The 144,179-nt window shown below is 40.3% G+C and overlaps 1 protein-coding gene across 1 annotated transcript; it reads left to right on the top strand.

Moving 5' to 3' along the window:
* The first annotated feature begins 32,329 nt into the window (after positions 1-32,329).
* Positions 32,330-105,473, top strand: LOC148039145 (acetyl-coenzyme A synthetase, chloroplastic/glyoxysomal-like). Its single transcript, XM_087675033.1, has 16 exons — positions 32,330-32,748; positions 33,380-33,529; positions 33,657-33,812; positions 34,039-34,161; positions 81,440-81,611; positions 81,773-81,855; positions 81,946-82,047; positions 84,547-84,635; positions 84,818-84,908; positions 85,046-85,159; positions 100,823-101,047; positions 101,130-101,362; positions 101,953-102,043; positions 102,136-102,234; positions 102,389-102,508; positions 104,318-105,473. The coding sequence occupies exons 1-16, from the start codon at positions 32,536-32,538 to the stop codon at positions 104,381-104,383; spliced, it is 2,127 nt and encodes a 708-aa protein (XP_087531159.1). The 5' UTR covers positions 32,330-32,535; the 3' UTR covers positions 104,384-105,473.
* The last annotated feature ends 38,706 nt before the right edge of the window (positions 105,474-144,179 follow it).

Below are 144,179 nucleotides of genomic sequence, written 5' to 3'. Positions count from 1 at the left end.
ATGGCTTCTTTGCATGCCTCTTTGGTTGTAATATACTCAGCTTCGGTGTGGTAGATAATGCCATAGTATTGCCAATGAAACATCCATGAGATTGCACCACTATACAAGGTAAAACCATATCCTATGGTTGACTTTCTGTTGTTAATATTTGCTACATAGTGTGCATCTGTGTACCCAAGTATACCACTACTATTCCTTCTAAAGCATATGCACATCTCTTATACCACTAAAGTATCTTAAGATGCCTTTCATTACTTCCCAATTCTTCTTACCAAGATTTCACATGTATCTCACTACTCCCATTACAAAAGTAATTCCAAGCGAGTGGAAATCATAGCACACATGAGACTATCCACACATGATGAATATAGAACCTTGGACATTTTAGCTCAATTCTCATCAAAATTGGGATAATCATTAGTACTAAGTTTTACATATGGAGTCAATGGAGTAGTACTTGCCTTTCACCCTTCATATTAAAATGCTGCAACACTTTGTTGACATAATCCCATTGGGACAAATCTAGCAATCTCTTTATTTTGTCCCTAGTTATGTGCATGCCAAGAATGTGATTTGCATATCCCAAATCCTTTATTTCAAAGGTTTCAATTAATATTTTCTTTAGGGTATCGATTTGTTACTTTTTTTTTCCAACTATTAACATATAATTATGAGACTACAATAAGGTATCAAAATTATTGTACCATTCTTGTGGGGCCTACTTTAATCCATAAAGGCTCTTTTTTAGCTTGCAAACAAGCTTTTCTTTACCATGTTCTACAAAGCCTTCTAGTTTGTTGCATGTAGATCTCATCATGAAGGTTACCATGTAGAAATGTTGTCTTGACATCCAATTATACAAGATCCATGTAATTCTTAGTCAACCAAGGCAAGCATTGCATGAAGAATAGTCGATTTCACCACTAATGAAAAGATCTCATCAAATTCCACATCTTTTTCTTACCTAAAACCTTTGGACACTAACCTTGCCTAGAACTTTGGTTTAGCATAACCTATAACCTTAAATTTATAGATCCACTTGGATGGCAAAGAAATTTTTCCCTTTGGCGAAGGAACCAACTCAAAAGTTTGATTCTTTATAATAGTGTAATAATGCATAAATGCCTAGCATAAATGCCTTAGTCTAGGGTAAGTATAAAAGATGGAGGTGTAACATGTGTAGCATCTTTTTGCCATTTTACAAACATTACTTGCTTGAGGTCTCAACCTCCCACCATCTAAGAGGGTGAATACTCTTGGCCACCATAGCTTGGGATGCATACCTTGCTGCAACCTCTCATCATTTAATTCTCAACCAATATTGGTAATACCATTTCTTACCAAGCCACCTTGGCTATGGCTTCCTGGCATTTTATGTCTATTTCTTGTATTTTCAGTTTAAAAGCTTGTTGTGGAATTTAGCTTTATTACATTGGTATCAAAGCATGGATTTTGATCCATGGGAAGAGTCATTTTTTTGGTGAATTTGGTTGCAGTTTAGGCATAGAGCAATTGGAGGACAAGAATTAGTTACAAGATTTGATTCAATTAAAACCGTGACTAATTAAGGTCTCTGCAGTAAACCGTGACTAAATTTGATGGTCTTGAAGAATGTCTGAAAAGAAACAATGGCGGATTCATGGTCATTTCCTGTTAGATATGATCAATGCCCCACCCTCATTAGGTGCTACCAATGATCCATGGTGCTCAAAGTTGTAAGGCCCCCATTATGAGGAGAAGCCAAATGTGAGCCCGGACATTGGTTGAGTCCTGACTTGTATATCAGATGAGGTCTATGTGACCGGATGGCAAAAAGGTGACTGTTGTGGGTCTAATCTTTGGGTTAGACGGAGTGGTTAAGCTGGTAGCAACTCGAGGCACATTGCATTGAGTTGCGTGGTAAGGGAGTTAAAAGAGGCCCCTATTGTGGGGTCCGGGGGCCGCGGAAGCGGCCCCTGGCTGGGGGGTCCCAGGGGGGCCAGCGGCCCCCCTGGCGGGGGTCCGGGGGCAGCGCCCCCGGCCCGATGGTAAAGGGAATATTCCCTGGAATATTCCCTGGCCGACTAGTGGAGGCTCATATGGTAGGTCGGTCAGCAGGCCGACCTAACGACCTTCGCGGGCTATAAAAGCTAAACCCCTTCGCAGCCATCTTACACTCATCTTTCACCCAGTCAGAGTTGTTGTTCCAGCTAGCCTTAAGCTCTTCACCTATCTTCTGTCTAGATCGCCATCTAAGCTTCACACAGTGGAAGCGCACGGGTGGACAGAGCCATCTTTGTATCAGTTGTTTGGAGTTAAAGAATTTTACTGATTCTCCTCTTATCTGTTGTGTACTCTCTATCTCTTTCTCAGATTCTGTTCGCTGCGCCGTGTAATATTTTACATGGTATCAGAGCCCAGGGGGCTCTAGAGATCGGAGAGAGTGCAAGAGGCAAAGGCTTCAACAGCAAAGAGAAACGATGTCGACTCCGGGAAGCAGTTCTGGCGCATCAGGAAGCGGTGCAGGAGGTGGTGCTGCTGTACCGGCTATTCAAACACTGAGGATTCGTCCACCAACCTTCAGCGAAGGCAAGTTAGATGGTACAAACTACACCTTGTGGAAGTTCAAAATTACTACTATCCTTGATTCTTATGAGCTTCTGGAGACTGTGCTGGGGACTGACGCAGAACCACAGCCTACCCCCGACCCATCAAATCCTAGTGTGATGATTCCTCCGAATGCAGATCTTCTACGAGCTTGGAAACGAAGGAATGCAGATGCATTGTGTGCCTTAGTTACAAGCTGTTCTGACAGTGTTTTGACTCTGATTCAGCATACAACCAAAGCGTCAGAGGCTTGGAATGTACTAAGGAGTCAGTATGAAACACGAAACCAAACAAGGATTCAAAACTTGGAGAATCAACTAGCAGCGGAGAAGTTTGCTGAAGGAGAGACGGTTGAAGCATTCATCACTCGGATTAAGAATCTGCGCGACCAGATGGCTGGCGCTGGGATACAAAAGACTAGCGAAGAGCTAGCTCGGAGGTGTCTTCGGATTTGTCCACAAAAGTTTGATGGACTAGTAACTGCCCTTAATACTCAGGTGAGACCTCAAGCTTTGACTTTTGAGGAGTTTTGTGCATTATTAATGGAGGAGGAGTTGAGGCTGAAAGCCCGAGAAGGAAGCAACAATGGAGATGCTGCATTCTCTGCCAATGCAAAAGGCAAAGGTGTTTCCTCCACCAAAAATGATGGTGACAAAAAGAAGAAGGGCGGCAAGAAGAAGTTTCAAGGAGAGTGCTTCTACTGTAAGAAGAAAGGACATGCAATTGCAGATTGTCGTGTCAAGAAGGCAGATGAAAAGAATGGTACCCTTAAAAGTAAAGGGAAAGAGACAGCCAATACGGCTGAAGCAGAGTTGGAATTATTCATGGCGACCATTGAGGAAGTGTGCTCCTCGGCGCAAGAAGAATCTACCACTGACTCTTGGGTGTTGGATAGTGGGGCCTCCCGTCACATGACCAACAAGAAAGGTCTATACAGTTCTATGCAGCCTCTACAAGAATCCATCACTGTGACGGTTGGAAATGATGCTAAATGCCCTGCTGCGGGCACAGGTACTATTTCTTTTGTTGCTGCAAATGGTGAAGTCAAAAAGCTTTCAAATGTGTTGTATGTTCCCGAAATCAGAAGAAATCTCTTATCAGTTGCTGCCATAACTGATCTTGGTCATGAAGTAAGGTTCAAGAAGACAGGTGCAGAAATTATTGATAGTGCTGGCACAATTGTTGGCAAAGGAGAAAGGAGGAACAACCTGTATGAGCTAAGTGCTCTTACAGCCACCGCTGGAGTGGGCACAAGTAAGCTTTGGCATGAAAGGTTTGGACACATCGGATTTGCAGTATTGAAGGAGATGCAAAAGCAAGGTATGGTTGCTCACCTACCTACAATAACTGAATTGAAGGAACCATGTGAAGCTTGTATGATGGGCAAGCAACAGAGAAAGGCATTTCCACAAGAAAGCAAGAATAGAGCACATGCTCCTCTAGAGTTGGTGCATGCTGACTTGTGTGGTAAGATGCCTACACAGGCCTTGGGGGGATCTTCTTATTTTATGTTGATTGTCGATGACTACAGTAGGAAGATGTGGGTGTACTTCCTTCGTGATAAGGCTCAAGCTTTTGGTAAGTTTAAAGAATGGCTAATACTTGTTGAGAATGAAACAGGGAAAAGTGTGAAGAAATTTAGAACAGATGGTGGTGGTGAGTTCAACTCAAAGGAGTTTGAAGGCTTTTGCAAGAGCAAAGGGATCAAGCGTCAATTGACGACGCCTCACACACCTCAGCAGAATGGTGTTGTGGAATGCAGGAATCGTACCATTGTGGAGATGGCAAGATGCATGCTAAAGGGCAAGGGATTGCCTAACCATTTTTGGGCTGAAGCTGTTAATACTGCAGTCTACATTCTAAATCGGAGCTACACAAAGGCTCTCAAGGGAAAAACACCTCATGAGGCTTACACTGGTAAGAAACCATCTGTTTCACATTTCAGAATTTTTGGATGTGAATGTTATGCACATGTTCCAGATGAGAAGAGAAACAAGTTACAACCAAAAAGCAGAAAATGTATCTTCTTGGGTTATAGTGATGAGCAGAAGGCTTACAAGTTATATGACCAAGAGGCAAAGAAGATCATCGCGAGCCGTGATGTGGTGTTCAAGGAGGAGCCGCATACAGTGGAGGAGGAGAAGGCAAGGTCTTCCACTTTATCATCAAGCGAAGAAGTAGTCCACTATGAACCTGTCCCGAGAGCTATCCCTATCCTTAAGGAGGAGGAAGCATCATCTTCAGATGATGAGGAAAAAGTTCACCAACCTGACATCACCCCACCGGAAAAGCCATTGCCGCGCTGGGTGAAGCAGCTCTATGACCACAATAATCCTATGCCTGCATCTGTTGAGGAGAAGGCAGACGGACCAAGGAGGTCTCAGAGAATAGAGGAGCAAAGGAGGGCTTCTGCTCACATAGTCAACATGGCCTTGATGGTTGAGATTATGAGAGAAGTAAAGGAGCCAACTGACTTAGAAGAAGCACTTGCAGATCCATCATGGAAGGCTGCTATGCAGGCGGAGTATGACAGCATAATGAAGAATGACACTTGGGAGCTAGTGGATCGGCCAGCAAAGCGGAAGATTATTGGCACCAAGTGGATCTGGAAGGTAAAGTACAAGGCTGATGGTACCTTAGAAAAGTACAAAGCTAGACTGGTTGCCCAAGGATTTTCACAAGTTGAAGGGTTTGATTTTCAAGAGTCATTTGCCCCAACTGCCAGAATGACCACTATTCGCACGGTACTTGCAGTGGCTGCCCACAAGAAGTGGCCAGTGTACCAAATGGATGTTAAGTCAGCGTTCTTAAATGGTGACCTCAAGGAGGAGGTGTACGTGGCTCAGCCACCAGGGTTTGAGGCCCCCCATTCTGAGAACAAAGTGTGTAAACTGAAGAAGGCATTGTATGGGCTGAAACAAGCCCCCAGAGCATGGTACCAACGGATAGATAGGTTCTTTTTAAACCTAAACTTCAAAAGATGTGCCTCAGATGCTAACTTGTATGTTTACAGGGATGGTAAAAAGTCTGCAGTGATTGTCCTATATGTGGACGACCTTCTTATTACAGGTGACTATGAAGATATGATCAACCAAACTCGAAAGGCTTTGAGTTTTGAGTTTGAAATGACAGACTTGGGCTTGCTGCACTATTGTTTGGGGATTGAAGTCTGGCAAGAGCCAGGAAAGATCTTCATCTCTCAGAAGAAGTATGCATGGGAGATCTTGAAGGCATTTGGCATGACCGAGTGCAAGGAGATAGCTACACCTATGGAGGTGAATGTAAAGTTATCCGTTGAGGATACATCAGCACTAGCAGACATTGGGAGGTATAGGAGGTTGGTCGGCAGTCTAATCTACTTGTGTAACACCAGACCAGATATCAGTTTTGCTGTTGGTGTTTTGAGCAGGTTCTCAAACAAACCTCATGAGAGTCATTGGAAGGCTGGGATGCGGGTGCTCAGATACTTGAAGAAAACTCTTGACTATGGTATCACATACAGTTTCGGAACTTCTCTTGTGGGGAACTGTGACTCAGATTGGGCAGGAGACATTGATTCCAGGAAGTCAGTTTCTGGTTATTGTTTCTCTTTGGGTTCAGGAATTTTCTCTTGGATTAGTAAGAAGCAACCAACAGTGGCATTGTCTTCTACCGAAGCAGAGTACAAGGCAGCTTGTTTTGCTGCATGTGAGGCCGTATGGTTGAGAAGGATTCTATGGCATATGGGAGTGCAGGATGAAGAACCAACTGTGCTGAGATGTGACAATCAGAGTTGCATCGCCATTGCCAAAAATCCAGTGTTTCATGCACGCACCAAACATATAGAGATCCAGCATCACTATGTGCGTGATTTGATGGAGGATGGGATAGTGGAATTGGTCTACTGTCCAACAGAGGAGAATGGAGCAGATATCTTCACCAAAGCACTTACGAAGGATCTGCTTCAAGTTCATCTTCAGAGACTCGGCATTGGGCCGAGGAGATAGTTCACCTATGGGTGGACATTGAGGGGGGGTGTTAGATATGATCAATGCCCCACCCTCATTAGGTGCTACCAATGATCCATGGTGCTCAAAGTTGTAAGGCCCCCATTATGAGGAGAAGCCAAATGTGAGCCCGGACATTGGTTGAGTCCTGACTTGTATATCAGATGAGGTCTATGTGACCGGATGGCAAAAAGGTGACTGTTGTGGGTCTAATCTTTGGGTTAGACGGAGTGGTTAAGCTGGTAGCAACTCGAGGCACATTGCATTGAGTTGCGTGGTAAGGGAGTTAAAAGAGGCCCCTATTGTGGGGTCCGGGGGCCGCGGAAGCGGCCCCTGGCTGGGGGGTCCCAGGGGGGCCAGCGGCCCCCCTGGCGGGGGTCCGGGGGCAGCGCCCCCGGCCCGATGGTAAAGGGAATATTCCCTGGAATATTCCCTGGCCGACTAGTGGAGGCTCATATGGTAGGTCGGTCAGCAGGCCGACCTAACGACCTTCGCGGGCTATAAAAGCTAAACCCCTTCGCAGCCATCTTACACTCATCTTTCACCCAGTCAGAGTTGTTGTTCCAGCTAGCCTTAAGCTCTTCACCTATCTTCTGTCTAGATCGCCATCTAAGCTTCACACAGTGGAAGCGCACGGGTGGACAGAGCCATCTTTGTATCAGTTGTTTGGAGTTAAAGAATTTTACTGATTCTCCTCTTATCTGTTGTGTACTCTCTATCTCTTTCTCAGATTCTGTTCGCTGCGCCGTGTAATATTTTACAATTTTGGTGGTACGTGGTCAATTTTGGGCCATTTTGAAGGATCATGGACGTAACTGAAGCCTACATAGGGTTTGGAGAGGTTAAATCATGGTTAATTTTTGGAACAAGCTTCTCTTTCCTCTTTCCAAGCTTCTTGCTGAAAATTGCCATGGAGATCTTTGCTCATTTCTCTTTGCCATGATCATCTCTCTTCAAGCCACCTACTGGTGTTGATTCTTGAGGCCCTAAGCAACAAATGGACTACCTATTTGAGGGATCTTCAGCAAGATAATGATCACGTGGAGAAGAAGAAGCTCCTGGATAGTTTGCACCATGTTTTTGGTGCTCCTTGCTAGCTAGTTATTCACCAATCTCCTTCATCACTGAGCTTATCCTTCATTTGATGGATCATTGGCATCACTGACATGAAGTACCTACACTCTATTGCTTGATCTTTCACTCTCCTTTAGCCCTGAAGCTTTCTTCATAACCCTAGCTATGGCAGATTTTAGGACAACAGTGATTTTCTTGGGATTTCTTCAAAGAATCAAAGGGCTTTTACTCTAACAAGTATCCTGAAGCTTCCTCAACACTCAAGGGACCGACATTGAAGCCTTCTTGGACGTGAAGCTTCAAAATATGGTGGTTATGGAGTCAAAACAGGGCAGCAAGCTTCAAGAATCCAATTCTTGGATTATTTTCTTCAATTTCATGGGGCTTTTGTTGTCTACAACCCCGGGAACGTTCAATTGAAGGTATTCTTCAATGATTTGGTTTACATTGAAGGAATTCTTAAAGTTTGAAAGAATTTTCATCCCTTGTATATGGCAATGTCTAAAAATTCATGGAATCCATGAATTTAAAGAGAAATTACACGTATCAAAGCTCAAAGGATCTTCTCCAACAAGCTATTGTGGATTTCTATCAAGTCATTGACTTCTTTTGATTGCATTGGAGCAATCTTATTGATCGGGAGCTGAAGATTACTTGGGAGCAATCATATTGGACAAATCCTTCTTGAAGATTAGTCTTATTGATTTAAATCTTGGTCTATTGATGGGATCTTATGTTGAAGGTTGATTGATTGGATTCATCCACTACTTTCCATCAGCATTAAAGAGGTAATTCTAGTACTTTCAGCTTAATCTCTCTTTTATCCAATTGTTGAACCAGTCCTATTGTTCATAAGAGAGATTAAGTGTAGTAGAACCTCTTAATTCTTATTGAAGGCATATAGAATTCAGCCCCGGACTGATTATGATAGTTTGATGAGTTCTTTTCTGTCCATTCAAATGTTGAAGCTCAATTGCTTGTATAAATGCTACTCAATGCCTACTTGACTTGGATTTTTTGTTAGATGGTTGAGCATTGATGCTATAGGACTCAAATAATGATGAAAATGGTAAGTGGAAACATTGTGTAAGCAGTGAGTCACTGCAAAAAGGGTAATGCCCTATCCATAGCCTTTTCAATTCGGTCATTTCCCAATACCCACTTGCATTTCATTAAAAGTTAAAAGGCTTTTTCAATCAATGCATAGCATCCTTGTTTGATTAGCCATTAGAATGTACTTACCATGTTGGTTCCCATGAGGAAAAGCGGATGCTAGGTGAGTCGGGAAGACAAAAGAGAGGTGACCCTCCCTTCCCGATTAAGACCTTAAAGGGGTGCACAACCCAGCTTGAGGTGGAAATTTGCACACCCCTCTGGTCTCGTAGCCCATGCTATTTTCAAATTTAGGTGTAGGTACATTTCTATTATCAGAGTTTGGTCCAAGTACAGCATTGATCAACAATAATCAGGGTTCCATAAGTGGTTGGTGAACCATTGGAAGAAGGGCATAGCATCTTCTATTTTTCAGGACACCTACAGGTGTTTGACATATAAAATAGTAGGTATATACCCATTTACAGGTTGTTCTTGAGCCTTACAGGTGTCCTATAACCCTCTCCTAGTTGCTACAGTGGTTTACAAGGGTTTCCTTCATTCAAGGTATTCCTACACTGTCAAACATGGTTTCCACAGGGTGTTAACAAGCTGCAGGAATTCTCTGGATAGGTACACAATTCCTATTACAAAAAAATCTGTCATGATCTAATTTGGGATCTTAATAGATTTATTTGAAGAGGTGATCCTAAGCTCTGATTTGAATCAAAAGTTTGTAAATCCGACATCGAGAGTAAAAGTTATGGCCAATTTACTTACAGGGGGTCTAGTGGACTGCACTTAAACAGGCTGTCTTGAATACACTCTTTGAGTTCGTTCTACCCATATACCTTATTGCAAGCTAAGATATTATTAAATTTGATATATCCCCATATAATAAGATTTCCATAGAGCTATTAATAATTGGGATTGGTGCCATATTTAGAAAGAAACAAGGGGTTTAGTGACAAAATATCTACTATTACAGCACTATTTCCTAATGGCCAGGAATAAGAAGAAAGACCCTATTACCGAGGCATTGAATGATGGTGTCATAGAGACTTCCAAGAGGATCAAAATTACACAATTGAAGCCCATAATGTTGATCAAGTGGATGAAGAATTAAGTATTGGGATTGCTCATAGCACACATCAAGGACAACAGGGTATACATAAGAGCATGCATGGAATGATTATCTCCTATTGTCAAAAGAGTTGGGACATGTCAATGAAGGCCTTTCTAAGGATTTGAAGGCTTTGAATAAAGGTTTAACCCATATGAATCAAGGTTTGCTGCAAGGGATGGCACAGGTAAACCAAGGAATCTCTAAATTGTAGCAAAGCAATAAATTCTTATTCCAAGAGCTCATCTCAGCCATAAAGAAAACCGGAAGCAAACCACAAAGTGAACCTCAAAATATTGAAGACTCCCATGCGATTTCCTTTATTGGTAATCCTTCCCATACAAATAAAGAAAAGTCTCAACCAGTATTGTACACCTTTGAAAGGAGAGAGCCATCTAGAGTTAGGGGCAACCATCATCCTTTACAAATTCATGGTATTCATACTTCAAGGCCTCAGTTTAGCAGTGCAAAGGATAATCATAGACATGAAGGGGAACATGACAACGCTTGATGGGACAGTGATTATCATGGATGTGACCCCTTCTACAAGAATTTTTATCATCAGCCCTCAAATGCACAAAAAGGAAATGCAGTCAACAATGAAGTTCATGAAGGTGGAAGGCATGATGAGCGATGATCAGCCCATGACATCCCAAACCAAGAGCGTGTTTCAAATGGACAACCCTCATCTCATGGTTTTGGGCCACTTACTTTTAGACAAAATTCATGGAATAAAGATTCATGGAGACAACAATCTCATAGGCAGCCATCTTACAATGAAAAAGAATATAAAGAGAAGATCAATATCACTAATTTCAAAGGAGATAATGCATCACCTTCAGAATGGGAGGAGTGGATCAATAAGCTTGAATTGTACTTCACCCTTTACCCTAGAAGTGAAGAGGCCAAAATTTAATTTGCAGGCCTTCATCTTGAAGGTTATGCCCATACTTGGTAGCATTACATGCAAAAAATTGGGCAAAGTTTTGACTCTTGGGAGGAGTTCAAGCAAGCGATGATTGATGTCTTTGTGTCTTCTTTGGAAAAAGAAAGGCTTCAAAGAAGATGGTATGCATGCGCTCAAAGAGAAATGTCCGTTAGAGACTATTCCAATGCCTACTTAAATCTTTCCATGTATGCTGAAGGTGTTTCAAATTTTGCTAAGTTGAACAAATATATTTTTGGTCTTGACCTTGCCTTATCATCGGAGGTAGGAGCTCAATAACCAAAAACATTACATGAGGCAATACAATTGGCTGAAAGATACTCGTTGAAGTACAAAAGAGATGCAGAAAATTTTCAGCAAAGAAGTATGGGCAATAATGTTTCCAATTAGCCTACAAAGTATGGGCAAGTTTTCAGCCAATCAAGAGACTCTTTTAGGCAAGAAAACAAAGGTTACAACAGTCAAAACAGTTATAGCAGCAAAGTGCCAACATTTCCCACTATTTATGCCTCTAAATAGGGTGGAAATTTTGTACAGAAACAGGGGAAACTTTCAGAATTGTGGCTGAGCCAAGAGGTACTCTTTCACAAGCTAAAAATGCTCCTAAATTGCCCCAAAACAATTCTAACAGTAACTTCCTTCCTCATGACAACCTTAAGGAAATGCATGCAAAAGGATTATGCTTCAAATGTGGGGATAAGTGGTCACAAGATCATAAGCTGAAGTGTAAAGCTAAGAACTCAAAAATCAACATGGTGATCACTCAAGAAGTGGAAGTTGAAGAAGAAGAAGATCAAGAGGGAAATTTACTGCATGTTGATGTATACCCAATGGTTGAAGAGATTCATGATGAAGAAAATGCCACCAACGAAGAATTCTATGATCCCATGGATGGATTTTCTTTTGATCTAGGTGGTAATCATGATTCTCATGCTTCCTTGTGTACCATCTCACAGGATGCATGGACCGGTTGCAAAGGGAAAAATACACTTAGACTCAAAGGTTTCATTGATGGCAAGGTTGCACATATTTTAGTGGATACAGGCACCACTCATAGCTTCGTCAACACCAAATCTTTGAATGGGCTGAAGTTGCTACCCATTGATATGGATTCTTCCTTGCGGATACAAGTTGCCAACGGTGCATATGAGTCTAGTAAAGAAGTGTGTCCATGTACCTCAATTGAGTTATCGCCCTCTTGCACAATAAAAGTGGATTTGATCACTTTGGATATGGGGCCTATTGACATTGTCATTGGTTGTAATTGACTGAAAACACTTTGGAAAGTTTACCTTGGACTTGGAGCAAATGCTAATGGAATTTAATTGGCAAGGACAGCACATAGAGTTGAAAGGCATAGACCACAAACAAATAGAACTCATCTCCATGAAGAAATTGCGAAAAGAAATCAATGCAAAGTCATGCATCTTCACTCTTTTACTTGTGAAAGTAGATGAAGGACAATCAACAAATCAGCCATCTTCTTCTTCAAAGGAAAGGGATCCAAGATTAGAAGAGCTATTGGAGGAGTACAAGGATTTATTTCAGCCACCATCATCTTTACCTCCAAAGCGAGAGGTTGACCATCCTATTGACTTGTTGCCCAATACAAAAACCATCAACAAACCTCCCTATCGCTTGTCCAAGTTTGAAAGGGAAGAAGTAGAGCTTCAAGTCAAGGAATTGCTGCAAATGGGTTTAATTCAGCAAAGTCAATCATTGTTTGCCTCTCTCGTGCTCTTAGTCAAAAAGAAGGATGGATCATTTTGCATGTGTATTGATTATTGGGATTTGAACAAGTCAACGGTCAAGAATAGGTATCCTATTTTCCAATTGATGATCTTTTGGATGAGCTTATAGATGAAAAGGTCTTCACCAAAATAGATCTTCGATCGAGTTATCATCAAATCCGAATGAAGGAAGGAGATGAGTTCAAAATAACCTTTAGAACTGAAAGAGGGTTATATCACTTTTTGGTTATGCCATTTGGACGTTCCAATACATTCGCTAGTTTTCAAGCCCTCACGAATAAAATATTGCAGCCCTTCTTGTTTAAAACAGTTCTTGTTTTCTTTGATGATATCCTAATCTATAGTAAATCCAAGGATGAGCATTTGAAGCATATGAGAGAGGTCTTTGACACTTTACGAAGACACACACTTTTTGCCAAGATAACGAAGTGTTCTTTCATGGAAGATGAAGTTGAATACTTAGGTCATGTTGTGGGAGAACAAGGGATTAGGGTGGACCCTAATAAGGTAAAATGTGACAAAGAATGGCCTACTTCTACGAATGCAACCTCTTTGACAGGATTCCTTGGGTTGTCATCCTTCTATAGAAGGTTCATCAAGAATTATGCTCATGTGGCAGCTCCATTAACGGATAGGCTAAAAAAGGAAGCTTTCTTTTGGGACTCTATCACCGATCAAAGTTTCAATGAGCTGAAATCTCTTCTAATTTCGGCACCCATCCTTGTATGTTTGGATTTCTCTAAGGAGTTTATCATATGTGAGGATGCTAGTGGAAGAGGAATTGGGACTGTTTTATGTCAAGATCATGGATTCATAGCTTATGAGAGCCGAAAGCTTGATGACAAGGAGCGTCAATTACATGTTTATGAGTAAGAGATATTAACAATATTGCATGCTATCAAAAAGTGGCATCATTACATTTATGGCGGCCATTTCAAGGTCAAAAGCGATCATCGTGTGCTGAAATATTTTCTTTCACAACCAAATTTATCTCCCAAGCAATGAAGATGGTTAGCTATTCTTCAAGGATATGACTTTGAAATATCTTATATGGTTGGAAAAGACAATGTGGTGGCGGATGCCTTATTAAGAATGTGGGCATGTTCCATTTCTACTATTTCAACCGTGCATAAGGATTGGATCCATGATATCCAAGAGGTTTGCTTGATAAGCAAGCATCAAAGATGATGAAGGAATTTCAGCAAGGCAAAGGAGAAGAGTATCCAAATTTCAAATGGCACAATGGTCTTTTATGGTATCGTGGTAGAGTATTCTTGACACCACAATCTTCTTTCAAAGACCGTATCTTGCATGAGATGCACTCTTCACCCTTAGCGTGACACCATGGGTTGTTCAAAACATTTGACAATATCCATAAGAGTTTCTATTGGAAGGGCATTTGGAGGGATGTTAAGGATTATGTTATGCAATGTCTTCCGTGTCAACAAAATAAAGAATCATGCCTTCTACCGAGTGGTTTACTTCAGCCACTTCCTATTCCTCAAGGCAAGTGGACTGATATTACAATGGATTTTATTGTGGGCTTACCTACAACAAAGCATGGGTGGAATAGCATTTATGTGGTGGTGGACCAGTTGACTAAATTAGCTCATTTTATCCCTACCAAGGCTCAATGTACAGCAAAGCAAGTGGCTGAATAGTTCATAGAATGTGTTTTTAAGCTTCATGGTATGCCATTCAAGATAGTATCTGATCGTGATACTAAGTTCATGGGAAGATTTTGGAGGAGTTTATTCACTTCTTTGGGAACAATTTTGACTCCTAGCATGGCATATGATCCCCAAACTGATGGCCAAACAGAGCGTGCCAACAAATGGTTCGAAGTCTATCTTCGTCATTTTTGCCATGACACTCAAGCTTTGTGGGATAATTGGCTACATCTTGCTGAATTCTGTTTTAATAATACTCATCATATGAGCATTGGCATGTCACCATTTGAAGTGCTTTATGGATACAAAGTGCAAATACCTTCAGCCCTTTTTCATGAAGACATGAATTCACAAGCCAAGGCTGAAGTTGAGAAAATGGAAGCTCTTTTGCATCAATGCAAGGAAAACATTCAGAAGGCACAAGATGTTATGAAGGCTTATGCTGATGAAAAGGGAGACCTTTGGAGTTTGAAGAGGGGATTGGGTATTCCTCAAAGTGCCTAAATCTAGGTATGCTTCTCTCAAAGGTAGTCATAATAAGTTGGCTCATCGCTACTATGGGCCTTATCAAATCCTCAAACGAGTTGGTGAGCTTGCATACAAGCTTGATTTGCCTTCTTCAACAAGTATTCATTCTACCTTCCATGTTTGCCAAATTAAGAGATATATGGGTCCATCCATAAAGGTTTTAGAAGAGTTACCTCCCATGGATGAAGATGGTCTTATCATTTATGAGCCTGAAAAGGTTATTGGCAAAAGAGAAAAGGTTATCGGCAAAAGAGAAAAGGTTTTAAGGAACTGTTCGGCGCTGCTGGAGTACCTTATTAAATGGAGAGGTTTGCCCATGGAGGAGTCTACTTGGAAACCATCATCGTACCTTGATTCTTTTCCATGGCTTTTGTAGGAACCAGAGTAATATCTGAATAGGACAGCTTGTTGTATTAAATTTCTATCATAAAAATAATTGCTCTATGGTCATCAAAATTGGATTTTTATGGCATGGCTGGATACTAGGGATTGTCCTCTACATTTCTATTGCTTATCCATGATGATTGGACATTCCTTCTTCAAGTTATGGCCATTCTTTTGCAGCAGCCTGTTTTGGACAGTTTCTAGCAGTATATTCAAATTTCATACCTATAGTTCATTGATATATGAGATCTTCTTCAGCTTGGAGTTTCATTCAGCATGGATTCATCGCTTACGAGCTATTCTTGTAATCTTTCTTCATCAATTGTCCCAATTCCAGCTTTGAGGACAAAGCTCTTTTAGGCCAGGATGGTTGTTATAAAGCATAAATGCCTTAGTCTAGGGTAAGTATAAAAGATGGAGGTGTAACATGTGTAGCATCTTTTTGCCATTTTACAAACATTACTTGTTTGAGGTCTCAACCTCCCACCATCTAAGAGGGTGAATACTCTTGGCCACCATAGCTGGGGGTGCATACCTTGCTGCAGCCTCTCATCATTTGATTCCCAACCAATATTGGTAATACCATTTCTTGCCAAGCCACCTTGGCTATGGCTTCTTGGCATTTTATGTCTACTTCTTGTATTTTCAGTTTAAAAGCTTGCTGTGGAATTTAGCTTTATTACAAATAGAATTATTTCAGATTGCATAGCTAGCTCCCACTTAAGCGTATCACCATAAATCATGGCCTCTTCCTAACAAGATGACCCCCCACCATCTATCAACATCACATAGTCAACCCCAAGTTAAAATCTCTTAGGAGGACAAGAGACAGGAGTAGATCTGCGTAGCACAATGGGTTGTTGACTTGGACTCGGCATTTCAGTCTCCACTCTTTCTTCATGATGATGAGGCACCATAAGGCTCTCAACCTATTGATCAATAAATCTCCCTACTTCTGGCTCATCACTAACTAAAGCATCACTTGTGCCCTCTTTCTAGTCATTTGGTACACTTGCTCTACATGGTAAAGTAATATGTGGCATTGCATCCTAGAAAGTAGCCTTCTTTATTTCCACTACTTTAAGAGGTTGCTTATGCATGTTCTTCTCATTGAAGATCACATCGCTATTATGGACAATATTTTCACCTTTTGGATCACAAAGGTGATGATCCATCTCACCACTCTGTCCATAGCCCAAAAAGATGCATCTACTAGATTTTGGTTCTAACTTGCAACACTTTTCCTTTGGCACATTCACATAAGTGTCACAAACAACTGAGTACTCTTAAGTAATCATAATAGGGCTTCTTATCTAACTATATCTCTTCAAGAATGACACCATCCAAAATTGTATTAGGTGAAATATTTATCAAATGTACAATAGTCACCATAGCCTTAGTCCAAAATCCTTGAGACTAGCATTAGATAGCATACTCTCCATCCTTTCATTAGTCATTCTATTCATATGCTCTAGAATACCATTTTGGGCAGGATTAGTAGGTTCAATGAATTTTCTTTTTATCCCATATGCTTTGAAAAAAAATTCAAAACTCATGAGAGATATATTCTCCGCCATTATTGGTTCCAAGAGACTTAAGTCTCTTACCAAATTGATTTTTTGTAAGTGCTAGAAATTATTGAAAACAAAACAAAACCTCATCTTTCCCACCCATAGTGAAAGCCCTCACTTTTCTATTTGCATCATCAATGAATGTGATAAAATAGAATACCCTCCCGATAGATATTCTAGGCCTGGGTCCACATATATTGCTATATGTACTAAGTCAAGCAGCTCACTTCTTTTCCTGTTCAAGTTTTTCTTATAGATTAAATGTGCACACTTTCCATATATATAATGTTCACAAATAAAAATATTAGAAAAATCACAAGAAGGCAAGTAACCTAAACAAGATAGCATTTTCATTCATTTTCTAGACATATATCCCAATTGTTGATGTCACAAAGATACATTTGACTTCTTTGTTATTGCAATTATGTGAGTTTTAATAAGAAATATATTAAGCGGATACAAAGTGCTACATTTAGCTCCTTTAGTAACAATAAATGATCCATTGTGGACTTTTCATGACTAACTTCCACAAGTAGTAGATTATCCCAAGTCGTCTAACTAACTAGCATATATTAAGCTCATAGTAAGCTTAGACACATAACATACATTCCAAAGAGTAAAGGTGATAAGATAACTACCTCAAGATGGATTGATCCATACCTACTACTATCATATGAATAAAGCCACCCCTTGTGAGGACTCACATAAAAAGATGTGCCAAAATTATGTATTGAAACTTGAGTTAATTATCTATCTCTTGTAAGACTAATACATGTGCAAGAAGAGTAGAAGAAAATAGCACTTCACTATCATCCATATGCCCAATTGTTACTACATTGATTTCATTGATCTTTACATTTTTTTACATTCTTTTCTACTAGCATCCTTATCCTCCTTCTTCTTATCTTTTTTCTCTCACTTCCATTTGTAATAGCCCTTCTTGATATGATCTACTTTACCATAATGGAAGCATTCAATGACTTTTTTAGACCCCTAGATTTGCTACATGAACACCCACAACCTTGATTCATGCCTTTATATTGTTTTTTCATCTCTTTTTTCTTGACATTTATGCCTTGAACCATGGATTTTCTTTATATCTCTTCAATCAATAAACTACCTGTAATATAATTACACTTCCACTCACCATCTAGAGTTGAATTGCTTATGTTGTTTTAAAGGTATCCCATGATGCAAGCAAGGAGCATAGCCAAAAGACTACCTTAACCTCATTTTCAAACTTCAACTTTTGAGCTTGTATTTGACCGAATATGATGTTGAATTCATTGAGGTGGGAGGGAATAATAGAGCCCTAATTTCATCTAGAACTCAAACAACTTTTTCATGAGATACACCTTGTAAGAGGTAGTTTCTTTCTCGTAAGTGTCACACAGTTTCTTCCACAAGTGATGTGTAGTGATCCTATTCATAATCATAAAATAAACCAATTTTACCAATGTAGTCTAATAGTGGATTTGACCAATGTATCAAACTCCAAAACTAGTCATCTTCAAACATATCTATTGGTTTTGCATATAAGGTTATCCAAAATAACAAGACATAAAGTTCATAAATTCGAATGTATCTCAAAGCTTGCAACTTATGGGCTGGCTCTTAACTGGTCCTTCTATTGCATGTGTACATTTAGAGGCTTAACCTTAAGCTTTGTCCTAATGAAGAGTGATATGATTTGCATGGGAGTGAGCTTGGCCTTAGTTTAGTAAAATATAATATTCTTTGAAAAAATTACAATTATCTCAATTTGATAAAGATCCTTCAATGTGTTCGCAAAATTTATCCTTACAATTATTGTGCTTCTTTTCTTCTTCATCTTTGCTCTAAATATGAGACTAACATTATCCCCCTCCTAGATAAGTGCCAATCCCTTAGCACACAACCTCATGGGGCTTCATGCGAGGGATGCTTGTGAAGAGATGGTCTTGTTGGAGGATTGGTAGTATTTCTTGATGGTGCAATATGGTTTTCATTGTAGTTGTCATGATGGTAACATGAGAAGGTGGATGATGATTTCATGGATGTAGGATCATTGTTGCAAAAAATGAATGGGCACTAATGTTGTTGGCTGCTTCTTCAATCTTCACTAAACCTGCAATCAACATGCTCTCCCTAGGGATATGTCTACCTTACCGTGAAGTGCAAGGTACTCATGCAAGTGTAATTGGGAGATGAGTCAAAGCTTTGAGTGTTATCCCACACTTGAGGACCCAATTACTGCATGGTTTTATTTTGTGATACAAATCTTAGGGTGACAGATCGTCTGAGCAAGCCCAAAATGTCATGTCCTTAATAAGTCTTTAATAAGCCTTGAAGTTGTGTTGTGGGGGAAAGGGCTAGGGGGTTAGGAGTGGAGCCATGACCAATCAAGGCAACAAGAAGTGCCTAACTTGAGGACTTCTAAATGCAATGAATGTGCAATATGCCTATCTAAATTAAAGACTTTATCTTGTTTTATGCGTTATTTTACTTTTTCTTTTTTTCTCCTTTTTTTTGGATCTCACTCCTTGAGGAGTGGTTATAGTGAGTAAGTGAGGTATCCCTTTCAAAGTAGATAATCTTTTATCACTTCTTGTAGCTAAGTTGAGAACTTTCGGTAAAAGAGATGGGCATCATAGGTAAAGCACTTCTCCATGTCTTCTAGTAATGCTACACATTATGAAGGAAAGAGTGCAACATGTAAGTATACCTGAATCATGGCAATTCTACATGTTCTTTCATGATGTCAAAATACAATAATGATGCTCCATTGTCATATAATGTTGGCTCTTGCTATAGTAACTTGACCAAGTGTTGAATATAGCTATATGTCATTCAATGTACCACCACTCTAGTTGACCCAAGGTTAGATTACTTAATATTGTAGTAGCCAAGCCTAATTGTATCTTTAACAAATCTACATCCTCGGTATTGGAGGTGAAAAATGTTTGAAGGGCATTCCTATAGAGCTCATGTTATGTTGCAATCATGTATTTGTAGAGGCATCAACATGTTCCTTGAGCTAACTCTCTCTATACAGTGCAAGATTGCTAATTCTTTGGTCAGCTTTGTCAGTCTCTCTCTCTATGGGTTATTTTCAACATTCCTTTTTCTATCAATATGATCCAATCAATCTTGTCTTAATAGTCTGTTACAATCTTATGCAAGCTACTTTCATTTGTCTCCTTGGGCTTGTCAATTCTCTAGGAGTTCTCTAATATAGAGAGCTCCCTTGGCTTTCTCCTACTCTAACTGAACATTGAGATGCATTGCTTTGACCTAAAATTCTTCATGATACTTTCATAGCTTCTATGGAGAATCCCAATGCTATGTTGATCACCCTAGTGAGTGCACTCGCAAAACAAATTATTGCTCCTAGCTCAATGGAGCTCACATTAGCATCCTCAATGAGAGTTTAATTTGGCATTGACTATGGACTCGTGAACTCGTTCTATCCATAGATCATTTAAATTGCTAGTCACAATTTCCCGTGTTAGTTGTATTCAATGAGGGCCTTAGGAATCCTTGTTATGGAAGAGGTTAGCTTGTTGTAAGTGGACATATGGTTGAAAATTTGGGCTATAACATGCAATTATTCCTCCACAATGGCACTAAATAGTAGTCCATTTTGACTAGTATCAAGCTTTTTCCAACTATAGGGATTTGTGTGAGTTTTTCATATTTTTCTTCTTTTTGTTTGATTTTAGGGCAATGTCTACTAGTCATAGTGTAAGGTTCACTATTGAGACATTTTGTTTTCCCCTTATCCAATAGCCTAATAGACTCATTTTTTAGTTGCATTCATAGTCTCAAATGAAGTTCAAACATGCAAACAAATGAGCAGGTCTACTATATATTTTAACATAAAGTTGTAGACCACATTATTCTAGTAGTTTTTTGGCCATGCCATTTTTGTTAACTAGCTCGTCAAAAATTTTCAAGAGCCAAAGCTTATGATCAAATAAGCCCCAAATGGTGGGTTATAAGCCATACTCCTTAGATTGTTTCACATTGAAAACAATTTTGGGGTCATTAGTTAGGGAAGGTTACTTAGGATCAATGATCTTTATCAGGGTGGAGCTGGAAATCCTACCATCTACATATTATAGCAATATTAAAACACCATGAGAAATATATAAAAATAAAATAATAATGCACACGAGATAATAACTTTAATATGGTTCCTTTTCTATCACTTTTACTTGACATCGATATGAATTGTTTTGATTTTGATTTTTTAGTATCAAACTTGGTTTTTTTTTGTTTTTTTTGGTGATCCCCCCACCCCAAAATGTTGGTACAGTTGGAGATTAGTGATGATGAGTTTTCAAGTGTGTGTGTGTGTGTACATGTGTGTATTTTAAGTAAAAAGTTTTATTGTGTATGTACAATGTGGGTATTTTCTTTAGGAGTGGGTGGTGTTGTGGCATTTTTGGGGAGTCACCATTTGAAAAAATTGGGGTTGTACTAGAGCTCAATAAATATGTCTAAGTTGAAAGGCCAACAAGGGATGTCATGGTGCTAGCTACTAATGTGGATGGGCCTTCACGTTGGCTTGCAAATGGTTTGGGTCATGCTTCAAGGTCTTGGTAGCATGTCTCTACTCCACTTTGGTCACTAATCGACTACCATTACAGGCAATGTTGAGGTGATGATTGCACCAAACTTTGAGTAATGGATATTTTGAATGCCATTTTTGCTCGATTTTTCCCACTTTAATAGGATAATTATCTTTTGTAGTCCTAGCCCAGTTGAGTTGCATGGCTTTATCACTCTTCTCCAAAGGATGTTTTCAAGTCATCTCATTGATTCAATATCCTCCCACATAGTCTTCAACAAGAGACAAGCTTACTCATTTGTTCATTGGCAATTTCTAGATTGATCATCTCATAAGCTCGAGCAAGTGTTTCAAATTTCATATCTAGTTAAGAAAAATAATTAGCCATTGGAATGTTACTTTTCTCTCATAATGCCATGGCCATTTGATAGATTGGTCATAAGTGCTATTTAGGTTCATTCCAACTAGGTTGTGTCTGGTATACACATTAAGGGAGTGCTTACATCTAGTGAAAGTTCTCTTTTGGACATTGTCTCTATAATGAAGGAGACCTAGGAGAGAGAAGGAGAGAAGGGAGAGACTATAGAGAGGAGAGAGAAAGAGAAAGAAGATGAGAAAGAGAAGGGAAGCCATGAAAGCTGGGAGGAAGGGTAAAGAGAGACTTGACTATTGATAACTCATCCCTAATTGGGTCTCTCAACACCTTAAATACCCCATCAATGTAATCGGGTATTCTCATGCTAACCCCATGTCCTACCTGTCTATCCCCACTCTTTTACATTCCATCCCGACCCTAAAGGGTTTTGCCTTCAAAAACAAAAAAGAGGAATTATTGTTGTGGCTCACAAGGGAAGGGGGGTTAAATAGTACTACTATGTTTAGCATTTCAAAGGATAATATAGGTTTGGGAAGTACAATGGCATGTAGAATTGGTGCATACAAATGTGTATAAGATACATACAACATGTGCAAGTTGATAGCTACGAGTTTGGCCACCAATTCTTGACAAGTTAGAGCTGACAAATAGTGGACAACATGTTGTCCAAAAAATAGGCTTGCTAGAGAAAACTGGTCATAACTTCCTATAGGTAGCTCCGATTGAGGCATGTGACATGTCAAAGAGTAGCTTGTGAATTGTACCTTTAGCTGATTGTGAAGTGTACTTTTAGGATACAACTTCAGGTCATACAGCTGCTTGATCAAAGGTTGATAAGGCCCTGGTTTGCTAAGAGGTGTGTGAAGATATGTTGACACTCAAAAAGGCACTAATCATTGGCTGGTGTACAGGCAGCCTTCTCTTTAGTAGTCAATGGATGGAATGTCACAATTCGAGATTGGTAATATGGAAGTACAACAACAATGGTCCTCTCTAGAAAAGATGACTACTTCTAATGGCACTCAAATTGATGATTCTTTATAAAAACCTTCAATGGAGCAAATATACTATAGAAATTCTCTATTCAAATTCCTTTGCATGGCAATAGCCTTTGTAAGAGAAAGACAAATCTGTGAATTGAATGGTGTGTTAAAGCACATCTCATATCATCCTTCAACATATGGTGATGCCAATTGTTGGAACACTTATTAGCCGAGTGGCTTCTAGTATGCTATTGGTTTAGTTCTTATATCTTGTTTTCTTTGGAGAAACAACAGGTAAAATAGTAGCCTACCTTGTTTGAGGAAATGTGGCACTGATAATTATGAAGAACACTACTTTTTGGCTATGGCTAGGGCACCATTTTTTACAACAGCAGACCTAGCAAGGAAATATATTTTTGTTGATGCAAATGCACTTTTCACATCTACTCTTCAAGTTGGACTTTTTCCAATGTTAGAAGGAGCACCCATGGCTCACTATTTCCATAAGTTGGTCAGTAGTATGATCTCTCCTTTTGCTCCTCTAGTAGCAATCATGACTATTGCTACACTATGTGCTAGTACAATTGCTCAGGATGCTATAGCAATATTCTCTTCAAGAGGTCAAGTGATTTTGCTTGTTTTACATGCTTTAATAATCTATCTCAATTGGCCCACTTCTAAAGGCAAGGGAAAACACTTTCAAAACTGACAATTAGAAAAGAAGCTCTATCTAAAATCTTATGTGCATCATGTGCCTATTGTCACAAACTTTCCCTTTCTAACTTCAAGATTATCTTTGTGACTTGCAAGATTCCAAATTCCAATTTTTATTAGATGGCAAAATTTGCACTGATAGTCACTGATTCAGAGCCTTACCACTAGTGAATTCCACATCCAACTACAATAGGAAATTTCCCAACCAAGAGGGAAGCAAGAGGGAATCAGAAAAATGCAAGTTGTAGAAGTCAAGATGTTCCTACACTTTGCATTCACAAGGATGCAGCAATGTTGTTGAAGAAAACCCTCTCTAAAATGGCCATTTAATCTTGCATCTAAATGTGGTTTGGGACTGAATTAGTCTTGGACTCCAAAACAAAGGAGCAACTTGCTGTTTTTGCAAGACTCACTAGTGCTTCAACTACCAAGACATGGTGTTCCATCATAACTCATGTTGTGGTTGGTATAGATGAGCATGGGGTAGCTCGAAGGATAGTCAAGTATCTAATGGAGCATTCCCTAGTCGATGCTCGTGTCATAGAAGCTAAAGAACATGATACTGGAGTACATAAGAGAATAATTTGGGTGAAGATGAAGAAGAGATTGCAGAAGGTCTGCAGGATTTGTGATGCATCAAGTCTACAAGCTCCCCCAATGCTACAGTGATGGATTTCCCCAACAATTCCCTCAAGGTGTGATGTCCTTTGGCACTTGATAGCCATAAAGAAATTCAATTGTATCATCATCATGTGTGGACACAACACATCTCTCACAAATGCATGACTATAGTGCAAGTATGATTGCTATTATTGTTGACTCGCATGCTAGCCCAAAGAGCAGTGAAACAAGAACTCAAAGGATATAATGCTTTTGTAACCCGAGGCATTAACATGATGAACATGCTGACTGATCAACAACCTTGACCTCATGCAAAATTTGATAATGAGCAATTGATGTTGCTTCATCAATGCCTCCCAAATTTTTTTTTGAACATGATGGATAGAAGCATAGTTAAAGAGATAATTTGAGTGTTGTATGTCCCAATTTGGTCATAATCATCTTTCCCTTCACTGTCCAAAAGCATATATCCCTTGTTGCACCATCTCTGACATGCTCATGTCTTCACTTAGGATGTGGTCCACTTGCTCAACCTTCCTCACATCACTGTCTATCTTGAGTCTACAGCTAGCTTCAATGTCAACCTTCACATACCGCAACTTGTCCAAGAAAGCCTCCTTCCTCTCAAAGTGGAAGGGTGTAGTGACAATCGCATGATAAGAAGAATACCAAGACATCCCCCACTTGCACCACAAGATGACTTGCCAACAATTTTCTTAGTTAGTAAAGTCTTCTGCTAGTGTCAGATGATGGAGTGGCCATGAAAATAGAGATCTGGAATAATTCTCAACAAAATGGGCTTAATGTTTTTGATGCCAATATGGCGCATGACAATTCCACGTAAGATGTTGTGCAACCTTGCTATGAGATGACTTTTTATCTGGAATTAGCAAGGAAACCTAGGTCTTGAGACTATTGCAAACTCTTTTCCACTTATTGCAGACTTGCATCAATCCAGGTTTCACATAGTCTAACTTGGTCTCAAAGTAATTCTTGCTCACTTGCAGCTTGCTTAGAAAGGCACTCACACCAAAGATGTTAGCTATGCTTGCGATTACTTGTGTCATCATAGTAGGAGAAATGTATGCGTCAATCACTTTAGCACGAGTACAATTTGGGGTAGCAAGCAATCAAACAATATGTGATGTAGAAGGGAGTGAAGCAACTGGAGAGGAGGTCAAGAGTGTGCCAATCATGAGCAAAAAATATCAAATCTTGCCCATAATGCCCATTGAAATAGTCACTCAATAGATCCAAAAATGGATTGGCCTCAAGCACAGCTTGAGCAAGCAAACTACATCACAACTAGTTGTCCTAGTAGTCTGCCCATGTGATTCTACCATAGATCTTGCTACTTCTCTTACCTTAGCAGACCTTGTTGTTGTTACCAGACCCTAAAGGGATAATTGGAAGGTAAGGCAAGAGACATTTCTTCTGGAAAATTGGTGTCAGGATTCAAGGTATAACAAGTCCGATTTGGTAAGGGTCTACCCTTTGCAACACTACACAACATTAGGGGAGATTAGGGAGTCTAATGCTTCATTGTGGTGTGCAAATGTCTCGAAATTTGGCTCCTGCAACTATTAACAGTGCTCTAGCTATGGTAAGCCAAACTACAATCAACACCTTAGTTGAAATGGGTGATGTCATAGTGTCTTTTGTAGCAGACGAAGGCACCACATAGTTTGCTCTGATATCTTCTTTACAGACTTATTCTTCTTCTTGGAACCTTCGCACCCTTGACCCATATTCTTAAATACTTTATGGAGGTTCTTGTGACAAATGAGGTCATTGTCCAAATTTTCAATAGCCACTTGATAATGATTCTGAATGAAATGGAAGTGAAATGGATATACCTTCCATCAACCTCCTAGGACCTTGACTATGAGAAGTGGAGAGAGTTCATCAACCCTTACTTTTCCCAGAACAAAGCTATAATAGCGACCTACAAGACCCACCAAAGGGCTACAAATAGTGATAATCACTATAATTCAAGCAATGGTGGTAGATATCATGCCTTGACTACGGTTAGACATGTCACCCTTGATCACTTGCACATTGTATTCTTTGGATCACATTAATGCCCTAGACAAAGCAAGGTAGAAAAGTATTGGAAGAAGATACTATTCTGTTCAATCTTACTGGAAGCAACTAAAACTATTGAAGTCTCTTATTCTTAAGCCATTAAATTACGATATACCTTATCTAATATCTTTAAAATCTTTTTAAAGTACTTTTTTTGTCAACAACAGTACCTTTTCCCTTCTTTCCATTAATAGCACCACTATGAGAAACCAAAAGGGCTATCTTCTAATAACTAAGTAATACCTAAGTATTCACATGCACTCACATAATATTTGCACCATAGCCTATACACCATTTGGATCCTCAAGTGCAAGACAACACTTTAGGTTTGATTGGAGTTTGAGTCATCTCCCAAACCAAGAAAATATATCTTGTCCAAGTACTAAAGATTTAAAGCATTAATGCATCATCAACTCCTCTTCAAGTTCTTCCATCCTCAACCCAGAACTTCTGACCTCAGACTTGGTATATGTCAGTACACATGCTCAAATAGTTGACATTTTTACAAAGGCATTGGATGTAGATAAGCTTACTTGGAGTTGCAGAGATATAGTTTAGCTTGAGGGGGAATGTTGAGATGGCAAGCTCAGCACATGCAAACATTGATGACGGACCCCTTGGTTAGATGGGTTAGCACATCTACACTTAGCACATCAATGATCATTATGATTATTATGCCATACACAAGACCAACCCTTATGTCACCCCAAACATAAGATCAATCCTTCTATCACCAATCATACCACTTTGCAAATCAAGATGGCCTTCTCTTTGGAAAAACTTTGGATTTGATCTTCTTCACAAGGCCCAAACAATGCATGCTATCCTCACTTGCATCTGTTCATCCATCACATGACCCATATTCTTAAATACTTTATGGAGGTTCTTGTGACAAATGAGGCGATTGTCCAAAATTTCAATAGCTATTGGATAATGATTCTCAATAAAATGGTAGTGAAATCTCAAAAGGATATAACTAATGTCATTAGCTTCAATGTTATACTCACTCTCATAGTGAAGGTCACCATCAATCCTAGAATGCTACTATTTAAAACTAGGGTTGCCAAAGTTCACTTATTCTCAAGAGAAAAATCTAAAGCTACTAAGACCACCTAGGATACCAACATAAAACCAGAGAGAAAAGGAAAAGGAAGAAGCAAGAGGTGAGAAAAGAAGAGTGCAAATGTAAGAGAGATAGAGAAACATTTTAGGGACATGGATAACCTATCCCTAATCATAATAATAGGAAAATAAGAACCAAGAATAGTAGTTAATTGTCTAGGGACGAGCTAGAGGAGGTTAAGATATTTGAGAGCACTTTGTGTAGTAAGAAATTGTTAACATTAAAGTCATTAAGAGCATCCACAAAAGATCAACGTAAAAGTGAACATGATCTGTGCCTTGGATCCCTCTAAAGGCAATAAGATGAGCATATTATGGAGTCCAACACATCCATCTCCAAGGGTAAATCCGTAGTCAAAAAATATAGCATCCCACTTATGTTGAAGAAGTCCTTGAATTGTTGAAGATTCCTAAGTTAAAGCTACTCAAAGGCCTTGATAAGCTTAACCAAGCTACCACAAACACCAAAGTTTCTCCAACTCTGTGTCCATGATAAAAGTATACTCTTGAGGTAAGCATCTCTCCACCACCAAGATCCACCAAGGTGGCATCCATCCATTAATATCTGCAAGATCAGCCCAAGGAGGTTCTTCCCACTAGGGATATAGCCAATGCAAAAGATAATGGACTTAAAAGAGCCAAAAAGAGCTAGAAAGGCAAAGTAGGAATCCAATGGCTCAAAGCATACATGGAAGAACTAATAGTTTTTCTAGAGGGAATAAAGAAGACCACTATTACCTTCAAGTCATGATTCATAGAGTTGGAGTAGCTTCAACTTGCCTTCATAGGCTTGGAAACAACACTGTCTACTAAAATCACGTGTTTATTCCAAATCCTAGAAAGTCACATGTAGGAGCTAGAGTCTAAGCACAAGAACTTGTGGAACAAGTTGGGTTGCTACCATCACATATGAGCACAATGTGCTCAAATAAAAAGCAATGTTCATTAATACTTTATGACAATGTAGAAGCCAACTTTCTTCCTTGTTGTCCATGCCATTACTATCTTCCCTACTAAAGATGACATCTTTGCTCTCATTTCTCTAACTATAGATTTGAAGCAAGCAAATATTGGACTTGAACTTTCCTTTAAAGCCTCAGAGATGATCCTCAATAGTCAAGGAAACGTTTCATCTTACAAAGCCAAATGCAAGAGCTAGAATGTAAGCACATGGATTGTTAAACAAGTTCGTCATTGGCCCTACTACTATAACATACAAATGAAATGTGCTCAAAGAACACAAGTGATGGTTATCAATGAGTTAATGGCAATGTAGTAGCAAAGTTCCTTTCCTATTTTCCATGCTATTATTATATCCCCACCAAATTTGACTCTCAAATTATAGCTCCAAATGGTTCAATGTGTGTTTTGTCGTAACATTGCTTCCACACTCCCCAAAGGTGAATATGAGGTATCTAAATATGATCTATTATGTTGGTTTTTATTTGTCCCTCTTGTGCTAATTTTGATGTTGATAACATAAATTATCTTTTTAAAAATGAAAAGAAAAGAATAAATGTGCAAATTGCTAGTTAACTAGTGGAAACTTTTCACTCAAGAACATGTAGGTCCCCCTACCCATTATGATACGGTATCCTTTTAGACAATGCTAATAAAAGGATAAGAAAAATGTGAAAGTTTCAATAGTGTTGATGTATAAGTACACTTTTAAGTGAATATGAAATTCTTACATATCCTATTAATAAAATTTGTATGATTAGGACTTTTAGAAAAATTGCATATAAGAGCTAAAAGGAGATAAGATGAAGAGAAGGAATATGCACACCTTTTGGAAGTGTAACAACATGCAATGATATATTCATGTGATTTAATCTTTTTAAGATAAGGTACACACAATGAAAGCCCGCAATGGAGACAAGAACATTAGTCAAGAGCATGCAAAAGTCATGTGAAGAGTTTTCCTATGTGTAGATAGGATAGCTTGCAAGCCAAATGAACAACATAGCTTGATTGCACTAGGACCCTCCTCCTCAGTACCACTACTAACTAGAGGAACAAATGGTGGGAAAAAGCCCAAACATATGCAAACACACCATGCAAACACAGGATATCCAACCAAGTGATGCACCTTGCAAGACTTGAATCCACAACCTCATGAGTACTAGCCTTAGTGCTAGGCCATCACTTTTGGGACTATATTCGATTGATTTCCAATGATAGTTAGCTTTACAATGAGATAGTGTGAGGAGAAGTAATGTGCATGCTTTTTGGAGGTATAACATCATGCAAGGAACCTAAGGTTTGACTATCTTCAAGTGATTCCCAACAATCATATACTAGTCATAAGAATTGAAGTTCCTTACATGCACATCTAACCATTCAATGTGTGTGTATTAATATCTCAACTTAACAATTCACATGATATTTTATTCCAAATTGCATTTATGGACTTGTAGGTTATATCATTGAGTAGAGGTCATGTGATATTGTTTCTTATTACATAGGTGTGGTGGCCCCTTCAAACATGATCAAGTTAAACCAAGTTTTAGCACATCATGTTGCACAATGCAAACAAGTGTTTGAAGAAAAATTCAAGAGAAAATGTCCAACTAATATATTTTTCTATTTTGTAGACAAGTTTTCAAAAGGAAATTGACTAAGGTGTTTTCAAATTTGATATTTTTGAGAAGAAGATGGACTAAATGGAGAAGTAAAAAGAAGACAGGGTAATATATTTTTAGATTTGATAATGGAAATTTGCAAGAAGACATTTGATTGTATGAATTGTAGACTTCATTTATTCATGTTACTCTATTCATCATATTAGGAACTAAATGCAAATGTCATGCTCAAATCAGACTAGTCCTATTAGTAGCCAAATGTGTTACAACTTCTTTGAAATATATTATCTATGAGAACAACTTGAGATTAACATACTCTATACTTGATATTCTTTTGTATGTTGAAAGCAGAGCTTTACAAATGTTTATCTCTAAAGGGTAGTGCCTTGCTAAGTGATAAAAGAGAGACTATACTTGCAATTTTATAGACTAAGGAATACAAATGATAGTTTTGTAGTTTAATGTCTAAACAAGAACTTGGATCTTTGTATGGCAACAATAATAAGTTATTCAATAGTAGTTACACATGTTTCAACTTATATCAACTTCACTCTTCTAAACAATATATAGAACATTTCATGCAAATTAAATTCATATAAAATAATTTAGTTTCTTTCTCAAAAGTTCCAAATCTTTGATTTAGTTTAAAAAATAAAATAAAAGTGGAAGTTTTCATCTACAACATTGCCTCAATATTCTTGCACCAGTTGCTATTGAGGAGCATATTGTTTTCTATGTTTAGTTCTAATGATTTTAAACATATGAGATAGATGGCTTTAGCTATGATTGCATGAATACTTCTAATTGAGGTGATTATAGGACTTGTACACTGACATGATTGCATTATGACTTGTACATTCACGTGATTGCACTATGACTTGCAAATTGATTATTTGTAAATTGATGTGATTGCAAAGAGAATGCGAATAATCTAAAGCATCAACTAGTAAGTCTTCACTTCTAAAATGTGAATGTGATAGATTTGACGATATTTTAAAGATTTAATAACAGTCTAGAGAAATTTGTGGGATGAGTGGACACTCAAGGAATAATCACTTCATAGTACATGTAAACTTCAAAATATGGAAATTTATTAATGCCATTGGTGTCATACCTGAGTGATTTGAGTGTGGATTTAGTTCATCAAATGCATGACTTCAAACCCTCTGCTATGCATCTCTTGTGACACATATTAACACATTTTATATCCAAGGAATTGCATTAACATGAGCACATCTAACAATATTTTTCCTTAATGTGGATGCTTGATGGGAAAAGGGATAGATTTGGTTAAGGAGGGATTGATGTAGACATATTGAGCTTCAAGACAAGAGAGTGTAGAGGGGGAATGAAGAAGAAGAAGAAGGAAATGGTGAGTAGGACACACATTTTTGCAACCACAAATGGTATTGTCAAAGACATGCATGCATCTTATGTTCTACCTCCTTCAACACAAGAAATGTGTTGTCACATGGTAATGTTTTGGGGTAACTTGAAGGAGATATATTAAGGTAAGATTTAAGAAGTCTCCTTCTTAGTTTGGCAAAGTTAGAAAAGCTCGACAAGAACAATATGGTCACGAAATTGAGCCACATCATCATTGGGGAAGCTTGCAAGTTAAGGAAAGTGAAAAATATGTTGCCATTTTGGCATGAGTTACTTATTGTGACTGGGCTCATCTCAACTTTGTTGTGTGTGAGCGTTGGCTACCATTGAGCCCCTCAATCTAAGACTTGAACTTGTGAGCACAATGTTTAGAGTGCCAAGTGTCCTAGTAGTTGAGTTGCTAACCTTATTACTTGTTGGAGCTTGTAAAGTGATTGATCCCATTTTACCACATGTCATGAGCTTGTTGCCATTTTTCGATGTGGGAAAAAGGGTTCTTTTCCCTTGTTTTTCTAAGTGTTCAATATCATGTGTGTTCGCTTGAGAGGCATCACATATCTAGCTAGGTGCAGTTGAGACTGAGTTGAGAGCAAGGCATTAATGGTCCCTTGGTTGGGGATAGGGGGTTTGTCAACTCAAGCTAGGTTGGGGGGGGGGGGGGGGCGGGGGTGGGGGTTTAGCACCTTGCTCCCAGTTGCACCTAGCTAGCTTTGTGGTGCCTCTCAAGCAAATGCTCATGATGTTGTTGTAATTTACATTGTGGGGATTATAGGGGGATAGTTGGGAGCCAACAGTCGCCTATCCCCACCCAAACCTAGCTAGATATGCGATGCCTCTCAAGCATCGGCTCAAGATGTTGTCGCAACTCACGTTGTTGGGCTTTGTCTAAAAGAAAAAAACAAAAAGCATTATGAATAACATCTGACCATTCTTTATCATATATTTTGATAGAATTATACATTTCTAAAACATTAATTAATTTCTGATAGCAAAAAAGAGAATTCATATTATTCATTAAATTCTTTGGTTTATATGCATGCAGTCCCGTGAGGAGGCAAAGCTTGCCCCTTCAATAGAAGCTTTAACAACAGTGCCTTATATTTACTTGTTTCATCTTATTTTGTGGATGGTTTGTCAGACTTGCGGTGCTACTTGTGACCCATTAGCTACTTGTGACCCATTAGATATGTGGTGTTGGCTTTGTGGAGAAGGGTAAAGGGGCGTAAGGCTATAGAAGCTATAAGAATATACCTATGGCTAGAAAAGAGAGAGAAAATGGAAGAGGTGACAACACGTAGGAAGCACGTGCCTGCCTTAGTCCATCAACCCGGTGTGGCGATGATCATCGTCTATCACACACAACTCAGAGCTTGAATTGGCATCCTCTATCCTTCCAAACAACCATGAATATCATCGACCTCAGGAAGAAGCGTGAAGAAACCTCGAATAGGAGGCTGCAGATCACGCTCTCCCATCTCACCCAAGGCAATTATCCTGCCTCCGAATCGTTGCTCAGAGCCCCTTGCGGCCAACAAGAAGACCCAAATGAGAAACAGCTCGTGATTGTCCCAAGATGTCTTCCACAGCACAGTCCCCATATCTCTTCTAGAGAGCAGGTATCAATTCAATTCATCAGTGCAGAAGGCCAGAAGCTTCCGGTGAATCATTCAAGCGTAGAAGTTTGTTGCAAGCTAATGTCTTAGTCCATGTCAACAGTCTTTCTGTTAAATTACTCCAGCAACCAATCAAGACATTGAAATTCAATCATATGAGTTCGGTCTTAGTCCTTTTAACTGTCTTTCTGTTCAATTACACTATCAATCATCATCTTACGATCAGGACATTCCTTCAATCGTACGAATTCAGGCTCTTGGAAAAAACTGAATAGAGGAGTTGTTGAAGTAATTCAAAAAAATTATTTCGCAACAATCGAGGAATGGCATACTAGCGAGAAACAGGGTTTAATTACTCAGTAAACACAATATTCATATTGACATTCGGCAGTATATTCTAGACTTGAGCTTCTCATATTAGACACCAACAGTTTCACTAAGCAATAGATAAACTAAGGAGGAGTCTCTCTCCCTTGATTTCTCACTGTTATTGTATTCTATGATCAGGTGCCTTGTACTTTATAACTTACAGAAACAATTATTTTCAACGAGATGTTTTTCATAATAGAATTCTCTGTTCTTAGACGTAAAAAAGAAAAAGTTTGACTAAATAATACTTCAATTCTTGCTGCAGTATGAATACATGTATCGGAAGTCAATCCAGAATCCAGATGCTTTTTGGAGCAGATTTGCAGAAACTTTGTACTGGAAGAAATCATGGGATACCAATGGACCTCTGTGTCAATTCAATTTTGATAAGAGAAAGGGCCCTGTCTATGTGGAGGTGGGCTTCTCTTTTCCTGAATTTGATAGCTTGCCTAATGATGCAGCGTGAATGGGGTTTTAGTAATTATTTAGATGCTTGCTAATATTCTGCAACCTTCTTACGCACCCACTTTCTTTTGAGTCAGTGGTTTCGAGGAGGCTACACAAATGCATGCTATAATGCACTTGATCGCCATGTTCTAGCTGGAAAAGGCCATCGATCGGCTTTTCTATGGGAAGGAAATGATGTTGGCCAGGATTCATGCTTAACTTACAGTGATTTGCTGGAATATACCTGTCAGGTAATTCTATTAGGAAATGACAAGTGATGGTTTAAACATGTCCATATGACCTTTCCTTCTGTTCAAGGCAATCAAATTTCTGTCATTGATATAATGGCTTATGAGTGCGTTGAAAAGCTAACATCAGAGTTGTTTTATCCATTGCAATCCAAAAAAATAACTGGAGGATGCTTTGTTGTGCTCCTCCAACTTCATCAGATGTTAGTAATACTCATCCTTGTTACAGGTTGCCAACTTTCTTCGTGCCAAAGGTGTGGGCAAGGGTGATAGAGTGTGCATTTACATGCCAATGATTCCAGAGTTGCCTTGCACAATGCTGGCTTGTGCTAGAATTGGAGCCATACACTCGGTAAGCTTAATCTAAACCTGCCATGAATTGTTAAAGTTTCTACGAAAAACGGCATTTGTCAGCCAGGGATTTTGAGCAAAGCTGCTGTTGAAGTTGATTTATATGGGCTGACACAGTGGCATCATACACAGAAGCAAGCTCATAAGATGAAACCAGCACTCAATACGAGGGCCTCTCTCTTTGTTTAGAAGAAATTGGAAAAAAGACATTATTTCTCACCTCAATCTTTATCCAACACAGAAAATAAGGGAGTCTGCACAAACAATTTTAAGTCTCCAAGTAATGCAGACATCTGACACTTGACATGTGCAGGGTTGACTATAAGCTCCATATATGGTCGATACAAATACTTAGACGAGATGAGGAATGTGAATCTGAGTTAGGACTGTGAGGTCCAAAGACATCTATATTGTGGTATGTTACTTTGCTCCAGCCCAGATATGCTACCACAAGAAATGAGTTGCCATACCTCCATGCAGACTTCATGGAGTTCTTCAGTATAGGAGGCAAGCTGGTTGCCTGATGTTAGAGCTTGTAATATGAGGAGATGCACTTAGAATAGGTAAGCCTTAATAGGATCTCACAGGATGCAACAAATGGCACATGCCCGGCACATGATATTGGAGACATCTTCTGGGCATAGAAGTAAAAAACCTTGTCATTCTTAATGGCATGGCATGATGGCCATCATCTCTATGATTAACATGCTACACATTTGGGCACAGAGAAGTAAAACTAACTACTTTGACAGACTCTCTCTCCAAGCACCTCTGGTTTCAAGGTTTGCTATATCAGACAAGCCCACTAGAGTAGGGGTGGATGATGCCTACCTGGCTCTATCCTTGAGATAAACATACCACCACAGTAGCAGTACTGCAGCTCCACGTTGACATGTCACATGAACACGTCACATCATACATGATCATTACAAGATTGAAGAACATAACGCATTGAGTTATAAACAATGAGCATTGAGTGAGTAAGAGGGTTACAATGTGGATAGATATTGAAAACTTAAAAGGCATATTGCCACTAAGCATACATCTTGAAGTCGGAGGCTTGAAGCTTCAATGTGGGTGAAGATGAAAGAGAAAGAAAAGGAGAAAGAAGGTGTGAGAAGAAGAAAGAAGAAAGGAAGGTGAAAAAGAAAATTCGGGCAGGCTGAAACGATGTTTTGGGATACTATGGATACACAAAGTGGGTTAATCATTATAAGGAACATACGTTAAAAGTATGAAACTAATGTATGTCTGAAGCATATGATGTTTTTCTGAGGTAGAAAGCTTGATTTTGACAAGGATAAGGATTGTCACTATTGTGGCAAGTATGGCCACATTACTAAAGAATGTTGGAAAAAGCAAGCAAATCAAAGAGGCAGACAACAGGGTCACTATGCCTTGTCCAGTCATGTAGAGCATGAGAGTGGTGATAGGTTATTTGCCATGACTTATGTACAGAACAAGGCTACTCAGTAGGAGAAATCGGATGACATATGGTATATTGATTCAGGAGCATAAAATCACATGACACCATATGGAGAGTGGTTTGATGAAACGAAAGTAGGTACAAATGGCTATGTATGCACTAGAGATGACACGCAGCATGACATAGCTCATACAAGAGTCGTTCCATCGTTTTTCTTCCCACCTTTTGAAGCTTGTTCTAGGGCATCACTCAGCTCATTTGAGCACCTTAGAATGCTGCTTCTAAGCCTTGGTACCATCAGCAGGAGCAACAACAACTACGTGAATTGCACCTATTGCTGCTGCCCATGTTCTGACAGTCTCAGCCCCATCCTCAGCTCTTGGCACTGCTCCCGGCACTTGGTAACCTTTGAAATCTTCTCTAACATTGGTCTTGTCATCTTACACATCATTTGAAGCTCCTAGGATCAACCATTTATTCACAGTTTGTGATAGTTTGCTGTCATATAGTTCAGGACAGCACTTCATTCATTGTCTAGAGGTCACTTATGCATCCCGGGATGTCTATTTGATGCCAAATTATCTATGGATGTTATGCCAATGTATTGGAATGCTATGGGACTGATTTGAGCACTCACTTGCTCAGTTTTATAGAGGTTTTTTACCTCTGTAATAAGCAAGGCTGAATGCTATTTTGTCATAGAAACTTCATGCCTATTGCTTGTTGATGCTTCCCAAGCACTTTGGATGCTACATTGGGGTATACATTGAACTTACATGCTTGGTTATGCTCTCGGATTGCTTTTGAGCTGAGATTGGAGCTTTGAATCTTGACATTGGCTGTCATTCATTGTTATGTATAGTTATTTGATGCTCCAGTAAGAGCTTTGCAAGTTACTTGGGTCAGATGCTCTCAGATATATGCTACTTGGATCTTGGATGTATGGATGCCTTCCACATGATGTTTTTTGAGCTTTGTTTGCTTGTCTGGGATTCCGACTTTTGTTCCAGTGGGAGCCACTTCGTGACACTTGGATGTTACATTAAGCATTTTGGTTTTGGTGACATGTACATGCTCTCGTCATGCTTTATATATGCAATTGATGCTTTGTGGACTGATTTGACATTACTTTTGGGCCGGCACCTATCTCTGTCACAATATTGTGAGTGATGTATGCATCTTGGTTGGTTATGTATCTGGCTTCCATTACATTGCTTAGTCCATTGTGCTTGTGGTTGTGGTCTCTTCTATTATCCACAGGACTTGGTGATATGTACATGCTCTCGTTATGCTTTATGTATGTAGTTGATGCTTAGTGGGCTGATTTAATATTATTTTTGGGCCGGCACCTATCTCTGTCATGATATTGCCAGTGATGTATGCATCTTGGTTGGTTATGTATTGAGCTTCCATTACATTGCTAAGTCTGTTGTGCCTTTGGTTGGTCTCTTCTGTTATCCATGAGACGTACTTTATGCATGTTGCCTATGGGATGAATCTTGGTCTGATACACTGATCCTTTGACAGTTCTCGGTGCTAGTCACATATTCACTCAGTGCTAGTTGGAGCTATTCCCCAGAAATTTCAGATTGTCTTATCTCAGTGATTGCCCCTCTTTGGGATTGATTTTTTACTGTTGTACTTCATTTTCAGTATGCTGTAATTGCAATTTACTACACTATTTATGTGAGCAATCACCTCCATTTGACAGTTTGTCGTCTAGACTGATTTGGATAATGATTTTATAGTGCAACTTCTTCTCTTAATACTTCCTAGCTGATTGATGCTTTGTCAAGGTACACTCAGTGTTGGCCAATAGATTTAGGGGCTTCCTTTCATGTGACTCCTCATAGAGAGTTGTTCCACTCCTATCGAAGTTTGACTGGACCTATTTGTTTGGGTAATGACCTGGCACTAGAGATAGTTGGTATTGGTGATATCTAGCTGCAATTTGGTTTAGGTTGCATGTTTACACTTCATGATGTACGTCATGTATTGGCTCTCACAAAGAGCCTTATCTTTGTTGGCACTTTGCATGATGTAGGTTGTGTAGTTTCTTTTAGTGATTCTTCATGGAAGATTATATGTGGAAATCTTATCATTGTTGTGGTGCTAAGTCTAATACTCTCTACCTCTTGCTTATATCTGGGTCAGTTGACTATGTTTTGGTAGTGGATGCAATTCCACATGTATCTCTTTGTCATTGTCGCCTTGGGCATATGTCCTTGCAAGGAATGAAAATGCTCACTCATTTTTGTAGCAGTATCTTCCCTCCCTTGACTCTAAGTGCTTTGAGTCTTATGATCATTGTTTATATGACAGGTAGGCATGTAATATGCATAAAAAGTTTGGTATGACACGTATGGGTGAGCCATTGACTCTCGTTCATTCGGATGTATTTGGTTTCATGCCCTGCAAGTTGTTAGGCGGTGAGAAGTATTTTGTTACCTTCATTGATGACTATTAAGTAGAAGTTGGAAGTCTTTGCTACATTTCAGCATTGGCTTGTCTTAGTTGAGAACCAGTCTAGGTATAGGCTAAAATACTTAAGGTCAAATAATGGGGATAAATATGTCTCTAAAGCCTTTGAGTAGTTTTGTGACGAGAGGGGTATTAAGCGTCAGTTGAACGCCCCGCACATCCCACCTCAGAATGGTATGGCATGAATAGGACAATTTAGGAGCTACTTTACAGTATGCTTAGCGAGGCATGCTTAATGTTAGTCTTAGCACAAGAAGAAAGCGGAAAAATAGGAAAAGCGCAAGTCGGGAGCTAAAAGAGGCGGCCCAGAAGGAAATCGGACACAATGGAAGAAGTAAGAAGTGAAAGGACTGAAAGAGCAAGGGCGGCCTCAAAAGCTAATTCAAAGGCAAAAGCACATTTTTAAATGCAAGGCGCTCCTAAAACTTTTTGTAAAAGAGCGCCAGGCTCCTTCCTGTGCAAATTGTAAAGGTTGATGGGTGGTAAGAAGGAAGCTAGGAAGATAGGAGGACAATAGAAAAGAGGGCCTATGCCACAGCCGGCCATGTAAAAAAGGGGATAAAGGGATGACCGCACAAAAGAGATTTAGGGTTTTGTATATAAAGTTGAAAAGTGAATGAAGAGCTTATTCTTTGGTGTGTGGCAAAGTGGACTCATCTTCTTCTCTTCTTCTCTCCTTGCTTGCTTGTGTGTGCTTGAGAGAGGGAGTGTGAGAGTGTGAGGGAGTGAGTGTGTGAGGGTGAGGAATCAAGGAGAAGAAGCTCTCCATCATCTTCTCTCCTCTTCTCTTCTCTTCTCTTCTCTTGTCTCATGCGTGACTATGGAGGATGGAGCTTGAAGGTGGAGGCTTAAGATTGCTCAAGCTCGCATCACGAATCGTGGAGCTATTGGTGTACTTGAGGGAGGAGGCAACTCATTTGGGCATTAAGGTAAGCTCACTACACCCCGGTAGAATCGAAGGTGCGTTGGCTAGGTGAGAGATAGCCATAGGTGTTCGCTTGAATAATAAGCAGTTCGTGGATATTGGCGGTTGAGCGTGAGCTCGCCTCTACATTTTGGTTTCATTGCTGGGACCAACAAATTCAAGCTTGAGCACTTGCACGTCTCAAATCGAGTGACGAAGTAAGGGTTTCATCTCCGAACCGGAGCTTGAGATAGGTAGGAGATTTTGGGTTTATAATCTTTGCAACAAGTATTTTGGTTTTTTGATAATTAGGCAAGTAGGAGGAAGCATTTCAGTTATTTGTTTTTTATTTTTGTTGCATTTAGAGTAGGATAGGACCAAGAAATCGAAGGAAAAAGCTTTAGGGTTTCTGCTATTGAACAGGCCTAAATAGGGAGAAAAATGGGAAAAAGGAGTGCTTAGAGGTATTAGAATCACATGGTGAGTGATCGGGTAGATTAAGGTTGAGTCCAACAAGGGAAGACCCTAGGAGGCAAAGAGAGACCTTATTTTTAGGTTCAACAGTAGAGAAAGAAGAAAGAAAGAAAGATATATTAACGTCTACATAAGGCCAATGTGGCCTATGAGACAAAATCCAGAGTACATCCATGTCTAATGTCATCTCATCAGTAAAGGAAAAGATAACATTACAAATAAGTGGGTGGCCTATGAAACAATACTGAAAATAACTATACAATGGGACTATACTAGGGTTGAACCATGTGTAGTGTTGTTCCATCGATAGAAAAGAAAAGGAAAGGAAAGGAGAACCAGATCTGATAGAACCATGTACAAAAGTGTGGTGGGGACTATGGGCTGTAGCTGATCTTAAGTCCTGCACATGATCTCAACTATGATGGTGGTGAGTCTACGGTGTCTCGTGATAATGGCTCTAATCCGACTGTGGTGTGGCCTCCTCGGACGTGGTCCTGGTAGATGGGGTCGTCGTGCTCAACGAAGGGAAATGGCTCTATCCAATGTGACTCCACGGTGTGGCCTGTAAGGTGTCTGGCGGGGTGGCTCTATCTTTTCTAGGCTAGTAGTGTCAATAGGGTCGGCTTTGTAGAAGAAGTCAGTCACTGCTCTTTGTGTGTGTCCCTCTGGGTGAGCTGGCCTCCTGTCTCGTAGTAGTACAGTTCGGCACCTCTCGAGCTCCAGGAGGAAGAGACCTAGGCATCTCTCGTCCTTGTACTCCATGTCATGACGAAGGGGTCCAAATCCATCACAGAAGAGGCAGTGGTACCGTCCTCGTATGTCATAGTATATTGTGCATGTGCATATATAGTGCTCCTTTGTCTTAGGCTCTCGACCACAAAGCTGGCAAGTCCTATCCTCTGCTAGGGTATTTGTCCATCTGCCTATCTCCATCTGAAGCCTATGTGAAGAGGTGCGAATCTGTCCGATAGCAACCTGTACGCTATGGGAGAGATGGGTGCCCATATATGCTGGCCGAATAGTGAAACCATCATCAGAGAGACATAAGAAATGACTCTTGTAGAACTCCATCCTCGATCTTGGAGGGAGTGGTGGATGGATCCATGTCCTTGCTGTCTCAATCCTCAAGATATCAGCTCTGATCACCTAGTTCAACTTTGATCGGCTGAGAGAAAGTGTAGGGTAGTCAAGGCTATAATCCAAAGGTGGAAGACAGTCAATATCCAAACCATGTAGGCTCATCCAAATAGTCATCTATGAAAACCAACAATTCTTCTCGCCTCCTGCTGCTAGTTGTCTAGATGAGGTTAGTGCCAATCTTGAGTATCTATGGCGTGGAAGTTCCCATAGTCTGTGCCAAAAGCTCACTGCCCTGATGAGTGCCTCCGTAACTATAGGTGCTACCCCTAGCTCTGCTCTGACAATGGGATGTGGAGTGGAGGGCTTACTCCTAATCATACGTGCTATCATCATGATCAATGGCCTTTACATGCTATCCCAACCATCATAATAATCCCTCTCTACTCCAATCTGATCAATGAGTGGGCTAAGACGCCTGTGGTACAAGTTGCAACCCCATATCTCTGCTCCATATAGTAATGCCAGTGTGACTAGGGTGTCAAACAACTAGAGTTTGGTGTGGGGCTCTTGGAATTGTATGTGAGCACATTGACTCTCGAGTGTCCCTAGTGCTGCGTATCCACATGCCAGACGTGCCTCTGATACCCCTCTCAACGAAAAACGTGGGCCAGAGAAGGTGACTCCCAAATAGACATATTTCCTCACATGCTCCAGTATGTCTCCCCCAAATGTGAACTGGTACATAGATCTAGTCACCCATGCTGCTGAAGTATTGAAAATCATGGATTTGGTCTTCCCAAGGTCCACTGTGAGGTCTTTATCTCTACAGAAGATGTGCAAAGCATCTAGATGGCACTGCAATTCCTCCGGTGAATCTGAAATGAGAACAATATCATATGCATACAGTAATATCAGTATCAGCACCCCTACCAGGTTGGCTCTAGCTCCTCCTCCTTGGTCTATGTAATCAGACACTTCATCTATGTATAGACCAAACAATGTGGGTGAAAGTGGACATCCTTGTTTCACTCCTATGGTACTGTCAATCCTCTCTGATAGCCCCCCAGGTGCTCATACATGACTTGTCACTGCCTCATATAATGCATAGACACCCCATCGTATACCCTGTGGTACTCCAATGTCCTGTAATCTCTGCATGATGCGTGTACGAGGCACTGTATCAAAAGCTTTGCGAAAGTCTACAAAGCAACAATAGATCCTCTTGTCTCAGGTTCGACCCTCAATAATGGCTCTAAGTGTGAGAATATGGTCCAGTGTGGTATATCCTCGTCTAAAACCTGCCTGTCCTTGTGCTCTCTTGCCTTGCATTTCAACCCACTCACTGAGTTCATGTTCCAATATAGATCCATATATCCTGGCCAGAGTAATCATGATAGTCCTGTAGTTGCTAGGATTCAGGGGATTACCACTTTTAAATAGCAGAATTATAGTATTGTCTGACCAACTCATAGGGAAACCTTCACATATTGCTCTATTGAACATATGTGCTAATATGGGTGCTAATATGTCACAAGCATGTGAGAAATGTTCTGCTACTAGTCCATCTTCATCCTGTAGAGAGAGAGAGAGAGAGAGAGAGAGAGAGAGAGAGAGAGAGAGAGAGGTTTTACGAAAAAAAGAGAGAGAGAGAGGGAGAGAGAGCTTGAGAGCTTGAGAGCTTGTGCAGGACTTGGTGCTTCCAATGAATCTATCGAAGGCCACAGGAGTTTATTGCTTGGATCAGGTGTGTAGAAATCTTTCTATGCATCTAACCTTTGATCTTGGTGAATCTTGCTAGTGGACGTGGCCAAAAATCGTTGGCACGAAGCGATTTTCGTTCCCGTTGTTTACGTGCCGGTGGAATCAGATGTGATCTACAGGCATCCGATTTTCAGAATCGGACGGTCCGATCATCAGACTTAGACACCCTAAAAACCCGTCTGATTGGGCACATGGGACTCGTCTGATTCGGATGCTCAAAATTGGACTAGGGGATCGGACACACAAAAATTAGACCACTAGAATCGGACCAACTAACATGGGACACTCCAATACTTGGATTTGATCTTGTCCGATTTTGAAAATTGGACACTTGGACCACCCTGTTCGATTTTCGCAAATAGACACACTCAAATCGGACCAGCGTGACCTCTCCAATCGGACGCACCATGTCTGATTTCTAGAATCAGATTTCCCATAATCGAACCATACAGAATCAAACATCTCAGAATCGGGCCAGATTTTGACACATCAAAATTGACAAAATTAGTGTGCACAGGACGATAGAGAGTACAATCCACAACAGGAGAATTCACCGAAAGCCTTATAGGCAAATTTAACCCTAGAAATTGCAGCCAAATGGCCAGGCATAGTGTTGACACTCATATCAGCATATTTAACACACTTGGAGCCATAGGCTAACCAGCAGGCCCCATTTGACCTTGAGCAAGTTGAACGACGTAGCGTAGACCCTAGAGACCAGAGGAAATGGCTAGGAATCGAGTTTAGAGCCCCATTAGGTCGAGAATTGAGATGAGAGTGCGAGAGCTGCGATTGTCATCTTGTATTTGCACCCATATTGTTTTCCAACACTTGAAGTGCACTTAAGAAAAGTTGAAAGCCTGATTTGACACGGTGTACAAAAGAGAGCACACACACACACACACACACCCCCAGTGAGTTTAATTGAGGACTGTTTGTAAATAGTAAGAAACTCACTCTGACCTAACAATTAGAACGAACCCACTAGTAGGAGAAGACCCTAAAATGTAGTTGGGTGATCGAGAACCCTTAGTACAGGAACAAGTGTGGACGCGACCTAGGAGTCAGACGCTGCAAGGACCGACACCATTGGAGGAGTGGATCTACCTGACTTGATTAATCTCATCAACAACCTTGTGGAGCACGAGACTACGAATACCACAGAGTCAAGTACTAACCACAGACATGGCGAAGAGCTTGACTGAGGCGGTTTCTCGACAGAAATCTAGTGGCTAGTCACCAATTACGACTTGCAAATCCAAACAGACCACCATAGTAGGATGTCCGAGGATATCATAGTGGACCTTGAAGAGAGGAGACTAGCGCAGGAAGCCTTGTAGGGCATAGTGACCTACAATCAAGAACAACAAGCCAGAAGCTTGCGACAGAACATAGAAATGCGCAAGATTTAGCGAGTGCTAGCCCTAGCAAGCAGAAATAGAACAGGACCTGATGTAGAGAGGGAAAGAGCGCTGGAAGGTGAAGATCTCACATTGAGCGAGCTTGTTACGAAGCGACTGCTAGACAACTCGTAAGCAGAGTAGAGCGCTGCCGCAATGACAACCTCGTTGCTTGCAAGTTTAGGAGTCAACCAGGGCTCTAAGAGCCAATCAAGAATTCATGTAGTGGCTAAGCAGTTAGACAAATACTAGCCAAATGATGATCCATATAGCTTCGTAGATCAGTTCGAGCAAGTATGCGAGGCCAACGGCCTCACCAATCTTACTCTGCACTCACAAGCTTTCAGTCTATGTCTAGGAGATAAGGGTAGGACCTGGTATACGAGTCTAGACACTGCTGAGCGAACTAACTTCAACAACCTCAAGAGTCTCTTTATTAAGAGATTCTTCGAGCTTGGTTACTCCAACAACCTTCTAGTGCCGCTAATGAACATTAGACAGAAGCACAAGGAGGACATAAGAGACTATGCCACCCACGTATGGAGTCTCTTGAAGAGGATCCCAATTGGTGAGCGACCCATCAAAAGAGCGGTCTCCACAGTCTTCATCAATGGGATAATAAGTGAGGAACTCTACAAGGCCTTGGCAGGCAATTGAAGCTTGCAATGAGACGTGCTAGCTAGGGTCTTTGATGAGGCGATTAGAGTGGATGACTAGCTCAAAGAGAGAAGCTCCAAGAGCTCGACCTGAGAGGAGACAAACACTAGAAACTCTGAGAGAGTTGCAACGTCAAATGAAAGATCAAGCCCAAGTACTTAGGACACAGGGAAGGGCACAGATGCAGGTCAGGAGCTAGCGGAGATGAAGACAGAGCTAGCCAAATTACAAGAAATAATGACACTGTAAAGAAATACCCGAACACAAAAACATAAACAAAAACCGTACGACAGAGCACAGACTGATAAAAGAACACAGTTAGGGTTAGGGTAACTTAGAGACAATGAACACAATGAATAAATGAAGTGATATGACTACTGAATATACGATGCTCATACAACAAACACACTATGCAGTGAATGAATATACGATGCTCATACAACAAACACACTATGAAGTGATATGACTACTGAATATACGATGCTTATACAACAAACACACTATGCAGTGAATGAACACTGAACCTCGAACTCCTATATCTCGAGGATCAGGGCAAGGGTAATGAGCTGGAGAGTGTGTCATACTTGGAACGGATCTCGAACTGCAGCAAGGAAGCCTCTGGATGTCGAACACCAGCAAACGCAGCAGTGAGAAGTTGGATCCGATGTAGACAGCAGTGAGGAGAGAGAAAGACTGAAAACAGATTGCAGGAGAGAGAGAGACTAAAAACGTGGATAGGACAGCTTGCAGGAGAGAGAAAGACTAAAAACGCAGGTAGGACAGCGTGCAACAGAGGGAAAGACTAAAAACGCAGGCAGGACAGCCTACAGGAGAGAGAAAACTACCAAACGTATGCTGCAGATGATGTGGCAGGCTGTATGGCAGCAGGCTTGTGCAGGAATAGCAGTTGCCTGGCTGGGATTAGCTCCAAACTGTGAGAAGAGGGTTGGAAAACAAGCGCCAACTGATGTAGACAGCAATGGATGGCTTTGGCTAAGATGTCCTCCGCGAACGGGGTGTGGGCAGTAAGCTGAAACATCTGAAATCTGTAAAAACGAGATTAAAGACTGAATGGAGGGCAGCATACATATTTATAGAAAGTTTGGGCCCTCCCAAAAGGGTTTGTGCATATTGGACATAGAAACTCTCTAGGATCACGTTTCTTTTAAATAAACAAGGTTTCTTAATTAATTATGTTTTGGGGCTATTTAAGTAAAGATAATGCATTTTTAGCTCAACACCCCCTCTCAGGCCCAACAACGATGCCACGAGAATAGAGGCCACCCAAGCCCTTAAAAAAAAATGCTTTTACCCCAAGGCATCCCATCCTAAAGCAGCTAGAGCATCGGACAAAGGGTGCGCGTTGGCTGCCCAGTGGCCTACTAAGACTACAGAGGTGATGGTTATCTTACCAAGGGAGCCCAAGTGATCACCCCAGAGAGGACAAGGAATCGGACAAAGGGTGCATGTCGGCTGCCCAGTGGCCTACCAAGCCCTATAAAGGCGGATGGAATCAGTTGTGGACTTTTTTTTTGAGGGATTTTTAGGTTTGATAGATTAAGCATTAAGTGAGGGTTTCAAATTAGTTTTCGTCCTATTGAGTATCCGTGCCCCAAATGGGAGAGTGATAAGGGATGGTCAGACCCAAGACCTTCACAAGACAAGCATACTATCCCTACCATTACTAGGTGTCAGTGATGAAGAAAATGGTTAAGGTGTGTGTATCACAAAAAATATGTCAAGCAAGCAAGACAAGCAAAGCAAGCAAGCAAGCAAGCTGGGAAAGACTGCCTTGGAGACTGCCATGTGCAATGCCATAAATATGGTGGATCCTGGAGTCGACCACTCCAAACGACCGAAAAGGGATAAATGCGCATAGATGCATGTTTATATGAACAAAATGCCAATGCATGGGGTAATGCAAAGGAAGATACAAGATATCATGCTCATGGAATATGCTATGCAAGGGTGCCACTTGGACAATGCCCTCGCAGGGGAATTGTTCACTTGTCCAAGTGCCCTTTTACAATCATGTTATCCTGACAGTGCGGATGAAGTTACAAATGTCCATAATACAATACAAAAGAATAAATGAATGTAATGTCTAAAAAAACTGTAAGCATCACCACTATCACTATCAAGAGTAGAAGCCATCCCCTCTTAAACTGGAAGGGAAAGCAAGAGGGAAGCACCCTCTCCCTGTCAAACTGAAGAAGTAGGGGAGGGTGTACCCAAGGTAGCAGGTATTGAAGAACCGACTGGTTGACCACTTTGGTCAAGATATTTGCAAAATTATCTGATGATGGCACAAACTCTAGGCGAATAGTGCCTAGCTCACCTACTTTTTGGAAAAGTGGAAGTCGACTCCCACATGCCGTGTCCGTGGTGTGATGATCGGATTACCTGCAAGGGCAACGGCACTCTGGTTGTCGCAGTAGACAATTGTGGGAGAGTCACATGGAAAGTGAAGCACTGCCAGTAAACTCCTCAGATAGATGGCCTCGATGGTGCCGTCGAAGAGAGCTCGGTACTCAGCCTCGACTGTGGAAGCCACCGGCGTCTCCTGCTTATGGTGGATGGACCAAGAAATGGGAGCCCTGCCCAAGGTAAAGAGGTAGCTTCCATGGGAATGCCAGGTGTCAGGATCTCCTGCCCAATCAGACAGAGTGTACTCCTGCACACATAAACCAGAACCATATGTCAGGCCATAAGAATAAGTACACCGCAAATAATGCAACACACGAAGACATGCAATCCAATGTGACATCCTAGGTGCTGTGAAATATTGACTGAGTACGCTAACTGAGTAAGCTAAATTTGGTCTAGTATGAATTAACCAAAGAAGTTTTCCTACAACAGAACGATAGGTATGTTCATCGAAGGGCTGTCCTAGGGTATCCTTTGACAAGTGGACAGTAGGATCTAGAGGCATGGCCAGTGGCCGTGTCTGATCCGGAGTGTACTGTTCCACGAGTTGAAGTGCATACTTTTGTTGTGACACAAAAATACAGCCCCTTGAACGAACTACCTCCATCCCCAAGAAATACAAATGTAGCTTTAAGCTTAGCCTTGATTCCGCTATGGCAGCAAAATCTGAGTCTATGATGAGTAAGTTATCAATGTATAGCAAGATATAGCTAACGTATCCGTGAGTCTGCAAGAACTTATCCATCCTATGGAACCAAGACCGTGGCACTTGCTTCAGCCCATAAAGAGCTTTATGCAAGTGGAATACCTTATCCCTAGGGTTCCCTTAAGGAAAGCCCAGTGGTTGTTCCACATAGACTTCCTTCTCCAAGAAACTGCTTAGGAAGGTACTCTTGACGTCCATTTGATGTATCGGCCAACCGTGGTGAGTGGCTAGCGTGAGTAGCAACCGAAAGGAAGTCAACCGCGTAGTAGGGGCAAAAGGTCTCTTCATAATCAATGCCATGCTTATGTCGAAACCCTTGCACGACATTGTACTTGTCTAAAGTCCCATCAGCTTTTAGCTTGGTCCTAAAAATCCACTTTGTGCCAATGACTTTCTTGTGGCTTGGACGATCCACCAATGTCCAAGTCTCATTTCGGTCAATATTCTCTAGCTCCTTCTCCATGGCCTCTCGCCATTGAGGGTGTTGAAGAGCCTCCTGCCATGTATCCGACTCAGAATGCGCTATATAATCAGCTATAGACAATGACGTAAATGATGCCTGAGGAGCAAGCTGGGCAGATCTTCTAGGTCCCTCCGGAGTGGAATCCTGTGGTAGAATCCCCGAATCCTGAATGGTCTGCTTATACCAGCGAGGTAACGGGTCTTGTGGAGGGGGCGTGGGAGCGGAAGAATCTGTGGAAATGTCAGGAGTGGGAAGTAGACCAGGCTTAGTAGGCACGATCTTTGATAATGTGGAAGAAGGAATCAGATCGGAATCTGGTATAGAGGACTGCACGATATCCATCTCGTCAAAGACGACATCCCGTCTAACGATCGCCTTGTTTGTTCGAGGATCAAACAAAAAATAGGCTTTCGCTTTAGAGGAATATCCCACAAAAATAAGGAGATCAGCTCGGAGAGTGGGCTTTCCTATCTTGTCATCAAGCGTGTGTGTGTACGTATGATACTTAAAGACTTTGAAGTGGGAAATAATAGGCTGAGAGTCAAAAAATGCCTCATACGGAGTCTTCTGAGGAAGAGCCGTAGTCAGGCACTGGTTGAGGATGTATACCAAAGTGTTAATAGCCTCGACCCAAAGTCGCTCAAGGAGCTCCGCTGGCATAGAGCATGCCATTTTCATGACTTCGGTCCCTACGCTTTACAGCTCCATTCTGAGAAGGGGAGTTGGTAGAGGTGAGCTGGTGTGAGATGCCATACTTCTATAGAAACTCGGAAAACTCGTGGGAGATGAACTCACCACTGCTATCACTCCTCATGCAATCGACACGACGACCAATCCAGTTATGAACTAGCAACACCCAAGCAGAAAAATATGTGAAAGCATTTGACTTATGCTTGAGAAAGTACACCCAGATGTATCTGGAATGATCATCCACTATCAAAAAGAAGTACAGTGCGCCATTCAAGGCAGTAGTAGATGTCGACCCACAAAGATCAACATGAATCAATCTAAGAGGTGCCTCAAGCAGTGGAAGAATGTGGTGGGATGGGTGGATTTTGAAAATGTGGTGTGTGAGGTGCAGATGCATTTTGTTCATTTCTAACATTTAATGATTGGAAATGAAAGTGTGAAGATGATGATGCACCATGCAATGAAGAAAAAGGAACACCAAATTCATTCTGATTTTGTGAAGTTGACTGAAAAGAAGGAATGTTAGAAAAAGAGGTACTTCGTTTTTTCTTATAATCCCCACGACATGTGTTAACATACAAGAATTGGGCCTCAAGAGGACCTTTTCCGTAGTCAATAGATTGGACTCTTTTTCTTCCACATGATCTCTACCAGAATATTGCAAAGCAAAAGAGGTAAAAGAAGAAGGAACAAATCTAAAGTACCTTGCAGAGGAGTGGATGGAAGAGGATGAAAGAAAGGAACATACTCCGGGTCTTGTTCTCCAAGAGGGGGCCCCATCCCTAATGAAGGTATCGACGGCCGTGCAACATCATCAGATTTATGTGCAACATCTAAAGAGAGAAATTCATGCATACCTTCATTTAGAAGCTTTTCTTGAAGGGCAATCCTTCAATTAAGCTCCTTAATCTTCTTTCGTCTATAAGCTATGATCAGTTTGTATTCTTCAGAGGTTAGCTTGCCTAGCTTTTCTTCCATGTAATCAGAAGTGTCTTCCATCATGTCGAAACTTTGTGGAGCAAGCTAATCGGCCCACTCTCGCTTGGTTCTCGGCATAGTTGGTTCTAGAGACTGAATCGGTATTGTTGTGTTCAAAGTCATTTGAACCTATTGTTGTTCTTGCTTCTTGTGTAGAGCTTTCAGATCAAAGGCCTAGGTTTTTCAGAGAGAACCAGGCTTTGATACCATGTAAAGAAATACCCTAATACAAAAACATAAACAGAAACCGTACGACAAAGCACAAACTGATAAACGAACACAGTTAGGGTTAGGGTAACTTAGAGACAATGAACACAGTGAATAAATGAAGTGATATGACTATTGAATATATGATGCTCATGCAGCAAACACACTATGCAGTGAATGAATACTGAACCTCGAACTCCTGTATCTCAAGAATCAGGGCAGGGGTAATGAGCTGAAGAGTGTGTCATACTCTGAACGAATCCCAAATCGCAGCAAGGCAGCCTCTCGATGTTGAACACCAACAAACACAGCAGTGAGAAGCTGGATCTAATGCAGACAACAGTGAGGAGAGAGAAAGACTAAAAACGCAGATAGGATAGCCTACAAGAGAGAAAAACTAAAAACTCAGGCAAGACAGTCTGTAGGAGAGAGAAAACTGCGAAATGCAGGCTGCAAATGATGTGGCAGGCATTACGACAGCAGGTTTGTGCAGAATAGTCTTACCTAGCGAATAGACCACATCGTGACTGAACCTATCACATTTGGCATAAGGTCGAGACCTCAGGTCCTGATACTCAGCTGGCAGGTGGTTTCTACCACAAAACTTTTTCGGGAAGGGAGCCCCATTGGCTCTTGCGGCACCTAATGATGACAAACCAGCCATTCCTAGAATGGAAATAAACCCCACAAGTATACCTAGACCACCTGGTGCTACATAACCCATCCATCGAGCGACGCTCTAGTCCACCATGTGGAGGAGCCGAACGACGAAGAGCCTTATGTGCACCCATACGTATCGTATGATGAAGAGGGAAATGCAATCCTTATGGATTACCGACTTGTATCGATGATGTCATTAGGTAGAGGTAGACACAGAGGCTTTGGAGGGCAGACCCAAGAACCAATCTCGTGTTGGACTTATGGACACCTAGGACATATCTCCTCATGCTGCCTTGAATGGGAGTAGGCTAATCAAAAGATGCCTAGAGTGTCGAATCACTCACCTTTTGCGGAATGCCCTAGACAAAGACCACCCTCTAGTGTTGTAAATGAGCCATCTATACCATTGGGGATGTTTGGAGTCGAGATATTTAACGGAGAGGATATATCCATCCTGTTGTATGTCATGACCCACGCGCAGACAAAGTAAGCTGGTATATCATTGCCAGGGCCCAACAACTTAGATGTAGCCTCAATTGGAAAGAAGAACCGTAGGCGAAAGAGAAAGAAAGCTGACCCTAAGGTCATGCTAAAAACCGAAAGTACCATGATGCTACTTGTCAGAAAAAAGGTGACAGATGCAGAGGTAGAAACGTTAGTCCCAAAAACGGCCGAGAAGGGAAGTGCAAAGGTCGGGGAGTACCCCAACCCAAAGCATCAACTCGAGGCTATCGAAAAGGTAAAGGAGTAGGTAAAAGAAGCCTAGGAGCACCTGAAGGATGTTGAGCCCATATTGGAAGATGAGATCGATGATCTCTCAAGCGTAAGCATACCAATCTCACCTCCATGACCAAGGTCAAGGAATGCGGTTGTACCACAAGTGGTGCCGCTTAAACAAAGCCTACATGCTACGAGCTAGCAAACTAGTCACGGCCATTGGTCAAGAAATGCAGAGTTAGGAGAAAGGCAAGCAGTCAACAACCTCCTCACCATGCTAGTGACCACCCCGGTGACTCTAAGCCTAGGAGATCTACTTAGGCAACATTCAACGCTATGGCAAGAACTGAAGCAGTGGGTTGAAGGACCAATGGAGCAAGGAGCAGCTGATCTACACGGTCATGATGCAGTAACTTAGATACCCAATCACCTTGCATTCGGTGCCCAAGTCCTTGCACGTCAATGTTTTTTGGGAAGGCACCGAGAGACATATAGTCTTATGAGTCCTAGCTTTGGGAGACACTACGAGAAAGGACATTGTAGATATGGGAGCAGGAGTTAGTATGCTGAGCCATGCAGTACTCCAGGATTGAGATAACTGCTTGTTGAGAATACTAGGTTCAATGTTACCCTATCCAATGGAATGAAAGTGCGGCCATTTGGAGTGCTAAAGAACTCGCCCTTGAAGATTGTAGGGATCCAATTCTCTGTTGACTTTATAGTCATGAAGGGAGTGGACTATGACATCTTGTTAGGCCGGCCCTTGGATGTGCAATGCATGGGTCATAGAAGACGGGCAACAATTTGATCTTCTTGGGAAATCGAATAGAGGCAGTAAGAGTAGAGATGGGTATATGGAGGACCATACTAGTCGACTTGGATGCCATCTCCACCACGCTGAAGGGTGACGTGCAGATTAGGAAACCTTATGGGCCATTGACCAAATATATCCCTTGTCCCGAGGATGAGAGAGATTGGATGCATATGCTTGCCACGATAGATCTGCCATTCTCAAATAGTGAGGAGTATGAGCAAGCTACTAAGACAATAATAAGCTTGGAGATGCAGTCATGAGGATATGTATTTTTGAAACCTCACTTAACATGTGGATTAATTTTAATCACATGATTAAGTAAATGTTGCACATGAGGTGCAACTGGGGTTAAAGTTAATTTACGAGCCCGAGATCCGAAGAAATCACGGGATGTTAAAGGAAAAAGTTGCTATAAGGTATGCCGCACAGGTACTTAGTGGTATCTGGTGCGAGTTGTTGGCCTAGGTCATCCATTTGGTCATAAGTGTCAGTGGGTGACACTAGAGAAGTGGCGTTTAATGGTTGCCACTTGTCAAAAATGTCCATGCAAGACTGAAAAACGTCTTTAGATGTTGGAGAGAAGCATTTCTATAAATTCTGTGTGCAAGGGAGAGGGAGGGGAGGCTGCTAGTTTGATTTGCAGCCATTGGAGGTCCTTCTGAGGGTGCCAAGGACAGAAGAAGACCAATCAATAGCAGGAGGCAGCATCTACAGGTTGTTGAGACATGGCAGTAGCTGTAAATGACTGATTTTCTTCAGTTCTTTGCACCTACAAGCTGTGTGATAGGGCAGTAGCTACATTTGACTGATTTTCAATCGACAAAACTCTGAATTTTCTCTCTCTACAACTTTCTCTTTCATCTCCTAGCCATTTCACAGCCTTGCTATGAAGATCTCAACATTTGGACCCTTCGAGGCTGAGAAATTTCAGATTTCTCTGTTGTAAACCCTAATATGCAGCAGAAATCAGGGTTTAGTAGAAGCCTCGAGAATCGTGCCAGAAATTGGAAGCTCAAGACTTGGATTGAACATGGCTGAAGCTGTTTTTAGCCTATTCAAGTGGAGGGACCAGCAAATAATTGAATTTGGGGCATTTTCCATTTCCATCAAAGCGGGTGAAGGCCAATTGATTGCCCAAATCAAGGGGCAAATCGGATTAAAGACTTGTTGGTGATTCATCACAGTAAGGGGAGTTGGAATACTGAAAGGGATTGGGAGAATCCCATTGTAAATCAACTTATTCTTCAATAAAGCTAAAGAAATACCGAAAGGGGTGCTAATTTTGGGGCCAATCGGATGTGCATTGTCCAAGATCAGTAGGTAAATTTTCATTTTCAGATTTGCATTAATTGTTTGCTGCTGTAATTTAGTTGTAATCAGGAATTTACCACCCATCCACAGAAGGAAGGCTGGTGCCATGGGTCCATTGCCGGGATACCACTTAATTCCTTGATTTGGTGGGCTCGAGGCACCTGATTGCAAGCCAAAGCTTTGTGCTAGTGCTGATTTTTACTCTCAGCTTAGAAATTACAGCAATATGTCTTCATACAATGAGATGGACTCAAGTAATGATGATGTCTCTCAGTATGAACGTTCACATGGGAATGAAGGAAATGCAATGCGTGGACCTGGACAACGCTCAGATTATGGATAGCAAGTTTGAAAATGTTGCTGTTGGGCATGGTGCACAGCCTTTAGGGCATAAGGAGGCTGATGACCAGCAAAGTGCAGAGAAATTTGATGACGAGTTCAAGAATCAGATAAGGGCAACAACAAATCTCTTTACTGAATTGGCAAAGGATCCTCGATTTTCTTGATTTTTGAATGCTCCAAAGAAGGACAGCAAAGATAAGAAGAAGAAGATGTCTTCTACACCTTCGAGACAGCAAGATGCATCGAAGATAATGCCAAACCCTTCATTTGAAGCTCCCAAAGATGCTAATGAAATAAAACAGCTGGTACCTACGAGGCAAGGAATGCGAATGCAAGGCCATCACGGAAGTGCCAATCCAATGGATTTTGGATAGGCAGACGTGCATGCTATGATGGGGCAGACAGGATATTTTGGTGGAAGCACGATTTTTCATACTATGGTTGGACAAGGACCGCATACGGGAATGTATGTTACAAATCCCAATGGTATGTAGCAACCAATGCATGGTGTGCAAGGCCCAATGTATTCGCGTATGGATGGAAATATGCAAAACCCTATGTATGGCAGCATTGGCTTGATGCCTGGGGCACAAAGTAGCATGTTTGGTACTGCATCTGCACCCCCGAATGCTTGTGGGGCTCAAGGAATGAATGTTGGTCATGCAAATGCTCCGTTTGGCGTTGGTTTTGATGTAAATTCAGCAAATGCACCCTTTTTGTAGCAGCCAGTGTATGCCAACTTGACACCCAAAGGGGCAACAAAAGACTATGATGAGGGTGGAAAAGGAGTGAAGTTTGAGTCCTTCAGCGGTGTACAAGATAGGTTGAAAGCCTTGACTTTCATTCAGCAGTTTGATGCATCCTATTCAAAGGGGAACTTCACGGAGTCCTCAAAGATTCGAAAGGCAGTCACTTTCTTGAAAGGAAATGCATGATAGTGGTGGTCCACTCTTTTGATACAAGGTAGAGTATCGTCAACGTGGGTAAAATTCAAGCAAATGTTTGCATCGAATTGGTTGACAAGTACCTTTGAGGTGGACATCATGACAGCTTGGAATAAGCTGGATGCTAAGGAATGTAAGAATTTGGAGCAATATAATAAGAATTTTTGGGATGCATTGCTGTGCCTATTACTTCTTTGCCTCGTATCCCTTCATGAGCAAGTGGAAAAATATGTTTGTGGGCTGCCTAAAGGAATCAGGGATTTTTGCATTAAATTCACCGTGTCTAGCATGTTTCAGCTTATAGAGACTGCTGCTACAGCCGATGCTTTGCTGTGTGGGAAGGATTTGGGATTCCTAGAGAGTGGGGAGAAGCCGAATAAAAAGTTGTTTAAGGTTGAGAAAAGGGGCAGATCTGAAAATCAGCCTGAAAAGAGGCCAAAACAACAAAGAAAGGGCTTGAAAACATTGGCACAACGTAGGGAATTGATGGCTGTAAATAAATTTTTTATTTGTGAATAGGAGGGACACATTGAAAGGGACTGTCCCAATAGGCAGCAAGTTGGAAAATGAGAAAACCAGGGAGATTCTAAAGGAAAGAAGCCTAAAACATCAGTGGGATTGATGCCCGATGTTGTTGGTGATCAGCCCAATGATGATGCTACTAAGTTGTGCAGAGCATGGGGCAAAATTAGGGATCAACATGCATTGATTTTCTTTGATAATGGTGCACGAGGCAACTTCATCTCTGTTGACATGGCCGCCCGTCTAGGCATCGAGGAGGATGAGATGGGACCCCTGGGGGAAGTTGGAATGGCATGTAAAGGCCATGCAGAGTCCGTCACACCGCTCATTGGAGAGCTTTGGTTGCATATACAAGGATATGTGGATAGCGAAGAGTTCTTCATTGCTCCACTTGAGGGTTGTGATGGATTTCTTGGTATACCATGGTGTCACCGTATGCATATAGTGATTGATTCTCGTGCAAAAAAGATCACTATTCAGCATAAGGGAAAGGTACTCACACTTGATATAAAGTTGAAAGGTGAATCTATCCCTGTTGTATCTGCAGCTGTCATTTCTAAAGTAATGAAAAATCATCTTTCAGCGAACTTGGCTTTTACTAAGGATAAAGATGATAGTGAGAATGTTGTTTAAGTTAGAGAAGGATCGCATGTCATTTGTGAAAATGTATATTGATTGTTTCTCTCAGTTACTTCCAGGGCAGCTACAGCATGAAAGGCCAGAAGATCATAGCATAGATCTTATCCCTGGAAGTAGCCCACCTAATAAGCCACCCTACAAAGTCAGTGCAGCCCAACAAGAGGAGATTATGACTCAGGTAAATGAGCTGTTAGAAAAAGGGTTGATTCAGCCAAACTCATCTCCTTTTTGTTCTCCAGTGCTTTTGGTGCAGAAAAAGGATGGTTCATGGCATATGTGCATTGATTATCGTGCTCTAAATAAGATCACAATAAAGAATCGATTTTCGATTTCTCGGATCGATGATGTTATGGATAGATTGCAAGGGATAGCCATATTTAGCCGTATAGATTTGAAAAGTAGATATCATCAGATACGCATTAGACCAGAATATGTGCCTAATACAGCTTTTAGGATTTCTTTTGGATTGTATGAGTTTCTTGTTATGCCTTCTGGACTTACTAATGCTCCTACCACTTTTAATCAGATGATGGATCGTATCTTCAGGCCACATAGAGGATTTGTGGGCACTTTCTTTGATGACATGATTGTCTATTCAAAGAACGAGGCGGACCATAGAAAACACTTGGATATTGTGTTCAATGAACTGCGTGACCATAGGCTGGTTATCAATGACAAGAAAAGTGAATTCTTCTTGTATGAAATCCACTTTTTGGGGCATATTGTATCGGCTGATGGTATTCACATGGACCCTGCAAAGGTTGAAGCAATACAATCATGGCCACCTTTGAGGAATGTGTATGAGATCCACAACTTCTTGGGTTTATGTTCTTACTACAGGAAGTATGTATGTGGGCTTGCTGAAATTGCATCTCCATTACATGCCTTGCAAAAGAAGGATGTGCCATTTAGATGGACAATAGTGGAGATTTCAGCATTTGAAAAGTTGAAGGAAAAGATGACTTTAAATCCTGTGCTTGTGTTGCCCGATCTAAGGAAGTCATTCATAGTTCAATGTGATGCATGTGGTAACAGCATCGGGGCTGTTTTTATGTAGGACGGCCGAGTTGTGGCTTATGAGAGCCGAATTCTCCACGGTGCAAAAAATAATTTGCAGATCTATGAGAAAGAGCTCTCGGCTATAATTCATGCATTGTCTACGTGGAAACATTATTTGTTGGGGGCTGATTTTACAGTGCAAAAAGACCATCAAACTTTGAGGTACTTTCTGACGCAGACAAAGTTGTTAGAGAAGCATATGAGATGGGAAAATTTTCTCTCTATGTTTCATTTTTAGATTGTACATATTGATGGTAAAAAGAATGTTGTGGCTGATGCACTGTCACGTAAGCCATAAATTTCAGCCGTCAGCATGGTTTATCACACTGAGTTGGATGCCATGAAAGAGCAATATGTTGCTGATTTGGACTTTGCTAATGTTTAAGATCAGGTTTGCAATGGCCAAAGGCATGAACACTTTGTGCTAAGAGATGGATTTCTGATGATGCATTGACGACTATGTGTCACAAAGCAGCTAAGGCCTAGAGTTATCACTGAAAGTCATGCTTCTCTGTATGCAGGACACAGAGGTATTGATACCATGGTCAAGATAGTGGAGCATTTCTTTTATTGGCTAGCTTTAAGGCATGATGTAGAACAGTTTGTTAAGACAGGCATCGTATGTCAAAAGGTAAAGCATGATAGGCAAAAGATGTTGGGTTTATTGCAGCCCTTGCCTATTCTAGACAGGCCTTGGCAGAGCATTGCAATGGACTTTATTTTTGAGCTTCCTAAGACACCTACAGGGAATGATGGGATATGGACTATCATTTGCAGGTTTAACAAACAAGCCTATTTTATTCCGGTGAGGAAGAAAATAAAGGCTGATCATATGGCACGATTGTTTTTGTAGCACATCTTTAAGTATCGTGGTATGCTAGAGTCGATCATTAGTGATTGAGACCCTCGGATGACCAGTTTATTTTGAAAGGGCTTGTTTGAGAATATGGATACCATGCTGAAATTCTCATCATCCTTCCATCTGCAGACAGATGGTTAGTCTGAGAAAGCAAATTCCACAGTGTTAGATCTTTTGAGGTACTATGTTTCAAACCACAAGACACAGTGGGAGCAGTATTTGCCCTTTGTTGAGTTTTCTTACAACAACATAGTGCATAGTTCTACGGGCAAAGCTCCATTTGAGGTGATCGAGGGTGGCAAGAAGATACCACCTATTCTGCAAACTAAGGATAAGATCTTTGAGGCTGATCGTTATGTGGGAAACTTGGATGTAGCCTATGCAAAGATAAAATATGCACTTTAGAGATCGAAAGAAATGCAAAAGAGGGCAGCTGATCGCCACAAACGTGCTTTGTAGTTTGTAGAGGGTGATTATGTATTGCTGCGTTTTGAAAAGGCAAGGCCGAAAAAGATGAAAGGAAGAGAAAAATTGTATCCGAAGTTGAGTATGAGATACTATGGGCTCTTCCAGGTGTTGGAGAAGATTAGCAATGTGGCATATCGGCTGAAATTACTCCCACATTGGTAGATACACAATGCCTTTCATGTTAGTTTGTTGAGGCCTTTTCATGGTGATGTGCCAAAGGATATGTCTGCTGAAATTCAGCCTGAGGTTGAGGAGCTAGATGAAATTTTGGTACCTGAGCAGATTTTGGCACATAAGGAAAGAAAGATCAAAGGTAAAGTTTCCCGGAGATACTTGGTGAAATTTCAGAATTATTCACCAATGGATGCCAAATGGATGGAAGAGGATGACTTGGCAGACTATCCTAAATTGTTGTAGCTTTACCTAGATGCCTTTCAGTTAGAGCTGACTTTAGTTCGGGCTCCATCAGGTTCAGTAGAGCAAGGGTCCAGAGTATTGCCTGATGCTCAAGGGGGAGGTAGCACTTCCCCTCCTCCAGTTATGGATAGCTCTCATATGTAGTGGATCTCGGATGTATTCAGTATGCATCCAAGGTACTGTGCTGACAGTATGTTTGCCATGAGGTCACTACTTAGTGTACTAGTCACTGTGAAATGTATGCAAATGAGTATGAGTTTTACCAGGGCACTGGAACTATACTTTTGCATCAGCTTATGATCAATTTAGCATGAAATTTGCCTCAATTTTGAGACAAAATTTTTGATCAGTTTCAGCTCAGTTTTTGATCATCTTGAGAACCATTTATGGTCACTTTTTGGATCAGTTGTGCATCAATTTTTGCACTGATTGCTGCTCAATTTTTGCAATGAGTTTGTGATCAATTCGGGGTCACATTTGCAGTAGTTTGTGATTAGTTCTCAGATCAGCAAAAGTGATCAGTTTTTTATGATCAGATTATGCTCAGTTTTCAATGGTTTACATCTAGTTCCATGGACAACAACCTATGTTATAATGCCATTGATGTTTTAGCCATGGTTTATGCTTGGTTTTCGCTATACTATGGTTTGGTTTTGCCAGATGAGTTAAGCTCATGAGAAATAGACATGTCACATGATAATCTGGCAATGCTTTTGAGATTCTTTGCGAGTCTTATGTTATGTTATGTTGGTTGGTAATTTTCAGCATATGTTGGGCATATGGAATGGTCGAACAACAGTGGACAATGTTGTGTTGACTATGATGCCCTATGGAAATTCCAATGTAGTACTTTGCTTTTGATGCATTTGGCAGTGCAATCGAGGACGATTGCAAGGATTTCAGGGGGGAGGGCTGTCATGAGGACATGCATTTTTGAAACCTCACTTAATATGTGGATTAATTTTAATCACATGATTATGTAAATGTTGCACATGTGAGATACAACTGGGTTTAAAGTAAATTTACGAGCCCAGGACTCGAAGAAATCACACGATGTCAAAGGCAAAAGTTGCTATAAGTTATGCTGCACAGGTACTTGGTGGTATCTGGTGTCAGTTGTTGGCCTAGGTCATCCATTTGGCCATAAGTGTCAATTGGTGACACTAGAGAAGTGGCGTTTAATGGTACCTAATGCCAATCTGATGGTCAAAGATGGTGTAGAGACACTCGAGAATGGAAGTTGCTTAGCCAATTTAATTGTTGGCCAGTCAGATTATTTTTCAGGGCACCGAAATAATTATTAGATTAATTTTCAAAGGCTGAAAATTAATATTTAATTATGAAAAATGTTGGAAAAACCATTTGGGTAGATTGCCACTTATCAAAAATGCCCATGCAAGATTGAAAAACGTCTTTAAATGCTGGAGAGAAGCATTTCTATAAAGTCAGCCTGCAAGGGAGAGGGAGGGGAGGTTGTTGGTCTGATTTGCAGCCCCATTGGAGGACCTTCTGAGGCTGCCAAGGGTAAAAGAAGACCAATCAACAGTAGGAGGCAGCATCTACAGGCTGTTGAGACAGGGCAGCTGTAAATATCTGATTTTCTTCAGTTCTTTGCATCTACAAGCTGTTGTGGCATGGCAACAGCTACATTTGACTGATTTTCAGTCATTCTTCACGACAAAACTCTGAATTTTCTCTCTCTACAGCTTTCCCTCTCATCTCCCAGCCACTTCACAGCCTTGCTTTGAAGATCTCAGCATTTGGACCCTTGGAGGCTGAGAAATTTCAGATTTCTCTCCGGTAAACGCTAATATGCAGCAGAAATTAGGGTTTAGCAGCAACCTCAATCGTGCCAGAAATTGGAAGCTCCAAGACTTGGATTGAACAGGGCTGAAGGTGTTTTTAGCCTATTCAAGTGGAGGGACCAGCAAGTAATTAAATTTGGGGCATTATCCATTTCCATCAAAGCGAGTGAAGGCCAATTGATTGCCCGAATCAAGGGGCAAATCGGATTAAAGACTTGCTAGTGATTCGTCATAGCAAGGGGAGTTGGAATACAGAAAGGGATTGGGGGAATCCCATTGTAAATCAACTTATTGTTCAATAAAGCTAAAGAAATACCGAAAGGGGTGCCAATTTTGGGGCCGATCGGGTGTGCATTGTCCAAGATCAGTAGGTAAATTTGTATTTTCAGATTTGCATTAATTATTTGTTGCTGTAATTTAGTTGTAATCAGGGATTTACCACCCATCCACGGAAGGAAGACTGGTTCCATGCACCCTCCGTGCCAGTCTGCATAATGGCCAAAAGCTTGCGTAGACAATCCAACCCTGTCAAGGTACGAGTGGTCACCATCACGAAAATTGAAGATGAAGATGAGGAAGTGGTGGCACTTGCCTACCTAGGCTTAGCAGTGACTGACCAAAGGAGACACGTCTTTGACGCACTCATTGACGAGGGAGCTGACTGTAACATCCTTACGCACGATCATTGGACTCTCATTGGTCAATCCCAACTGCAGCCTATTGACACTAAGCTCAATCCATTTGGAGGAGGTCCTACTCACTACTAGGAAAATGTAAAATAACAATCTCTATTGGTACTGAAAGTCTACCTATGATCTTCTATGTGATGCCTAACACTAAGACCGTTGGTAAGGAGTCGCTATTGGGACTCATGTTCAAGAAACAAACGCACTGCAAGGTCGACTATAACTCACAACACATTCGCCTTGCCATTGGTAATGTTAGGATAGTCACGGCTTTTAGCAAGAGCAGCATAGCTCCATCACAACCTACCAAGCCACCGATAGAACAACGCACTACTAAGCCTAAGAAGGGAGATCGCGACGGGTCACAACCCGCCAAACCTCAATCCCAGCAAACCGTAGAAATCAGAACCAAGGCTAAAACCAGCCTTCCTTCTCAGATAGGGTGGTTTAACCTGATTAAGCACTTAATAACAGCAATCAGTAAATGAACATAAACTGAAATGCTCACTTTACCTTCATAAACTTGGACAGTGGACACCCTGTTGGCCCCAAAACTCGTGCCCCTTTCGGTATTTCTTTAATTTCAATTGCTAATGGATAAATTACAAGCCAAGATTTCACGATCTCCTTGGCTGATTCAAAAGCCCCTTACTGTTCCAATAATCAGCAAAGCATTTGGAAAATTTGCCCCTTGATTTTCACCCAGGACTTGCTCTAATGGAACCCCAATTGGTCAAATGCTGCCCCAAATTCACAATAGATGGGCTGGCATCTGAAATCCTCACAATTCCACGAATTTCCGATGTTGATTCCAGTGTACAATGCCTTTGACTGATGGCACGGGTCCCAAGGTGGCTGCTAAACCCTAATTACTGGTGTAATTTAGGGCTTACAGCAGTAAACTCTCTGTTGTCCACCAAATTTAGCTGTACACTACTACCAATGGCTGAGAATTACTAAGAATGCTTGAGCATAGACTGGAGGAGATGAGAGAATGCTGTAGAGAGAGAGAAAATCAGCTGAAATGTATCTTTTGATTCGTAGCTCTGATGACAAATCTGATGGCACCAACAGCTTCAAAAGGGGGGTAAAACACCAGCTCAGTTGGTGAGCCCTGCACTTCTACCACTGCCTCTCTTGAGGCGGAAGAGAAAACCTGCTGCCCCCTATCCTGTCGCAGCGCGCGATCAGTCGTCGTCGTCGCCTCTTAGAGCCGAATCGGATCACCTCCTCCCCCTCCACCAAGCTCAAAATGGCCGCCATTCAGCTTCCACCACCCTCCAACAGCCTTCTCCCTAGTTGCATGGGAAAGTTTTGCCAAGTGGCAGCCTTCCTAATGCATTTTCAGCCATTAAATTAAATTTTCAGAATTAATTAATTCTGAAAATTAATTTCAGCCCTTTTGACCTTGCCCAAAATTAAACATGTCCATCTGTAATGAAATTGGCTAGGCCATTTGCAACTTGGAGTGGTTCCCAACCTCTGTTGACCCTTAGACTAGCATTAATTAATTAATGCTAGTCCCTAGTGTCACTACTGACACTTAATGGTCAAACAATTATCCTAGGGTCCAACCTGGCACCAATTGACCACCAAAACCCAGTTGGCATAATTTAACACAATTTTTACCTTTAACACCCACTACATCCTCGGGGTCCTTGGCCCATTCCCATGAAATAACTGCCATGTGCATCACATGTGCTAAAAAACCTTGCACATTTGATTAATAACTTAATCAAATGTTACTAGCAACCTCTATTGACCCTTAGACTAGCATTAATTAATTAATGCTAGTCCCTAGTGCCACCACTGACACTTAATGGCCAAACAATTGTCCTAGGGTCCAACCTGGCACTAACTGAACACCAAAACCCAGTTGGCATAATTTAACACAACTTTTGCCTTTAACACCCACTGCATCCTCGTGGTTCTTCGCCCGTTCCCATGAAATAACTGCCATGTGCATCACATGTGCTAAACAACCTTGCACATTTGATTAATAACTTAATCAAATGTAGCAAGATTAAAGCATCTCAAAATTTCACGTCCCCGTGACAAAGGCCTAGGAACCACATTTTAATTGGATGCCTAAACATCAAGGGCAACCACCTTCTAGAAGCAGGCACACACGACCTCGCAACACAAAAGAATCACGCCTGAGAGCTAGGAGACCGCAGAGTAGGCGATACAGGCGAAGACGAATGGTCAAGTTGCGATGGGTCCCCAAAACCTTATTACGAGTGCAACGCTACTACAAGGGTAACACGTAGATTTGGGTACCTAAAACCAGAATGGCCAAGGATTCTACTCAAACGCTGTCCCAAACTTAACCACACAAAGCCACATGATAGACAAGGCACCAATCCCACAAATGACTCAAACTGTAAGACCCACAGAGCCTTAAACGTAGAACCTGGCAAAGACTAAACAAGTCTATCGACCAAAGTTGCACCTTGCTACTCGCACACTGCCTCACCCTGGTCCTACTAGTGCCCCTACGACCTCGCTAGAGTCTAGTAGAGCAACATCCCGACTCTAACCAAGCCCATTACACAAGAAGCCCAACCACACTCTTAGGAGCAACCAAAGATACAACCATTAGTTGCCAAATTGTCTAACCCGTCTCGATCCTATCCGCCAGCAAGTCTTAAACCATCCTACGGATGACGATCGAACCTCACATTGGCTAAGGACCTAGTTCAAAACAAGAGACGCCCTGGTCACCTGCATCAAGCGCTTAGATGCCACTTTCACTCTACATGCTAAGAGCTACGAACGCTTAGACCTAGGTCTACTTGATCCATCCTTAGCGTTGGAAGTCCGTGCCATGCCATGCACCTAGGAGGAATACGAATTCGTGATGGTAAAAACTCCCATGGTCATAGAGGAATTGATCGACGATGCCGAGATATCTTAAGATCAAGCCCTCAAACAACGGTTGGTCACCTCCTACAGTAAGAGCAGAGTTACTGGCACAAGCCGAAGCTTAGACTCCGCAAGCTAGTCGATAATGACTCGTCTTTCTTGAGAAAGTGGTATGCTCTCAAACTTCAATGGGAACAAGAAGGCTGCCAGATCATGACCAATGTTGAGTAGCGATGTGCCATTAAGACCTGTGAGTATGATTCCACTTATGTAGCTCCAACCTCCTATAGGTGTTGATCACCGTTCGTGACCGACCCCTAGAAGAGCACATCGTGACCCACCCATACTTAGACTGAATCCTGACCGAGGAAGAGTTACACATTGCTAGCAGGATCGACTCTGGTGACTTCCTCATGGATGTTCTCACCTACATCACTCAAGTAGGCATCCGTCCTTTTGACATGGATTGCTATGCTAATCTTGAATACAATCCAACCTTCTATGATTGGCTCATGTGGAAATGGAACACTGCAATCCAACGCTGAATGCCCTTGACCCCTCAAAACTTAATGCTAGGAAGGATTCTGGGGCAAGGTGGAATCAAACATGTGAACAAGTAAGGTGAATGAAACACAAGAATGAAACCTCCATCAGTGACCAAGAGCGGAAGAGAGTGGATAAAAATCAACTCGTGATTGATAAAAAGTCATAAAATCTTTGGAATGAATGGACTGCTTGAAGGAAAAAATGCTCTTCTTTGTAATTAAGCATGTTATTCTTCCCTAGAAAGCATAATCAATTCTTGCTCACCTTTCTGTAAGAAATTACCTTACTAATGGTGAACTATGGCATTATGACAGGTACCCACTATGGTAGGTCAAGACAAAAGCAACAAAATTCCATTCTCAGAGGAGCAACCAAAATACGGCCTCTCATTGGAGAGGAGGGCTTATAATCAACTCAAATTCAGGTATATCCTAAATCTAGAAGACATAGTCATGGAGGAACCAGCCATTCGGCAACTGGTGAAGCAGTGCAAGCTGCAGAAGTACGTGGAAAAGGTGGGGCAAGCCATCGACTATGAGAAGTGCGTCGAGTTTCTTCGGACCTTAAGCAGAAACTGGGGCACTGTCATGGTGCACCCGGAGAATGAAGCCCGTCAAGTAGAAATCGAGCTGAGCCCTCAGCTGGTACAGAAACCATTGGGCCTATCAAACAAAGTGGAGTGACGGCCAAAAAGAGATGTGTATGATATGCTATGGATGGACAAAGTGATAGTCTACACCAACGATGACATCAACCTAGCCGACATCCTCGAGCCTAAGGTGCAAATCCAAGCCAAAATGGTATATGCTCTATTCTCCAATCAACGGTATAATGCATTGATGAACAGAATCAACGTACCAATGCTGGATAGCATTGCTGCCCGGTTCTTGTCAACGAGGTAAACCTCAATGGCTTCGTGAGGAAGATGATAGAGATGTCGGCAAAAGCCTTAGGGGGAGAGTCCCCGGCCTCCAAAGCCAGGAAATTGTGGTCCTCAAAGGCCTCCACCATTGGCTTCAGGGGAATCTTGACAGCCATCATAAGAGAAGCATTAGGGAAAGCACAAGACGGTGAGGCAGTTGGTAAAATGCCAGATAGGTCCCTTCCGCACCAAGGACAGGAGCAGTCTAGCGAAAGGACCGTGAGTGAGGACAAAGGAGAGCACAAGCATAATCTGGCCAAGGAAGGGCCACGAAGTCAAAGAAAGAGACTCTTTAGAAGAAGAAGACCAAAGAAGAGAGGGAGCAGAAGGAGAAAACAGACCTACACAAAACACAAAGTGAGTCCAAAATGTTGGGTTTTCACTTATGCCTCACTTACGCCTACGCTCACATAGGAGTGTCGATGATCAGTAGGACACTGGGGTGGCACTTTTTACTCTCGGTACGAGAGGTTTTTTCCCCCAGACTTATTGTTTTATTTCGTATGTGCTTATGTCACACACTTACGGGCACTTATCGTGTTTGGGTGTGAACACCCCCTACAACCCTAAGGTTTAAGGGTTGTACTTTGTACTTTCAGATTACACTCTTTTAGTCTATTGCATTGGGTGTTGTGCTTCACTCTCACACTGTCTCCTGCACTTTGAGCTGAGCTTCGATCTTCTATCCTTCTCACATTTGGTATCAGAGCTCAGGCTCTATTTAGTTCAACTCCGCTCAACCTCTGTGAGTTCCCGCTCAGTTCAGCTCTGCCTCCTGTTGTCCTGCACCTACCAAGTCCACCAGAGCAGTGCCAAGTTATCCTACACTTGCTAGGCCACCTTTGCCCTCAGCACTTGTGCTGCGCCCCGCCAACTGCGCTAGACAGCCTGCCACCAGCTTGGTGGTGATGCCCCTGAGCCTATCCTGCAGCGCCGCTTGCGCTTGAGCAAACTCCCGCCACTCTCGTCTGCAGCGCCACTAGCTCCCGCTACTCTCGTCTGCAGAGCGCCACCAGCTCCTACCACTCCCGTCTGCAGCAACACCTGCTCCTGCTTGCTGAGCGCTGCCAGTCTGCTGCGCATGCCCGTGTGTACCCAGTTGCTCGCCAGCTCTCCTGGAAGCGCTGCTTGCACTTGTACCTATGCCTATGGCCACCAGCTTGTCTAGACCATTGATTTCAGAGGTATTTTTAAAATTTTTTAACCTTTTTTACTCTAGATTCATCTCTGGAAAAGGGGCTTTTGCCCAATAGGCACAGAATTCTGGATACATGATTGGGACATGGTTGATGCAAATTTTGTGGGAAAATTTATTAGGAATTTTGGGGCTTTTAAGGTATTTGAAGACATTGGTACATGTATTGCAGTCTCAGCTAGTGATAGACTGTTTTGGACAATTTTGCATTGCTGAACACTAAATGCACCTTGGACTGCGTGCATTACAGATAGTTTTGACAGAGTGTACCTCAATGTACTAATTGCAGCAAGATTTTTGCTGTAATTTCTGGAAATTTTGAGATTTCCAGTTTGGTCCAGCTTGGACATTGGTCTTTTGCTTCTTTTGGCATTGATTATCATGGTAAATCAAGGAGGTGATGTCTTTACCTATGTATCCAAGGAGGACAGATTGGATGGTAACAACTACTCACTTTGGTCCTTCATGATGAAGAATGTGCTTATGGCGAAAAATCTTTGGGATTATGTCAGTGGAGAAGAAATTAGGCCAGGAGTTGTGGCTCCAGCTACTCCTCTAGGAGGACGTGGACAATGGGTACCTCAGCCTGTTCAGCTTGCTTTACTTCAGCGACTTCCCCAAAGATCAGCAGCTCAAAAAGCATAGGATACACGGGATGCACAGGCTTTGTCACTGATTGCATTGGCAGTTCAGCGGTCCATCATCCCCCACATTCGTTTGGCAGCTTCTTCACGAGAAGCTTGGCTAACTTTGGAGCAGATGTTTGCTAGTAAGAATGAGACTTGCATCTCTTTCTTAAAGAAAGAGCTAGAGACATTGAAGATGGATGAGGGTGATTCTATGCAGGATCACTTGAACAAAATTCAGGACTTGCCTGAGTAACTTATGAATGTTGATGAGTACTATTCAGATGCACAACTGATATCTACTACATTGAACTCATTACCTCCTTCATACTTGGCTTTCCACACTGCCCTAAACCTCACAATGAGGATGGCCCCATAGCCTATTTCCTTTCTTCAGTTAGTCAGTCTGCTTCTAGAGAAGGAGCAAACACGAAGAAATGGTAGTGCGGATGTCATAGCCTCTGAGCAGGCTTTTATGGCTAGACAGAAGGGAAAAGGCAGCCAAGTAAAGAATGCTCTGCAAAGCTCTGGGACTTCAGGCAACTCATAGGGAAGTAAAAAACAAGGGGGCATGCAAGCCAAAAAGGGCAAATGCCATTATTGCAACAAGAGAAGCCACTACATCACTGAGTGTAGAAAGCGCATTGCTAAGGAGAAGAAGGAGTCAGGAATGTCTATTTCTGATGCTCCTTCCATTGCTACTGAGTCTACGTCCTTTGTTGCAAATAGGGACTATTGCTTTTACACATGCAGTTATGACACTTCTTGGGCTGATCGAGCATTTAGCTCTACTGAGGATGCAGGCACTTGGTTTTTTGACAGTGGTGCTTCTAGGCACATTACATCTCGTAGAGATTTATTTGCTTCTATTGGTTGGTGCAACTCCAATTGGAAAGTTTGTACAGTGTGCCAATAATGCATCATACCCTGTTAGAGGTATTGGGGAGATTGTGCTCACAGCCATTGATGGCTCTATTCTCCACCTACAGGATGCTTTGTTTGTGCCCGGTATAAAGAAGAATCTACTCTCTATTTCTTCTTTGACACGTTGTGGTTTGCAGGTCACAATTGATGATGACAGATGCATGGTGAGAGACAAAGAACACATGACTTTGGTCTTGACTGGCACTTTATGTACATCATGGGTTATATGAGTTGGATGTTCTTTTGGTTGATCAGTTAGCGTACTTGGCATCCACTCTTACTCCTGCTATGATACAGGCAGAGTTATGGCATGCTCGCATGGGGTATGCGAACTTTGATAGCTTGTGGAGAGACCTCTTGAGCACTTGTGCGAGGGATGTATTTTGGGGAAAATGCATCGGTTTTCGTTTTCCCGTGATGTTGCTTTTAGAGCCATAGCCAGGTTATAGTTAGTGCATTCAAATGTATGTGGGCCTATGCAAACAAAGTCATTGGGAGGATGTTATTATTTTGTGACTTTTATTGATGACTTTACTCGATTTTGCTGGGTCTATTCTTTGGTAAAAAATTTAAAAGTGTATGATGTATTCTTGGCTTTTGTTGCCCTTGTTGAGAACCAATCTGGCTGAAAAATAAAGACTCTCCGTTCGGCGGACCGAGGTGGGGAATACATGTCCTCTATGCTGAATTCTTTTTTGAAGCAGAAGGGTATTGTCCATCAGTTTGCTACTGCTTATACTCCACAACAGAATGGGTTGTAGAGAGGAAGAATCGGTCACTCATGGAGATGGCCAGATGTATGTTGAAAGCAAAGAGCTTGCCACACAGTTTTTGGATGGAAGCCCTTATGTGTGCTTGCCATGTTTTAAAGAGATGCCCCACCAAAGCATTAAAAAAAGTTACACCTTTTGAGGCTTGGAATATCCGGAAACCTTCTATTGGACACTTTCGTATCTTTGTGTGTCTTGCATATGCACACATTCCACAAGTACTCAAAAAAAAGTTGGATAACAAGGCTGCCAAATGCATTTTTGTGGGATATAGTAGTGCTAGCAAAGGCTATAGACTCTGTGATCTTGTCTCTAAAAAGGTGTTTGTTAGTAGGAATGTACTATTTGATGAAAAATCAGAGTTGTCCCTTGCTGGTTTAGACACATATCAGGCTGCCTGTGATGTATTTAAAGGGCTGCTGCCCATTACATTTGGTGATTCAGCTGGAATTTCAGCAGGTGAACTCAATGTTCAGCAAGCTGCTCCATTGGAAAATGCAGAAAATCAGCCATTGGCTGATCTGAATAATCAGCAAAGTGCTGAAACTGAAATTCAGCAAGAGCTCATGCACAGTCAGGAGGCAAGACAAATGCCTAGATGGTATTTACAGACTATGAAAGATAGTTATCTGGATGCACCCATGGATGGTCGTACTAGAAGGCAAGCTTTTATGCATGATACTATACATACCATGGAGTTTGTTATGGCAGCAAGCACACTTGATGATGAGGAGCCTGAATGTTTTGAGGATGCACAACAAAGTGTGCATTGGATGGTAGCAATGCAAGTTGGATTGGATTCTATCACTAAGAATCAAACACGAAATATAGATAAATCCATTGACAAATATAAGGAAAGGCTTGTAGCTAAAGGCTATGCACAGAAGAAAGGCATTGACTATGAGGAGACATTTGCTCCTACCTCCCGAATGATGACCATCAGGTCTATGGTTGCTTTGGTTGCCCATTATGGATGGACTGTGCATCAGTTGGATATTAAAATTGCATTTTTACATGGGGAACTTCATGAGGAAGTATATGTACAGCAACCCACTATTTTTGCAGTTGAGGGATCTGAACACTTGGTTTGCAAGCTGAAAAAGCTTTATATGATTTGAAACAAGCTCCTAGAGCTTGGTATGCAAATATATATGCTTTTTGGCTCAACCAAGGGTTTATAAACAACTCATCTGAGTCCACCCTTTATGTATGTAAAGAGGGGGGATCCATGCTGATCATTTGTCTATATGTTGATGATCTCTTGTTTACAGGGACACATGCTGATCAGATTTCAGCATTCAAACAAAATTTGCAGCAAACTTTTGACATGTCAGACTTGGGGTCTTTGCATTATTACTTGGGTATTGGTTTATCATAGTCAAGATACATTGGTAAACTTCTTAAGAAGTTTGGCTTACAGGATTGCAAGCTAGTCTGTACACCAATGGAACTTGGACTAAAGCTGTCATTACATGATGACAGTGATTTGTTTGATATACACACATATGCTCCAATAGTTGGATGTCTTATTTACCTATGCAACACTAGGCTGGACATACAGTTTGCAGTTTCAGCCCTGAGCAGATATATGCATTAGCTACGCATGTCACATTGGCAAGCTATTAAGCGCGTCTTTTGTTACTTGTAGGGTAGTAGATCTCTTGGATTGCTTTATGCCAAGGGGGGAACATTGTAGTTACATGCTTACAGTGATTTTGATTCACGTCACTCCACTAGTGGCAATCGTTTCTTTCTTGGCTCATCTTATGTATCTTGGCTTAGCAAGAAACAATCCACTGTTCCTATGTCGGCATGTGAAGCTGAATACAAGGTATCTTTCACTACCACAGTTGAATGCGTATGGATTAGACACTTGCTGGCTGATCTGGCTGTATCTGTTACAGAGCCTACTCCTTTGTTCACTGACAATCAGAGTGCCATTGCAGTGGCATGGAACTCGATGTTTCATGCATGCATGAAACAAATTGAGATACATTATCACTTTTCAGAGAGAGGCTACATGTAGGTGATATCAGCCTTGTCTATTGTCCTACCACTAGTAATGTGGCAGACATCTTCACCAAAGCTCTTTCTTCTGACAAATTTGAAGCATTTCACAATACTTTAAATTTGATCTCCTTTGGTGGTGGATGATCCTTGATCACGCTTTACTCTAGGGGGGTTTGTTGGGTTTTCACTTAAGCCTCACATACGCCTACACTCACATAGGAGTATCGGTGATCAATAGGACACAGGGGCACTTCTTACTCTCGGTATGAGAGGTTTTTTTTCCCAGACTTAGTCTTATTTTGTATGTGCTTATGTCACACACTTACGGGTACTTATCGTGTTGGGGTGTGAACACCACCTACAACCCTAAGGTTTAAGGGTTGTACTTTGTACTTTCAGATTACACTCTTTCAGTCTATTGCATTGGGTGTCGTGCTTCACTCTCACACTGTCTACTGCACTCTGAGCTGAGCTTCGATCCTCTATCAATCTCACACAAAAGCACAAAAGAACAACGAAAGAAAGAAGAAAGGGACGAGGCAAAGAGAATAAAAGAGGAATCCGGAAGAGCTGAGGATGAGAGAAAGAGAAGAGTTGAGAAGAAAGAGGCGGACCTTAGGAAGGAGGAGGAAGAAGACATAGCTCTCGCTATCCACCTCTCAGTGGAGAAACCTTCAAGGCAAGAAGAGTTGGTGGCCATGAGCCCATCTCGACATGAAGGTCCAAGTACCAGCTCCAAGGCACCAAAAAACCTGCCGCCCCCAGTGACCGAGGAAAAGAGCAAGGGTTTGATCCACTCTATCCCAACCGTCCTACTACTTGCCACCCCGGTCACTGCATCCACCCAAGACTCCTCTACCACGGTAGATGCTAGCAATCTTGTGTCATGGGTGCAGTTTCTGGTCAACAAGGAGGCAACTCAAGGTGCGAGTGCAGGAATCCCTGTGACGGGAGCAAGAAGACATGCAGCTGTAGACGCGGAATCCAGACGGAATGTCAAACGACCGAAGTTTGAAGCATCTACAACCACTGGTCCCTCTGCACTGCCCTTGTCCACAACCTACGATGTCTATATGCAGGAACTCCTATCACAGCTGGAACGGGCAAAGGAAGACAAAAAGATTGCTGTAGCTGAGCTCGAGGCCAAAAGGGAGACAATGGCAGCCTCTCAGTTGGAAAGAACCCGTTAAGTGGCCCTCTATCAAAGAGAGAACAAGGAGCTAAAAGAGAAGCTCGAGGCCAAGGAAGGAGAAGATGAGAGATGGCAAGCAAAACTCACGGTGGAAGAACACAGCCTTATGAGCCTACAATACAATTTTGATGAGCTGGTGGTACTGTACAAAGAGCTGCAAAAATAAAATGAAAAAATCCGAGATGCCGCAGAGCAGATAGCAACAGTAGAAGAAGAAAGAAGCCGACGACACCTAAAGCATATAGCAAATCTGGAACAAAGGCTAGCCTCGGAGCTTGAAGAACAACAACGCTTGGAAAGGAAAATTGAAGAACAGGAGAGACGGCTAAGGGCGTTAGCCTGCAGGCATAACGAAAGCTTGGAAGAAATGAGGGAAAAAGCAGATGATTGGGTGAACAAAAGTGAAGAAAGAGTGAGAGCCCTAGTGAGCCGCTTGGCCCTTGCAGAAGGAAATAGAGTGTTAGCGGAGAGCAAGGCAGAGGCCACTCAGATAATACTAGAAGCCCAACAACGTGCCTTCCTGAGCACTATAATGGATGTCACAGAGCCAAAGGAGGAGGAGGCTGTTGGATCCGTAAAGAAGAAGCTAGAGATTGCCTATAGAGCAATAAGATATGGCTGTGTGCTCAACCACAGGAAGAAGGGACTAGCCTAAGCCACGAAGAGCAAAGGGATTACTTGCTAAGGGCAGGGCTGATGGTCGAAGAGGTAGACATACTAAGCTTCAAGGAAAAAGAACCACAAGGGCTTGAGAGTGAAGCTGAAAGGCAAAGGCTAATTACAAAAGCCAGGTTAGAGTTTGAAGAGGAGCTAGGACCGCAACCTTCCTCTCCACAACCAGAGATGTAGCAAGAAGTGGACCCCATTGCCGAGTGAAGAGCAAAACTCAAGAGGAAAAGGGTTAGGATGTTGGAGCAGGCAAGGAGAAGATTAAGAGCCTAACCAACAATGGCCACTCAAGCACCCATTCCACCACGAGCGGATTGCTTTTCAGTGGATTGGAATGTGGAACTCACAGTGTGGGAGCAAAAAGAAAATCGCCGCCAACCCTTTGACTTCACCTTTGAAATCCCCTTCACTTTATGTAGAGTGCTATCGACCAAAGTGGTGGAGGAGGTAATAAGTGTGGGAGAAAGGATCGGCAGTAAGGTGGCACTAGGAGAGGGAGAAGAACCCGACACGATGGAAAACGGAGGCACCCGAATACTGGGAAGACAAAGTCATGGAGGTGTCCCGGATAGTCCAAGGCTACGAGTCCCAACCAAAGTGGCGAAGGAGAATCTGGGACGGCAACGTGCAACGTAGACACCTGGATGTCATTTTGCAACACACTACCCTTCGAGAGAGATGACCTCACACATATGCCATATCAAGGAAGGGTAGGTATGGATTTTAACCCTGACATCCATGGCAGATACAAATTTCCAAAGATATATAACGTAAATGCCACCATGCCGGAAATCCATCTACGGGACTCAATCACCCATTTTCTCAATGAGTTTACTTTTTGTCTAGATCCTGCCTTTATTACTACTTGTAATTATCTAAGATTACTTAGGGTATTACTTAGATAGGAGCCTACGCCACAGGAGTGCCACCTTCCACCACTCTTTTTTGATCTCAACACCGGCATAGATAGCTATGCAATGGCTAGGCTAATGATGTGTACTGCCCTCCTACCCTCTTTTTGCGTAGCCCTATTAGAGGATATGAGTGACAGCCGTTTCACTAGCTGCAATCATCCCTTCATATCCACCACCCCTTTTAATGCCCGACTAGGCCTAAAAGGATACATCCAAAGTAGATAATTTCTTAGCAAATCCATTAAGCCTCCAACCCCTCCCTCTCATATCTCTAATAACAAGGATTGAATCTTTTTCTATTTATTATTTCTTCTTTTAAAAAAAAAGAAAAGAAGAAGAGAAAAGAACGGACCAAGAGAGAAAATACAAAAAAAAGAAAAAAGCAAAGGAAAAGAACAAGAGATCCTAGAAGGAAATCACAAAAAGAGAAACCGAACAATCTCGCTCCAGGTCGGCCACAGACACTGCACCTAGGGGTCCTCAAGTTAGCAACGCTCGGTGGCTTTGGTTGGCCAGCTCTATCTCTAACACCCTAGCCCATTTTGATTCCCCACATCACACTTAGGGCACATCAAGGGCAGGACATACCAAGGGAGATCATAAGATCTATATTCCTAAGCCGCGTACCACACCTCCAATGATACACAAATTGGGTCCTCAAGTGTGAGACACCACCCAGGCAACTCCCAGTTCCTGTCAAGAATCGCGTGGTGGGGGGAGTTGCTCAAGATGCTGCGCCGAACACACACAAAATGCACAAGGAGAAGCTCACTCAAGAGACAAGAAGAGAGATGGAGGCCAAAACGTTTTCTTGCTGATTTCTTCTTCTTCTTTCACACACTTTACAATGTACACAAAGTATAGATAAGATGCAACATAAAGGAAAGTGGCCTACTAAGTCAAACAATGCATAACCGACTACACTAGTCGACTGGCGCTATAACTATGCCAGCTGTAAATAGGTGTAACAACCTGAATATAATAAGTAATGAGTCAGTGGCCATGTGTGAGTCATAATGACCACCGACGTACTAAGTGTAGACGTATGGACCCATCTAACCAGGCGGTCCATCATCCATGTCCACATGTGTTGAGCTTGCCATCTCAACACTCCCCCTCAAGCTCAACTGCATCTCTGCAACTCCAAGTAAGCTTCGAAACTTTTGAAGCTTCTCTGTACCCAACGCCTTTGTGAAGATGTCAGCTATCTGATCCTGTGTGCTGACATACACCAAGTCAATCTTACCTGCTAGTACCTTCTCTCTCACAAAGTGGTAGTGTACCTCAATATGTTTTGTCCTGGCATGGAACACAGGGTTCCTAGCCAACTGTATACTGCTCATGTTGTCACAATAAATGACAATTGGACCTTCCACCTGCACATCCAAATCAGCCAATAACTTTTGCAGCCATACTACCTCACATGCTGCAATAGCAGCACCTCTATACTTAGCCTCTGTACTCGACAAAGCAACTGTAGATTGCTTTTTGCTGCTCCATGCAACTGCTGCACTACCAAGAGAGAACATGTATCCGCTGGTAGATCTTCTATCAGACATACTACCAGCCCAATCTGCATGTGTGTATCCAAACACATGTACATCTGTACTTGCCTCATAGAAAAGTCCATAATGTAATGTGGACTTCACATATCTCAATATGCGTCTGACTGCATCTAAATGTGGCTTTCTAGGTACTTGCATAAACTGACTCACAAGACCAACAGCGTAGCTCAAGTCTGGCCTTGTAATGGTCATGTAGATCAAACTCCCCACTATCCTCCTAAACATAGTGGGGTCTTCTATCTCATCCCCAACATTAGCACTCAGCTTTACATTCTGCTCCAACGGGACTGAAAGTGGTTTGCATGCAGTCATACCATACTTGGACAACATATCCAAGCCATACTGTCTTTGGGACAGCCATATACCATCATCACATCTGATCACCTCAATGCCAAGGAAGTACCTTAGCTCACCTAGATCCTTCATCTCAAACTTCATCTTCAAACAGCCCTTGACTTCAGCAATCCCACTATCACTATTACCTGTAATAATCAAGTCATCCACATAGATGACTATGATGACCAAACCTGCATTTTCCTTTCTCACATAAAGTGAGTGATCAGCATGAGAAACATAAAAGCCAATATTGACAAGATACTCTCTGATCTTGTCAGATCATGCTCTAGGTGCTTGCTTGAGCCCATAGAGTGCCTTCTTCAACCTGCACACATACGTGGGATGCTCTAAATATTCATAACCTGCTGGCTGATCCATATACACTTATTCTTGCAAATCACCATGCAAGAAGGCATTCTTTACATCCATTTGCTGCAACCTCCAACCTTTGGCTGGTGCCAAAGCAATCACACATCTGACAGTTGCCATCCTAGCAACTGGACTGAAGGTTTCATCATAATCTATGCCATATGTTTGGGCATAGCCTTTTGCAACCAGCCTAGCTTTGTACCTGCTAATAGAACCATCTGCATTGTGCTTAATCTTATAAACCCACTTACATCCAATAGCTTTCTTTCCCTTCGGCAATGATACTAGATCCCAAGTCTTATTGGTCTCTAATGCAGCCATCTCCTCATCCATTGCTGCATCCCAATGAGCATGACCAACAGCCTCCTCAAAACATGTGGGCTCAACATCCTCAACTAGTTTCACCATATAAGCATAATGGTGAGCTACATAACCTTCAAAACCAAATCTTTTAACAGGGTATCTCACCCTGCTAGACCTGCGTACCACTGGATCACTCAATGGAGTCTTTGCATTAACGCGTGCTCTCTGCACACCTGGAGTCCTCACTGAAGGAATGCCAAGCTCATCATCCAAGCTCTCTGAGCCACTGGAGTCTCCATCAAGAACTGCATCAATGCCTTCTGACACTTTATTCTTTCCTTTGTCTTTACCTGTAGTGCTACTAGATGCACCCGAAGATGTAGAGGTACTCCTTAGTCTCCCAGACCAAGGACTACCAGATGATGTCTCTGGTCCACTAAGAGTTCGTGATTCTTGCTTTTTAGCCTGCACATGAGTGTCATGATCATCATCATCATCCAATGCATCACCACTAGATGCATACCAACTGCTCATTTCATCAAAGATGACATCCCTGCTTACTCTGAACTTACATGTGACAGGGTTGTAACAGCGATACCCTTTCTGCTCTAAAGAGTATCCAATAAAGACACACTTTTCAGCCTTTGGATCCAGTTTCTTCCGCAACTCATCTGGCACATGAACATACGCAATGCAGCCAAACACTTTCAAGTGTGAAACATCAGGCTTCTTACCTGTAAAACATTCTTCGGGGGTCATACCATGAACTGCAGCTGTGGGAGTTCTGTTCATAATATAAACAGCAGTATGAACAGCCTCAGACAAAAAATGCTTAGGCATATTCTTTTCAGCCATCAAGGCGCGTGCAACTTCTGCAATATGCCTGTTTTTCCTTTCTGCAACCCCATTTTGCTGTGGGGTATACCTGCATGTGAACTGTCTCTTTATCCCATGAGACCTCAGAAAATCACTGAACTCATTTGAGAGATACTCTCCCCCTCCATCTGACCTCAAGCACTTTACTTTCAAGCCTGTTTCTCTTTCAAATGTAGCCTTGAAAGTTTTAAAGTGCTCAAAAGCTTCACTTTTTTTCTTCATAAAATATACCCACAGCTTTCTAGAACAATCATCAATGAATATGACAAAGTATGAACTGCATGTCCAATGCGTTTGTGCCAAATTTCTGTCTGTAACAACACCTTTTCCTTTGGCATACATAGCAGTATTCATAGTAAAAATTCCAGCATCTAGAGTAAACATACGTCCAACTCTACTTCTCTTTGCTACCAACCTGCACTTGTCATTGAAGTCTTCTACAAGGCAGCCCTTTGCATTAAATCTGACTTGCAGCCCTTGCTCTACCATTTGACCGACTGACACCAAGTTCTTTGTAATAGATGGCACATGTAATACATCTGAAAGACTCTTTGTCTTACCATCGTGCAAGGACAAGGGAACTTTTCCAATGTGTGAAATTGGGTGGCATGAATCATCACCCGTCTGCACATAACCTGCATTTTGCAAATCCTGCATCTCTCCAAACCATTCTGCATGGCTGGTCATATGATTGGATGCACCTGAATCAACATACCAAACATCTTCATGTGTTCCCTTTCCTGTAACAGCATTCAGCATATGCTGCATAACAAACAAACGTTCATTTTTGTCTTCATTTGGTCGTGAAGACGATGCATAGTTTCATTGCTGCAACTTACCACTCCGAATATCATCTTTCTTAGCATAACATTGGGCTGCAATATGACCTGTTTTTCCACAGTAGTGACACACAATACCAAAGTTGTTAGAATCTCTGTTCTGCCATCCACCTCTTCCTCTAAAGCTCCCCCTGCCTCTAAAGTTACCACGACCTTCTGAAACCTGCATATCGCCAAATTGCTGATTCAATCTGTTTTGCTGGTTGTCACTACCACGTACTGTACCACGGCCTCTTGAAGAGAACCTGCCACGTCCCCTTCCTAAACTGGAGTAGAAAGCTTGGACCTGTTCACCACTTCTTTCAGATGTCTCACTCTGCATGTTGATCTCTTCAGTGATCATAAGGGAGACCAACTCATCGAAATCTGGAAATGGCTTTCTGACATATACGGAAGTTACAAAAGACTTCCAAGCCTTTTCATTGTTAAGTCCACCCAAGGTAGACGACACCAAATCATCATCATCGGGCATTGCATCAATCGCTGCCAATGCATCTGCAATGCTCCTTACCTTCAATACATACTCATTGATAGACATCTTCCCTTTCTTCAATGTATTCAACTCTTGCTTGAGTTGAATCTTTCGTACCTTTGTATTTACAGAAAACATACTTTCAAGTATGGTCCAAGCTGCATATGCATTCTTTGCATTTCTAATGTGTCCCAGCATATTATTGTCAATTACTGCAGACAACCAATATATGACCTTCTTGTCTTTTGCATTCCATTTCTTTCGTGCCTTTTTCTCTTCTGCAGTTGGAGGATCACTCACCTCCGGCTCCTTTTCTTCACCTAAAACGAACTCGTAGAGGCCTTTTCCATGATGGGTAGTTGTTCTTGTCGAGCTTCTCAATGATGGGGCTTCCACTGTTCTCTGCCATTATCACAAAACTAATACCAAACAGCAAGCAAATCTTCTGCAACCCTCGACCTGTAGTGCACAACAATACACCAGACAGCCTTTTTCATTGTCTGCTCAACAATACATGCAATCTGCAACCAGTTTGCAGATAAACCTTATGTTTACTCACTGATAAACACCTTTGAACTTACAGATCTGAAATCTGTAACCTGCGCACCCACTTTTGGTCAATACAGTCGAAGTCACAGCGTACCCTGAAACTGCTGTTCGCAACCTTGCGGCTCTAAAGCGGGCCCTGAAACGGCCTCAAATGCCCAAAATAACTGCGGGCAAGCCCTAAAGGGCTTATTTGCAGAATATACAGCGCTCTTCGCGCACACCAAATCTCACTGCAATCTGAGATTTTTGCTCTGCCCTGCTTCCGGTGCCTCCACATGCACTATCCAAGAGAAAGAGTGGAAGGATGGGAGAGCTTCTTACCCGTGGCTTGCTTGCTCGGACCTTGCTTCTTCTCCTTTGCTTCAACCTTCGAAATCAGCCTCTCTTAGTGGTGCGGCTCTGATACCATGTTAAGAATCGCATGGTGGGGGGAGTTGCTCAAGATGCTGTGCCGAACACACACAGAATGCACAAGGAGAAGCTCACTCAAGAGACAAGAAGAGAGATGGAGGCCAAAACGTTTTCTTGCTGATTTCTTCTTCTTCTTTCACACACTTTACAATGTACACAAAGTATAGATAAGATGCAACATAAAGGAAAGTGGCCTACTAAGTCAAACAATGCATAACCGACTACACTAGTCGACTGGCGCTATAACTATGCCAGCTGTAAATAGGTGTAACAACCTGAATATAATAAGTAATGAGTCAATGGCCATGTGTGAGCCATAATGACCACCGACGTGCTAAGTGTAGACGTGTGGACCCATCTAACCAGGCGGTCCATCATCCATGTCCACATGTGTTGAGCTTGCCATCTCAATAGTTCCACTAGCACAAGCACAATGCACCACATGGTAAGGTAGACACACCCCTATGTAGTGCACCTTCTTTTCTTTTCAGGTACAAACAAAGGCTGCAAACCACCAACTTCGGAGGCCTCATCATCCATGCAATACGTTCTTGGCCCCCACCACCTCAACTGGTTAATCAACCTCTTCCCAAAATCAATCCTTACGAGGCCCCATCATCATCGACTTAGAATCGTGGAGCTACCAGTGTGTATGAGGGAGGAGGCAACTCATTTGGGCGCATCAAGGTAAGCTCACTACACCGCGGTAGGATCGAAGGTACATTGGCTAGGTGAGAGATAGCCATAGGTGTTTGCTTGAAACGCTTGAACAATAAGCGGTCCGTGGGTCTTGGCGGTTGAGCATGAGCTCACCTCTACACTTACCATAGCATTTTTAGGGTGAGGCAGTTACTACTGCTGTATACTTGATAAATTAGTCCCTGTGTATTATTCTTGAGTATTAGGTTGCAAAGGAGGTATGGTTTGGGAAACCTTTCTTATATGCTTATTTGCGTGTCTTTGGTTATGAGGATTTTGCCATGTTTCTAAGATAAATACAATAAGTTGGATCCTAAGTCTAGAAAATGCATCTTTCTTAGTCATGGAGATGTAGGTGAGATGGGCTATCGCCTATGGGATCCGTAAGCTCAGAAGGTTATTTGCAGCCATGATGTTGTTTTTCATGAGGAGAAAATGCATAAGCAGCTTGAGCATGTCGTTGAGGTATGCAGGGTGATATTTCAAGAGGAGCCTCTTGCTACTGTACAGCCAGCTAGACAGCCTACAGCAGTTTTTGATGCTCCAATGGCCCATATCCCATATTTCAAGTTTTATTTCAGTCTGCTTGTTAAACTTGGAGATCTTTTTGAGCATGCATTGGTTTCCCAATGTTTAGTTGGTTCTGTATGTCTGATTGTACGCTTTTTAGTTTCTGTGGAATCACCAGTTGCTCAAAGCTTATGCAACACAACTTTATTATTTGGCTGCAAGTTACACCTGAAACACTCTTTTCAAAACTCCAAGCTGTGTTAATAAATGAAGTATTTGAAGATCCTTGTGCTTTCTGTTATATTAAATGTGTATAGGCTATATAGAGAGTTGGATTGCACCAAATGATGTATAATTCTAATGTCTTTTGGTCTGAGATAATTTAGCTTGGAGTGCACTTAGCACAGATGTTTAAGCATCCTCAAGATGCCTTAGTTTTGTATTAGCTGCCTCCTGGAAAAGATACTTGAAAACTTTAACCTTAAGAGTTTTTTGTTCCAATGTAAGAGCATGCAGCATTTCCTAAAATTTTCTGTGTTGGTTCTGCTGATCTTGTTTGTATGCTCTGTAAGTTTGACAGCAAAAACATTTTTTGACCATGATAATCAGATAGTTTTTTCAAACTGGAAAATTGTCTCGCGCAAACTATTTTGAGAATCTGGTGATTTTGTTGCTTCATGCATTGAAGATAGAATGAGCCTTTGGAATGGAAAGCAGTTTTAATAATGGCAATTAAGATCGTTGCTGATGCTGACATCATGCTCCTAGTGCTCCAGCAAATTAATCAAGTTGCTCAGGTTCACATGCCTCACATTTGCAGGTCATTTTTGCTGGATTCTCTGCAGAATCATTAGCGGGGCGTATTCTTGATTGCCAGCCAAAGGTTTTGGTAACTTGCTCTGTTTATAGGCGTGGTAACAAGACAATCGAGTCAAAAAGAACAGTTGATGAAGCTCTTCAAATTTGTCTAGATCGTGAGAAATTTAATCCAGGTATAGGAACAAAAGTACTCAGCAGCCTACAATTGCAAGTTATACAAATATCAGTTGAAATATTTGTTTGACTGTCTGGCACTCATAATATCCTATGACTTCATTTGAATTGTGAGCAATAGCTAATTTGTAAGAAATCATGTGTATTGTGAAACGCACAGGTGTATGCTTAGTCTATGATAACTTTCGAGTTGCTCCTCGTGAAAGCATCCCATGGACTTATGGGCGAGATTTTTGGTGGCAGGTGTTCTATCTATATATGTGTAGTTTGTGTCTAGACAAGGTTCAAATTTGAGCAAATTTTTTCCCACTATCATAAGGTCCCCGTTTTCAGGATGAACTTACTTTGATGAGCAAGGAAGCATATGTAGAATGGATGGAGTCAGAGGATCCCCTTTTCATCTTGTACACGAGTGGTTCTACAGGCAAACCAAAGGTGATACTAATACCTTAGAATGGTAAATTGGCTAAAACTTGTTAATCATATTATTTTTCTCACTTCATCCTCAAACATGAAATTGTTTAAAACAGCCAAACAATTTTATACGGTTTGTCACAGCACCCTTCAAGAACAGAAGGGATGTGAGGGGCAGGATGAAACAGGTTTAGTGTCAATATAAGTGAATCAATACTCCCCTCAGCTGTACAGAATCACAATAATAAGTCTCGATGACAGAGTACTGCCCTCCCTGATGCACATGTGCGTTCCTTCTTTCCAGGCCCATTTACTCCATTTGCCAGTCTCCTCACCCTTCTGCTGCCTGGTCTGCCTATGCGAGAGGCAAGAGAGCCTGCATATTGTTGCAGCTGTGTTGGGAGTATCATAATAGCAGGCCAGTCCAGGCCTATAAAGTCATTGTGACAGGAGGGGATTCTAGCTATTAATAAGTTTGTTCTAGTTGCATGCTTAATCACCATCTTCCTTGCCTAGACATTGAGGCTAACGAGTTCTTGAATAAGTTCACTCTCAAAGGTTCTAGCTTTTTGTGTGATCATGAAAAGATTTTGCTAGTTTTTAAACATGGAAAGGGATTTTGGTTGAATGTTGATAAAATCTCTTATCTATCGAGTCTTCCAAGGTTGACAGAAGAAAAATAAGATCAAACATATGTTTGATCAGCTGAACCATGGTTGCCATGGAGCTTTCATCAGCTGATTGATGGCACTTATGTGAGAGGCAAGAGAGCCTGCATATTTCTGCAGCTGTATTGGGAGTTTAACAAGAAGCAGGCCAGCCCAGGCCTAAAAAATCATTGTGATACAAGGGGATTCTAGCCATTAATAAGTCCCTTCTAGTTTCATGCTTAATCACCATCTTCCTTGCCTAGACATTGAGGCTAATGAGTTTTTAAATTAGTTCACTCTCAAAGGTTCTAGGTTTTTGTGTGATCATGAAAATATTTTGCTAGTTTTTTAAATGTGGAAAGGGCTTGATTGAATGCTTACAAAACCGCTTATCTATTGAGTCTGTCAAGGTAGAGAGGAGAAAAAAAAATCAAACATAGGCTCAGTAGTAAGTTTGGATCATCATTACAACAACGTGCAGTTCTGTGTTCAATGCTGAGATGAATGAGGAGGTTGCGATAAAAAAGATACCCAATGCCTTTGACAACACGATTGTTGCTAAATGAACTCTGCAAGTCCATGCCCCAGCTTCTAGATGTATTCTTGAACCTTCAGTTATGTTAGTCCATGTCCTCAAATGCAGTATGCTTGAGCGTTGGAACACTGACATGGACCCAGCTGAGAACCAGTGGGTGACTGTCCCTTCTATTGTGTCACTGACTGTTGTCTGTCTATGAGGATTCTAGCATGTGTTCCTCCCTGTAAAAGCAAAGAACTTGAGAAGTGCTGGACTTAATTGCACCACAACAGGTGGTTGTCATACAATGTTGTTTCCATATTATTTAATCATAATGAGAAATCTGTACAATTATGCTGAGGCTAGGTTCCAAGGTGTTGTGCACTGTATGTATAAAATATTAAGCTCATATGCCAATAAGTGGGGATCAAGATGAACCACGTGCTTGAAATTCAATTTTGTTATGAGTAAAAAGAAAGCAAGTGGCAAAACTGAATAAAAGTGCAAGGGATAGAGGCATAAGAGACATGCAATGTAGAACATGAAGTCCAGCGGTCGATATCTCACAATTAAGTAATCAAAGACTCCCTCTTGGATAGCACACCAAGAGGCTCAACCATGGGCTTGGGCATCATATGAGATCCAAAACTTGGACAAAGTGGACAATTATTCACATGTAAGATAGGAATATCATGAATCCACCAAGAGAAACCCAAAACCTGACCTAGACAAAATTGGAAACAAAAGCAAAACATTAAAACGAAAAATTGTTGTACAAGGTAGTTACCAGAGCAGGCAGCTTCAGAGCATTGAATTTTCCCGTTTCTTTTTGCTATTTATTGCATACCCTTGTTATTGTTTATAACCCATCTGAGCATGTTTATGGCACTCTGGGCCTCTTAGCTAATATAACCATCTTTGTTTAAGGAAAATAAAAACAATGCATCAATAATTGAAAGGTTTGATTAGGAAGCTATGTCTAACGCACGAGATAAAGACAATCCAAGGGCTAACAAATCTCATGCTGATAGTCCGTAAAAATCTGGCTGTATTCAACAAGTGTGCCATCCCTATTGATTAAGATAACAACTGTCCGCTATAAAGGTTGACTTGTAGATTTTATCATGATAGATGGGGAGTATTCAACCAATCAGCTTCTACCTTTTGCAAGTTCCTACTTATTTCATAGCCTAGTCCTTGTTGGCAGAGCATATACAGTTTGCTTTTATGGACATGTAGCAAGGATTTCATTCATGCTTTTTGGAGCAAAACAATGTCTTAAATTATAGACCACTTGCAAGCTTGCTTGCTTAAGCAATTTTGTGTCAACTTTTCAATGCAAATCTGCTGCAGGGTGTATTGCATACAGTTGGAGGATACATGGTGTTTTCAGCTGTTACTTTCAAATACGTCTTTGATCACAGACCCAGTGATGTCTTTTGGTACTGTTCTTCTGGCCTTTTGTGCTTAAATGTACCATTCTGTCATCATTTTATGCTGTTTAGAAGTGGAGTTTTCTCTACTTTTAAAGGAGTTATTTTCTAACTAAGCTCATTTGTTTGGATAAAAAATAGCAGTACAAGTTTCACCACAGGTTCATAAAGCCACATGTGCACTTGTGCAGGTGTACCGCAGATTGTGGTTGGATTACAGGTCATACATATGTGACATATGGGCCTTTGTTCAATTGTGCCACCTGTGTCATCTATGAAGGGGTATGGTGTAAAAGAATTGCTGGATAATCGTAAACTCTTTGATCACCGATTATTATTCAATTTTCTTACAAGGACGAGCCTTTACGATGTTTTGCAATTTCCTTATATTCAGAATTCCCAATCTGTTTGTACATCAGATACCAACTTGGCCAGATGTTGGAAGATATTGGCAGATAGTAGATAAATGCAAAGTAACTATTTTCCACACAGCGCCAACAGCAATCCGAACGCTGGAAGCAAGTGGAGATGAGGTATTCTCTGCAGCAAATTTTCCTATTTTATAGCTGGTGGTAGCAAACATGTCATTTTCGAGAACAAATTAATGAAATAGTTTCATAAAGTTTGGTCACATTCCAAACTAATTCGTCCAATTGGGCTCTGATGAGTCTAGTTAACTATGTGGCTTCAATAAGATATCCAAATTAGTTTATTCAATTATCACCCTCATTCATCAAGCTATTTTCTCTAAGTGCTTTAGTGCTACTAAGATATATATTTGTGAAATGGATTCCTTGGTTATGCATCAATAAGATTTGAAGTCCTATGTACCATGGTGCTGCTCTCTTGATTGTATCCAGAGCTTGTAATAGCCCTAGAAACTAAATCATCCCTAGCAATGAGGCCTGTATAATGTATGATGCTAAACTGCCAGTGAAGAAGACCTCTCAATTGGCCAATATGACTGCATGCTCTGGAAAGAGAGAGAGAGAGAGAAAAAGAATGCATTCCAGATAGTCCAATTAAGCCACCAGACCCAAAAATGCACACAAGTGGAAAACAATCATCACATGTGGCTGCACAAAGTCTGCCAATTTGGATTTTCCAACGCTTTTGTGTGCATAAACTATTATTATGTGTCTCTACCTTTTCTTGTCATTGCATTTTTATCCCCACATAGGCATTGTTTCTCTTGCTATCTAAATTCCATCATCCCAATGGTGAATTTTTTGTTCTTTTCAATTAAGGCTAATATGAGGCAAATAGGATTAGAAGACAAAAACAGTTGAATTATTCCTATCCGTCAAATGTTATTTTGACGTGGAGCAAGTCTAGAGAATTAAGAGAAGTATGGGCAAGACAACAACAACAGGAGGTCTTGCGGAATGATAGAGAAGAAGTAGGAGGATCTTCATTTGTGGATGAGGACAGATTATCCACAGAGAGTTTTCAGAATGCATTATCCTTGTAGGAGTAGTGGAGAAGAGGGAGCAATACTTTTTGTCTATTCTACAAAGAGCCTAGATTGGTGCAATGGAAGGAATGCAATGCTCGACTGGTTTGATGAATAACCTAAAGAATCATGTTCGCTTTGAGAATCCGGTTTTCTTGTTCAAGAATTTTGAGTGAGGAAGGTTCTTGCCTTGTTAGCAGTGTTTCCTACAACAACAGTTCTTTGCTCTCCAAAGACCAAGCAATGGTAGATTAGAAGAACATGTTTGATAACTTGCCACATGTTTTCTTTTCAAGCCTTTAGAGTTCCAGCATATTTGTTCAACTTTGTTGAATCAAGAATGCCTTCAACATATATTGAGAGGTTTGGGAACATGTTAGAGTAATCCCTCACACAGATGAAGTGAATACCATCTTCTCTCTCATATTTCTTTTTCCATGGGTGAAACAAAAAACTCAACCATGGCTTTCTTGAATGTATCCCAAGTTAGAAAAATTTGGCCAATCTTATCCATATACCTCCACCAAGTATGTGCATATCCCTCAAGATGAAGGATTGCATATAATAAATCTTAGCCTCTTCCATGTGTGGGTGAGGAGAGAAATACATCTTCAACTTATTGATCCACTCTTCCAATTTGGCTGCAAATTTGAAGTTTGTTCTCTTGTAGCAAAAGTAAAAGGAGTGGTGGGTCATGCATGCTAGAAGTGAAAGATTGATGATGGCATCTTGCAACCATGAAGATGGAGAAGAAGATGTAGAAGGAAGATTTGAAAAGAAGAGGAAGAAAAATCTCACTGTGTGGTGGAAGGAACATATGCAATGCTGCGTGGGCAACTTGACAAGGAGACAAGGATAAAGATCGTACTTGTTCACAAGTACTTGAAGGTTTATATCTTAGTTTTATTTATGATCATGATTTCTATGGATGGTTTTTAATACAACCACACTCATCAATATGTTTTGGAAAGAGTGCATATGAAGAAAACTTGTTTTGTAGAGCCTAGAAAGCATTGAGGTTTGTGTAATCTTTGAGTTTAATACAATGGGAAAATCCAAGAAGACAAGAAGGTGCAAAGTTTGCTTTGAGCATAGACATACCTTGAAATGTTGTCCTTATATTTATGGGCCGGCCTTGTGAAGAAGGAAAATCATGCAAGTATTTCTGCATGGTTGTTCTATGCAAGGAGTTCAATGATATCCGCAAAAAGTTTTTAGCAGCAACAAAGAATATTCAAGTTCCAAGATGAATAAAGCATGGGGAAAGTTGATTTCTTTTGAGAATATTATTCATGATGCTTATGAATGGCATGATCATCATGAAGGCAAGATAGTCAGGTCTTGTTCAAGAGTTAAGCATGTTTTGGAGATTTCTTACAGTAGTTGAGAAGCTCAAGGAAAGATATGAAGATGTTTCGGATTCAGATTCCAATTCAAGTTCAAGTAATGAGGATGATGATTGGTGCTCTTTGCCCATGGTCTTGCTGAATATTAAGGTAAAGGGAGCGAGAGAGAACAAGAGCCAAAGCAGCCAAGGATCCTCGAGTGTCCCAAACCCAACAAATGACCTTACCAACGTGAGAGTGGAACATCACATACCTTGCATAAAAAACTTGAAGATATTTTCTATATTTTGTTATCTTTGAAACTATCATAATCAATCTCCAATCGGTTTTACTCCAGATGGAAGAAAGAATGAAGTTGTCAACAAGAAAGATGATCAATTAGGTGATCAAGAGGATAAGTTATGCATTCAAGAAGATGATCTTGTCATGGATAAAAAGCTTGAGTATTATGTTTTGCTTGATGAAGATGTTATTATGGACGATTTTCTTGGTTCTCTTATTGCTTTTGAGAAAGATAATGCAATTTGTAAGTTGGATTTTAGTGAAGAGGCTTTGCAAGCACTTGAAGTGCCATTACCCATAATGCAAAATGTACCATCTTTGGATGTATTTATTCAAGATACCCATGTTTTCAGCATGCAAGATACTATTTCAAGTCATTGCATTGTTTGATCCACAGAACAAGTTAGAGTTCCGTTGCACACAACTGCAATTTCGGAGCAGGAATGTTGTGTGGATTCCTGCCATTCCTGCCATTTTTGGTGCAGGGATATACCTGTTGAAGGAAATTGCAAATTTTCTGTAGAAAACTGCAAATCTATTGCTAGAAATTGCAAATCTATTGTAGAAAAGTGGTAACTTGATACAGGAAAGTGGTACTCTGATGCATGAAAATGGTAACCTGATGCAAGAAAGTAGTGGTTTGGAGCAGGCTACTAATTTCATGCAAGAAAGTCAAGATATTGATGAAGAAGTTTAGAAAGTGCAAGATAAGCAACAAACAGAGACTAAAGAGATTCTAGAGAAGGGGAGTTAATAGAAAATAATTGATATAGAATTGAAATTTGAGCATACCATGATTGATACTATATTTCCTCTGTACGAGTTAGTAACTGAATGTCAAAAATTGCAAAAATTCAGTTAGTTTGTCCGAGTTTTCTAAAGTTTCGCATGAGGTTTATTCTGTTAATCAATCTCCAACTGAGATAATTCAATGGCTCTCTTTTGAGCTTGAAAAGGAAAGAAATGAAAAAAAAAACTGAGTTGAAGCACACAAGCAGAAGTAAGAGCAAAGCAAGAGCTATGGCGGATGTAGTGAGAGAGCAAGAGAGAGATAGACAGTATGTGGAAACTCCAATAGTCACAATATATGACCGGCCTTCCCTTATTCAAAAGTCATTGAAAGAATAAAGAATAAACTTTAAAGTGATAGTGATGGGCGCTTGCCACCTATAGTGTATAGGTGTGTGCTTATGGTGTTTGAAGTAAATATAGGGCGGTGTAGGTAGAGGTGCTTTTATCCCCAACAACCTCTCACTTAAAGGCAAATGTCTCTCTAATGAGGAGAGAATAAGAAGAAAGTCAGGAAGTATAAATATACATTAAGTACAATAGGATGAGGAAAGACATTATTTTATCTTATACTCATTATCTTCCTAAGAAAGACAAAATGTTCCGCTAAGAGACTTTTAGTGAATAGATCTATAGGATTTTTGTCAGTCGAGATATTGACAAGCTCAATAGACTTGTTTTCTACCACCTCCTTGATGAAGTGATAGCGTACCTCAATGTGTTTTGTCTTTGTATAGAAGATTGGATTCTTGGTGGCCAACTAAATAGCACTTATAGAATCCGAATGTAGAGTAGAAATAACAATAATACCAAGGTCTACCACTAGACGGCCTAACCATAGGGCCTCTTTGCAAGCTCCAGTGGCTACAACATACTCTACCTTAGTAGTAGATAAGGCCATGCATTTCTACACCCTGGATATCCAAGATATGGTACCTCCAACAAAAGTGAAGACGTACCCAGAGGTTGGACTTTCCATTGTTTGCATGTTCCGCATAGTCGGAGTTAGTGTAACCCACAATTGTAGTATCTTGGCCACCATAGCAAATACTTATATCTGCGGTGCCTTCCAAGTACCTCATGATACCCTACACAATGTCTCATGTAGTTGTCGGAGTGTAGCCATATAGCATGCCACAACTCCCACTGCAAATGCTATGTCAGGGCGAGTAGCGATCATGGCATACATCAAACTGTCCACCGTGGATGCATAAGGGGATCTTGGCCGTCTCGCCCTCTACTCATTTGACTGGGGACAAATTCTGTCTAATTGACCTTCACATGGGAAGGTAAAGGACAGCTGATAGGCTTAACATCTTGCTGCATATGATAGTGCTTAAGGATCTTCTATATGTACTCCTTCTGTGACAAGTAAAGAAGTCCCTTAGAGCAATTACGTGTGATGTCCATTCCAAGAATATGATATGAGACTTGTTCCATGTTTTTCATCTTAAAACTCTTCTTGAGCTAAGTCTTCAAAGCATCTAGCTCATCACGAGATCTCCCAGTAATCAACATATCATCGATATAAAGTATCAAGATAATAAGGCAAATATCACAGATCTTCTTCATGTATAAACACGAATCTATACCATTGCTAGTATATCCCTGCTATAGTATCCCGAAATAATGTTTCCAGGCTGTCGAAACGGAACGGTTATTTCGGCTGGAAACAAAAATAGAGAAACGCCGTTTTGGCGTGCTACAAGAAAATGGGCAGCTGGTTATCCAAAGAAAAAACAAGCTTCATTTCGCATTTTCACCTAGTCTTCGGCATGTTCGTTTCCTACATTCCAACTCTCTACCTCTTGCAACTCGCTCTTCAGCCTCCCCTCCTCCTCCTAGGCTCCTTCTCCTTACTTCTTCTTCTTCTTCTTCTTCTTCTAAGTTCTTCTCCTTCCAAGTTCCTTTTTTCCTTCTTCTTCTTCCATCCTTTTTGTTTATTCTTCTTCCAAGTTTTCTCCTCCTCCTCCTCCTCCTCCTCCTCCTCCTCCTTCTCCTCCTCCTTTAATCTTCTTCTAAGTTCTTATTACTTATCCTCTTTCCAAATTCCAATTTTCCATTATCTAATCATGGCACCAGATCCATTTTGGAGGGATGTCACTCTCCAATCAAGGGATACGAGGGCTCCAGTGGATTAAAGAAGTGGTGGTGCAACTATTATGGATTGGAGAAATCGGGGAGCGTAACAGGCGTGAAAGACCACATCCATATTGTATTGGATCCAAGTGCAAAAAGAACTCCGTTGCCATCTTCTAGTGGTGATGGACAAAGAGACTCCTTGCATAGTGCAAGTTTCTATACAGGACTTCAAAGGCAAGCAATTGTGGAGACAACTAGGAAACTCACATGCTTATTTTTTTGGTGTGCCATCCCTTTCAATGTAGCCACTACACATCAATGGAAGAAGACAATCAGGGCAGTGAGCTACATAGGGTGTGAGTCAGAAGGCCCATCCACAGATGTATTACACACACAGGAGCTTCGAAAGAAAAAAACATCCATAGAGGCTCAATTGGAGTCCTTGAAAGAGACATGGTCGAAATATATGTGATGGGGATATGTGCCGAAGGAATGCTTATAATGTTTTGGTATCTTCATGCAAAGGCACCATGTTTATTAAGGCCATCGATGCCTCTATCTCAAGTCTCACCATCATAAGAGCTTTCATTTGGGAGTACATGCGATAGGTCATCATGGACGTAGGAGTCCAAAATGTGGTGTACGTGGTGACAGATAATGAAAGCAATTATGTATCTATGGGATGTATGCTTGAGGAGGAGTTTCCTAGCATAGTATAGACTCCATGTGCATCCCATTGCCTTGACTTACTTATTGAAGATGTTTGGCAAATATCTTGGGTGGATGACATTTTCAAGCCGGCAATAAGCATGGTAAGATTTGTGAAGAAGAGACCATCAGTCACAAGCATGTTTTGAGCCAATAGTATATTTGAGCTATTGAAGACCTCTGCTACTAGATTTGTTTATATGTTTATTGTATTAGAGAGGTTGATATGAGTCCGTCTAAATTTGATACGAACCATTGCACGCTAGGAATGACTCACATGAAGTGAGAGAGAGTCTTCAAAGGATCTTGCTTTTGGGCGCAATATTTTAAATGAGAGTTGATGGGTTGAGGCTGAGGCATTGGTGAAAAGTCTCACTCCTATTTACACTGTATTGCGCATCACCGATATAGAGGGGAACACTTTGGGCCTTCTATATGAGTATATGGATAAAATTGGCAAGGCCTTGCTTCGCAACAACTTTTTGCCCCAATACAAAAGTTACTATTTAACTATTATATATGTAATTATTTAGTATTAATGACTCATTGATGATTTATCATTGTTCTAACTTCTAAGTTTTTAACTTAATTTATCTATGATCCATCATGCTTTGCTCTCAAGGGTTGATGAGATTTGTGCAATATGGAATGCACGATGGGATTGGTTCCATAAATCAATCCATGCTGTCACACATAACTTACATCCCCTTTGGCGCAGTGAGGAGCACTATACTAGCAAGGAGTTAGAGGAGGGCTTCATGGAGTACATGTCGCACCTCACAAGGGATGATATAGATATGATAAGGAGAGTAGAGGATGATTTATTGGCATTCCGCAATCATTCTCTTTATTTTGGCCAACCCATAGCTAGGCTTCAAGAGATACAGCTTTAGCCAGTCTTTTGGTGGGAGAAATACAGCAATTGTGCTCCTACTTTAGTATATGATTGGTGACTTTTATATTTTGAATCTTGATAATCTAATGCATTATGCAACCTAGGTAACGGGTTCTATAATCTATTGCTCACTTAAATGTTGATTTTGCAGCTTGCATATTAGCAATTGCGAATTACCTAATCTCAATCTTTTAAATTTGAATAGAAACACATTGCCATTTGTGTCCTCTTGCAAGATTGTAGTTCAGGGTCTACTAAGAGGAATTGGAGCATATGGGCCCTCTTCCATACAAAAAAGAGGAACAAGCTCACAATTGCCCAGTTGGAGCGTTAGTGTTTTTCCATAATCTTTAGCTTCTTGAGAGGACAGCTCTGTCCCTTGAGCCTTCACAGGTAAATTGGTAATGAATAGTATTATGTATAATTAACTTTTTAACCTTGACACTTGACATTGCTTGAAAGTTGGATTGCTAATTGTGCTATGTATAAATATTGAACATGTTGAATCTTCTCTCATATCTTTGTCTCATTCACCTTTATAGGTGAATGTTGACAAGATTGATATAGAGAAGGTGGTGATATTCTAGAGATACCATAGGAGGAGCAAGATATCTACTCCATGTTCTATGAGGAGTTATTGACACTAGTGCATGAGACTCGTGCACAAAGGAGGGCTAGAGCCACTAGAGCAAGGGCCACACGTGGTTGTGTATCATAGGCAAAGTTAGAGCTACAATCTATAAGGTTGAGGCTGAGGTTGCTTCATTATCTTCTCGATTAGGGTCCTTTGAGTTGGATAGGGAGATGATGTATAGATCCTCGAAGTTCGGATGAATCATGACTCATGATACATAGGAGTCAATTTAGCATTGTGGACTGTAGTTGCCAGTTGTTCATTGATGTTGATACTTATTACTCAGTAGGTATTAGAGTCTAGAGACTAGTACCTAGTGCTCAGTGCCAGTGGACTTTGGAGTTTGGACAAATTATTCACATGACATAGTTACATGTATCATTGTATCTTGATTTTACTTATTATGCATCTTGTTCCACTATTCTTGATGTTAGTCTCGACTCTCCACTGTTATGATATTAGTGTTCACTGCTCTTCTAAGTTTTGAAAATTGAGTCTTAATTGTGTTAAGTTGTCTTAAGTTTTAACCATTGAGTCTTGACTCTTGAATCTTCACTCATGAGTCCTGACATGTGTCATGAATCATGATTTCAATTATTTTCAAAGTTTTGTATGAAATTTTGGTACATGTTGTAGGCATTGATATATTTACATACCCACATAATACCGTATTTATTTTAGTGTATAATTCGAAGTGCCATTTCTTTGTTTTCAAAATTTGGCCGAAACTCCAAAATTTCGGTTTTTCCCGTTTCCGTTTTCCTCATTTCCAAAACTCGTTTATACTATGATTGTTACGGATGTATGAAAGCATCAAACTTATGGTACCATTTCCTAGGTGTTTGCTTAAGGTAAGGCTCTTTCTCAACTTGCACACTAGGTATTCCCTACCTTTATCCATAAAGCCCTTAGACTACTACATATAGATATTCTTATGTAAGTCACAATGCAAAAAAGCCATTTTCACATCCATCTGATAAAGTTCTAGGTCTAATTGTGTAATCAAGACCAAAACCAATTGTAGAGTAGTTATAAAACGTGAGTGGAAGCAAGAGCTATGGCAGATGGAGCAAGAGAGCAAGAAAGAGAAACATGATATGTGGAAACTCTAATAGTCACAATGTGTGATCGACCTTCCCTTATTCAATAGTCACTAAAAGAATAAAGAATAAAGGGATAGTGATGGGTATTCGCCACTTAAATGTACAAGTATGTGGTCACTGTGTGTGAAGTAATGCCAGGGCAGCGTAGGCACATGTGCCTTTACCCCCAACAAGGAATGCAATAGAAATTGCAACAGTTGAAGCTCTATGTATCATTAATTAGCTTTAGGTAGAGAAACATTGCTACAAGAAGAGGTTTCTCAAATGAAAAATGTAATGGATTTGTACCTTTCTCACTATGTTGAGATTATTAATGCTCTTGAGGAAGTTCTGTAGAAGGAGAATGACATTGCTAATCTACATACTCAGTTGGTATTTTCTTATATTCCAAGTTAGGATGTTATTATTGAGGATTTGTATGCATCAAATGATAAGATTGTTGATGTTTCTGTTTGGATTGATATTTCTGAAGTATTTGACAATTTTGATCAATTTGTCACTAAAGTTGGAGCAACTAGAAGTATGTAAGCACCTACAGTGGATATTTATGTAATTCATGTTATAAAGGAATGGTTATTGATGTTGTTCATGTCGATTAGTTTTTGAGTATGACAATGATAGTTTTGAATGAGCTAAATGTTAATTGCACAAGTATGTTACAGTTTTTTATATCAAGAACGTTTCAGCTTCTTTGTTCACAAAGTATCTTTTCAAGTTTAAAGGAGATTTCAGCAATTAAGGAGTTTTCAGGTTTATTGAATGTATCAAGATTACCAGATGAACTATAAGAGACTAAATTTTTGCAAGAAGACCTACAGCAACCCACAGTCCTGCAATTCCTGCAACAGCAACTCGCAGTCCTATGGTCCTGCTGATCTTGCAGCAGCAACTTGCATTTTTGCTGTTCTTGCAGTAGCAACCTACATTGTTGCAATTCTTGCAAAAACAACCAGCATCCTTGCTGTTCTTACAACAGTAATCTAAATTCCTGCAACTCCTACAATAGCAAAAAGTGCTACAACAAGCTAAAAAACAACAAGTACAACAGAAACTTGAAGATCATTAGTTTCAAGAGCCTGAAAATCAGCAGATACAGGTTTCATTAGTTTGGGCTGATGCTCAGAAAGATTTTCTGAAAGATCTGATGCAAAAAGTCATTGAAGAATATGATGTAGATATTGGAGCGATTAATGTGGCTACTCTTTGCCCTTGGAGTAGTGACCTGCTTATTCAATCATGGTTCTATATCTTTATTCTCTATGGTATATTGTGGATATTCTACTTGATGGGTTTCCAACCTTGGTATGTTGAGATTGTAAAATATGTGGAACAAGGTATTATTATTTTAGCTGTTGAAAGATATGACAAATGATGCATGCTCTAGGAAGAGATACTCTATATCCCATAAGCACAGTGAGGAGAGTGGGACAACCCAAAGGCTACATAAGCATGCACTTGGTTCTTATTTCAGTGCAGTGTCATTGTACTTTTTGTCCCTTTAGTCAGTGTCATTGTCTACACACACAAGATTGTGTTTATGAGTCCAAGCTTCCATCTTGAAACCTAATTCTTTTGTGTAACAATCAGTCCTTCTTGTCTATGTTATCATGAGTCTTCTCTTTCTCTTCCATCTACCATAGCCATGCTCTAGATCCATGCATTCTAACATTAGCAACCTTGTAAGAAGACATTATCAAGCTTGTAGTAAATGGTTTTAGGCTTAGAATATTAATCCAATTAGATTATGATGAGCCCAAGAATTATTCACGAGTTCAATATGAAGCAGAAGTCAATTTCCTTTAAGTGACTACTATAATCCCATAAGCAGGATTGCAAGATTTAATAGATATTTATGTGGTGTGTGAGAAGTTTGGTGGGAACAACTGTCAAGACTTTCAAATAATCAAATTTACTTGGTTTTTTGATATATTGATTTTATAAATTAACTTTGCTCATTTGAAATAACCAAAACAACATGGTGTCCTTCTACAAGCAATGTAGAATTTTCAGAGCATTGGTGTGAGATTGAAGCTCTTAGAAGGCAAGTTGATGAATATGGTTCCATGCTAAATAATGAACAAGCAATATGTGTGCTAAATTTTAACAGCAAAGTCAATTGGTTACTCAAGATAATGTATGGTTAAGAGCAGAGAGGATTGTATTGGACACTAGGATTGAACCTTTGCTGCAGGTCAAAAAACAAATGTTGCAGGATATGGATGTGGATATTAAAGGTTCAATTTTTATGCATAAAGATCTTACTAGCATGAAGAGTTCTTTGATTAAGTTGATGTAAGAACAATGGAATGTTATGGAAAACAGGATGTTTCATATAATTGGTGTTAAAACATGGATCTAGGACATGGCAATACGGAAGCTATGGAGGTTGAAAGATGAAGATCAAACTCATGAAGACATAGACACTAACAAGACCAACTGTCACACAAGTGAATTAGGTTCCAAGATTGAGACTTGGACTCATAAACATAATCTTGTGTGGACAATGACAGAGATACTTTATTGGAAAGAAAAAAGTACTATCGTTGCATTGAAAAAAGGAAGCAAATACAATGATTTGTAGACCTCTGACTAGGTAACACTTTCCACCACTATTGCATACGGGATAAACAACCTGAGCCCACACTGCTCCATACAAAGTGGCTAAGCTAGGTGTGATTGCCAATATCTCAAAACCCCTCCTCAATCACAACCAGAAGTACAAAGTGTGTAGAGGCTTTAGTGAGCACCACCTGTAAAGTGTGGGCACACAACAAACATGGTAAACACCAGACACTGTTGCAGAAAAGGCTAAGTGTGGGTACTACAAACATGGTAGACATCCAGAGGCTGTAACAGGGGCCTCACAAAGTGTACAGAGACTTTAGTACAAGGCTACATGAGGAGTTTACAAGCTTATGTCAGAAGCATTTAGGCTAGACATTATAAGGCTAAAAAAGTCTATCAGAATAAGAGTAGAAGGACTGATAAGGCTTGTCCTTCTCCTGGTGGTCTTCTTCTTCTTCTTGTTCTTCATTTGCTCCATGGTCTTCTTTTTCTTTAACATTAGCTAGATAGGCCTTTTGAGACCTCTTTCTGGCATGATAGAATTTCTCCGTGTGTCCGATCCTTTTGCAGAAGTTACATATCAACTGATCTTTCTTGCCCTTATACCTGTTGCCAACATACAACATTTGTTCATCTTTAGAGATGCTTGGTTCTTCCTTGGATTTTATCTTCTTTTCTTCTTCAAGCAAGGAAGCCTTAATGTTAACCAGTTTAGGGATAGGCATGTTGATTAGTGTAGTTGACACATTATTATAGTCAGGAGGCAAGCTTTTAAGCAAAACACCAATACAAATATCTTCATCCATCTTGAGATCAATCCCTGCAAGTTGAGTTAGAAGACTTTCCATGTAGTTTAAATGAGTTGCAAGGGATGCACTAGATTTCATTTCTAGCCTTAAAAATTCTATTAGTAATCCATACTTAGATGACTTTGATTGTGCTCCAAATAATTTGTCTAATCTCTTCCAAGTATCATTAGATATTTGATAGTTATCCACATGGTGGATGTAACTGTCATCCAATTCCAGCTTAATGATAGCTTGTGCCTTGTCATCATTCTTGTGCCAAGTAGCTGCAAGGTCCACATCCCGAGGCTTCTTCTCTTTGCCATTGGTAATGGCCCAAAGATCCTTCTTCATTAGTATGAGCTTGATGCGGGTTTGCCAGGTGTGAAACCCGACTCCTTTGAACCCAATAGTTGGAGAGTCTTTTCCCATGTTGGGGCAGCAAATCAACACCAAAATTCTCAGATTTAAGCAACAAAAGAGTTGACTATGTCAAGAGACATAAGTGCTAAAAGCACTAGATGGGTGTCAATAGACACTGTGCTTGTATCTTCTTCTTTGAGTCTTCTAAATCTCAAAAATCCTTCAAGATCTTCCAAATCCAAATCTTCCCCTCCTTGATTTGATGCTGGGAACTTCAGATTTGGTAGGCTGGAACTTAAGTTGACTGGAATAGTGAGAAACTTAAGTGAAAAAGAGAGCTTGAAGTGAAATGGCTATGGTTGCCACAGTTAGGGTTTGAACGAGCTTGGTTTTTTTGCTTACAGTAGCTCATATAGGCCATTTTGCAAAAGATTTGAGCTAAGAGTGGCTTAGGTAGTGCCCTTCCAGTGCCCTATGGTTGTGGGAAGAATCGTTGAGCACAAGCGCAACATTAATCGTACGACAGGCTGCTGAAGAAATTTGTGCCAGATCTGAGAAAAACTCCAATGCCGGTTACAACAGGCATGCATTTGGTCTATTTTTAGGACAGGAGGGAGCGCCTTGACCTAGAGAAGATATCCATAGGAGAAATCTCAGGGAGATATACCTTGGTTGAAGAGATCTCAGCCCTCCAAGTCAGGTAGGTCCTGCAGGCTATGACAGTCATGAAGGAAAGAATGAGGATGGAGGTGAGAATGGGCAGAGGTGGAGAGAAGCTGAAAGAGCAAAGAAGGGAGCCAAGGCCATGCCCGGCTGGGCTTTGATACCATGTTAAAACATGGATCTAGGACATGGCAATGCGGAAGCTATGGAGGTTGAAAGATGAAGACTAAACTCATGAAGACATAGATACAACAAGACCAATTGTCATACAAGTGAATTAGGTTCCAATATTGAGACTTGAACTCATAAACACAATCTTCTGTGTGGACAATGACACAGACACTTTATTGGAAAGAAAAGAGTACTATCATTGCATTGAAAAAAGGAAGTAAGTACAATGCTTTATAGACCTCTGACTAGGCAGCACTTTCCACCACTGTGCATATGGGATAAACAACCTGAGTCCACACTGCTCCATACAAAGAGGCTAAGCTAGGTGTGATTGCCAATATCTCAACAATTTGCAAGCCTTATGTCACAAATCACGTGGTGGGGAGACTTGCTTGAGCTACTATGCCAAACATACGCAATACACACAAGAGGAAGCTCACTCAAGAATACAAGGAGAGAGATGGAGGCCAAAACGTTTTCTTGTTGGTTTTTCTTTTTTCTTTCTCACACAATACAATATATACAAAGTAAAAATAAGATACAATATAAGGAAAGTGGCATACTAAGTCAAACATTGCATAATTGGCTATACTAATCGACTATCCCAACAATTTGCAAGCCTTATGTTACAAATCACGTGGTGGGGAGACTTGCTTGAGCTACTATGCCGAACATACACAATACACACAAGAGGAAGCTCACTCAAGAATACAAGGAGAGAGATGGAGGCCAAAACGTTTTCTTGTTGGTTTTTCTTTTTTCTTTCTCACACAATACAGTATATACAAAGTAAAAATAAGATACAATATAAGGAAAGTGGCATACTAAGTCAAACATTGCATAATTGGCTATACTAATCGACTGGCGCTATAACTATGCCAGTTGTAGGTAGGTGTAACAAATCAAAGATAGCAAGTGATAAGTCAGTGGTCATGTGAGGATCATAATGACCACCAACGTGCTAATTTTAACATGGGAGAGACGTGGAGAGACAAAGCCTTGAGCTAGGTTCCATTTTACGCTATTCAAACATTGAATTTTATAAGTATAATGGCCAAATTTTACATTGCCCCAAAAATTCGACTGTATTATTTGATGGCATGTCACTATTTTAAGAAATGGCCAAATAGTGCTTACACTTCGATCAATAAAAAGGCTTTCGACTGAAAAACTTTCATTATATATTTGCCAAACCTCTTGCTCTTCATTCTTATGAGCACTTGTATTCGAGCTTCTGGCTTGAATTGGTCCATCTAATTAGGCAGTCCATCATCAATGTCTGTACGTGTTGAGCTTGCCATCTCAACGCCTTATGCTATTGTCCAACAAAGCTTTATTTTTGAAAATTTGGAACCTTTTATCCATGAGAAGGATTCTTTGAAGGAAAGGATGGACAGGTTGCAAACAGAATATGACAAAATGGTTATGGTTCTTTTTGATTTGCAAAGTGGTAAGACCGTTGGACATGTTGCCAATATGCATGCTTTTGATGGATCCAAGTCTGATATTGATGAGGTGTTGTCAGACATAAACCAGAATGTAGTCTTCCAAATGACCTTAATGGCCATGGACGTAAAAGCACATGTCCATTGTTCTCCAAATGATTAGTGAAAGTATACACCATTATCATTCATTGCACTATTTCAAGGTGGCTGGACTAAAGGTCAGTTTTCAATGTTCACAGATCCGAGCTGCTTGCAATCTTTGAATAGGAGAGCATCACTTACTTTGGCTTAGTGAAAATCTTCCTTCTAGTCACATTGTTTGTTATTTAGGCTATGTTTTGGACTAGAACCTGTCACTGGAGTAAATGACAAAAGGGGTAAGGTGAAAATTAAATGTGACGACTGGAATCCAATGCTCTTGTGAGGGAGGTGACATGTCTCTTATCATTTCTAGGAATAAAAAAGGAACTCCATGAATGCTTGGGTCAAAAATTGTGAGCCATTGGTAATTGTATTCCTTATATGGCCAGTAGCTGTTCTGTCAAAAGAATTCCAAAGGGGCACAAACAGCATTCAAGGTAATATAGAGGCTTTTCTATGCCATCAGCCCACTTTGAATCTACCAATCCCTCATCATTTCCAAGGAGCAGCCTCCTGCCATCTATGGCAGCAGTATTACTGGAATAAGTGATCACATTTTTTGATGACTCCATATACTATTATTGGATGTGCATTGCTTCCAGTTTAAATTGCGTAGCAGAAAACTAGATCATCCAAGGTTCACCATGCATTCATCTGTTCTTTAAAAATAAAACACAGTTTTATTTTATTTGATATATTCTTGAAACAAGGCAGGCAGCAGCTTTGTCTACTTGCACCATCTGACAATGTGTTTATGTGATCTATATTCAGTTTGTAAAGAGGTACTCACGGAGTTCTCTGAGGCTGCTTGGTAGTGTGGGTGAGCCTATTAATTCCAAAGCTTGGTGGTGGTATTATGAAGTTGTGGGAGAGAAGAATTGCCCTATAGTTGATACATGGTGGCAAACAGAGACAGGTGCAGTAATGATTTCACCTTTGCCATGGGCTTGGCCATTGAAACCTGGATATGCTACTCTTCCCTTCTTTGGAGTGCAGGTGGTGTTACAGAAACCTTCCTTATGTTTTTGGATAAATCATTTGGAAAGAAACTAAGGTCCCCAGGGTTTTCCTCGTACAGCTTGCTGTGGTTGATGAAAAGGGCCGTGAAAAGCAAGGTCCATGCGAGGGTTACCTGTGTATAAAGAGTCCTTGGCCTGGTATTGCTCGTACGCTTTTCCAGGACCATGACAAATACGAACAAAGCTACTTCATGACATTCTTTGGGTATTATGCAACTGGAGATGGATGCCAGCGGGGTGATGATGGTTACTATCGGATTACTGGTCGCATTGATGATGTGATCAATGTTAGGTCAATGCTCTTTTTCTCTGAATCAAGTAGAAGTCTAAGCATTTCGGGTTCTTCCCCCCCTCTCATTATTTGGAGAATGTGTGGACTTTTTGATGTTCTGTTATTTGCATGTCACAAGCCCTGGTTGTTTTCTGTTTTATTATTCACTTATGTTTTGAAAAGCAAAAATAATCCCTCAGAGGGCATCTATTTCCTTCACAAATTTTGAAAGAAAAATGACTTCTCTTCCTTTTATTTTGACTTGGAAGTTTTGAGTCCCAGGATCTACATTGCTCCATCATTTTTGGCATCTAACACATCTCTTGATATTCTCTGAACTATATGCTCACTCTTCTCTGCAGTCTTTTTCAAGATTCTGTCAAGTAGTAAATCACTTGAACTTCTCTCAGCTATTGCTTTCCCATTGGAAATGACACAGCTGTGATGTTGTCAGCTCTGAAATTTAAGAAATCCAGTCAAGTAATGAATGTACAGCACGTATTCGAAGTGACCTTTTTTTTATTAGTCAAGCGGGATGTTGTCAAGTCCATATTTTATATATGAACATGGATATGACGTGTTACATAAACAATTATTTGTATTGTTGACAGTGGGCACAGGATAAGCACTGGAGAAATTGAGTCTGTTCTCAGTGGTCATCCAACCTGTGCAGAAGCCGCAGTTGTGGGCATTCCTCATAAGGTGTAGTTTTCTTTGTGCATGCATAGTGATTCTGTTCTTCTAACGAGCTGTAGAACGTATCCTTATAATAAGTTCTTTGAGTATGCTTACAGGTTAAAGGTCAGGGTATTTATGCATTTGTAGTGCTTATAGAAGGTGTCCAAGTTTCTGAAGAGCTGAGGAAATCGTATTTCGATATGATAAGAAAAGAGGTGATTGAGGTCTAACTTCCCTTTTCGGTGTTTATTGGTGATGTTGAAAAGATGGCTGCCCAGAGGGCTTACTGTCATGTAGTTGTATTTGGCATGCTGTTTTTGATCTCTCCAGTTAAATGTTTTCTTTGTCGGTGTGCTATTGTGTGGCCAGATTGGCAGCTTCTCTGCGCCCGAAGCTATCAAGTGGGTTCCAGGCCTTCCTAAGACACGTAGTGGGAAAGTCATGCGGCGACTTCTTCGGAAAATAGCATCTGGACAGTTCAATGATTTGGTTTGTCTTTCAGCTCCTCTTCTTCTGAGAGCTGTATGATTGGTTCAGAAATTCTGTTCTCGAGACTTCTATGCCTGCCTTCATTTTGACCTGCCAATGGCTTAGAATGGCATATGCTATTGCTTGTCCCTACATCTCAATGTGCCTCTCTGGTTTGATTTTTGTTTTCATTCAAAACTGTCTTCTCTTTTTGGTTCATAATGCTTGGCTACACTTTTGACATAACAAATGACCATCATGCTGGCCTAACTAAAGGAAGAATATAACATATTTTTAAAGACCTCTCTTTCTAATGGCATCTAATTCTCCTTCTACAGATGGTTTCTTTGAATCTTGTTTTGCGAATGGATACTTGTGTATCATGATTAGAACCAATTTTTGTTAATGATGAAAATGCCAAATACCTTGCTTTCTACCATCCCTTCATTTGTGACCATTCTGTTTGCCTCCCATTCTCTTTGAACCCTTTTCTACAGGAACCTTGTTTACCAGTCATGCAACTCAGGCTAAAAGGTTGCCCGTTTCCTTTTCACCATAGCTCCCAGCAGTAATGATGACCTCTTCTGAATATGACTACCATGGTACCTACTTGATCCTCCTGAGAGAGTGTGCATGCTGTTCCTTGAGGGGAAGATCCTAGTCCCAGAGGTGACTAGCCCAATCCGACATGGGGCTTTTGCACTTCTAGTGGATATTTTCTGGAAAATTCCCCCCCACTTCAACTTTCTTCAATACCAACGAGTAGATACCTGAAATGAGTGGTCATTTGTGCCCGAGGAGCACAACCATTAGTTTTCCTCATTTTGGATGCCTTGTTGTGATAGGGAAACATGAACAAAATAATCAACAAACTAAACTGATACTTTTAAGTGAAGCATTAATTACACAAAGGGCAGCTCCTTGACAGGTGAATTGTGATTCAAAATAGTTAGGGATTTTAACTCTATTATTATCTTTAGGATATGGGCTTTTCTTGGATCAGTTAGGACTGGCCTATTGTAGTTGTTTGTTACCTCAGGGAGAAGTATAATTGGAATTCTTCATCTTTGAAATGGTGGTAGTATAAGGTTTTAGCTATGATAAGAAGAGAGGCAGAATGTTTGCATGAATTTTGCATTACATATTCTGCTGCAGCCAAATACCCAAATGGGGGATCAAATACAGTGTTTCAATACAATGTTTGCATAAATTGGGGTATTCCTATTGCAAAGTGTTGCACTAAGTGCCTGAAGCATGAAAGTTTATAATATTACAACAAAGTTAGCAGGATCCCAAAAAACTTAGCATAATGCGGTTGGCTCAAGGAAGCAATTTTAGCTCAAGTTATACACTAAGCGACCATGTCCCCATATGCTCCTTATACCTTTGGTTGACTTGTACTTTTGTACCTTTGTCTGATTTTGTTACCTACCATCTTAGACCTAGCTTTTATTTAGCAATCTAGGTGGAAGTAACAGTTTGTCCATTTCATTCATTGTGCTCTAGCTATGACCATCAAAGCTCATGTGACAAAGCACATGCAGCAGCAGGCACATTCAGTTCATAGTTGCAATTTAGAAAAGAGACAGAGAAAAGGTAACCTGTCAATGTGGCTTTTTTCTCCTGCTCATACAACAACATTCTCTTGTTCCGGCTGTTATATCCTTCCCCAGAACACAAAAATGAGGACAATTAATCATAAGATTCTGACTGAGAGGTTGTAATCCCAATCAAAAACCACATTTTGTACTGCTTTAGAATACAAAAAGTGCCTTAGGCACTTAAATTATATTGGCAATGTGTAATTGATGTTTTTTTCTGCTTGCTCAGGGTGATTTGAGCTCCCTTAGCGAACCATCTATTGTTGATCAGATCATAAAAGCAGCATCACGATAGAACACGGCGAGACCTCAAATTACCAAATGCACCTATTCAACTTACCTAATTATTGTTGAACTTTTTTGGGGCGAAGTTCTCACAGTGACGAGTATGTCTACATGTAGATATGGCAAAAAAGGTCCCAAACGACTACTTGATGCTGCACAATTGAGCAATGTAAACTAAAAACAAGACTGCTTCCTAACATATAATCAGTTAAATCATTTATACATTCTCACAGTTCTCAAGCTTGCAAGGCTTGTTGGAGATGTTGCAAAAGTTGATTTCAGTGTTAAATTTGCATTTTATTAGGAGAGGATGGAAAGTAGATATTTATAGGCGAATAGAGCTTTTAAGGCTTAACATTGAAATAAACACTGATGATGAACCGCATGTTGGAAGTTGAATTGGAGTAGCATTTCTTGTAAGACAGCAGCAGATCTTAGTCAACTGCAAAAAGGAAGTGTAGCTGAGACGTGAACACCAGTGCTGGGAGGGGTATGAGGAGAAATGCTCAAGCAGAGATAGAGAAATCCAGTGTATCGGCAAACACCGACTGCAATGTAGAACTCAAGATGAAGAGTGCTCAGAAGATGAATGAATGGTGAATGCTGAATATGCTACAGAGGGGTGTCAAACCTCCGTGTCTCGAGGACTGGGGATGAGGTGAAGCAGAGGAAGAATTGGAAGACACCTGTATCAGGTCCAAGAGAGTGTCGTACTTGAGATGGATCCTGGATCGCAACAGCAGTCCACAAAGCTCTGATCATGAATACGACTGATGATGGCAGTACGAGATAGATCTGGCAGCAGTAAATTCAATGTCTGATGCAAGCGATGACGATGCCAGCATTTCTAGAAGGATCTGGAGGCTGGGGTCGTAATTGGCGTCCAGCTTAGCAGAAAATCATGCATGCCGATGAAGGCAGCAGCTGGCTGGGACATCTTATACGGAAAACCCATACGACAACAGGTGTTTGGAGGTCATGGACAGCAGGGCAGCCTGCTGATGACTGGAATGCAGTATGGGAGCAGCTTGAATCAGGGCACCAACTGATTGAGAGGTTGCCCGACTTTGTGGCAGCAGTGTGGATGGGGTGCGGATTTTTGTGCATTGTCCTGCTGTTAAAAAAGAAGTCATTTATTTTTTGGTAATCCAGTGTTACTTGCTTTTTGGTGCTGTTTTAAGGAGAATTGATTAGGGGTTAATTAGTGCAAACCTTAATATTAGTGGCTCAACACCCCTCTAATGCCTAGCAAGGACTACACCCGAGATGGTGAATAAGTCACCTCCTTGCTCTCTTTTCAGCTGAAAGGTCCCACCCCAAGAACCAAGGCATTGGACCAAGGATGCCATGATGGGTTGCCCAATGGCCTTTCATGATTGCAAAGGTGATGGATATCTTCTTTCAAGCATTGTTGGTTTCTTTTCTTTTTCTTTTCATGGCTATGAAGAGCAAGTCTTAAAATTTAAACACCCTCCATAAATAGATTCATTGCAAGGCAAGGTAGGGAGAAGAGGTCTAGATTAGGTAATGATATTGTGATGATGACGTGTATGTTGTGAACTACCATAGTAGGTTGCTACAGTAGATTGCCATGATAATGTGCTGCAAATATGGTGGATTCAAGTTGATCACTCCTAGAGGGAGTAAAAGGGAATCATGCTAACATAGTGCAAGGAGTTTTCATCCTTGGATGGGCACTTGCATACACTAGCTTTTCCCTATGCAAAGTATTCCATTTTCACATAAACACAATGCCAATGTATGGGGTGTGCAAGGGGTAGCGCAAAGCATCATACTCAAATAGAATGCTATGAAAAGTGCAGTGGTGCCACTTGGATGGTGCCCTCATGGGGGAACAATGGTTGAGGGAAACTTGGAATAGGAATGGAAATGGGAATTTACAAAAGAGGTGAAATAGGAATGGAAATGAGAATGCCACATCATCAAGGGAGGATGAGGTTTGCATGATATCCTAGTTAACGAGATGTCAAGACATATACTTTTAAAAACTTAAATCTATTGGCATGTTCGGGATAGTAGAGGGAAATGGTGTGATAGATTTCTTCAATTGTGAGAGTCTGAAATTCCTTGTTAGGGAAAAGCTTGCTTATGGAGGCTACTTATTGGGGGTCTTTCCACTAGGCATGTGTCGAGGGATCGCAATATCTCATGTAGCCATTGTTATCTATTGCACTACATGTGATGAGACCTCGAATCATCTTTTCATCTTCTATCCTATTGCATGACAGATTTGGAGCTTTATTATGTGTGTGTGGACCTTGATGACACAATAGTGAATGGCTATTCGTGCGTGGGTCATGGGCAAATTGTCTTAACCAAATCATCCTTTCTCTTTCCATTTTTTGAGATAGTCTACTTTGTGGTACATTTGGTGCATTCGTAATGCCTTGATTTTTTATTCAACCTTGGGTATCCATGGTCACGTGGCTTGTGGTTGAGAATTACAATTATGGCTAATTTCTTCCATGGTTTTGGCAGACGTGGTCCATGCTAAAGTGGCTACTCCATGGCTAAATATTGTTCGCTCCACTCTTCTTATGTCCCCTACTTGATATTTGTGTGCTATGTTTTGGTAGCCTTTTAGATTAACTAATGCTTGTTGGGATTTCCTCTAGTTGGCCAAAAGGCTTGATGTAAATATTTTTATTCAGAGAGAGAGAGAGAAGAATAAGAATAAGAATAAGAATAAGAATAAGAAAGAAAGAAAGAAAGAAATACTAACATCTAAATGAGGCCAATGTGGCTTCTAGGCAGCCCATAGACCGACCAGCAACCATTCTTTAGTGCTGAACCTCTTTCCTCAACCTCCACTTCATCTTGAAGCAATCCAATCACAGCCGGACAAGCATCCTTCAGCCCCTCTTCTTCTTAATTTCTTGCACATGAATTGCCTCTATGCAAGAGAGAGAGAGGGAGAAGAGAAAAAGACTGGTTTTTTATCTCTTTGCTCAGTGCATCATTCCTTGCGTGGTTTGGAGCGATCGGAGGCGTAGAGAATCTTCATCCCACAGCTAGGAGGGTTCCTCTTCATTTGCCCGATCAGAAAATGATGAGATTTGGGGAAAAATGGGGCGCTTAAAATAGACACCCTCCCCCCCCCCCCCCAACGTTTCAAATCGTGGCTTCTTGGCTCTTAAGCTCTTTGTTAAGAGCTTTTAAACTCTTAATTAACTTATCTAGTTCATGCTTCTTGCTTTCACACTTCTAGCAAGTCGCTTTTTCGCTTTTGGAGGGGCAAACGACATCGGATTCAAGATCCGTCTGGACAGGTGGTTCCGTGGCATCAAAATCTACAAAGATGGGCCCCATCACGCTCTTCTCTGCTTCCACATCCAGTAGCTGCTTCACAACCCCGAACCTTGCAGGGATTAAATGGGGGATCAAACGACCTCGGAATTGAGATCTGACACTTGCGTTGGATTCCTAACATCATTTTGCATCTAGGAAAACTCCAGCTCAGCCATCCGCCATCATTTGATTTCCCATGAAAATTAGCACTAGCGCTTTAGGGACTTGCCGCTTAAAATCGTACTGATTGCCACCGCCGCCTTCGACGAAGTCTATTTTTCCCTTGATATTCGTAATTTTTGACTATTTTTAAGCATTTCTCGGCATCAAAAATCATCTGTCATTGGCGACCACTGGATAGGGTGACTCAGCCCGTCGAATCCCACGAAGAGATCTGCACATAAATAACAGAAAGGAGCATCAAGCTGATACAAAAAATACACAACACAATACATCACAGCTCATACCCTACCCCCTGACAAAACCAAGGCATGAAATCCACGAGGAGTAGGCCTAGCATAATTTGATAGAAGGCCCGAAGCTAATCACTAACCAACTGCTCCAACACAGCCAAGCTAAAAAGAACTATCAAAGAGGTCGCCCTAAGTGGTGGTCTGGACTACCTACCTAACTAAGGACAACTCAACCAGGAGCTCCCCCTATGCGAGAACTCCTATAGCCTGATCAAGACACACGGTATGCTCCAATTTTATGAAAAAATTTGCTTGTTTTTGTTGTTTCATGGTCCAAATGTTGTTCATATGCAATGAATGTTTGTTTACATCATGTTTGAGGGCTGTAAATACAAATATACGGAACCCGTAATGATTTAGAGCCGTTATTAATTCTTTAAAACCCGCAAAATGTCATTTTTCAATGGAAATTAGTGGTTTTTTCGATTTTAAGTTGAGAAAAAGGAGTGAAAATGGGATAAAATCAGAGAAAATATTAAGTTTAAGTAAAAATAATAATCCAACACAAATAAATAAAAAAATATCTATTTTCCATGAATAATAAATAGAAAAAATAGTGAAAAAGAGAGGAAATTGGGGTTTTCGTGCTCAAAAAATATGAAAAAATAGAATTTATGTGTATGAACGTTTGGCAAGGTTAAAGCATGAGGTCAAGCCTTAGTTTGGCCTCGTCCTTTGTGTTATAGTATAGTTTCTTTTAGCACATTACTCTTTTAACCTCTCATTTTCCATACTTGGGCGTGTAAAAAGGAGGGAGCTGAGCGTAATGACCCAAGGAGAACAGGGCATCGGCCTCAGGTCCTGCTTGGTACCCAAGAACCTACCAAGCCCTCGCGAGGCGGCACTTAATCCTTTTTTAACGCTCACTTTTATTTTCGCTTCAACCTTCTTATATTCTTTATTTTATGGCAAGATGTCACCCCAAGGAAGACAAGGCATCGGCCTCGGGTATTGTCTCATCCCCAGGAACCTACCAAGTCTTCGCAAGGCGATAAACAACAGCTCAAGGATTTTTCTTTCTTTTCTTTTCTATTTTTATAGGGATTAGAACCCCTTTTTACACACCTCCGTATATTCATATATTGTCTTTCAGATTTTTAGGGTTTTATCTCTTTCCTTCATTATTTTAGTAGGCTTCTCTAATTGCCTCACAACTAACAGGAACTCCTAGAATGGCTGCCTACCAGGTCAGCAGAACAGGGTCACTAGAACTCCCATCTAAAATAGGTCTTTCAATGCTTGGCAATGCCTTACAGGAGCAATGACTACTCAGACCTCCCCCAGACATACAAAACCTAAACCTGGGACTTCATGTCTCAATTGTCGGTCCCCAACAAGAAAGAAAACCCCTTCAAGTACACAGATACATATAACGTGAAAGAACATGCACTTGTAAAGGAGAGAGATCACCTGGATAGGGCCACGAGAAGCTTCCACGCGACAAAGGCTCCGTCCACGCTCTTCTTTGAACCTGTCTAGCACAAGACTAAAACAAGAAACCATTAACTGCACCCATACGAAACAGACACCTAGCCCTCTTGGCCTAATGAAATAAAGCATTTCACTGCAAACTAACTGGCCCTCCTAGCTTCTTCTCTCATTGTTGGTGTGCTCAATGGTGGATGCAAAGGAGCGATGACATCAAATCGTGCTACTTGGGTCATGGAATCATCTTCTAGCCTTCAAGCTTTTGAACTACAATGCTTTGGAAAGTAAGTTGGCAAGTTCACTATACCTCAAAGCTAGTCTTGTATTTTTACTTTATTGGGATAGAGAGGAGAGTGCATGGTTGGTTAGAGCAAAGTGTCAAGAGACAATATGAGAGATTTTTGCCAAAGTGAGTTGCAACTTTTGAAACAATAGAAGTCTATCCAATTTCCTAATTGTTGTGCGTTGAGCCCAACAATAGTGCTGACTAATATTTATGGTACTACTTTCTCCCTTACATATGATTTGTATATAGTAAAGATCAATAAGAATATTCTACCAATTTATATACTTACTAAGATTGGATAATCTCTCTTGTGGTGATAGATGTATACTTAGTAAGATTAATAAGAATTTATTGACAATTTCTACACTTGCTAAGATGTGAAGTTGTTGATGGGGCAGATGTACATCTTATGATCTTTGTATATAGCAAAGATCAATAAGAAACTGTTGCTAATTTCTACACTTGCTAAGATTGGCTTGATTGTAAAGTTGTTGATGACAAATATACAGTTTACGATCTTTCTTGTGGTGATACAATTATTGCATTGGATTCACTATACCATGGATTGTATAAGTTCAATGACTATGGGAAATGTGTGGAAGACATGGCATATGCAATTGCATATTCACAAGTAGTTTCAAATGCAAATTTAGCATACATGTTTTAGTCACCTAAATTTTGCCAGTTTGATGCACCTTTAGAAATCTAATATGGGGTCTTTTCCTACTCTTGAGATATCTAGAAAGCATATTTGTGAAGGTTGCATATTGGGTGATAATACCAAGTGTGACGAACCACACATGGGTCTATCTTGGGGCAAGGGTAACCTGCCCCATGGAACGCGCCACATGAGGTATCACCCAACACTCCACGGCGGTCCCAATGGCACATGGAAGTGTATCACGGTAGAGCACAAGTTACAACAAGTGATTGGGGGCTAAAAAACAATGGCCCTTCTTGGGGACCGAATATGTGTATTCTAGAAGCCAAGAGAGTGTACGAGGCAGTCAAGGCACAAGAGAGACTTGGTTGCAGGTGTGAAGGAGGAGGTATCACAACCCTTCTGTTAGGACTCAGTACCGTTGGTGAGGGAATATAACCCTAAATCTAATAGACACTTACCTTTCATGCGGGATTATACGTGTTATTGCCCAAGTGTGCACCTTCTTAGATTAGTTATAGACTAAGACCAAAAAATGTAGATCCATACCACCAGGGGAGGCCATATGCTAGATATGTCAAGTAGAGCCAAAGATAGAGAGGCATTACATTTGCCACTACCTAGCATACTATGTGATTTTGAGGCCACTTTTATTACATGTTCAAATACACATTTGGGCTATTATTGACAGTCATGGATTTCATGGATCACGAATGCCTTGGCCTCTTTCTCCTCAGATATAATGTGAGTACATCCCTAGGATACCAAGAACCTATCCAAATGCAACTTACAAAATTCTTCACGATGGAGATCAAGGAGATCTTGAATATATCGTAATGTTAGTTTGCACATGAAGGATCATGGAGGAAACCTTAATACTACCACAACTGCATCTACACGAGGAAATTTGATTAATCGAACCATTCATCTTGGTCAATCCAAACATCCTAGACCCAAAATAGATGTTGGTGGCTCATGCAAATGCAGATACAAGAGATCATTGCTCAGGCTAGAGCTAGGTTCTATGTACCCCCATGATATTCCTACAATTGGTTTTTGTATACCACATTTTATCACTATGAAGTGCATAAGCTATGATTAGTTCTTTTATCATTAGCTTATAGCTTATAGCTTTCTTCTACTATTCATTTATATTTACGCTTCTTTTTCAAACAATTGTATCATCACACAGATGGTTGTAACTCATAGTCTCATAGTTTATTTTGGCCTTTTGCAGAACTTAATATATCATCTTATATATATATCCCCTCAGACAAGAAGAGAGCCACATAGGATCAGCCATTATCCAATCAAAGCAGAGATGGGACCACCACTAATAGTGGTAGAGACCCTCTTCCAAATAGTGATCTTCTTGCATAGACTTTGGACCTTGCTGAGACAAAGATACTCTCAACTCGCACTAGAGTCGTCTAGACAGCTAGCATTACAAGGGTATGCTGAGTGTTGATATGCTCAAATAGAGGCATGGTTACAAGTACATGGATTGCACATGGCTAACCTCCCACCACCATAGTACAGCTTGGATTTCCCTCACTTGAAGCTTAGCCAAGAGGAGTTGAACCACATCATCACGATGGACATCATTCTGATACACAAAACCAAGACGTGGGTAACACCTATTAAGGATTTAGGGATGAAGATGACTTTCTTCTGAAAGCATCTTCTACACATATCCCCCGATAGCTTTGTTATTTGCTTGAGATACACAGATGCATATGTCTCACAAGATACCATGCTCCATTGGACAACTCCATACATCGTCACACCAACTATGGATCGAGACAAGTAGATACAACATAGTCTCCCCCCGGAGGATAGAATTTGCCAGCTTTGTCAAATCATGCCATAGACAAAGGAGCACTACTTATGCAAATTTTCAATGTGTTATGAGATCTTGTAGAGATCATTCTACGTAAGATTGAATAAGTACTCATCTCTCTCTCTCTCTCTCTCTCTCTCTCTCCTCTTTTTTATTGTTTTTTTAGTGGAACTTCATATCGAATCGAGCTCTTGTTGTTGTCTTCTTACAGAGATCAGTAAGATTGCATAGGTTCTCTCTCTCTCTCTCTCTCTCTCTCTCTCTCTCCTCTTTTCTACTCTTTAATTAATAGGGTTTGGTATCAATGCTAACTCTTTATTTTCTCTCTTTGCAGAGATCAAACTTTGAGCAAAGCATCTGCCTTCTTCTTATAGATAATTCTATATGTAAGTTCTCACATTTTGTAAGGCTACAACTTTAAGGTTTTATCATGACGTTTGGATGGTTGCTTCCATCACTTGTTTAGAGAGGGATTTTGACCACTATCCAAGGTGATGGATTTTCCAGATCAGAGATTATTAGCCTCTTCTTACTAAGGTATGCTATCACAGAGAGCACCTCTTACAAACCCATGAGCTAAGACAATGAGCTGCACACCAGAACACACTCAAAGTTCAACTACTTCCTCCACTATAGAGCCCTCATCGAATCGATCAGTGGCCCCTCCACAGGGGACCACCTTAAACACGGCCATAGAGAGAGGTAGAGTTTGTCGTCCACACCTAGCCAGTCTACGCCCCCATAGAAGGTATCATCTGCATATACAAAGGATACTACATTATCATTTGGGGACTATATCTCGCCACTTCAGCTTCTCTATGTTAGATAGACCCATGAGAGATATCTTGGGATGAGAGTGCCTCTTGAGCAGTTCCACATTGTATCTAGCCTAGACATCATTTTGTACTCATCTACTATGTGTTGTTTGTCATTTATTTTCCATTTAGTTAGCACGTAATGCTTAGTTAAAATTCATGAAAGAGCTGTTTCTCGCACCTCACATGGCTGGTTTTTAATCATAAAATAATTTTGCACAATCGTCATACACCTTACATCAAGCATGCCATGTGGTATCTCCTGGAATGCATTGCAATTGATTGATAAACTTTGACCAACGCTAAGAGAACAGGAAACCTAAGGTGTCGGTTAGACGGGCGCTTCCGTTGGGGAAAGTTTTGTGAGGCAAATCAAAATCTCCTGGAACGCTGAATTATGAAAGAGTAGAGTTTGTGCGAATGTTATATGTGTTAGTGACGCATCTTGGGGCCAATCCCCGAGGTGTAGGAGAGTGTCAGTGAAGCTGCGGCAATCAGCCGCCGAGAGGTGCTTCCCTATGTGTGTATTACGAGGCATTATGCCTATATGTTATGGGATCTCCCTCTAAGGAGAAGGGAAGGTGAACGTTGGACTACATATTGGATACAAACACAAAATTGTCATAAGCATTTAGTGCAAAGTGAGTTTTAGATGCTCTTGGCCCATGAGGCCGTGTGGTGGGGTTGTCTGTCGTATGCATGAGGTCCGGCTAGTGCTATAGCCAGTGCCGGCCCATTTTAGGTCCCATCATTTAGTGAACATCACGATGGATGTGATGATGAAAGATCTAGGTCTGCAAGGCATGCAACCAACACTTCGGCTTATCAAATTGGTAGATCAAAGTAGAATCAAGCCTTTAGGCATCCTTTCTTACATCAAGACCACATTTGCAAGAATATATTATTCGTTAACTTACCTAGTGGTGAAGCCAAATTCTTATGGAACCTCTTACCCCTTGTTGCTAGGAAGACCATAGTTGTTTGAAGTATGAGCAAGGATTGATTGGTTCAAAGGAATCCTAACTTGGGTAGGGAACCCAACAAAGTGATGCTAAAGCTCTATGGTTCACATAAATGACATGGATCCACCTACATAGAAGTCTCTTCTAACTCTCCCAATGAAGCAAAGGATGAAACCTCAACTGAAGAAGATGTTGTTAAGCAAATTTTCCCAAAGAAATGTGAAGCACAATCCTTAACAATGGGACACTATAAGCCATCTTCCAAACGACACAAAATCATTGTCGATGGGTGAATAGCTCCTACCTAAACCAGGAATGTCTTCTCAAATCACCTCTAATAGTGAGATAGAAACATGGATATATTTATCTCCTTGTTACATGGCCATAATAAAGCCAAATTCAAAAGCAAAAGCTAAGATAAAAAGCTTGGTATTCGCTTATAGAGCCTCTATAGAAGCAGAGATAGAGCCTAAAGAGGAAGATAATAAATCCAAAGATGAAAAGCTTGGTATTCGCTTATAGAGCCTCTATAGAAGCAGAGATAGAGCTTATCTCCTTGTTACATGGCCATAATAAAGCCAAATTCAAAAGCAAAAGCTAAGATAAAAAGCTTGGTATTCGCTTATAGAGCCTCTATAAAAGCAGAGATAGAGCCTAAAGAGGAAGATAATAAATCCTAAGATAAAAAGCTTGGTATTCGCTTATAGAGCCTCTATAGAAGCATAGATAGAGCCTCTATAGAAGCAGAGATAGAGCCTAAAGAGGAAGATAATAAATCCAAAGATGAAGTTAATGGAAGTAATGAAGAGCTAGAATCCCTTCCATTCAAAGAGGATGTCTAGGAGGACATGACCAAGGTTTCAGAGGATGAAGAGTCTCTATTATTGGGTGGAATGACAACGGTCCCTTCCGGACTCATCAATGGTCCATGATGTATACAAAGGATGTACACAAAGTGGAAGAGACAAGTAACAATCTCCTTTACCAATGGCTCTTTATTCTTTGCACCACCAGTTTCTAGAAGGGATGATGATGATGAATCATACCAAATAGGAACCAACCCCACAGTAGCAAAGAACCTTAGAAGGTCCATGTTATATTACATTCTTGGACACATCCTCAAAAGATGAGCCCTCAAGTCAAGAAGTGAGTATCCGACAACCCAAATTAGAGACATCTCTTATACCATTTCAACATTCAGAAGGATCGAGAAATATGATTCCAACGGAGCATCAGAGGAAGAAGATACTCCCTTAAAGGAGTTAGATGTGTATCCAGAAGCATTCCATGGAACCTTCATTAGGGAGGTAGAAGGTGAAAAGTAATTGACTATTATAGATACAAATAGCATGTAATGACATCTCCAAGTGGGTAGTAGTCTTCAAGAGGAATTGTTGACCCTTTATAACCTATTGAAGGAAAACTTGAATATGTTTGCTTCATCTTGCAAATATTGGAAGGGGATTGATCCCACTATATGTCACCACCATATCGACTTGGAGCCTGATGCCAAGCATGTACGACAACGTTAGAGGCACATGAATCCCAATCACTCTACCCTAGTTAAGACAAAGTTGTTAAAGATCTTGGAAGTTGAATTTATCTACCTAGTGGCCAATGGTGAATGGGGCTCACCAATTGTGGTTGTACCCAAGAAGAATGGAAAGCTCCAAATATGTGTGGATTTTTGTAAGCTAAATTCCAAAACAAAAAAAGATAATTTCCCTATCCCCTTCACTGGCTGATTCACTACAAGGATACGGATGCAGCTCGACAGGGCTTTCCAATGCAAATTAGTGGCGTCTCTAACAGTACTCAGACGAAAAACACAGACCGAAACCCGAGCGCGTTATTTTGCTTGAACGAACGAAAGAGAGAGCGAAAGGGAGAGCGAACTCCATCTTACATTTGAGAGGGAGAGGGAGAGAAAGAGAGAAAGAGGAAGAAGGAAAGCTTCTCACCACTGCCGCCACCATTTGCAAAGAAGAGAAAAAAGTGTACGGAGGGCAAAGAGGAGCCGTTGTCGCGAAGAGGAGCCACCGAATCCATCTTCGGGCCTTTGCGGTGAGTGAATTGTTCCCTCTTGCTTTGTTTTTGTTTTTCTCCTTTTCTTTTACTTTTTTTTGTTAAAAATCATGTGTATTGAGAGAGAAAGAGAGGAAATGAGAGAGGGAGAGGAAGAGAGAAAAGGAAAGAAGGAATGAGAGAGAGAGGAAGAAAACATTACACATAATAGGGAAAGAGAGAAAGAGAGGGAGGGGAGGAAGGGAGGGAGAGAGAGAGAGAGGGAGAGGTTGTTGTTATTATTGTTGTTGTTTTATTTCTTCTTTTCTTTTTTTCTTGTTTGTTGTTGTTGTGATAGTCGTAGTAGCGGTAGCGGCAGTGATAGTTGTTGTTGTTTAATTTCTTATTTTCTTGTTTGTTGTTGTTGTGGTAGTCGTAATAGTAGTAGTGGTAGTGATACTAGTAGTAGTTGTTGTTGTTTAATTTCTTCTTTTCTTGTTTATTGTTGTCGTGGTAGTCATAGTCATGGTCGTAGTTGTCGTGTCGCGATTGTAGTAGTAGTAATAGTAGTTTTCTTATTTGTAGTAGTAGTAGTAGTAGTTTTTTTTTCTTTTCTTGTTTATTGTTATTTAGTTTTCTTGTTTGTTGTTGTTGTTGTTGTTGTTTTTTCTTCTTTTTTTGTTTGTTTGTTGTAGTAGTAGTGGTCGTCGTTGTTGTTGTTTTTTCTTTTTTTCTTGTTTATTGTAGTGGTAGTGGTAGTGGTAGTCGTTGTGGTCGTGGTAGTCGTAGTAGTAGTAGTAGTAGTAGTTTTTTTGTTTGTTGTTGTTGTTTTTTCTTTTCTTTTCTTTTCTTGTTTATTGTTGTTTAGTTTTCTTATTTGTTATTATTGTTGTAGTAGTGGTAGTAGTAGTAGTAGTTTTTTTTTCTTTTTTTGTTTGTTGTTGTTATTGTAGTAGTAGTAGTAGTTGTTGTTGTTGTTGTTGTTGTTGTTGTTTTTTCTTATTTTCTTATTTATTGTAGTGGTAGTGGTAGTGGTAGTGGTAGTGGTAGTGGTAGTGGTAGTGGTAGTGGTAGTGGTAGTGGTAGTGGTAGTGGTAGTGGTAGAGAGAGATATATATTTTGTTAAAGGAAATGAGAGAGGGAGAGGAAGAGAAAAAGGAAGAAGGAACGACAGAGAGGGAATAAACATACAACATAATAAAGAAAGAGAAAAAGAGAGAGACATGGAAGGAGAGAAGAGAATGAATGGATAAAAAACAAAGAGAGAGTGGTGGTGAGGTCCGGTGCAATACCACAAGACAGAAAACACTTCGACATGTATTTACATACATTAATTTTATTGAGTTACAAGAGAAGAAATCCCTTCTCAAACAATTTAAGAAAGAAAAAAAGAATGATAACAAAAAAAAATTGTTTGTTGTAACGTAGACCAAATGGAAAACGATGAAGGTTGTGATGTTCAAGATCACTACCATATCTTAATCAGCTGTTCCCATGTCCTTGCTCTCAATGTAAGCTGAAAATTAGACGAAAACGTCGATTGTCTATAGAACACGTATGACACCTCGGCGAGTTTCAATATGAGATCATTGATCAAGTGATCTCAGATTTTGAGCAAACGGTAAGAAAAGTGTATATCAATCATGCATTGTATTGGCAAGCTAATTGAATACCATATACAAAAACATTGGGTTTGGCTGGCAAATTTTCTATCCATCAGGGAGGTGATGTCTCGTCCCAAGGAGGAGTGCACCCTTTGCGGCCAGTTAGAAGAGTTCGTGGGCGTGCGATGGATGGAGTGCCTAAGCCAATCCACCACTTGGAGAGTACTACCCAATCTATACCATCAATACCAGAGGAGACAGGCAGCCTTCCAGACTTACCTACAATCTTGGAGCATGAGATGAAGGCAATGATCGATGCATTGATGCCCATGGATGTCGAGACTTCTGATCCACTTAGAGAGGAAGCATCCATACCATTATATGATAGGTGCTGAATATCTCGCTTGAAGACACTGCTTGCACTCCTAAGTGTGCAAGCAAAATATGGGTGGAGCAATGCAAGTGTGATCGAGTTGTTCAGGTACCTTATATGTACACTTCGTTGATTTCTTTTCGAGACTATCATTAAAAACATGTGTGCTTTTTCAAGGTATTTTATGATTTTTTTCAGGTTAATGAAGTATCATATATTACCACTTGCAAATGCCGTGCCTAAGTCTCGTGATGATACACGACATATTTTACAAAAGCTTGGCATGGACTACAACAGCATCTATGTATGTATCAACGATTGCATACTATTTTGAGGAGAATATGAGACTATGGAGACATGCCCAAAGTGTGGTGCTCACAAGTATTGACAAGACGACTTGCAAGGGCAAACCATTCCTCAAAAAGTTCTTAGACACTTTTCGCTTATCCCTCGCATAGACCACATGTTTCGTACGTCCGGTATGGCGAGCTTGATAACGTGGCATGCGCAGAATAGGTCCATAGATGGAGTTCAACGAATATCAGCGGATTCACGCATATGGGGCCACATTGACTCTACCTTCCTAGGCTTTACCCGAGAGCCAAGGAATCTTCGGCTTGGTCTTGCTATGGATGGCATGAACCCATTTGGTCTGTGCTCAACTTCTTACAGTGTGTGGTCTATAGTCCTTGTCAACTACAATATTCCTCCATGACTTTCTACGAAGAAAGGACATCTCATCCTTAGCTTGCTCATTTTCAGCTGCTACAAAGTCAAAAATATGAACATGTATCTTCGTCCATTAGTCGATGAGCTTAAGATTTTGTGGGAGGAGGGGGTCACCGTGCAAGATATAAGCAAGCGCGATGGTCAACGGTCTGCCAATATTCGAGTCATTCTCATATGGACCATGCATGACTTTTCGGGATTCGAAGAGTTCTCATGTAAGTAGGCTTCCGTTCTCATTGGTAAATATCTATCATAGCTCGTTCAAGTTTGTATTCACTGGATAGAGGTGTTGGGACATGTCTGGTTACCTCAGGTTATCATGCATGTCCATTTTGTGGGCCACAATTAGAATCCCAAAGGTCACGAACCATGAAGAAGATGGTATATCAAGGACATGCCGCTTTCTTGCTAGAGGATCATGAACTCAGGGAAGGTTTTCTTGAACGACCTCTAGCACGTATGAATGCCCAAAGATGTTACGAGCTGAAAATGGTCCACACGGAGTCACATCCAAACAAAATGCGACGATTCTCAGTTTTCTACAAGTTGCCATATTGGACCCACTTACAAATCAACCACTTGTTGAATCGCATGCATATTTTCAAGCACGTGGGCAGCTTGCTATGGGACCACATCATAGGAAAGAGAGACACTGTAGGGGCACGAACGGATTTGAAGGAGGTAGGCAAGATGGAGGCGCTTTGGCCGCACTTGAGTGTGTTGATGGTCGCTTGCAGCTACCTTGCGCTCCTTGGGTTTTTTCCACTAAAGAAGAACGCATTGTGAAGCAAATAGTCAAGTCTATCCGCACTCCGACGGGTTGATGCGTTCTCTCAGGTCTGCATTTTCTAAAGACAACCAATTATCAGGGCTAAAATCCTGTGATTGGCATAAGATATGTCAGGTTTGTACTACGAATGGATTGTAAGTGGCATGCGTATTTTGCTATTTGGAGTGTAGTCGTTGTTCATAATGCTTCCTCGTTTGTGGCAGTTTGTACTACTGATCGCGATCGCAGGATGCCTTACTCCAGAAATACGCAAGGTGATTTATAGGTTATCGACTTTAGTGCAATGGATCTCACAAAAGGAGATTAAGACGTCCTCTATTGAGTTCGCAAGGCGGGGAGTAGTGGAGATGGTCTTTCTCTTTGAGAAATACATGCTTATCAGCATGCTCATGATACAAATCCACCTTCTTGTGCATCTTGTAGATGAAGTGAAGATTACTGGACCTATCTATATGCGATGGATGTTCTTCTTGGAGCGCTTCATGAAAACCCTGAAAGGCTTTGTACGACAACGAACTCGGCTAGTAGGTAGCATGGCTGAAGGTTGGTTGGTGTCTGAGGCGCTAGTGTATATTTCACAATGGCTACCAATGGTGGATTCAGACAACAGTATGTTATGGTCGCTAAAGGATGATGATAGACAGACCGGAGGTGTGGTGGTTTGAAATGGGGTAGAAAAAAGAATAGATGCTGCAATGGAGAAGAAAGTGAATCGCTTTTGTATGTTGCACCATGCCTCTGTGGAGACGTGGCTCATTAGGTACCAGCAAGCTAGGAAAGATCAAGAGGAAGCGCGATTTGAATTTCGATATAGTACGCGCCATCAACCGATTGGATATCCCGAGGGCATGGAGGAGATGTTGTGGTTTATGTCAACATGATGGTTGCATGGAGCTTTGACCGTAGCGTCTCACGAAGGGACGGAGGTCTCAACCGAGGAGTGGAAATTCTCGAGGGGATGTAGTCCAAAGGCGATGACATGTTTAGGGTTTGTTGTATTTATATTTTATATGCGACAACTAATTAAGTGTTTCAATGTACAATACAAAATATATAGTGTGGTGTGGTCGCAAGGACGACATTTCTGCGTGGAGCATATTGACAAAATGAGCTCTACAATAGATTGTGGTATCATAGCAAGATTCGAGCAAGAGAGCCGACGATGAGCAACGGATCCAAACACGGTTATAGATGAGATGGAGTATTTTGAAAACTTGCAAAGTATTGTCACGGTGGATTACCGTAGCTTCTCCATGATCCTATTCGATGTGTAGTGGTTCAACGTGGTACTTGAAGGAGCTGGAGCAACAGTTCGACGAGGTCCATCTGGATTTCTCGAAATAGATCCCGAAAAAAAATGGACGGATTTGCGCGACACGTTTGTGTTGCCAGCCCATTGTGAACAGGTGCATGAACTCATGTGTTTTTTAATTGTATTACGATATGATACATGCCACAATAGTTCAATCTCTCTTGTACGTGATTGTGAACATGTAATTTTCTATCCAAACCCCCGACAACCTCGATGGTGGTACGTTATACCTTTCAGCTTCCCAAAGTGCAAGAGTATATGATCAAAGCGATGTTCCGAGCATAGATGAGGACAATATGCAAATAGAGGGGTTGATATTGCAAGGGGTGGAGGCCACCGAAAGCTTGGAGTAAGTAGAGGAGCCAGCATCAGGTAACAATGATGAAAATACAGGAGTCTAAGAATTCTTTGAGAATGAGGTGGACTCATCCTTTTATGGTGATATGTCTATCGACCTTCCAGTGTATGCAGAGTTGTGTCAGGAGATTGACATGGGACCGTAGGGTACTTTATACTTGGAGCATCCACATACTAAATTCATTGACGAATTGCTTATAAGGGTACATAAGATATGCATTTTAAGTAAGATCATTTTTTAAGATTTATATTACCGTACTTTGTATGATTTATATTGATTATGCTAACATCAATTTTTGTCTGTGCAGGTGACCTTTATGGATATTTAGATCATCACGATGAGATGAGGGATGAGCGACGAGAAGCTACGGGAGATCTTCATGCATATGTCTCCAGATCAGATGGTGAGATTCAAAGATATGACAGACTAGGAGCTGTCTCGAACACCATCAGGCCGTTCTATTAGATCTACTTCGGCGCGCTCTGATGCTTCAGTTTCTAGCAAATGAGGTCGACGCTCCAGACTTGGGCCAGATGGAGGGAGTTGTTCAAGGGGATACTGCGGAGATCTAGATGCAGTGAGCCCGCGGTCGGCTTGGGATATAGGTGCTACTCCTCGCTTTCGTGTTAGTTCAAGAGAGCATGGCTTAGGTGGTTGCTGTGGAGGTACCGACGCAATGTCTTCATCTCATCGTTACGCTAGAGTTGTGTCACCTCTGGATTTGTCATGCCTGTGGGGACGTCTACTCCAGTCACTTTTGCTCAGTCGTCCGCAGGTGGCACCCCTATGGGTGCTATTCCGAGAGATACTATCCCGGTAGGTACACCAGATGTACACGGGTCTCCTAGATATGCCTAGGAGCGCGGTCGCAAGTGGGCGAGGACCCATCTTAGGCATACCCCAGAGGGGTATACCTACCTTGTAGATGATCATCATGAATGATGAGGGGAGGAGGGTGATGGCTTGCATGAGAGAGTTGTGCCAACAAGTTTTTTAGCACAATGTCTTGGATCATTGGAAGAACATACCCGAGGGGAACAAGGACTATATAGTAGCATCCTTGCATGAGGAGTTTCCAGTACCAGCCGCAACATATAGGTTTTCTACGAGCTGGATAATGGAGTGCATGCGTACAAACATGTCACACAGATGATCGGACGCACGTAAGGCACTCAAGAGTGGGGATTCAAAGCATGAGTGGCTAGACACGGACGACTTGTGCTAACTCAGGGAGGAGGCTACAGATTCTCCAGGATGTTGGAGACAACAGCGCAAGGCAGCGAGGGCACAACTAGAGGCCGGAGTGGTCCATCATCTTGGGAGTGGCGGCCACAGGACATATCTGGAGGACTTTGTAAGTTTTTCTTTTGTTCTACTTGCTTTTTTTTAAATATCCTTTGTATTGACAATCATGTTTCTAATAGTTGTATTTTGTTTTCTTTGTAGCACTCCATTACAAACCGTGATCCCACCGCCCTTGAGACTCGATATGCAGAGAGACACGATCTCACTGCATTGATCGGCCAATTGTATGGACGCAACGGCCCTGTAAGTTACTTATCTTTCTTGTCCGTAGTTACTAAGTTTAATTAAAATGCATTATTGTATAGTGGACTGATGTGTAGTTATTCCTTTTTTTGCAGAGTCCGTTCGATGCTCCTTTACGACGGGATGAGGTTTCGGATGGTGAGGATCTATAGCTCGCCCTTGGATCCCTGGAGCTCACATACTCTTCTTTTTTGGTCACGTGATCTATGTAGACATTTTCTATGTAGTAGTATCTTGCCATCATTGTACCAGTCACTTTCATTATGCGAGCACGTATTTATTTCATGTATCAGTGTTATGATTTAAGTACACTTTGCATTCATTTATACGAGCATTGTACACATTATTGAAACTATTTGTATAGCCCAAATAAAGCACATAATGCTATATGTACAGGGCAGCTTGTTGCCCTACCATAATTTTTTTCCATGTTACCGTCGCTATTAGCGTCGCAAAATGCATCGCAAAGCATTGTTATCAGTGTTGCTATTTGCGTCGGTATCAGCGTCGCAAATATCGATGCAAATAGCGACGCTGATAACGACGCTAATACCGACTGTTCTATGGCATCGTCAATAACAATATTTTTTGTGACGACGAATTTTTTTTTCTTTATGAACATTTTCGTCGCTTTTAACATCCGTATAAGGCCTATATCTTATAGTGATTGTTGGACACAATGGTAGAACATGAGTTATATTTCTTGTTAGATATTTTTAGTGGCTACAATCAGATATAGATCATAGAAAAAGATCAGCCTAGATGACCTTTACAACAGAATGGGGTACCTATGCCTATAGGATAATGCAATTTGGGCTTTGTAACATCCATGCTACCTTCTAACAAGTCATGTTAATTGTCTTTCAAAATCATATACATGATTTTATTGAGGTATGTCTAGATGATTTTTGTATCTTTAGTTTACCTTTCTAGTGTTGGGGACATGTGAAGCAATGCTTTGAGTGATGCCAAGAGTATAGAATCTCCCTCACCCTTGACAAATGTATCTTTGCCATCTTCTTGGGAGTTCTATTGGATCACATCATTTTTATGCAAGGAATAATAACCTCCAAATATTGAAAAAGATTACAACCCTAACTACACCAACTAATCTAAAGTAATTGAGAGGATTTTTTGGCCATGTGGGTTACTACAGGTGATTCATTGCCCACTTTGCAACTGAGGTAGTTTCCCTGTACAAGCTCCTTAGGAAAGATGCAAAGTTCATTTGGATAGATGATTGCAAAAAATCTTTTAACACCTTGAAGCAATGCTTGATCAAAGTGCCTATCTTGCAACCTCTTTGATTAGGCATAAGAATTTCATGTGCACACTAATGTATGCGTCAAAGGACTAGGTACTATTCTCTATTAGAAAGGCTCCTCAAAGCTAGACCATCCGATTTATTATACTAGGTTCTATTCTCTATTAAAAAGATTCCTCGAAGTTGGACCAACGCATTTATTATGTAAGCCAAAAAGTCACCGATAGGGAGAGAAACTATATAGTGACATAGCTCGAGTGCTTAGTGATGGTGTTTGATTTAGAGAATTTTTAGCATTAACTTTTATTAATGCATTTCAAGTTCTTTGTGGTGGATCATGAGACTCTATCTTTCCTAGTGAACAAGGCAGATGTAAAAGGTAGAATAATGAGGTGATTCCTTTGACATACCGCTGCAAGAGCAACATCTCTGGACTTCTTCTATTGGCCATTGGTTATTGACTACATACCTTTCTTCATAAGGATCAATTTGAACCTTGTTTGCTATGTGTGGAAGCCCACTTCTTTGAAGTGGCAAGACGCTGAATCCTTGCCCATTCTGGAGGTTTGAGCAGTAGCAAATCTCTGAAAATAGATCAACACAAGAGTTGAAACCAAATGTGTTAAGAGACACAAGTGGAAGTAGTGTCAAAAGACACTATGCTTTGATGAATGATGTTGAATGAGGTCCCCTCCTTAACTGATTTAATGTGTCAATCTTGCTGGAACCTCAATGTAGTACCAGATCAGAGTGACAATAGCAAGATTGAGCCAAATGGAGTAAGAAAATGAAGTGAAAAGTGAGCTTGAAGTTTGATGGTGGCTATGGCTACCACAGTTAGGGTTTTGAGCCTGCTTTTTGCTTTGTGTGGTTGATAGATTGAATTATTTGGCAAATGATTTGAGTACAAGATAGCTTAGACTATGATCTTCAAAACCCTTAAGGTTGTGGGGAACATTGCAACGTATATGAGTGGCACTAGTTGTATGACCTGAACAAGCCCAATCTTGGTAGTGAGCTGAAACAAACAAAATGTTGGAGTTAGGCAACCACAATGTCAAGCTTTGATGTGATTCGGAGAAGCACCAAGAGTCAAGGAAGATCTTTCCAAAAGGCAACTCGATGAGATATGTTCTAGAGTGTGAGATCTCATCCCTCCAAGTGAGGCAGGTGCTGCTAGCTATGGAGGTTAAGAAGAGTAGAGTGAAGATGGAGTGAAGAGATGAAGACTTCTTCTGGAGCTGAGTTGAGCTTAGGTTGAGGAGAGTTGGAGGAGCAGTATGCAGAGCTAAACCAAGCTCATCATGGCTTTGATACCATGTTAAGACACACGGGTCTTAAGCAAGGTAGACAAGAAGCATGATGACTAAGACTAGACAAGACTCTTACTCAAATGAATTAGGTTCCAAGCTTAATTAACTTGGACTCATAAACACAATCTTGAGTAGACAAAGACATAAACTAAAAGTAAAAAGTTCCATAGCATTTTTCCAAATGATGGTCAATTACACTCTTTTAATGTTGCAAAATAGTATACTTTTCCCTCACTGTGCCTATGGGATACAAGGCAGCTTTTCTAGACTATTGCATGTTCCTTGACTTATTGCTCCATACAAAGAAGCTGTTATAGGAGTGTGATTGCATATTTCTCAACACCCCCCACTTGCAAACATGTGCCCATGATAAATAAATCACCCCCCACCTTGAATAGACCAATAACACCATAGCCCTTGTTTTCACACAAGCTCGTGCCTACCTTCTTTCTGTGTGTTTGTGGTTGTTCACAAACAAGACTATAAATAATTTCTTGCATGTTCCTTACTAGTTATGGTTCGCATGCGGGTCAAAGTGGTCCGTGTGTGTGTGTGGTTGATTAGTTCGCGTTCCTACGTGAGGATACATGTGTGGTTTTTTTAATGTCACAAAGCTACTGTTCTTCATGCACATTATAGCGGATTTAGATATATACCTTTTTGCCCAATTCAAATTGCTAAAATTCTTTCAAAAACACAAAAAATTAAATAAAAATAGAATAATTGCAAGAAAATAGAGAAAAAACTTAGCTAAAATTTTGGGAAAAAACACAAGTTAAAAATTGACAAAAAACTAATAAAGATCTAAAAATTTCATTGAAAATCCTTAAAACTCAAAAAAATCCATGAAATTCTCAAAATTTTTATTACTATGTGCTCTTGTTGAGGATACCATTCTTGTTGAAGAGGAAGCCCCTGACTCTCTTCCCTCTAAACTATTACAATGTAGGTGTTTGAAGCGGGTGATGGAAATCATACATGAATTAGTCCCTCTAATTACTGTTCCTACCACATCAGGGAGTTCTCTTCCTGCATTCTTTACTCACCCAAATTTTGTTTTTGTTCCTCTTCCTGCATTCTTTACTCACCCAAATTTTGTTTTTGGCACAAAGAGAGGGTATTATTGATATTCAAGATCCTTTCCTCCATTGCCTTGTGGTAGGTGATGCCATTCCCTTTTTATGCAAAGATCTTCAGAGCTCTATTGAATTAACAATCACAGCTTGTGTTTAGTAGTTGTTTTCTTTCTTTTATGAGGAATTGCAAAGAACCAAGGATGAGCCACATAAAACCACAACTAAATTAAGCTCTACAAAAGAGTCATTGAGACTGATCTTTTTAAGTAGATGGAGCAAGCCAAGCAACTTGAAACTTAGAAGGCTAGGATATCTACTTTGAATATGCAACTTACTGATAGTATGACTTAGTTACGATTGTTACAAAGGAGAGAGATAGCCTTTCTCAAAAAGTATAAGAACTTCAAGCCTTGATCACTGCTCAAAAAATTGAGCTATAGATAACCAACTCTATGATTGATATTCAAACCAACAAAATTAAGGAGTTGCAAGAACAATTAGTCCATTCTCACTTTGTCCCCCCAAGTCCTATTGTTCGTGCAATACCATCTCTTTATCCAATGGAATTGGATGCCCTTCAGTATAGTATAGTGTTATGCCCATTATTTCAAGTGAAGGTGGATAGACTTTATCTAGGATGGAGTTCCTATGGACATAGTTTGAGTAGTATGTTGACTATGTCTTGCCAAATCACTCATTATTTGTTAATTATTAATAGCAAAAACTAGCATTTTATATGAAGTTGTCTACAATGGATTTGTCCCCTCTTGAGGATGGGTGGGTTGGTACTTGGTTATTAGAACTTCCTATAGATGTTGTCAGAATGGTCTTTGAGGATTCTGTGGTGATACCTAACATAATGTTACTATCTTACATTTATAGTCGAGATGACATGTTGATTCCTAATGAGGATGATCTCTCTTGGTATGTGGGGGATGTGCTCCTTCAAGCTACTTTATATGTTCATTCTCTCGAGCGCTGAAAATGGATGAGATCTTCTAGGAATATTCGTCTAAAGTGACTAGTTGTTCTAAAATATCATGGCATGCTCTAGTGGACTTTGTTGCTTTGAACCAAGGTCAATTGAAAGCATCTACCTGTGCATAGTAAAATAACCAACTGAAAGTGGATCTTCTAGTGTATATTTCCTAGAAACCCCCTTTTGATTTTTCTCTCTTTGAAGCTTATAACCATTGATGTGCTCTGGGTCATGCAGTACCATCTTTATGTACTATCAATAGTTTGCCCATAGGTTTGAAGCTTTTCACTTCTTCAGCCCAAACCTCAAATTGTTCCTTCTCTTTTATTACGACCTCAATTTGATCCTCAAATTCTTATCTTCAATAATTGTCATTTCATCATTGACCGTTCTTTTTTACTATTCCTCTTGATCCTATGCCTTGCCCTCCAATCTTGTCTACCTTTTCACTATATTTATTAACCTCATTTTTGTCTGATTTGGTTCCTATTTTTTATTCTTCATCATTATATTTTATGACTTTGACTATCCACCACCACTTCATCCTTTATCCTTTATTCCTCTTCCTCTCTTTAGTTTCCTTGTTTCTGATCCACCTTAGTTGGTTAGTGGCTATTTAGGGTTTGATTCTCAAATTCCAAGACAGAAAGGTTGAAGAAGCCAAAATGATTTGCTAACATGTCCTCAAATTAATTGGCCTATTATTCCAAGACATTGGACAATTTCCTGCAATGCCTACCATAACTATCTTTAGTTCACAAATATGCATTATTAATCAGTAGATCCTTTAGTGAGATTGACTGCTCACTTTGCTTGGTATATGGCTTTTATGCACAAATATTTCAATGCTAGTGGAAAGGCAATACTTGAGTTATGTGTCAATCTAAATGTGGATATTGATCTTTACAAGGTCCTAGATATTATGTACTTTCATGCTTACTACTTCCCTACTAGATTTATTATCCTTGTGGAGTGAATGTGTTGTTTGTAATTTTTGCAAAATCCTCCCAAGATTTTTGTGGATGAAAATTTTTCTATGGATAAATTCAAACACCGTCTAACTTTTAAGAGGGGTCATCTTCTTTGATGGACCTTTCAGTGATTGTAACTTTTTTATAAGCTTTAATGGAAATCTCTCTTTTCTTTTTGGGGATGCCATTCAAATGTGTATTCTATTATTTGTTGTTTGTGAAGGTATATGATGGAGTCTTGGTTTGACAAGTTTGAAGTTGATCATGATTGCTAGATTACTAGTTATGAATGATTTGTGGTTTTGAAGGGTTATAATAGCATTGAAGAAGCTCTTATATCCTTTTTTAGTTTATTGGATTATATTTTGCTAAGTTAAGGATTGGTTGATGGTTTTCCTTTCGTATCTTTGTTTAGAATCGGGTTAACCTAAAGACTAGATGGAGGAGTCGTTTGCTCGTGAGAATGTTGGTTATTGTAGATGAAGTCAAAGTGATTAGCTAGTATTTTGAGCTTTTATTCTCTTTTTTCAAGGTCACAAGGACATTCCCTAATTAAGTGTAAGGATATGTTGAGGGTTTAAATGATTGGCTTTTTTATTGTTTTTTGGGTGCCGAATGATTGATTTTGTGGTGGAATTTATGGGTTTGAGTATATAACTATTCTTATTTTAGTATCATTGTAATTATAGGTTTAAGCATTGTCTTGGAGAGTAGACACTACACTTTGGCAGCTTATTGCTTGTACTCAGTGGATAACTCTATACTTTGGTATTCCCTCCTGTTTTGTCTTTGTTTTGGCTAAGTTTTAGGGGCTAATTTTCAATCATTTATAGCAACTCATTCTCATGGATTTTACACTGGTATATTATCATTATGGTTGATTCTTTGAATGATAGTGCTATTTTTAATATTGAAACACTTGATGGCACAAACTTCACCTATTGAAAACATAGAATGGTAGGTATTGGTTCAAAAGAAGCAAGTTAGGCCTTTGAAAACCAAGAATATAAAGTTCAAATGCATTGATTAGGATACTTGGGATGAGTTAAATGAGCTATGTAAATTCACTATTATATTATCATTGTCGAAACATGTTTATTTCAATATTGTGATACCCTATGAAAATTATATCATATTAGAGAATTTGGGAATGTCCCAAGTTCCACTTTCAAATAAGGAGTAAATATTTGATCAAGTGCCTAAATCTTAACACCATATTTGAGAGTGGGACTGGATTGGTTATATAGTATCCAGGGAAAATTTCACCTTCAAGGGGATAAGATTTGGCCATGTGTCCAAATATTAATCACATTAGGAATTTCCAAACTTTATGAAAATTTCCAAATTCTTGAATATGTCGTTAAATGCTTAGCAGTTATAGGAGAAATGTAATCTTTATAATAAGCAAAGTCCTACTTCATAGATGTATTAATTGAAACAACTCATTGATCTTCACATGAAGGAAAGGACTAGTGTGTCAACACATTTGAATGAGGTTCATTTGATTTTTAGCTAGTTGACTTTGTAGGGCATTGAGTTTAAGAATAATCTTCCTCGTTCTTGCTTGTGACAATTCTTGTGTCGTGGGACACTTTCCATAGTACTACTATGTGTGCTAATATGCCTAAGGATGGTTTGAACTCCAGGATGTTGAGGGTGCCTTACTCATAGAGGAGATAAACAAAAAGAATGTGGATGTAGCCCATACTTCTCATGCATGGAGTGTTAGGGATAGACATGATGGTAAGAGTGGTAATGACCGCCATGGAAGAGACTCATAAAGGTCTTAGTCTCGCAGGTTGTCTCATAGTAACTCCCATGGCCTAAGGCCTCTCTTACATGTCATTATTATGGGAAATAGGGTCATATTAGACCACACTGCCATAAGATGTGCGATGATAAGTGCAAGGAGAAAGTCAAGGGTAAAGTGCACAATAAGTCTGAGATAATTGTAGCATTTTTTCTTGTAAGTCTAGCTTGAAAATTGATGAGATAAATGCATTGTAGCCTGAGTCTAATAATGATTACATCTTGGCAACTTCTTCTCTTGATGCTCCTTAGTTGGCTAATACCTTCGATATTTTTTCTAAGTATTGGCTGCTTGATTTGGGGGCTTCTTTTCATGTTAGACTATACTTTTATTTGGACAATACTTTTATTTTACATGATATATACTATATTCCCACTTCGGCCAAAACCCTACTCTATGCTAGGTGGTTGGATGACGCGAGGTATAATGTATCTTTTAGTAATTTTGCATGGAAGATTACCCATGGGAATCTTGTCTTTGCTCGAGGTGTTAAGGTGGCTAGCAGTCTCTATCCCTTACTTGTATTTGAATCTATTGATCATGTTTTGGTTGTGGCTGATATACCGAATGTTTCTCTCTCCTCCCTCAAAATTGTATTTCTCTCCTTCCTTTCCTCTTGCATAATGGCTATTCTTATGAGAGAAGGGGAATGGGTGAAAGAGAGAGAGAGAGGTGAGAGTTATGCAAAAGATACGGTTTGTGGCATGTTGCTAGAGGATTGTGGAGTGCAACCAAGTGTGTTAGTGTGGGTATTTCAAGCATGAGTGACCTTGGAATCCATACAACATCTCATTCATGTCATGATATGTATGTGATTTTTGAGTAAGTTTATTAATTTTCATAGTAAATATTGAAATGGAATTGAAAAAATATTTTAGAGTTGAAAAGGAGATATGATTACTTAATTTTCAATAGTTTACATTTTTTTGGCTATTCTTTTTGAATTTTTATTAAATAAATAGATAGAAAATAATAAATAAATAAAAATAGAGAAAAATTCTAATAAATAGTGGAATATTAAGAATGAATTTGAGAATCATAAACTATAATTATATTTCATATATGAACTCAAAAACCATGAAAACAAGTATTTTTGTATCTAAATAAGGCATTTCGGTAGCCTAGGATTAGTATCAGTGCTGTTAGTGGTGTGTTAAAGGAATCCACGTGTTAAAAATAAGAAAATAATTATTTAAAAGAATATATTTTTCTTGCACTCCTTGAGTAGGATGGTTGTGTATTATTTATGTTCCCAAAGATAATGAGTCGAGAGGACTCAATGCCTTTGGGGTGTATTTAACAATGCTGCAATGAGTAGAAAATTCATAGAAACCTGTAAAGAGCCTATAAATGAATGATTACTACACATTCACACTTTGGTTGTCTTCTTAAACATGTTTATACGCATTCATTCACATTTTGCGTACAAGCATAATCTTGCATATACCTTCGCATTGCAATTGTATTCTATTGAGACTGAGTATGCAAGGTACATCTAAGCTATTGAGATAGATAGGTCATAAGGGATATTAGTGAGGAAAGAGAGGGGCATGTTTTTTTGTTCTTTATATATTAAAATAGTACATTTTGGGGCCAATATCCTTAGGTTATAGGAGAACTGTAGGAGCTATAAGGATCGGCGGGGATGCTCTGTGTTAGTCACCTAAATGTTTGGTATACTCCCTTTGTTGGAGTTGGGATGGGAAAAGATGTTGGACTAAAAATTGATACAAATGCATGATTTAGCTAAATTAGTATATAGCCTCTAGACACTCCTAATTATGAGGTTGTGAGGGTGGTTTGACGAGCATAGAAGGTCGGCTAGGGCCCTAAAGCTAGTGTCAGGCCTATTTTTGGTCTCAACAAGTGGTGCATTTATCAGGAGCTTCTAATAAGTAGTAGTTTTTGAACCTTGGCTAATAAGGACCTAATTTTTATCACCTTGCCCATTAGGGGTGTGCTAAAGTATTTGTAAAATGGGGTTTGTCCAGGGTTTAAAACACTTGGCTTATCCTATACAAAACCTACTAATGGATGTAATTAATTACGTAGAGTATGAATCCTCTATGAGGGATAATTTATGTGATGTGGAGAGTAAGCATTTAGTGGTCTAATACAATGGCATGGGCCAGGGTTTCGTGTAGTCTCTATCCAAGAAATATTGTGCAAAACCATCCATCAACCTAGAGAATGTGCAACGACTACATTGGAATCCATTCCTGAGGGGTCCATCTATAAGCAATCATCTATATAATGCACATTCAAAGAATATTAAAGAATACCCGTTATTTACATGCTATAAGGCCTTAAAATGACCCATTTTACTTCACTAAACTTACAGATTTTTTTCACATTGTAATTTAAAAATCCATTTTGTAAATGTACTCTTATAAATTTTATTAAATATAATACCCTTTTTGTTTAACTCACGTGGTATATTATATACTTTATAAGGTGGACTTTTCGGGAACCCATGGCAATCATGGCATCAACAAACAATCACTCTAAAGCCATAATGCCATGGAAAAGTATTGACACACAATGGAATTTAGTTGTGGCTGAAACACCCCATGTGGTGGGTCACCATGCTAAAATATTAGGCTTCACAAGGATGCTGGAAGCCTTAGTTGTCAAGGGGAAACTGTTGCTCAAAAGACATGGCCCCCAAGCTCTAAGTAATGCTGATATATTTGATTTAGGTGAGAGGAAAAAGCTCTTATGTAAATCTATTATGGAATTGCCTATGGACAACCAAGGGATGGAAGATCCTATAAGAAATGATCAAAATGATATATTAAAAGTTATAGGACTCTCCAAACCACTCTATGAGTTAGTAAAAAGGGATGTCAATGAAAATATTAACCTTCCTACATCGGTAAATGTGGGAAGAAAAGAGATTAGAGACCTTGAGATAATGGGATTAGGTCAATATGAATATGAAGATCTAGATGACCCAGTGTTGATCCCAAAGAAGATGAATAAATGCCCTCCTTATAGGGATCTCCCAATGTTTTATGGGTTGCCTGATGATGAGGATCCAATATTACATTTGAAAGAATATAGTTAATTTGCCTTGTGAGGGTTTGATATCATTGGATGCTTGTGTTTTTGAGTACCTTGAAGGGAGAGGCTAAGAAATGGTATTAGAGCCTCCCAAGAGGGTCAATTAGAACCTTTGAGGAACTATGTGACAAATTCCTAGATGAGGATGAGAAGAAGGTTCCCATGACTTAGTCTTGTGGCAACTTATACAGATTTAGCAAGAGTCATATATCTTCATCAAAGAATATGCTAGAGCCTTTGATGATATTCTTAGGCTTTGGCCAAGAAGAGTCACATCGAATGATGTGCTGTGTGAGCTCTTTATGAGTGGCTTAGTGATTAATATGCAAATCCAAGTGAGGATGTGAGATCCTAAGTCATTCAGTGAGGCTAAGATGCAGGCAGTTGAATATGAGTAGTATATTCAGAGATGTTGGAAAAATTTTTAGAGTTTCCTTGCTCATTGTAAGTGCATCTAAGAATTAATCCTTTTCTGCAAGGAGGTACTTCACTTGTTAATACTAAGACAAGCTATGTGGGGGACCTTGGTAGTCAAAATCTCCAAGCAAGAAATGTAAATTATATGAGGAGTGATAGTATGCCTCTCGGTAGAGATATTCCAAGTCAAGAAACTCCTATAGGGCTTCCAACACTTCCATGAGGGGTGGCTATGAAGGCAAAATTGATTCCAAGACAAGCAACTCCCAGTAGGGCTTACAACACTTCCATGAGGGGTGGTTGTGAAGGAAAATTTGATAGGACCATTGGGACTAAAAATGTGGATGAGCATCCTATGATTAGTTCTCATTTTTCTTTTAGAAAGGCTCTCAAGAGACCTTTTCCATCCATTAGTGAATCATGCTTTTGGGTGGATGTTGTTCCTCTTAGTAAGAGCATGATGCATATGAGTGAGAAGTGGCAATGTGGATAGAGGTAAGTAAAGATATCCCATGTGAAGAATATGTAGAATGCCAAAGTTCCACCTTTGTTGGATGGAAGTCATAAGTATATGGGGCTATTTAGTCATAGCAATAAGTCTACGTTGAGTCCATTAGACCAATGTAGCAAATTGAAGTAGTGAAAGAATAGAAAGAGAAATATGAGATTGATTTGGAGACCTAAAATCTCTAAAAGTGTGGCTGGTGTGTTAGATGAAAGGCCAAGAATTCCAAGTGGACATAACATGGTCAATCCCTAAGTGTATGAGACTAGAGGCCATAATGATACATTTAACACTATGCGCCAATCTAGGATGTATCTATGTGATGGGCCTAGTATTGAAACCCTACCTAGTTTGAGTTGTAATAGTGATATATGCAATAATCCTAATAGCAAAGGTTTGAATGAGCATAAATGTGTGATTCTCTATGGGAAGCTTAGATGCTCAATCTATTGGAATCACAATCAAGTTGGGACACATGAGCCCAATGAGATCATTCATTTAGTTAATAGTACCCAAGAAGAGAGAGCCCATATTGATGTTGTATCAATGGAAAGGCTTGGACTTGTGAATATACAAAAGCCTAGGATTAAACTTTGATGATCAAATTGCAGTGAGTTGACTTGCATAAGTATCATGAGGCTAGACCTCACATCTTATGGTACTTTTGGTTTATCTTGGTTAATCTAATAAGATGTAATGTATATGCCAAGAAGACCATGTATTTGATAGATCAAAATGACATATTCTCATTATGCCAAGGGGGCCCTTTGTTCTTGTAGAGAATTGTTTGATTTTGTTAGGCCAAGAGGGCCATTTGTTTGTTTGTGCAGGTTTGGTTAATGGGTTTGTTTTATTGTTGCACTAAACATATTCGATGGAGCACCTAGAGGGAGACTCTTGCTCTACAGAAGCTTCTTGTGGCCAAGTCCAAGTGATATCCTTCCTTTATGAGTTATTTCCCTTTAAGGTGTATGTGTATATATATGTGGGGTATTTTTCTTTTTTGGGGACCGACATTCAAGGCATGAAGTCACAGAGTTAGATATTAATGAAATAATAATAAATATTACAAAATAAAATATAATTAAGATATTTTCTTAATGACAGACATATAATCCTTTTCCAAGTGAAAGAGTCTTTTCACTGAATAGCTAATTATTATATTACTTGGGTTATTTTCCTAAGTGGTAGTTCATATGCATTTTTTTTAGAATGTGTTTATAATCGTTTAAAGCCAAATATAGCGATAAGCTTATAAAACATTAATTTTTTCCAAATCAACGAGATGTTACCTCGCTCAAGTTTGCTGTAACGGGGGTTTCACCAATTCCTACTGTGTCATTTTCTCCATCGGCCGCATTCCTTGCTTCCCTTGCTTTAAATGGGTTTTTTGAATTTATGCGACCTCGCGAAGCCATCGAATGTCAGGCGAAATTGACGTGGTAGTTCAGGGAGAGTTGGTGGTCATCCCGAAAAAATTCACTAGCATTTCACCAAGTAGTATGGTTGTATGGGTGAAGTTTTAACAGGGGGTAGAGAAAATGAAAAATGAGGTAGAAGTTTAGCCAAAGGGGATTAAAATGGCCTCTGCCCCCTGACGGCCTATCTCTCTCCCACACTCTCTTACTCTCCAATTTCCACAATATGATGGCATATGAATGTGTGTTCTCTCTCTCTCTCTCTCTCTCTCTCTCTCTCTCTCTCTCTCTCTCTCTCTCTCTCTCTCTCTCTCTCTCTCTCTCTCTCTCTCTCTCTCTCTCTCTCTCTCTCTCTCTCTCTCTCTCTCTCTCTCTCTCTCTCTCTCTCTCTCTCTCTCTCTCTCTCTCTCTCTCTCTCTCTCTCTCAGTCGACATGAAGGGGTGGGGGTATTTTTCTCTTTCAAGCTTCAAAGCTTCAATTGATAAGAGAAGTAGAGAAATTGTGCCAGCAAAAACAGGAGGCCTTCATTCTTGCCTTTTTTTGTGGAGAGGGGGTGTATTTATAGGCATGAGGGGGGAGCATGCATGTAATTTTTTTACATAAGATTTTTTTTCATTAAAAAAAATAAAAAGAAAAAAACAACTGACTGCTTGATGAATGTCGATGTAATCATCATTACGAACGTCAACATCCTCACGAATGTCAGCATCCTCCTCATCACGGATGTCGAACACCATCATGTTGTAGAGACTGGAAGGGATAATACCCCCCCCCCCCTCCCCCCCTTTGCAAAAACTATAAATTGAGGGTATGGGGATAACCAAAGAGATTGATAAGAGCAATCTTGATGAGGACAAGATTCTAATCAAGAAGGAGGAGACTCTATTCCGCGATTCCAAGACAAGGAGACTCTACTCCATCAATTTGAGAGGAGACTCTACTCATGAGATGAGGAGACATTATTCCATTTAACACAAGGAAGGGATACGCTGAAGGTCTCTCATCTCTTCTTCTACTCTAATCCGAGAAGAGAAGACACTAAAGAACTCTATCCTATTCCATCAATCCGGTTAGAAGTCATACATCTACTCTCGTCCCTACTTCGTCTACTAGAGTGAGAGAGATCATACCTATTCTCTCCCTCTTGCTCTATACTAGAGAAAGAGCTATTCTTTTTCTTACCCTTACTCACCTAGGAGAGAGAAGTATTGCTCTCCACAAAATGAGAAGAACCATCTGTGAGGCCTTCATCATCAAATCCTGCAATAACCATCATCATCATCAAGAGTCTTACACCTTTGTTAGCCGATATTACTATCGTGTTCTTCTCCTTCTATGAATCATATTTCTATCATGGCCCCAAAGAAAAAGAATTCAAAAGCGGGAATCACAAGTGACCCTACTAACGTGGACGCAACAGTTGGAGTTGCAAGCACGGGAGTCATTGATGGAGTCATGAGTGTGGATAACAACCCTTTGCCAATCACGATACCATAGGTTTTTCTAAAAATTTCTATTTGAATTCAATAGAAATAAGATAAGTCTCTTAAGAGATACTGCGATCTCAGAGTATTCACTTTGTAAATGATTAGAACATCTTATAGGGTAGAAAACTGTTAGAAAAACTACGAAAACCTAGAAATTAAGAGAAATCACGATGAATTTTTCAAAATGAATTTATTAAGAACAAAACCCTGAAGAGATTAGTCAAGGATATAGTTTTAATCTAGAAGCTTTGATAGAAGATTTTTGAGATAAAAAATATCTCTAAGTTGAAGAAATTGACTTAAGGCTAAGAAACTTGGGTTATAACAATGTCATCATAAACCTTAAGCTGAGAAGTTAGAGACCCAAAAATCTAGATACCCTAGCTAAATTCCAAGGGGAAGAGCTCACTACGTGAAATTCAAAGGTCGATTGCTACGAGATTAATCATCACTTGAAAGTTGCATGATTGTTTGAAGTCATAATTGCTTGAAGACATCAATCTTGTTTGTGATTTTCTAGATTAGATCTTGATTGAATTAAGTATTGGAACATATATAAATTGAGGAGCCCTATGTCTCCCCTAAGGATATGTGTTGAATCCCCATATCAAGAGGGGATGTTTTTTTACGTCCACGGAAGCATGGACCCAACTTCGATGGCGAGAGGTCTCCCAGTAGGGATCGTATTAAGTAGGAGGTGGTTAGGGTTCCAAGCGGGCTCTGGATAGTAAATCCTTTACACACCTCGGAACTACTTGGTCCCCTATATGGCTAGAGTTCTACTTGGGACACCTAAAAATGCTAGCTATAGGTGGATTTAATCTTGGTGATGTGTAGATGCATCTGCTGAGGCAGTACATGAAATTGTAAATTTTCTCATGTATGGATATGAAAACACACATTATGGAATATAATCAATGAATTTGTTCTATTTTGATTGTATGTCCGTGAGTAAATTACGCAAACAAACAACTATGCATAAAGGGATTTTTAATTTATATGTTTTACGTAATGTGGTAGGTAATTAGATAATTAAGAAACTTCATTAAGGGAAGTAGGTGGATGGATTTCTGATGAATCCAATTCGATGGTAGGGTGGTCTCAGTTAGCTGAGAGGCTTCCCCAAAAATAAATTCTAGGAGGAAACTCTAAGAAGGGCTGATTCACCGATTTACCTAAGGTTTGGTCTTAGAATTGAACTGTAAGTTATCTTAGGGGAAAGTTATGGTGGTTGTGCCAGAGCACTGCTAGGGATCTCTTAAATCCTTAGTTTGCTATTGGAAAAAAGTTTTGTACTCCATGAACCAAGGGTAATGGCAATCACTCCTTCCAGACAAGAAGCCTCTCGAAGGACACCTCCAGATGTGAGTTAGTTGCTAGTAGGTGACTGTTAGGTCAATTAGGAACCTTCAGGTTGGTTCTCCATGGGTAATGGCAAGATGCTTCCCCTGTGGGGTAGACCTAGGGTTAACTAGCCAGACAAAATCTGATCATTCTCATTAGAGTATAGATAGCGACGGCTAGACAGTAAAATTTGGGCAACTACTAAAATGTTACTCGTCACACGTAATCAAGGCAGATATGTTACAATGTAGTCGACCCATTCTTTTAGCTACTTGTCAAGAGCCAATTGAGCTTTATTAAAAATGCATTTTGATTGCCTACCTATTGGATGCTGGCATGGGGATGATTGTTTTATGCTTTCTCTCCCTCTACGCATTAAAAAATCATGAATTTTAGCCTATTTTTTTAAAAACATCGTTTTTTTCAAAACAACTTAATTTGGTGGTTTTTTGGCCAAGCTATCTCATGAATTATCTAGTTTATAAAGTTATGTCATACTCTTTGATACTTAACTTACTCAATATCATGCTCATTCTTGTGTATTTTCCATCTATCGATCAAGGCTTTTGTGATTTGTCTTGCGGTTACAAAATCAATGTGATATTTGATGCATTAAATGGAATCGAGAATGCTAAATAAAAGATAATGCATGAAAATTTATGATCAAGTCGTCATAATATTATTTATGAGGTGTCTTTTCTTTTTGCTGGGAACATTGAGGCATCTTCTTGTGTCAGATTGCAAAATTGATTTAATGCAAGACTCGATATCAAGAAAATTACATGTGGTCACTTATGTGATAGCTCGACAAGTAATTTTTAAAAGGTCTCAAGCCCAAATTCATTTCTTGATATAAAGCGCTATGGCACAAATATTACATATACCATTGGCAAATCTATGATAAAGTCCATACTAACCACATCCTAGGGGTGAGAAGGAACTGGCATCTTTTGGAGCCCCCTGCTATCCTCATCCGCCATTGAGCTTTTACCATTTTACAAGTAGGGCAGGCATGTGCATATTTCGTAATGTTCTCCTACATTTTGAGCTAGTAGAAATATCTCTTGAGACAGTCGAATGTACGAAAGTAACTAGAGTGGCCACATATAGGGCTATCGTGGCATTCCTAGAGCACTTATCTTCCTCTGAGGTCATCATCATTGGGTATATAGAGGGCTCCATGACAATAAATAAGACCATTACTTAATTTATACATAACTTAGGAAGTGTTTCCTATTGTCATATCTTTCAAGATCTATTGAGTTTCTCCATTTGTTTCCATTTTCTCATATACTTGAGTACCAAACCTACTCTCAACCGCACTAATAGCCTATAATTCTACTTGTCTACTCAAAGCATCTAGCATCTTATTAATGGAACCCATTTTTTGTAGAATTTCTATGTCAAATTAACAAGGCATGGGTTTGAAAATATTTCAGGGAAATATTATCTTTGTATACTTTTGTTGGTTTAGCCTACACACAATGCCCCCACTTCCTTAAGCAATACACCACTGCATGCATCTCCTTTTCATGTGTTTCCCATCTCTGTTCAATTGGATCCCATTTCTTTGACTCATAGCACACTAGATGGTGCGCAAATCCGATGTTGGATGCGTACATAGCGAGCATCGAAAGGTTCCCAAGAACAAAACAACTCTACTTGAGCTCAAAAAGTAAGAAGATAGATTTGCATGACATGAAGAAAAGAGACAAATTGGGTACAATTTCCCCCCATGCCTTGTGTGAGCGCTTCACAAGGCATGTATTTATAAATTTATTCATCTCAAAGCTCAGAAAAATAGCCCAATTTTACAATTAGCATGCTTTATATTTTGTGTTTGCTTTTGTCCAAATAAAGAATAAAGCGGTCGGGCGGCCCAAAAGCCGCGGGCTGTGCCCAAATACAATGTCCAATAATGAAATATTTAAACCGTACATCCATGCGCGTACAAAATAATAAATATTTTTCAAGCGCTTGAATAAATAAGCTCATCTAAATAAATATTAGTGCCACGTCTTTAATGATAAGATGCGCGTCCATCAAAAATGATAATTTCTTCTAGGTAATTTGAATACATGCTATCGCCCAGTGCTTCCCAATGCCACCATTGCCTGCTCTACACATCAACTGAAGCATTCACAATTGTTAGAAAATAATAAAATTAAATCGACAAAAGAGAATACCTAGTAGTCTTCAGCTACAAAATAAACAAATAGGTTGGAACTCTATCCTAACCTTAATTTAATACGAGTGCACTCTAAACTCATAAACATCCATTAATTTAAACATGTATTTTGCAGAATCACCCGCCATGGAATCACCCATGTGCACATTAAATTAACATGACGCCCGAAAAGGACAGGTGTCCTCGTCAACTTCTCACACAAGGAATCCACCTTGTATACGAGCCCTAGCAAATAAACATAGTTTTATGGAATCCACCGCAAAACCTCACAAAATCCACTTCTAAGTTTTCATAGATAGGGTAAACATGTAATTGGCCTCTAAAAGGTCATAACAAACTGATATGAAATGTATTGTGGATTTTTCAGTGTTGGGGTAGTTCTAATTTAAATGTGTTGTCATTGATTTTGTGAATCATCTTGAAAGGTCCATAAAATCTAGGGGCTAACTTAACAACAGGGTGTTTCTCAACACTTTGTAATCTTCTCTTTTCAATGCGTAACCAAACATAATCATCAACTTTGAAACTCATAGCTTTTCTTTTCTTGTTAGCTTGTTTAGTGTATGATTGCTGGGCTTTCACAATCATGTCTTGGACTTCAGTAAAAATAGTAGCATGCATATTGGCAATATCATCAGCAAGTTTAACTTTGTTTGATAGTGATGTAGTAGGTGTAGGCAATCTATGTCCATAAATGATTTCAAAAGGTGCTTTCTGTGTAGCTGTATGTGGTATATTATTGTATGCAAATTGAAGTAAATGCAAATATGTATCCCATGTTTGTGGTTTTGAAATTGTGTGTGCATGCAAAAGATCTAATATTGTACTGTTAGTAGCTTCTATTTACCCATTTGTTTCAGGATGAAATGCAGATGAGAAATCAATCTTTGTACCTAAATTAGCAAACAAAGTAGTCCAAAAATTATTGCAAAATCTAGAATCATGATCAGAAATAATAATTTTTGGCAAACCATGGTTAGTGAAAATAGTCTTCAAAAATAATTGTGCAGCTTGAGATGCAATTAATGTTTTCTTACATGGAATGAAATATGCTTGTTTGCTAAATCGATCTACAATAGTCCAAATCATATCATGATTAGCTTGGGTGTTAGGAAAACCAGTTATAAAATCCATTGAAATATATTTCCATGGTCGTTCAAGAATTGGAAAGGCATTAATAAATGATATTGCTTACCATGGTGTTGGTTAACTCTTTGACAAATTAAACATTCAGATACAAAGTTAGAAACATCAGATTCCATCTGTGGCCAATAAAAATCTTCAACCAATGCACATAAAGTAAAAATAATACCTCTATGGCCTTGATATGGGGGACAATGAATTTCATGCAACAGAATGATCTAAATGGAGCAGTTACACACAACCTTTTCTCATAAAACATAAATCCATCAGAATAAGACAATGAATCTATTGGAATCCAGTTATTTACAACTAATTTATTCCAATTAGCTTGAAAACTAGGGACTTGGTCATAGGTATCTTCCATAGGGATAAGGGAATCAAAAGATATAACAGAGATATTATGGATACTTGGTCTTCTACTTAAGGCATCGGCAACAACATTCTCTTTTCCAGGTTGATATTGGATAAGTGGATGAAAACTTTGAATAAAAGCAGCCCATTTGATATGACGGTCAGAGATTTGTGGCTGACTAAGGAGATGTTTGATACTTTGTTGGTCAGTTTTGATCATGAATTCAGAGCCCATTAAATAGTGTTTCCATTGACATAAAGCTTGTACTACAGCTAACAATTCCTTATCATAGGTAGAATACTTCAGCTCAGAGGGTTTAAGTTTGCAACTAGAATAGGCTATGGGATGTGAATCTTGCAGAGTGACTACTAGGAAGAATGGTCTATTAAAGTCAGGTAATTGCAATACAAGTGCCTGTGTTAAAGCATGTTTCAGTAAATCAAAGGACTTTTGGTGATTATCAGACCAATGATATACAATACATTTCTTTAATAATTTCACTAAAGATAATGCAAGCAATGAAAAATTTCTCACAAATTTTCTATAAAAGCTAGCAAGACCCAAGAAAGAACATAATTCATGCACATTTTTAGGGATTGGCCAATTCAAAATTGCTTCTATCTTTTTAGGATCAACTTTAATACCATCAGAAGAAACAATATATCCTAAGTATTCAATGTGGGTTTGGAAAATTTCACTCTTTTCAGGGTTAGCATATACTTGATTCTCTTTCAATAATTTAAAAACCAAAGATAAAATGTTCATAATGCTCGTTCTCATTCTTACTGAAAACCAATATGTCATCAAAGAAAATAATTACACAATGCTGATGCTTCAAAAATATGCAATTCATCATACGACTAAATGTGACTAGTCATTAGTTAAACTAAAAGGCATAACAAAGAATTCATAATGACCAAACTGAGTTCTAAATGCAGTTTTGAAAATATCATGTGTATCTAGTCGTACTTGATGATATCTAGATTTGAGATCTACCTTGCTAAATATTGTGGCCCCTTGTAGTTTATCCATGAGGTCGTATATCCTAGGGATCGGATATCTATTCTTGACAGTGATCTTATTTAGAGCACAATAATCAATGCACATCCTATAGGTATTATTTTCTTCTTAACTAACAGGACATATGCACCAAAAGGAGAACTACATGGTGTAATGAGTCCTCGTGTTAACAATTCTTCAACTTGGGTTTTAATTTCTTTCTGTTCAATTTGATTATGTTTATAAGGTGCTTTACATGGTGGTTGAGAACCAATAATTAAATATATTTTATGATCTTCAGGACATGTAGGTGGTAAACCGGTGGTACGTCAGCAGCAAAACAATCTTTAAATTGTGAAAGAAATTGTGCGTGCCTAGGATGCATTTGATTTTTCTTAGCTTCAATTTCATTCACCCATACTAAGTATGATTTGCTACCTTTTCTTAATGCACGTTTAGCCTGTATGGAATAATTGTCATTGAATGTGTGAAATAATCTATATCAAGATTATATTTATGACTCCAAGGCATTCCTAAAATAATGTCGCTAGCTTGCCAAGGAACAACCAAGAAATTTTTGTGCTCAACATAATCACCAATTTTAATTTCTAAAGCATGAACTTCTTGTGCACCATTGTATCTTGTATATAAGAATGGAGCTTTTATGCGATAATGAGTTGGAACAGTATGTAAATTCAATTCTTTGACCAATTTTATAGAAATAAAATCATGTGTGCTCCCATCATCATGCAAAACAATCTTTTCTTTACCATGCACAATACATTTTATCGTTGATAATGAATGAGGATTTGGCATACCTAGTAAAGTATTTGAAGTAGTACCGATATCATCATCATCTTCCGTGAAATATGAAATTTCTTCATGGTCTTCATCTTCAATTTCTCCCAAGTAGTTGATGTGAATAGTTGGCTTTTTGGATTGAGAATTTACCACTAGGTATCCAGGTTGGTGGCACTTGTAGCA

This window comes from Lygodium microphyllum, chromosome 3 (assembly GCF_053477565.2).
Source record: "Lygodium microphyllum isolate KBCC chromosome 3, Lygodium_microphyllum_v1.1.10, whole genome shotgun sequence".
NCBI classification, from domain to species: Eukaryota; Viridiplantae; Streptophyta; class Polypodiopsida; order Schizaeales; family Lygodiaceae; genus Lygodium; species Lygodium microphyllum.
This window is presented reverse-complemented; position numbering and strand designations above follow the sequence as displayed.

What these genes read in the sequence shown, in the direction of transcription:
- LOC148039145 (XM_087675033.1), top strand. Translation starts at nt 32,536, where the DNA reads ATGAATATCATCGACCTCAGGAAGAAGCGTGAAGAAACCTCGAATAGG. An exon ending in GGCGAGATTTTTGGTGGCAG is followed by an intron (nt 81,856 to 81,945) that starts GTGTTCTATCTA and finishes CCCCGTTTTCAG; the next exon opens with GATGAACTTACTTTGATGAG. An exon ending in TTGTGGGCATTCCTCATAAG is followed by an intron (nt 102,044 to 102,135) that starts GTGTAGTTTTCT and finishes GTATGCTTACAG; the next exon opens with GTTAAAGGTCAGGGTATTTA.